Raw genomic sequence first — 110,847 nt, forward strand, 5'->3', positions numbered from 1 at the left:
TGAAAAGAAAATAACAAAGCAACGATTGACATTCTCAATAGCAAACATCATGTATCTTTTTGTCAAACCTTTCTGCAACATTTGTTGATAAAATATAAAATGTGCACAGTCAACAAACCACATTAAAGTCACCAGTAGCCACAACCCCTTCCTAACAAACGCTATCAAAACAAGATTATGCCCACAAATCCGTTCACTGCCAGAATTAATCACAGACAATCACAATGTTTTACAGGGAGTGCTCAGCCAAACCACATCCTACAACTTGACTGAAAAGCCACATAATTGTAACGGCCCTTCTGTGCGTAAAGCATCAGCCGGGCTCATGCACTAACTTGATAGACCGTCAGACTAAGAAGACGTAATGCAGTTGGCCGGCAGACGTGACTGGGATGTCTGGCTTTGTGACAGACACCTTTATGGGGCTGGTGAACAACACAGCCTCAGAGCCAGGCCAACAGGGCTGAAACCTCGGCAAGGGATCAGGAGGTGCTTCAAAGCCAGACAAGAGACTGCTCTGTTTGGAGAGGCGGCAGTAAATACTGGCAGAGTAATGCAGCCGGTCCAGAGAAGTGACAAGCACCACACCCTCAGAGAAAGTGTCAAAGCTGGGACCTGCAGGCTTCTAAACAAAATCTAATTATTTTCAGCGTGCACTTAAAATAAATAATATCACCAGCTTCTTAAAAATGTAAAATCAGGGTTTGTATTTAAGGTACTACGCCCCAAATCTGCGAATGCCTGTGTGTTTGTCCAGGTGTTTATCTGTGTGTTTGCATCTTGTTGGCCACTGTCATTTCCAAGGAAAGACATTATCCATGACAATAACCAGTGAGTACATTTCATATAATTAGTGCATGTGCAACTAAAGTCTGTAACGGACAGTTGATTTACTAATGCTTATTGTCTAACTGTGACACCTGTTCAGGCTTTATTCTCATGATAACTTGTATTGTTATTGTTGAGTGCTAGTTTGGCTTAGAGGTAAAACCATGAGTCCCATGTCAGGCCTGACTCTCTCCTCACTGATTCCTTCCATTCATATTGTCTTATCTCTTGAAAACTGCCTTTAAAAAACTCTTTACATAATAACAAAAGAGAAACTCATGACAGCCAAGTGTTATCACTGGTATCTTTGGATTTCTCAAAACAAGTTAAGTTCAGATGGGATGAAGCAATACCATTACCAACTTAACCATTTGGTGGATAAAGTTGTGATATCTTAAAAGTTATTTTTAGGTGCTTGTGTGCCTTCAATCAGATAGAAGAGAACAGTGGACAGAGCAGGAAACAGGGTGAGAGTGCGGAGTGAGAAAGATACCACATGGATAGGCTGGATTCAAACCTGGGCTACCTGCCAGAGAAGGGGGGGGGGGGGGGGGGGGGGGGCTCACAGAGCACGAGCTAGACCACTAGGCCATCTGGGCTCCCATAAAGCTGTGTTTTAAAGCTTCTTAAATAATGTCAGGTAAAAAAATGGGATCTGTAAATCAATAACTGACTGTTGACAATTGAATTTTGTTACTGAATTCACATTCTAAGGCCACGTTTACACGGAGACTCCCTCAAAGATTCTTCCTTTGCGTTTCCAAAAAGCCACCTGCGTTTACGTGAGAACGGTGTGAAAAGGATCTGCACTTATACGACTGCGAGATGGTTGGCAATCCAATCTTGAGGCGCATTACCGCCACCAACTGGACCCGAATGGCTCAACTGGAAGTTGTGGCTGTGCGCAACCTTCACCTAAAACTGCGATTGCGCATGCGGTTACGTCAGCATTTCAACCTGAAACGCTCTGTGTTCATATGAGGCTGGATGGAGGAGCGTTTTGAAAACTCTCCCCTCTAGAGAGCGTTTTCAAAGGTTTCCGTTTTCAGACAAAACGCAACACGGTCTCATCTCAACACAAGGCTAAAACGCAACGAAACGTTATCGGATTTGACCGTTTTTGGCGGCCTAAGATTTCATAACGACCCAGTGCAATGTTTTGTCCTCTAAGTATTACATTTTGCACATGTCATTATCTTTATTATTTAAACTGCAAAACTGTAAATTAAGCTCGAATTAGATTAGTTTGGTATGCCCTGCTGTGCAGATACATCTTAGATACATTGAGCTTTTTCTTGTGCTGGCTTTGTAGAAATGCTTAACAGGCACAAGGTCATCATGCTGACTGGTTTGTTGTGTGAGGTGAACTTTGGGATAACCAGAGCAATTAACGTTTATTCTGAGGGGAATATAGGAATTTTGAGTAGTAGAGCGAACAGTTATGAAGACATTCCACCAAAGTATGTGAATGCCATGTTGGTCCAACTGAATATACAAAACAAGGACAGAGTCTCAGAGGTATGGGAAAAAAAGAGACGTACAAGAGGAGGAGGAGATCCTGAAACAAAAACTGACTTCAGCTAATCTGAAAATTAGGAAAGTGGTGAAGTGGAGGCCATATACTAACCCAGGGGTGGCCAACCTGTGGCTCGAGAGCCGCATGTGGCTCTTTGCCTTTCGTTGTGTGGCTCTTTAATCCATTCATAAAAATACAAATGTATATATTGTTATGAGTAGTGGTGTGTCAATCAATCTAAAATAAAAAATTGATATGTTGATGCCAAAGATGGGATCAGTATTGATCAATATTTGGGTGATGAGGCTTTTACTTAAGTTTCGTTTTTTCTTCTCTACATGTGCTATATAGATAGAACTTTGTCTGTTCTGCAGTAAAAACAGAAATTTGTCTTTGACGCGGCTCCAAGTAAAAATTTAAACACATTTACAAACAGAACAAATTTTGCTTTGAAAACACGAAATGCATTGATTTTCATTTTATGTCATTTTGTTTATGTGCGAGGGGAAGTGTGTTTGTAAGACCACGTGTGTCATGTGGCTCTTTGTGGTACCACAGTAATAAGTAACTTTTGTGGCACTTGGTCTCTGACTGGTTGGCCACCCCTGTACTAATTACCTCTAGCAAAGTGCTATGATGCACCAACCTGTACGTCAAACCAGTAACAGCCCTAATTATGGGTAATTATGCATAACACTTAGGCTGAATAATCAAACAGATCACTCTCACTTCTCCACCCACCCCTAGCTCCAACGACTGTAACATACTGCTAATTTTAGCACTTTTATCACTGGCTCAATTGTTCACTGTCTGATGTTACTGCTTTGTTGATACAAAAGAGAAAGTTAGGGGCTAAACGAAGTCAGTGTATCCGTAAAGTTCTCATCAACCCAACAAATTATTGCAACATTGCTACTTTGACTTAAGTGCCAGTGCCATCCTAAACCCATGAGACTAGCAGGCTTAGAGAAGGCATGAATAAAAACAAAATCAAAGTTGAGCTTCAGTGTTGGTAAAACAGATCACTTTGTTTGTAGTAACAACACTGATCTTTGAGAGCAGCAAAATACAGTATCATCTTTCTTTAGCTCCTTTAAACACAGCAGTGCCAGCTGAACTGACCTCTGTTCCAGTTGTTTTTGGTCAGAAAAGCTGTCAAGTACTAAACTCTCAGTCCTCCTTTACTCCTCTTTAGCTAGCATCCAATATTTACAAGCAATCCCAAATCTGTGAGAGAATTCGATTGAACACAGATGGCAGGAAATTCCTCGGAAATGACAGTGGCCAAACTCAACCACAGAACATGAGAGTATCTTTATGTGGCAGGCGCATCGAGGGCCATCTGACAGATCATCTCTCTTCTTCTCGCCCAGCTACACCTCCAACCATCGATAAAAGTTTGACAAGAGTGCAGATTTATGTGACTTCTGTAAAACAAGTGATCAATTTGCAGCAATAACTGTATATTTTTTAATGGTTTAGAGGCAGTAGTGGGGGAGAAACAAATGAATAGTTAGAGCACGTCTGGAGGAAAATTCCCTTGATGGTCGGTGGTCCGCCTGAGAGGCTGAATTTAAGTGTTGGTAATTAGATCATATTTGAATGTAGAAACATTTGAAAATGATTATTTTCTTACCTACACACGGTGCACATAACCTTCTGTTATTCTCACAGGGGATGCTAGTTGTTTAAAACAAGGGCCAAACCAGATGTTTTTGGGAACCAAAGTAGGAATCCAATTTCACTTCCTACATCTTTGTTGCTTTGTGTTGTTTCAGCAGAGGAATAAAGGAATGTTACTTTGAGGAGAGGATTGTTCAAAGCATGCATAGTTATTGCTTTGGCTTTTTGAAGTTCCGGTTTAAGTTGAGGCCTTCTCCACGGTGTCCACCACTAAATATTAGCCGGTCAGGATGATTGGGGGTTAATTCACCTCAAAAATGTAGCTCTTAAAGGAAAATTAGTTTTTCAAAAGCCCACAATTTGCTTTGACAGAAGAGGCACAGAGGGGAAGCTTATATTTTGATTTGATTATTGGAGTTATTGGAGTTTCTTCATGTCCCTGGTTTCATAACCCTGACATTTCACCACACTAAGAAACGTTTATCCTTTCAGGAAAAAAGGGACTTTAGCCTAAATTGAACGATACACAGAAGGCAGCACAGAAGAGATATTGCACAATAAGTGAGAGCCTTCAACTGTGAAACAAATGATTATCAGATGGTACACAGCGATTTGGTTATGGGCTTTTTTTTAAAAATTTTTTTTTTTTTTTTAACTAGAACTGGTTCTTTGTCATTAATGTTGTGGTCATCGGGGCTTGATCCAAAAAGGCTCAACCAAAATCAGCTGCTTCTTTGGGTCATGCTTAAAGCCTACCAAATAAACTACAAAGATATGAGACGATGCACTTACGTCAACTTGAGATGTGGAAACAACTTATACTGCACAGTAAGTCACATATTCCGTGATAAATAAATAACTTGCAGTTAGCAATCCCATTGAAAAATTGATCATGTTTAGGAAAAAAATGTGTATTGCCCCGTTTATTAACTAATTATATTACAGGGCGGATAAAGTTTATTGCATAGGACATACCGTATATTACACGATAGATAATGTATCATGCACCAGAGAAGTATATTGCACAAGTTGAAGAGTGTGTTCTAACGACTAGAAAAATATATTGCACAATATGAAAACACTATTGTAGAAAAATCAAATACACTCCTGGGAATACGTTTGCACCCAGAAAAATGACTGCTGACTTTTGATGAGTGTTGCATGATGAGAAGATGGTGAACAGGAGAGCCAGGTGATGTACTGGATACTGGATACAACAAAATGTGTGAAAGTACTTATGGGTTTCTTTTGCTGCAGTTGTCGCCCTCTACCACCAAAGTGCTCACACTTAGTTGACAAATTGACCATCATGTCTTATAGACAGTGGCGTGCAGTCAGGGGCAGCAAGGCTAGCACTGCTTGCCCTGTCAAAATTTTTTTTTTTAGTTTCTTTTTTTTTCAATGATTAAAATGTCATTCAGAAATGTACCTGGAGTCAACTGCTTGTTCAGTGTGCAACTTTATCCAGAAAATGAATAGTTATACTGAGTAGATTTCAAATTTCCAATGTCCTGTAACGCATCGCAGCCTTTGGCTGAAGCTGGATGCTGCAATTGGGTTGTGTAACGTTGAGTGACCGCATAATCAGCCAATCAGATTTTGATGTGTTATCAACAGAACGCCTCAGGGCCAGCGGAGTTTCTAGTGCAGGCCTGGGCGTTGCCATTCAAATGAGCTTGACTGATTGGCCCGTGGCCAGGTACGTGATGACGCTGACGCACTGTTTGCTGTAGTTGTTGGATGATGATGGCGGCTGAATTGACAGAAAGACCAGGGGATATAATTGTGGATCTGCTTCGGGTGACTTTTTCAAGGCACTTGTTCGCAGAAAAAAATGATATTATAACTAAAGGTAGACCAACCCCACGAAACAAAGGCTTTGTGCGACGTTTTGCAGAGGGAAACTACCAACGGTATGAGTGGTTGACAGCTAGCTCGAAGTCTAACAAGTTGTTTTGCTGGCCGTGCCTGCTCTTCAGTACAAGCCCAGGTACATGGCACAACAGTGGGTTTAGCAGCCTTAACAGCTTCACCAAGGCAGCGATCAAACATCAAGTCTTGGAGCGTCACATCATGAATGTGGTTAATCTGAAAACGTTTGGTGAGACCACGATTGATTTGCAGCTTGACGAGCAACGGAGACAGGAGACAAGACTGCACAATGGTGATTCTGCCATCTGGTGGTGTCGTGATGCCATGTGGTTGTTGATCGGCTGTCATGTTGGCGGCGATTAAGTACTGATGTACTGTTGCATAATCGTGGCTTTGATAGTGACATGGATTCTGGATATTACATGTATTGTATGAACTATATTTCATTTTATTTTATTTATTTATTACTATTTGTGTGTGTGTGTGTGTGTGTGGCTGGGGGTGCTACTGCTGGCCCTGACTGAAACACCACCGCACGCTACCGCTTATAGAAGAAAATCCTGCTCGACTCACCTCAGTATTGGGGTATTTGTAGATGTAAAGAATAAATAAGAGTGGGCCCCAGGCTTTTCCACTGAGGGAACCTGTGTTGGGTTTCAACCCACACATACCTAAGGAAGTCAGAAATACTGATCTTTTATTGTGTGGGAAACCCTCATTCAACAAAGGCTTCGGCACATAGGACCACCCCCCTTCACTACCTACCACACACACACACACACACACACACACACACACACACAAATATTCACCAACAGCTCTCACAAGGAGACAGGAACATGGACTGTGTAGGTAACTCGAGATGGACAGTCCAGCAGACATTATGCATCACTCCACATCAAACAGAGCTCCATAATGCTGCTGTGAAGAGGAAGACGAGGAGGAGGAGGAGGTGGTGGGGGGGGGGCTGCTGCTTTGAGTCAACCTCTCGTCTCTCTACAGGTCTACAGGAAGAGCCCACTGTTTGAGCTCTGATGGCATGACTCCTGTGGTTACAGGGGCTAAGACACAGTGGGGCCTGTTAAAAACCCAAACGGGTACCAAATGACACTTATGGAAACACATTTAATCATGTGCGGTGGGGGGTCAATACAGTTATTTACACAGACAGCAGCTATGTGTGTTGGAATGGACGGGGCCACCATCAAAGCGCTTTATGAGCAAATATATTCTCACTGTGTGCATTTTGGATGTCCAGGCATTTAAGGCCTCCTGTGTTTTCCGTCTCTTGTTTAATGGCAGTAATAAGACCTCTTTTATTATGGTTTCTGCACTCACCACATCCCTGCACAACGTAAGACAGTCAATGGTAGCAGCTACAGAGACAGACGTTTTGTCTCATTGGTGACATGACTCCAGGGTCAGGAGCTTGTTGCTGTTGAAGTGTGAGAGTTGGGCCCAGAAACTTTTTCTATATATCAATCCTTTTTTATGGACTATTCTTGCCAACAGTGATGACTACATTTTGTTAAAGAATTTACAGTTTTGCAGTGCACGCATTTTACAAACTGTGAAATCATCAGCAACAGAAGATGACAATTCATCATGTCTACCTGTGGAGAAAAAAAACACATTTCATTTCATAAAGATAATCTTGACCTCATGCAGCTAGTATTGAGACTAGAAATAAAGAAATCATTCTTCATCACCGTCTCACCCTCTGCCATGTGTGTTGTTTGGCTGCAAAGTAGAGTTTGAGTGTGTCTGCGTAAATCTATGAAAAGTCTGAATAAAGAGGGAACCTTGAAGAGCTCTGGCCTGCACCATGTGTCAGGCCTTTCACATAACCTGGCATTCATTGTGAAGCTCTTTTACGAACCATAAAAAATATTCATTTCGCCCCAGACCTGTTTTCCAATATAGTCTCCAAACCCATAAAATGCTTTGCTTTTCATTTATTTTTATTTGAGGAACTTTGAAATGCAAATGTTTGTTTCCTCGCTCGTAAAAATTGAGAGAAGCCATCTTAAAAGAGAAATCTGATGTGAAATATGAATTCTGCCCATTTTACATCATCCCTAACATAAACATGCGGGTTCTCAGTGCAAGTCTTTTTGTGCTGTTAAATGAGTGTACTTTGGCAGGCTGCAGCGTACATTTACTGATGCTTTGCTTTTCTCATTGGACTCCTTCATGGCTCAGAGCTCTGGAGGCTCGTAGAAGACTGGCATCTTTACAGTGGCCTAGATTGGCCATATTTTCGTGTCGAATAACAGATCTTGGCCCGTAAAAGTGGGAGCTGTGGTAAATTGTGCATTTATATTCACAGCCAATGCTATCAAGGACATGGCTAACAAGTCCTGTTGACCTTTGTGGTATTGAATGAAATGCAGCCTTTTGTGGCCTTGAATAAAAGTAAATGCTCACTAAGCTTTATTTTTAAATTCCTTCCCTTCAGTTCAAGTTACTGTTAAACTTCTACATTTTTACAAGTTGGAGAAAAAGCAGAATTCTTTCGAAGAGTAAAAGCGGATATTTAAAATTAATCTTCCATAACAAAAATTATAATAATTTAGGAAAACACACAAACCAGCAGTTTCTGCAGGCTGCCAGAATTGTATTGCTTTTTATGTTGATCAAATTTGAGACTAGGGATGGGTACTGAATCAGGTACTTTTATTGGTACCAACCAAATTCTATCCGTAGTACCAGGTATTGATTCACGTAAAACCAAAAGGTACCATGTTTAGGTACCTGAATGCATCCTTTTGACTGTGAGACAGTGGAAGAGTAGGCAATTTCCATGCTGGACATGAACACAGCATTCCAAGTTAATATATAAAAAATAAATGTGTTAAATTGAAAAACTTTGAGATTTATTGTAAAACTAATTTAAATTTATTACCACATTAACACACAAAAGTACCGAAAGCTGGTACCATTGTGTACCGATACCAATTCCCAGGTACCAGGCATTGGTATCGTAGCGTTGATAATGTGGAGGGTACCCATCCCTAATTGAGACAAATCAAACACCACAAATGCAAAACAAGAATTTATAAATAAACTTGAATTATTCATCCCACAAAGAAACTGTCAAGGCATTCATACTAAGCTGGATTTTCATATTCTGCAGCATTGCCATTGTGAAATACTTCAGCACTCAAAACATTGTTAATAATCAGAGTTACAGTGCAGTGTTTGGGCTTTACTCAATTAGTCTGGCATCCCTCTCTCTTGTGTATTTCACAAAGTACAATGACCTAGCCAGGCACTGAGTCCGAACCACATGTCACAGTCAGAAATGAAACTGGGGAAGTGACAAAGCATGATAAAGAGAGGTTAAGTAGCATTAGATAAATATAGGACAAGGGTGGTAGGTAACTAATAAACAGACACCAGGAAAATATTAAACCAGCAAAGAGAGTTATCTTTCTTCACTACTAGAATCATGGACAAAAAAGAAAAGCTTGGTTTGTAACTGTCAGGTTAGTTGGCAGGCAGCGATGTGATGACGCAACTGCGTTAGCAGATCGGCTATCATCTCAATCCAGAAATCCTGCGATTCAAACCACACTGTCAAACTCTTGGCTGTTTGGTTCATGGTTGTCAGTATGAATTGGTGCTTGCTGATTTTGTTGATTTGCTTTCACTGAGAATGTAAATCACAGTTTGAGAGAAACAAATGCTTACAAGGGTGAAAGAAAACATGTCAATTTGCTGCACAATATTTTGTAAACTCTGTTTGTATTCCATTATGGAAAATACTGTACCACAAAATTTCACCACGCAGAAAAACCTTTATTCATACAGATCTTTTTCAACTCTGACTAAAAAAAGTGCAACTCCTCCAAGATCCTGCCACAGATTAGACAATAAAACTCTCCTTATTTCCAACAGTCTCTCGTTGCTTTTGTTCAGTGGACATGTCCTGCAACATTCAACCTCTAAATCCTAAAAAAAAAGAAACACTGTCAGTCTGTGTGCTCCACACACACACTGTCAAACTCCATGCAGCGCTGCTGAGTGCATGGATCTGTGTAATGCTGGCGAACAAGCAGCAGGTATTTGTTAGTTAATCAGTGTTTGAATTAAGCTGGGGCTGAAGCTGTGTTCAGGAGCAGAGCGGCTGTTTTGACTAAGCCATCTCAGCGAGGGCCCGGTCATGGAGACTCCCAGCATTTGTTACCGATTAGCAGCCCGGTCCTGATGCACCGAGCCCAGGTCAGGCAGAGTGCAGAGCTCGGACGCAAAGCGAGTTTCACCGTATCTCTACCATCTGCAGCTCTCACACAGCACTTCTACAAGTCCGGGTACATGAGACACACAGAATAATGTGATTACAGGAGTTTTTGGGGGAGGTTGGAGTTCACTGAGGGGAAGTTGAACAGAAGTTGTTGCTTCAGGAAGCTTTTTGACAGACAGTCAGTAAGGTCATGCCACAGAGGTACTTAAAGTAAATTCAAAGCAATAAGCCAATCAAGATTGTCCTTCTTGCTCCTTATACTACAGTTCATAATCTGTGTACCATCTGCGTATGATTGGAAACCTTCTGTGTATCACGTTTTGGTTTGCTTCTTTGCAGAGCGCTCCATCAGATGTGAGCAACTTCCAGTTAGAGTATGTATGCTGAATGAAGGAATAACAATAGCCCACATGCTCTGAGCCTATCATTAGCCAAAAGACTAAATGAAAACCAACTGTGTGGGAACAATAAAATAATTTGTCAAGGGAAAAGGCTGCAGATAAATTCTGCAAAGCATTTTCCAATTGGCTGAGGATTTCAATACACAAGGCCAAGTGCTCAGCACCTGGCTGTCACAGCTCGAACGCTGCCTAATTCATTTCAACTCCCAAACACACGCCTATTAGATCACTGTCAATACGATCTGAAAGAGCCTGATTAGGCTTTTTATCAGTATCAGTCAACATGTATTGCGAGCTGACTTTATAAGAGCAAAAGTTAGATAAACAGAAAGGAGAGGAGGGGGAAATCTTGCTCTCTGCTTCTTTCTCTGTTTCCTCTATCTGTGCACTAAATCTGTGACTCAGCTTCAGTGAGGACATACTGGGGAGGGAGCCAGGTACTCATCCTAAATATTCTTGTCAAGAAAGTGCAGATGATATATAAGAGACATTTCCTGCTCCGGGAAGGTTTATTGGTTACTGAAGCCGTGTGAACCCCTCTTGGTTCGACCAGATCCAAGAATCTGAGCCTATCAGTTAAAAGGCCAGTGAAGCTCCTCTCGATGGGTTCTGGCTTCGTTTTTAAAGTTTAACACTGAGCTGCAGGAAACGGCTGCAAATGTCAAGGCAGCCAAGACAGCTACACACTTGGATCCAATTAGGTTCAGATTGTTTTTCGCATTTATACATTACCTGCCCACCTCCACCACATATCAGCTGACAATCTAAACACCCAAAGTTTTTAAGTGTTTTAAAGCACTAAGTCAAACACAAATCAAAATCCATCTAATCCTTTAAAGGTCCCAAATTATGCTTCTTTTCTGCAGTTTAATATGGATCATTGATGTCTTCATGAAATGTTAGTAACATGTTTTGGTTCAAAAAGCCAATAAATCAAGCACAGCAGCATTGTTTCCAGGCTCTCATAGCCCCTCTGTTCAGAACGCTCTGATTTAGTGGGTGTGACCTTCATATGTAAATGAGCCACCGCTGATACCGCCCCGCTCTTCCACGTCACTGAGAGCGGCGCCACGAGCTCTGAGTGCACAATGTTTAGAAAACAGCGAAGCTCGTTTACTGTAACATTACAGGCTAAAACAACAGGCTAACTGCAGCTAAAGTTAGCATCCTGAAGCTAACACAGAGACAGGGGGGACAATGAGGAAAAGCTCTTACATCTGCTCCACAGCATTTAAAATACTCACATTTCCAGGGTCTGAGGTTTGTTGGTGGATGGTTGGTAATGCTCCTGGATTCAGGACCAGTCTATTCGCTAGCCCTCTGTTGTACTGTCCAAAGTTGGAAAAGCAGTCGGCCGTGAAGTGACTAGCACACACATGCACAGTTTTACTGAGTGTATCTGGCACATTTCCTTGATAAATGAACTCTAGCCACTGAGTCTTGTCTTCTTCCGAGATGGGAAGCTTGTGCATGGAACTATGTGGCTGTTTACAGCCAAAAACAGCCACACTCCTCTCTCCAGCAGGGAGGGGGTTCGGGGGTACATGCTGCGGTGGACCAATCAGGGCAGACTTGCTCCTGATTGGTCAAAAAAGAGAATCGCTGACATCAGCGAATCCCCAAAATCCAAACAGCTCGTTTTAGGTCAGGATTTTACATCTACAAGCACTACTAAGTACAGGTTTTGTCATTAAATATCACATTTTGTGGGCTGGGAGGAAAGCCAAAGACCCACAAATTTCACTAAAAGACTTAATAAAGTGATTTTAACACAATTTGGGACCTTTAATACATCTAGGCCTTTTGTCACAGCATCTCAAAGTATCCAAAATGAGTAAATTGGTTCACTAAAAGCTCCTGTTAGGATTTTTCTCTTCAGTGAGCTCAACAAATGAGATCATCAGCATAACGGCTGATTATTTCTATGTGGTATGTTTCTCTAATGTCAGGAGAGGTGACAGAGTAAGTGAATAACTGTGCCAGCAACACACACAGGTTTTATGTTGAGCACAGCAAAGATACTCAGTGTGTGACAGTCAAATGGAAAGCATCATGCATATTTGGTGGGGAAAAAAAACAGGGCAAGACCTAGAAAGAGATGAGAGGAACCCTTTTGTCCACAGAGGGCGCCATATACACAAGCTGAAAGTTTGTCACTGGAGTTTTAAGTTTATGGATATTGGGGTTTAAATGAGAATGGTTACATGTGACTACCAGTCATGAGGCAGCTGTTCAAATTTTACTTGTGGCATTTATATCAACCACAAATGATTGTTAATGGTTTCAGGTACAGAGTTCAGACTGATGATACTTATTGCAGAGGGAAGTATTGAAATAATGTTGCTCTAAAGGGAAAGTTGAGCGCTGTCATGTTGAAAGTTGTCAAACTAAAGTCATTTCAAGCTATGAGAATAAATTTTGCCATCGACAGCTCAATGCTCGTTGCTTGTGCTAATAACTATATTTAGAAGATTATGGATCCAAATCATTTCTTAATTGCCATGACAGATCTTTTTTGAGATAGCAGTCAGAACAGCTTTTTTCATTCAGTCTCATTAAGAATTTTGCAAACTTAATGAGACCACCAGCTTTTGTATCACATGTGCGTTTGGACCACTTCATGCGATATTCTCAGAGGCTTAAATGTCTGTTTCACAAAGCATCTTTGGTGATTGATTGTTGTTGAAAAGTATCCCTGCTTTAGCACTGTCTGTTCCAAGTTTTGACATTTTTAAGTATCATATACAAAGTTGCGTGTCTCATTTTGGAATCCTGCAACAACTGGCCGAGCGCTGTTGCGACACACAGAGTCCTTTCTGTTGCTGGATCTCTGCTCTAATTAGCTGGCTAAGTGTGTGCATATTTTATTAACTTTTCAAGGCTTTCATGCTTTGAGGTCATGAATGTGTCCATCTATCCTCAGCTTTCACCAAAGCATTTGCGCAAACACATTCACACAAAGGCACAAAAAACACACACCATCCAAATCTGCTCACTACTAAAACTGCCAACAACGATCCCCATAAGAGATCCTAAGAGTCCAACATGATGTTTGTGTTAAGCGGTGTATTATAGAAGCTGACTTCTGGGTCTTAGGGGGAATGTTAAGCATGTTAATGAAGAGTGCATACTGAGGCTATTACTCAGTGTAATATGGATCCATTTAACACACTTATTGCACCACCCAGATCAGCTTTAGTTCAAATGCAGAGAAGGGGTCCTACATTGAATACTAGCAGCAGTAAATCCAAGTAGAAACTGAACTGACAGTCAGAAAAACACTGCCAAAATAAACACAGCACAGATCTCTTTAAAATGCACTCTGATCTAATGAATGTAAAGCAGACAGACACAACAGGAGGCAGGAGATAACAGATGTTTCTGCTGTTTCTAGTGGGAACTTGTAGAGAGAGCAACCAGCTCGCTGTGCGTTGTGGTTTTCTGCTCCAGAGGGTGAAATCAAGCTGACATCTCTCGTAGGAAGGGACATGAGTGGAGCAACTTCAAGCCAGTGTCGTCTCAGATTCCCCAAACTTTCTGTTGGTCAAAGCATTGTCAAGGATTTTGACATCTGACATACAAAAAGAAAATAGACAGCCTTTGAAATAGAAGAGAACGCTGGTGATGGAGCCAGCAATGCTTGCTATCCCTTCAATATGCTGTCAAAGTGTCTTTTAGATGCTCAACATCCATCTGTCAGCTGTTGTAGCAAATTTTAGGGAGTGTATCTGTATAGAAACTGAAAAATGTTTCAACAAATTCCTCTTAGAAACTGTGAGTAAAGTACATTTTTTTCTGTTTTGGTGTTTCATGAGGAGTTCTCATACAAAACATATTCCCACACCATGAAAAAAAATGTCACTCTGCAGCGTCACATCATGGGAAATTGCATCTTCTTATCACTTCCTCTATCTCCTAGCCCTGATATTAGCTCAGTGAAAAACAGCCTGCCCTTTCAAATATAATTGTCTGTAAAAAGTCTGTAAAAATAACCCTAAGCATTACAGATCACAGCGCTGGCATAGAGCCTCTAAACTTTATTAACATCCAGAGTCGGCCTGGCCAAGCTCCCAGCTCCCTGCAACTTGGACTTTACAGGCATTAACCTGAACAGAGCAGCAGCACAAGTTTCTCCAAATCCTCCACTTCCTCTCTCTTCATGCAGTGCTGCACTGTCCAGAATCACAACTAAAAAAGAAACATTTTCACAAAACACACGTCCAACTGTGCCACAACGCTGCCTGTGTGTGGACAAAGGATGAACAGGATGATATCACTCTACGCTCCAGGGACCTGAGCGGTTTTGATCTCAAGCAATATATAAGCTATAACAAATTTTGACGCAGAGATTTGCTTGCCAGTGATTTAAAATATGTCTTTGGGAGAAGAAATCCACAGATACTGACTAAAACCTGGCTTCCTATCCAAGACAATAATGCACGCTGATCTGTATCTGCCAAAACATAACGCATATAAGAACGTCTGAGACCAAATCTGCAGACATGCAAGCTGTCACGCTCAGGGTTCGTGACTGAAGTAAACCCACATCTTTCACAGACGAGCAAGAGTGTGTTTTCCTCAAGCAACCTTTCCTCCATCATTCCTTTGTGCTCTTATTAGTCCTGGTGAGCGGTTAATGCAGCGCAGGGTCTGGATTGCTTTGCACATGACTAGAGAATAAGTAATTCTTCCAGAATGCTTGGCTTCTATTAACGAGGACTAATAAAGTATATAAACTGCACTATTAGACTTTATAATGTCTTTCATAGTCCTCTGGGGCAGCGCCAGCCAATGGTGCAGTGCGCTGACTGGGCACTGCCCCATGGCAGCTTCCTGGCAGAGACGGGGAGAGAACAAGAAAGAGGATAAAAATCAGCTTTTTTGGCTCCTTCCTCCACCACTCTAATGAAGGCATTAAAACGACTTTGGTTTGCATTATGTTTGCACATTTGTTTTTGACCAGTCGGTTGGAGCCGGTGTTTGATTGGCTGATTCATCACCAACATGCACAGCCTTGAATAAAAAAAAATTCAGACACTGTTTAAAAAAAATAGCTGAGTCTAAAACTGTGATGACTGAAACTGTTGCTGCAGCAGATTTAAATAACAATCTGATTCATCCTTAGCAACCATGACTCTTTGTGAATGTTGCTAACATTTGATAGTAGTTAAAAAGGATAAACAGCTGATTCAGTAGTAACATATTCTCTGGTGGAAAAGATGAAATCCTCATGATTGACTCAGAGGTCCAGAGCTGCCCTTTCACACTCAATCTGTGCTCTCACAGCTTTTTTAGCCCTGCTCCTAACAGCCACCTCTCCCTCCCTCTGCCTCTCTCTGTCTCTCCTCTCCAGCTGACAGCTGCAAGGACCCAGTCAGCTCTCAGCCCCGCTCTGGCAGAGGCAGCGCAGCGGCGTACGGCCGTCCTGACTGCCACAGTCAGAGTGGAGCGGATTTTTCTTTGATGAAACACAGCAGTGTCGAGCCAAGAACAGCAAGTGGCACAGCCGAGATGTAAATCAAAAACCCACCCGTGTGCTAAGTCATACACAGAGAGGTCTGCGAGAGGAGTCGCTGCTGTCTGAAAATGCATGAGTAATAAAGAGTCTATAGACGTGTGGTCAGCTGAGGCGAGTCTGTCCAGGCAGAAAGAATAAGTGGGACATATCTTTAATTCTGCTAAAAACAACATTCAGGTAAAGCTAAACTGGTTAATTTATACAACATGATAGCTTATACTTCCCGTCAGCAGAAATATAGAGCTTGAAACATTATGAGCTTCTCTTAGGACAAAGTTTGAGCTAAAAATACACTTTTACAACGACATATCTGAGCCAACTCTGCAGATTTCTTTTGATTAAGCCGAGGTTGGGAGCACAATTCCTCCAGAATTCCACTGATATTTCAACACTTACTCAAACCAGATCATATTTTTGCTGAGTGACTGTTTGGATTCCTTGGCAGAATTAGAGTCAAAATGCTTTTGGTTACAGTGAGATGCCGTACTCATACCACACTGGTCACATAAGAATGAGAGCATCTGACCTTCCTGACTGGAGAGATAGAGAGAAAAAGGCAGCGGTGTGGCCGCAGTGCTAAAACTTCTGCGCTTTGCATCCGTCGTTTTGTGGGCTCATACATGCCTGACTTAATGTTGCAACTTCAGAGGACCAATCAAAGGATACACTCGCTAGAAAAACAGCCACAACCTCCCATAAATCTCCGTCTTCCTCTTTGATTCTAACCTCAGTTGAGTTGATGCAACACTCATCCCTTCCTCTGCCACATACCCCCACCTTTCCACACACGTCATGTGTAATTCTGGCCAAGGTTGATGGAGGTGATTCAGATGTGCAGATGCCAGATCAGGGGTGTTCTCGCACTCTCCCTCTCTAGTGGCTGTGACTCAGGACGCACTCTCATTCCATTACCCAGCATTCCCTCCTGAGCTCCTCAGCCAGACAGAGGTTTACGGGAATACCAGTGCAGAATCATCACCGGGCCTTCGCTTTATGAATCAATGGAACATGCTGCAAACATTACACCCTGAAACACCCTTCCCAGGCAGCACCCTCGTATTTGCCCATAACTCACTGCTGAGCTCATGCAAGACTCAAAGACGTGGGCTGAGGCTCATGGGAGCCAAAGACTACAGACTGGTGAGAAAACCTGTGAAAAGAATGCTACTACCACTGCACCACTTTGATATGCATAAACACACCAGTCGCACATGATTTAGAGGCACAAATGCAGAAAGAGTGGATGTCAAGACGTTAAACAGTTGGTTCTTATTAACAAATAATGCCTCAAAAATGTCATGGTTAGCCTTTGACCAGTCCTTTACAACATGTGGGGGGAACTGCTGCTTAAGCCTCCTCAATTAGCCCTGACTATACTTAATGAATAGATATTCTGGTGCTCAAGTTGTTTTTTTCTCTTCTCACAGAGAGCAGAACCACAGCAATGGCAAGGATTCAGTGTCTCAAATACAGCGAGGAAAAATAATATTTGCTTATGGATAAGAAGGTTATGATTATATGGTGTATTCTTAAGACAGAAGCCGTAAGTTTTGGTTTTACTGAACGGCAAAAGTTTAAATTATTACAAAAGGACATCATTAGGGTCAGGCATATTGGCTAACTTTCCGGTTTCATTCGCAGATTTCTCCTGAAAAGATTTTAGGGGCCAAAAAGCGTCAATTTTCCCTTGTCTTATCATATTCTTGACCAATACCTTGTTACACCAGACTGTGATACTTCAGTGAATGACTGATACTGAGTCAAAGCGTGGGAGAACATCCTAATACAGCTCGCATTTCCCCCACAAAGGCTTCATCTCCACGGGGGAAATAAAAGGGTCAGTTTAACAGCATAAAAATGTGCCCCGTTTTTGAACTGTGGTCAAAATATGACACATCAGCGACAGTCATATCCCCAAGTGATAAATGCATCCATTCATTTGACTATATTCAGAATGGAGCATCATCTCTACAGTTTTTCAACAGTAAGCATCAAGTGAACAAACCACTACCTAAAAAACTCTGGAGCCCTAAATAAAGACTTCTGCCAGGATCCTGATTCTCAGTGAATAAATGGTTTTGAAGTAGGAACTGACCACTGAGCCGATCTGCAAAAAAATACAGAAACTAAAATGAATGAATAATATCATCTGTGTGTTCATTAGGGATAGACAGATTATCAACCAGGCTGATTATCGGGGCCGATATTTGGCATTTTGGGGCATATCGGCATCGGCCCTTTTCCTTATCCAAAGGCCGATAGTGCTAATGTCATAGACTGTACAAAACATGGACCTAGTCTCGTCGACGTCAACCGTCTGTTTCTGAAACGGAAAATGAAGCACATCGGCTACAGCGGCCATATTGGTAGTGGCAAGGGCTTCGCCTACAACCATAGGGCGCCTGTCGGTCACGTGACCCTCAGCTTTGCCTCTTATTGGGGGAGCTCGCGATCTTAATATCCTCTGAACGGCCGAAAAAAATTCACCCCCCTACAGTGGGTGCCGGCTGTAAAATTAGCGACTCAGACAGGAGACATTTTTTGAACCAGGCTGTAAATAGGTTAATTTCTTCTTTGAAAATGTTTTTCTTGGCTTGGTGTGTATGTGACTTCCTCTACTTCTGGAGCCAGCCTCAAGCGAACACTCCAGAAACAGCAGATTTTAGCACTTCAGCATAGTCTCATATTCCTAGACCGGAGGTTGCCGCTTGGCTAATGTCAATGGAAAATTCCACTGACAGGCTAACGCAATTAGCATCGTGACTATCTTCCTGTCTGTGAGCTCATTTTACCTTCCACAGACACAAAAATCAGTCCTCTTATCAATACCCATAGGAATACGTTTTTCTGCCCCTTAAAAAATGATAAGAAATATTTTAAACTGCAGACCTTCAGGAGCTGCTTGTTGATGCTTCTCAGCACAGAGTTTCTCCCTGTCTACACTACGGAAGCCCTAGATGGTCATTTAAAATCAGTCATGTTAAACCAAACAGAAAATTAATTCAACTGCATTACATGCCTGTAAAAGGCAGCACAAACTCAATTCTGTTCAATTTTATTGCAGTTACATAAAAATTTTTGAAAACTTTATTTACTGTAGAAAACTTTAGCTATTTATCTATTTTTAAGTTTTCATTTAACTTTATAAAACATGCTGTAAAGCCTGAGAGCTGTTAAATAAATATATGATTGAAGGCATTTGAATAAAGTTAAGTGTTGGCGTTTGTATTGTTCAAAATTTTTACGCCAATATTTTCACTTTGACTGCAGATTAATATCATCTTCAAATATCGGTTATCTGCCTTCTTGCCTACTAATAATCAGTATCGGTATCAGCCCCAAAAATCCATGTCAGCCTATCTCTAGTGTACATCAAGGCAAAACATAGGCAATAAAAATACCCAATTCCTGTGATGTTCAGGAAGCTAAAACCCCTGTGACACAGCTGACATGAACATTTTCACAGAGTTTTAGACATAAACAACATAAATATGAAGATTAATGAAGATAAAAAGTGTAGATTGATAAGTCTGTCAATTAAGTGTTGTTCATGGCTGAGCCTCAAACAGGAGCTGCAGTATTCGGTTGTTTCTCATAACAGTCAGATTATCGCCCTGCAGGCTGACGTCTACAAAAGCTGCAGAGGAAAACACAGGAAACTAAGTCACTGTGAGAAAATCCATCGATGGTGCCAATGCCACTTCACCACAAAAAGTGTGAACATAATTACTAATGTGTGTGAGTCTATTCCTGTGTTTCATGTGTGTGTTTGTGTGGTATATGATGGGATGGTGTTTGAGTTAACAATAGATGCTACTGGAGTTATCTGATTGCTAACAGGTGTTCATACTACATGTTTACCTACAGGTTTACAGGAAACATGCCTCTGTGCTGCGTACTGTCTAAACCAAACACATCTCTGACAATGACAGAGCACAAAAGTCCATCTCTCTACAGATTTGATTCTTAGAGAGAGCTCTGCATTGATCTGAGAGAGCAAGCTCACTCCTCTAACTCAAACATCCTCCTCAGAGTAAGCCCACAGACGGAGCAGCTTCGCCCCAGCCAGGAGAAACTTTAGTCAAGTATCAAATGATGCTAGAGTACACACTTCATTCAAACCTGATATTCTTACTCAAGAGGGGTCCAGTGTTTTTCTTTGCAAGCACAATATTTTCTTTGCTGGTGGGCACCAATATTTATAGCACAGAGGACCTGCAGACGCTGAAAGGATGATCAGACGCTTTTGAAAAGCAATACTATGGTTTTGAAACTTGTGCACGAGGTGTGACATAAGTCTCTGATTGAAGTCTCAAATTGAAGTTTAAAAAAAGCAACAACTGTCTTGATTTTTTAAGAGTTTCACAAAATACAAATGTACATAAACTGTGAGGTTTCACAGAATCAGGCACGTGTTTTTACTCAGTATTAAGTGGCTTTTATATTTCTGTAAGCTTTGTGTAAACGTAATGTCACATAATGTCAGTTTCTCTTTCTCCCATTTTCTAAAAGGACTCATGAACACAACAACACACTAACAAATTAATCAAAAAGGTCAGCAAAGCATGGATTTACATTTTTTTTGGAGTGAGTACAAATTCAGCAGAGTGGCACTGACACGGCTGATATTGATGCTGAAAAATTCCTACGTCTAGGATTAAATGAAGCATCAGTGGCTCACAGTATTTTATCACATGTATTACTGAGTAATAGTTATATTTTGCAATCACAGGCTTCATGGTGAAGATCAGAAATCTCCCGTATGAGGTAAGTTCTTCCCCTGCTGTCCCAAAACCATCAGGAATAGTATCACAGTCTGTGTCTGTGCAGAAATTCATTTCATTATAGACTTCAAGTAGCCATGGAGAATTCAGTTTAAACTCCGGCTCTGTCCCTAAATGGAAGTATGTAATTCGATCAGGCTAAAATGAGGCATGATACTAAAGACTGATGAGTACTGACATCACTTCACACTCACCAGAAGAGACATACAGTGCATGTTTTTATAGCACAGAGATTATCAAAGTTAAACTGTCTAAACTTTTAAGACATGATTTAATGTCGTTTGGTTTTCTTTATGTATCTGTATGTTATGATCACTATGTCTTTATGTGTTGTGCTCTAAATGGAGCCTGAAAACTAAATTCATTAAAAAACCACAAAACATTGAAACTATTAAATATCACACAACTGCCTCGCAGACTCAGAGCCAAACAAACAGATATCTATGTGTCTGCTTTAATGTCAGTCTGCACAACACGATCCACAAACACATAACACATCTTGAATTCCCACAACTTACGGGAAGTGAGTTCAAAAGCTTTGGGAAGACAATGAGACGATTCATTCTGCTTCGGGATGTTGGGGATGGAGGGCCGAGGGCAAAACTTGTGCTCTACGAGAACCCATAAATGCTGAGGCACATTCAGCAGACATATGGTTTGTGTTTAGCAAGAAGAAACAACAATCAAAACTGTTGATCCTCTTCTTGCTAGAAGGATGATTGCTAATATAAAAGTCTGTTCCGTCTAATCATAATTTAAGATGGGGCTGTAATTACCTCCGCCCTCTCACAACAATACTCCATCTAAACAGGATGGAGGAGGCTTCCACTCAGACCCAAAGCTCATTTTCCAGCCTGGATGATAGCTGTGTGACAGTTTTTACTTCATCCATGTAAGTGTTTACAGTTTTTTCATGTCCTGCTAAGCAGATCTTGAAGGATAAGTTTTACACCAAGAGATTCATAATCCATATGAATTTTAGGAAATTTTAGAAGTAGACTGTCCTGAGATTTATACAAATAAAATATAACATTTTGGGGAAACAAAATAAAATTCTTGAAAAGTTATTCTTTGAAATATTTATTTGACCTCAAGTGTCTTTGTTTTTTATTGAATGATCAAACATTACCAGTTTTAGTGAAAACTGAACACTGTCACGGCTTGTTAGAATTCATAGGAAATGCACACTTGCTTGGCAGTTATTTAGCATACTGTACATCACTTCACATACCCCTCAAGTGCAACACAGACTTAGATTCTGGTGTTATTTATGAAACTGGCAATAGATCCAAAGGGGATCTGGGTTTAATTAGCAGACCTAATCCACAATTGCAAACAGAACTCTCATACAAATACACAGTACATCTGCATCAAAGTGCTGCTCATGTGCAGTCAAGTAGAATCAGCATTATTTTAGGTGATGGCTTTTATTAACTTCAAATTATCTCCTAATGCTTATTGGACGAGCAGACACGACTGACACAGCAGCTGTTTCAATTCTTTTTCCACCTTTTTTTGGTACCTTAATTATTTTTTTTCTAATTGGAGAAATAATACTCCAAGTGTAACACTGGTCAGCCACGTCTACTCATGTCAGACTTAATCAATTTTCTACCGGCTCGTGCTCACAGTTGGACCTACGGGGCTTACCTTGCACGGGTGGAAGCGGGAGGCACGAGCGCGGAGCTTTGGCTGACAGATGCGTATTTTCCCCGGCTGCGCTGAGTCTCTTCGGGCTGGCACAGTTCATGTGCGCCGGGGTATCAGGAGGGCTCCGGCAAACTTGAGCTCCAAAAGCACTGGTCCCGGCACGGCGCGAACAAATGTCCGCCTTGCTTCCGTACACGGAGAGCGACAGGCCGGTAAAGTCTGTGAAAGTTGGGGTCTGACAGTGGCTCACCATCCCGAACAGCGCTGAGGAGTTCTGCATTGATAACTCGGCTTTTCCATGCAGTGTGTGGCAAGCGCTGCTCACATTAGCTGCGCACATAAAGAAAGAAAGAAAGTTAAATCTCCACAAGCACCAACATGTGAACAGCAGTTACAGAAACGCTCTTCATAGAATAAATATGATATTGGACCAAACAATGAAACCAACGGGATTTGGTAACACCTACCTTATCCAATGAGCCAATGAGGAGCCGAAAAGGTGCATCTGCATGTTCAGGAGAGTGGAGGTGAAAACATCTGCATACCTGATCGATAGCATCCTCTCAGTGTGGCTCTAGCATCAGCATCCCTTCCCTCTCTGTCTCTCTCTCTGTCTCTCTCTCTCTCTCCTTGATAGCCACCCACTGGCTCCGCGGCTCTGTGGGAATCAGGAGCACCAATAAAGAATGCATCCGTGTTTATGTGGGAGGCGAAAATCTGATTGGTGTCTGCTGAGATTGTGGTTCTGCGTTTGGATGTGAATTTTGTTGGCTTCTCCGTACGTGTATACGTCTTTGTGAGTCTAGTAGCCAACTTTACCAAGCCTTTTATGCCATAAGCTTTACCATACCATGAAACTCATTTCAGGATTGCCACTTAGAGTAGGCTGCTTTTGTGCCTAGTTATTTCAAGTATATAAGCTATTGGTATAATATTGTTTTTAAAAGCACTTTATACTTAAAAAAGAAAATATCGCTAGGTTTCTTTTCTTTTAAAACGGGAATGAAGTATAGCCATGTGCCGTAGGTCTTTAGGCAACTATTAGGAAAGACAGAGGAAGCCACAGATTTTTTCAATGATAATGATTTACCTGTTGTTTTAATATCGTTTGAGCTTATGCAATTCTTAAAATGATTTTTAGGTAAATGAGGAGAATGCTACTATTAGAAGTAGGTTGGCACACATGAATACAATTTGATCTGTGTTAATTTCTGAACTGCTAATTTTTCAACTTCATGATCGTCCTTAACCTTTTATTCCTTCGTGTTGTGTTGTAAACTGAACAACCTTCAAAAGTGTTGGAGATACGAATATAAAAATGTAACTGGGTTATTTAGAATAAAGAAGTACATCATGAGTTTAAACTATATAGGCTATAAAAGTAAACAAATATTCCCGTCTTTTTTGTTCTGTCCATTATGACTAATGTCTGCAGATAACTGTCCATCCACTTCAGTTTGCACTATTCTGTAGCGCCATCCAGTGGATTCTCTGTGAAAGGGTGAATCCAAACAAAGGTCAGCTGACACGTTGGCTAAAAAACACTTGAAGTTATCATAATGCAAATACAAGGCGAGTTGTTCGTACCGTCGAGTGAGACAGTACAGGTGTTTCATTCGGAGTTTGGCTGGGCACAGCTTTTCTGCACGTCCAAATCAAATTCTTTGGCTCTAGAGAAATGTGGAAATGCCCGACTGGAAAAAAAAACACTACGTCCTGATGCTGCATTAACGGGCTGTGGTAAATTTAATTTCATGTAGTCAGTTGTGCTCTCGAGCAATCTAAACGATATACAGAGGCATTTGCTTCTGTCTGGATACTGTAAAATACATTTTGATTATTTATGTAATGTGTTTCAATACAACCCAAAAGACAACATACACATCCTACTGTCTTTAAATGCAAGAAAACTTTAGAAAATTTGTGTACAAGTGCTCATGGTGGTCACTTACCTTTTTTCTCATAAAGTAAATTTCATCTAGCTCGAGTTATTCCTGTCCATTACTACTGCTAAAGATGCTCCAGCCTTCACAAAAGATGTTGACAGAGTAGAAACTGTCATTTTCATACTAATAACTGGCAGGTGACAGTTAATCAAAAAGTAAAGAAAGATACATGAATCTACAACCTTGTTTTTTTTAAAAGAAACATGTTTAACAGCACAATCAAAACCCCTTCACACACATTTCACATTTTCAGAGTGTTTTCACGTGACGTAATCAAGTCGACCGTGTTGGGGGCACTCTCTCAACAGGAGGAGGAACATTGTGGCTAGCTAATCTCCACCTGGATTTGAACTTAGTAACTTTCAGGGAGCTTTTTAAAAAATGGTTCAAAAAATGAGCTTCTCCCCCCCAAAAGGACATCTTATTTTCCATGAACCCCCCTCTCCCATGAAAAAAAACATTATGTTTCATACCTTTGGGTCGATAATGAAAAGCTCCTCGTACGGGTCTCTCCCGCTCATTGGGGGTAATTTTTCTAAAATATCTACTTTTGTTGCTGACTGGGTCTTTCAGTATAGGCACGAGTGTGCTCTGTGCCATTTTCCACATTTGTTTGTGAATAAGATAGCTTAAAATCATATTTAACAGCGCATTTATATCCCCGTCCAGTTAATGTTTAGGTTCGTGTACCGCCAATGTGGCCACACATCCGGGTAACTACCCAAATCGCGACGTCAGTCCAGGCACTCTACGGTGAACCAATCAGGGCTGAGTACACCTCAGTTGCCATTTAATTAAGGTTTTTGTTTGTTTGTTTTTGTAACTCGTTCAGACATGTAGGCCTACAGCAATAAAAGCTGTTTCCACCAGATTAGAAAAAAAATCCTTATACTATATATATGTATGGCAAAATTTCTATTTTCTTTCCATCAGGGGCTTCTGCAGATACGGCTAAGTAGTTTGTAGTCACTGTTAGTTAACACATTAGCCAGTTAGTTTCATGGTACCGCACGCCATTAGCTAATATAGCTAGCTGCCCTTAAAACCGTGGTAATTTGCATGAGACTTTCCAATATTGTGATAAATACATAGAGCCAGTATTAATATCTTTAAATTCTATTATTATTAGCTACAAATGTTTATGTCTTTAATGCAAATGTGTCTATTATACTCCATACTACTGCACATAATAAATTAAGGGATACAAAAGTGTGAGGAAGTTGATTCTAAGGGAGTTTCGAAAGTACGAGCTCAGAGAGAGACCCTGAAGGCAACTGTTATCGAACTTTAGCCGAGTGGGCGTTAACCGTCATGTTAAATACTCGGATGCCAACTTCGTTAGAAACACTACCGAAAAGGGAGATTACCACCGAGCAGCAGACATGATTCTGCAAAAACTGATGGTGTATTTGTCGACAGCTTGGATGTTGATTTTTCTTTTAGGAGTGAATTTCATAATCCTGATCATACGGTTTTTCTCACCAAACCTCTCAAAGAAGATAATCCTGAAAATGAATGAAAAGACCACGATGACTCAGAATCCAAACTTTAAGTACGAAGACTGGGGTCTCACGTTCTGCTCAATGAAATTCATTAAAACTGCCTGTGAACACATGTGGTTGTCGCTAGGACAAGAAGCTTTTAAGGGGGGAGAAGCTCCGGACTCACCTGTGGTCACCATGGAGGGGCTGAAGACCAGCGTTTGCAAGTTTTTGAAAGGTGTGTTTACACTTGCAAGATGTCCTTTGTGGTGCAGCCGCTCCTCTGTGCTTCCATATCTGAGAGGTATTTGTTTACTTTCCTGCAGGCAACAGACCACTGGTGCTGAGTTTCGGTAGTTGCACCTGACCCCCGTTTATCTACAAACTTGAGGAGTTCAAACAACTCGTCAAGGACTTCAGCGATGTAGCTGACTTTCTTGTTGTTTATATCGCTGAGGCCCACTCCACAGGTGGGTAAGACACGTCTCTATTCCAGGTGAAGAAATTTGATGTAAGGTTGGACAGAAACGTATTTTACTCTACGAAGTCAGTGGAGTGTCAAGCAACAAAGTAAACGTTTATTTTGTGGACAAAATAAACTGGTGCATTTTGAATTGGATGCTCTCATTCACTCTACCCTCCACTGAAATACCACTGTAGGTGCATCAATGCAGATCAACTGATTTTTTATTTAGGTCGTGGCACCACTGTACCCAAGTTTTCTCTGACAACAGCTCAGGGCTGGGACTGTGGGTGGGAGAGTGGGAGAGTGGGCAAGCTGCCTCTGTGTGTATTTGCAGTGTTTGTTATGTAATGGGTTATTTTTCTCTGCATACTTAATTTGTATTTGTGTCTACCTCAAAAAAAGATGCTATAGCTCAAGAGGCCAGCGTTTTTTATTTCACAAAGTTACTCTAAATGAACAAAGATTGTAGACTTTCAGGTCAAGGTTCAGATTTTTGAGGGATTACATCACCGAATACTGAAGTGAGAAGAAAATTACTCCTCGTGTCGTCTTCCAACTCATGTTATCGAATCAAGTCTAATGTTCATCCTGATAAAAGTGCTTTAACATCTGATACTGGGATGTACTTAAATTACCACAATAAATCAAGATCTACTACTCCTTAACTGATAACTTATGCCTTCAATTCCATTCCAGTAAAATCACTACTCTTTCTCTCAGATGGTTGGGCCTTTACCAACAATTACGACATCAACCAGCACCAGAGCCTGGAGGACAGGCTGTCTGCAGCACGGATCCTGGTTCAGAAGGAGCCCCTGTGTCCTGTGGTTGTGGATGAAATGGATAATAATGCTGCTACAAAGTATGGAGCGATGCCTGAGAGACTTTATGTGTTGCAGGCGGGGAAAGTTGTCTACAAGGTGAGGCTTTGTACCAGTGCCAGTATGACACATTCTGTTCTTGATTTAATGTGATGTGAATCTGACATGCAATTGCGTGACAAGAGGTTGCACAAGCATTGTGTTCGTTGCAACGCTATCGTCTTAGATGCTATCATGTAAGGCAGGACTGCCACACCAAGAGTCACAACACTTGAGTTCTTGGCCTGGAGCCAGGCACAAACCACCCATACCATAGATACAGACTAGATACATGGGAAATGGCAGACACATGTCTCTGATTTCTGAAATTTAATGAAGGTGGATTAACATTCCTTACTCTGTGATTTTTAGGGTTCTTTGGGTCCTTGGGGCTACAATCCAATGGAGGTGCGTTCATTCCTGGAGAAGATGAAGTAAAAATTCAAGAACAGTCACGTCTTTTCCATCCAAATATTTTTAGTGTGGAAAGGTCTTCGAGTTCAGAGGGGATGGTATCACTGACATAACAGAACATCATACTGCTTTTTATATTTACACAAGACTTTAATCAATACACTTTCACATCTGCGTGTAGTTTTTCAGCCGGTCTATCATTCCTTACATCAGCGTTGAGTAGAAATATTAAAACCTGCCCAAACTCTCGCTAATGCTGAGACTTTCCTGTATAATACAAACTTATCTCAGCTGACAATCTCTAAACTGGAACTCAGCACTCGGTGTTGTAAGTGATGGCTGCAGTTCAAACCGCTGGCTTCTGTAGCCTGATGATGTTAAACACAGAGACAGTCCAGTCAGAAGCTTGTCTTTGAGATTCTGGAAATGTACAGGCACTGTGACTTAAGTCTCTACTGCTGATGTAAAGCAATGAAAGCACTTGTTTTCCACTTTTATCTTGCAAATTCAGTAATAATTATCACACACAGTGAACAGTAATATCTACCATAGCTTTTGATTGTTTGTGAATGCTCTGGGATTATTTTGTAGGAGGCTACTTTTTATATGATGATGGCAGTGTAAACCTCTGGAAACTGTGATCTGATGAAAGAAATTAAAAGTAGGCCTTCTCTTTGTAATATAGGAGCATTTATGGTTTGACTAAGATAAACTAAGCATCTTTTTAACAGTCTGCATTACTTTAAATATCTTGTATTAAAGAAAAAATGGCTTTGTAGTTTAATAAAGAATAACCCAAAGACACATGCATCAAGGTCTAAATTCCTTTTCAGTAATTTACTTTCTCAAAGCTATGTAGGTTTTTTATTTCTCTGCTGCCAACAAACCAGCTGCATTTGAGCCAGCATTGTTAGTCAGACACTCTAACCTCTTCACCCCTGTTTGCTGCACATCTGTTGTTGCAACTCATCCTATCTCACCCTAGACAAAAAAGATTGTTTACAAAGCTACTGAGGCTTTTTTTTGACTCCATAGAAAAATGCTGCAGGGCGTCACTGATGACACACACCATTTCCTCCCACTGGAGGATCCTGCTGTTATTTGCTGTCTTGTCTGGAAGTGATAAATGGTAAACATACTGTAATAAGGTCATGCCAGTTCAACCAATACAAACAAGAGTGGATTGTGAGATCAAGACCCAGAAGTGAGTTAATATCTAACTGTTAGTCTTTGCACATTGACTGATTTTGGCTTAGTGTCTTTAAAGTGATAAAATTGTTGGTTTTTCCCTCTTTAGTCGTAATCTTTGCTAAGGTTACATAACCCTTAAATCTAACAGTGTTGCTTTCAAATTGGGGGTCATTCAGTCTAGGAAAAAACTTCGAAGGGCTTAATCCTGTTTTGATAATCAAAGTATAATACTCCAGCTTGACATTTTTTTTATTCCGTTTCTCTTTTTTTTTTTCCACAACACCAAATTACTTTTGTTTATTTTTCTTTTAGTGTGTCTTCTATATTTTTGATCATCCATCCAAAGATAAAGCGGCTGTTGAGGTGTTGAGTTGATGAAGATAAGGTGAACCTCATCTTGTTCAGTATAAAATGAAATGTTCAAGTGAGCCCTACACAGAGATGTTGGTAAAATCTTAATATAGAACAGCATCACCCCGGGGCATGTCAAATAATGCTTTGCAACTACACAATCATAACTCATGGTTAAAAAGCTACTACTGGGATTTGGTAAAGAACAAAGCCGTGTTTGTGTGGCTGCGGCTTTCATAACATTAGCTGTGTGGCTCTGAAGTTGGAGAGCAGGTTTGGCTGCTGCCCAGCCAGGCCACATCCTGTGGAGAGCAGCCAGCAGCAGCTCAGCCTTGTTTCCTATTGTTAGACAGGAACCAGAACACTCAGATCTTCTCCCAACTAAGGACCTTTTGTCTATGTTCACATAATCTTAAAGAAGAACTTACGCAAACTTGTACAAGATGTTTCCCAGCTTGTATGGTGTGTGAATGAGCCCAGGCAGGAGGTCCACTGATGTCCACCAGAGGGCGATGTAAAGCTATTTCCATTCTCAAACACAAGCGCTGCAGACTGAAAAACATGAGGCAGTTTTTCCATGAGGAACACATACTATAGTTACCATTAAGGCTGAATGTGTTTCATCTTTCCAATATTCACATTCTGTACAAAAACACCTGCTGCTTTAGACGTTAATGTGTTTTTGCAGTTGGAAACAGATAAAAAGTATAGCTGTGGTTACACATTTGGCGTCAGACCTACATTAGCACCCCCAAAAATATCCATTAATGATGAGATTTGGTATAGAGCCAGTTTATGAAGTTTTCCCCTCAGATTTTTTATCTATTAAATTGAAACCAACTAGTATTGCACAAAACCATTGCCCTGAACCCCACAACCTATCTGGTGACCTGCTGGAGTTTCCCACACATAGAGGTTGGGAACCATTAGTGTCACTTCTCCTGTCCAGCAGGTCAGAATGACCTGCAGATTGTTGAACTGCCAGGAGGTCTCCCTCCTGCTGGATTTCCTGTTGTTAGTGTGTGTGCATGTGGACCACAGCACCCCCTGGCTCCACTACAGTGACCAGTGATGGGATGGTGCTTGTGTATTCAAAGTGCTGTGTCAAGCTTATGAACAATGAGCTGTTGTGAGTTTCTAATGAGCATAGAGATATTCTGAAATCTGGTGTGAAACTAAAGCAAAATCAAAAAAACACACAGGATGGTCAGTTAAGTTATTGTAAAATTATATTAACAAGCAATCTTTCCTCATTTTGAAATAAAAAAATATCAGCAAATAAAGGCAACATAGGACAGATGTGTATAATGCATAATGTTCACAGGAGAAAAAAATGGAAAAAAATTCATCACATTACAAGACTGCTGCTAAGTTTATAATGATGCCTAGTGGAATCATTTTAGAAAGCTTTGACTAACTCTGAATAACTGGGGAAATATATGTTGTCAAAGATTGTATCAAAATATTTAAAAAAAATGTTTAGGGCGATTAGAGGGGGAGGGGCCAAGGGGACGACCAAGAATACAGAAGGGAAGTATGAACAATCAATGAGTGGGAGATTAAACTGGGCAGCTCGTTCATGGCCTTTCATCATTATGAACCAAACTGGAAATAACACAGAAGGCTACGGCGATGAATAGCACAGAGTGTTAAGCACGGACAGGTAAAGAGATATACACCACATCTTAAAGCAGGTGTCCACATAGAGAAGAGCAGCACTAGGTAGTATGTTGTACACAGATTCTCAGCGTTCATGCACTCACTTCTTCTGCCGAAGTCTGGTGTCCCTTAAAAGAACGCAACAGCAATCCACCTGCGCCATTAGAAAACAGCAAAGAGCGGACAGCGGACTCGCATTTCCGTCAAATATAGTAGAGGGAAAGTGATTTGACAATGTAGGAACCATGATGGTAGTCACAATAAAAGCTGTGGTCTTTCAAGTCTTTCCCCTTTATCGATCTCTTTACATTGAAGAGTGGGCATCGGGAAGAAAGGTACGTTTTCATAAAGGTGGCGATAGAGTAAAAGGCAAAAATCTGAGTCATATGTAGACTGACTTTTGTGACACGGTATGCATGGCAAGAAGTAAAATGACGAGACAAAGACTTTCCAAGCTCACAATGCATATACACACTCTCCAGTGTTTTTAAGTGACAAAAGCGAAGACATATCCTGCACATTTTGCAACACAAAGCAATAATTAAAAAGTACAAGAGGTAAACTTCAACCATTTTTTTCTCTTCGCTCTAGGGTTAAGGGGACTGTGAGGGGTCTGGGGGCTCTGCAAAGAAGATAAACGTGTCTTGTATGCATTTTCAGTAGCTGGTTTTTGTCACATGGGCAGGGGGTTGCGGTAGATGGAGTAAATTGTCCTTCATTTTGAGTAAGGAGCAGTAGTCGCCAGCCATTTCCATTTTCCTCCGATCAGCAATCTGGCGGTAGAACCGGTGGAACCAAAATGGCGCCTGTCCCTGATCCGGTGCTGATGTGTTTGGCCGTGTCCTGTAGTGAGTTCAGATCCTCGGAATGATGGCAAATAATGTTGGGTGGGGTAGAAGGGGGTCACACGCTCATCGTCATGGTTGGAGAGTACTACACAGACACAGAGAGGAGAAGTTTACAACCTTTCTCTGACTCCAGCCTCAGCTTTCTGCAGTGATGTCTTTAGTGGAAGGGAAGTGTGGGTTGCAAATCCAGTGATGTTAAAACTCACGTTTTCGCCCTGAAAGGAGTGAAGGAAGTTTCCGCTCAGCTCCCCGTCATCCCTCGGGGTCCCAGGAGGATTGCTAATGCCACTTAAATTGTTTGGAGAATTCTGGAAACAAGTGAACATTTTTTTTCTTTAAGTGCTTTTCTTTATACAATATGAGCCTCTTAGTGCAAAGACTTAAAGTATGGTTATTTTTACCTTGTTCATTCCGTCCATATCACCCGAGCCTGAGAATAAAACAAAATGAAACTATTCAAGCTCTACCACCCTGACAAACACATCTTTCACACAAGTGTAACCTCAAATAAACTGTTATTTTTAAACAATGAGAAACACGCTTTTTACCTTTATTTCTTAAGAATTCTTACTTATTATACAGCTGTTTTAGAAGGATGTGTACGGTAGCGTGTGATATTACCTAGTGATCCATTCATGTGGTGTGGCTCCATCCCAGCCATGGCTCCCAGGGGTCCATCAGAGCCGGGGCCCATTGGGAACTTAAGAAGAAACAAGAAGGCGTGATTCACTCAACACATCCTCACATAGTTTAAATTGGTAAGACAAATCCTCTTTCCAATCATTCAGCTCCTAAAGGCTGACTGAAACAGAAGCATACAGTATCAAATAGCACACACAGGGAACCAGTCAAACAAGTTCATTTGTTTTGTTTCTGTAAAAATCTCCTCTGCACATTCCTGTTCACAGTAAAACAGTTTTACTGTACGAGTAAATGTTGTGTCAGCAAACTAAACCTCACAATTTCAAATGCTTCTCTTAAAAGCAATGCAGCCATTAGTTCAAGTTAATGTTCATTAAAAGAAATAAGATGAATTCTTAATATTCAAATAACTAATGATAATTAACCATCAATAATAAAATACTTTCTTTATGTTATAGTTATTATGTTGTAGTTTTTTTTTCATTAAACAAGTGGGAATCTTTATATTATTAATAAACAATAATACCAGAATTCATGCCTGTGTTTCATCAAACCTCCTTTCTAAAAACAGCCTCTGCTTGATGAAGCTACCAGTGAAACCCCACTGTCTGAGATTTTTAGTAAAGATCTTCTTTTCAGACTAAACATGAGCCACAAACAAGTCAGGAAAATGTCTTATCTCAAGGTAAGGGTCAAAAATGAGGCTGAATTGTCAAAAACTACCTGAGCCAATCAAATACGTTGTTACATCAGTGCATGAAATAGTTCAAACTATTTCATATGACCTGTTTTCTCAGTAGGTGGGCTACAGAATCATCACAGAGGCTCTTTTTCCTCCACACTCTCTGAGTTACTCAGCAAGAGAATGGTTTTATAAAATCTCTCGTGATCCAAGAGGAAAATTTAAAAAGTCTTTTTATTTAATGTAAAAAAGACTTTTATTTTTTTTACCAACTTTATGTTTGTATGTTTGATAAGAAATGAAGCTCAATCCATCGGCTCAGCAACCTGCATGTGTTGACCAGAGAATGAAAATGGTCCAGGAGCTGGAAGCAGTCATTAAACATGCAGGTCTGTTGAATGGTAGAGAGCTCCGGTGTTTCATTAATGGTTCAAGCTTTTCATAAAAACCAGAGGAGTGACCCTGGTTAATTTTATGAGCTGACCCTGATGTAAAGGGGGCTTCTTAAAGCAGGCTGACACAGGATGTCAGAACAGTGGGTTGTGGATTTGGAGCATAAGTAAGTCATTCACTTGTCACTGCAATGTTTCTTTCAGAGGATGCTTTGCTTTCAAACTTGTAGAGTATGTCCTCTTAAAAATGACGTAAACAGTAGCATTTTGTGAATGAAGAGAAGCATAAAAAACTTACATTATTTCTGTTGCCGGGTCCAGTGTTGATCATGGTGTACAAATTGTCACCAGAGTTGTTTGAGTCTGGAAAGAGGTGAAACCAAAGGCTCGATTACTGCTGGATATTTTACGTACACTGTAACAGCTAAAAGCTAAATTCAGAAAGATGCTCACCAGCAGGGCTGGGCATGATGGGAGTACCTGGGGGTCCCCCACCTCCAGAAGCACCCTGTGAAGGATAAAGATAAATCAACATGTATAAATTCTCTTTATACTCCTGGGATTAAATGAACCAGTTATGTGTAAATGGTCAGGATGTGTTCTCACCCCGTATGCACCAGGAGATGGTGATGAGTAAGGCATCTGAAACCAAAAACACAAACATTACAGACCAGAAGCGACTGAGTGCAAACCCTCTCTATACCTCAAAATGTCATCATTCATCATTTGATCATCCTAATACTATTATGGCTGTCTGTCCAACTGTCTGTGGAAACCGTGACACATTATACTACAATTACATCCCAGACCAGAACCCTGAAAATACATTAGACCTCAGCAGCTCTGAGAGAACATCTGACTGCAATCTGACCCAGCATATTTCTTGGTGGATGTGTTTGGGTGAGTTTGTCTGAGCCGGAGTACTCACAGAGTTGGCGTTGTTGGGATTTGGCCATGGTCGACCAGTTCCTGGGCCCCTGGATTGCAAGACAAACAGAAATAGACTCAGCTCACAAATTTTTGGTGAAAATTCTTTCACAAGATTTATTGAAAAATCTCTAAAAGGGCTCACATGTTCACTCCTGGCATACCAGGACCCATGGTGTTGTGTGGAGGTCTCATCCCACCACCAAAGTTCTGAGACATCAAACAAAGATCTAAATGAGTTCAATTTAGTTTTAAGGAGAAAAAGGCTGTTCAGGGAGGCCCTCCATGTTGATATAATGATATTCGATGAGTAGAAAAAAAACCTACCTGAGGGCCAGGCCCCATGGGTCCCATGCCTCGAGGGCCGCTCATTCTCTGCATTGGCCCCAAGTTAGGGTGACCTGGAGAGCAGAATTGAAACGTACATGAAGTAAGAAACCAGGAAAAAAAGATTCACAGCTACGGTTAGTGTAGCGTGTCTAAGACTGGCACACCTTGTGGTCGTGTGGGGTCCATATTAGGCAGCATTGGATGGGGGCCTGGTCCTCCACCTGGTGGCTACGGGGAGACAAAAACACCAGATGAAATCTCAGTTTTTAAATAAGGACTTAGATCATTATTCTGACAATGTTGTGAAGTCGAGCTCTACCTGGTTGGCCATCCTGATAGGGGGACCTCTTGGACCTCCGGCGAAACGAGGTGACATGAAAGACTGCAAAGCAAACCAGAAAAGACGATGAATCAACATCAATTACGAGTTACATAACTGGCAGAGTATCTTCTAAATACACTTTTGCCTGTTTGTGTGAACACTGCAAGCAGCATAAAAGCATCTAGCAGAGAGGAATGCCAAAGCATGAAGCATCAGCGCCGAGAACCAGCATTCCCTCATGACTGCAGACAGCAAAAACAGAGAACAGAGACAAAAGAGGGAGCGGGAGTGTTACCTGACTGTGAGGTCCCATCATACTGTTAGGGGGAGGAGGCTGAGGGTGAGGAGAGCCCTGGGGGCCAGGAGGACCCTGTGGCATCACATGAAATAGAAGCAAGGAGGAAGAAGACAGGGGAGGATGAGACAAAATTAGAAGGAGAGAAAGGTGACAAAAGAGAGGCAGAGAGAGAAGCAGGGTTACTGCGGGGCAGACAGCAGTTGAACAGCAAGAAACAAAAGTATGGCGCCAAAAATGCACAAAATAAGACCCTTGAATTCAGAGAAACTGAGCAAGAAGAGCAAGCAAATGACGTAGCATGAGTGAGGGAGGGAAAAAAAGACACAAAGAGACTGAGAGGATGTGTGCTCTTTCGCCTGTCAGTCAAGACATTAAGAAGCCTGCTGCATGCAGCATGTTATCAGTGCTAATTTCCCTGAATTAACAGCATCAATTAAGCTCTATGCAATTAGCTGTATAACAACACTAAACACTGGCACTGTGTCGCTAATGTTGCTGATCTAACAGGGAGAGAGGAGTCTAATTGAGCCTCCTCCAATGGAGGCTGGTATGGAAAGTATGAGAGTGTGTGTGTGCATTCATGTATCAATGTCAAAATGTCTTTCCTGATATTAACATGATCACATAATGAGTCACGCCTTTGTGGCTTCTAGTGCATAATAAGCTGGTAGATTTAAAGGGAATAGTTTGGTCTAGTGGAGGCAGAGCAACACTGCAATTTAACGTTGCCTCTTACAGCCAGACCCACAACAGTCGCCTGCCAAGAGTTTATCCTCATGAGGTATTGATTTACAGTAGGTGCTGCACCTTTCGATTTCTCCATTAGGGAAAATGGCTTGGCCACGCCTGCTTGTTTACAGCACTGGAGAGGCCCGGGCAGACTGAACAACTATGACGTTTACTACAAGTTCCCTGTGCAGAGTGGAGGAAAACCTAAAGCAGCGCAGGTAACAGAAATGACACATGCTGTTGTTTATCAGAGAATAAACCTTAATCCATTTTACAGCAGCTCATGTTCATTAGTCCATGTATTTATCAAGCCTATTCATGGGACTGTTTCACTATTTTGTAAGTTGATTGAAGAGTTAGCGGGAGATTGATTTTGATTAAGGTGTAATGTAACAGTTGTATTATTTGCGCAACTGCTGACCTGGAAAAAGCCGGGCGGCATGGGTCCTCCTGGCATTCCTTCACCAGGGGGCATCCCTCCCATCACAGGACTGGGGGCTGCCGCTGCACTCTGAAGAGAAACAACACATCATAGCCTCTTAATGACAAGCTTAGACGAACATCACTCACAGCACAGACATGGGAACTTGTTCTTGTTATTATCAAGAAGGATTAATCCCCTCCTGTCTAAAGTATCGGTGCAGCAGGCTACAGTGGAAGCACGTGTAAGGAGTCAAATATAACATAAATAATAAATTGAATAACTAGGCTTCATGACCTTTGGCCAGATTTATTGATCTAATTCCATGTAATTGCTGTTAGATATGATTTAACATCCATTTACCAGACCTTAAACATTTGTGGGTCTCAAGCATGAGAGGGGTGTTAATAGAGGCTTCTTAACCCTGCTGATCCAGGATCCAGTGGATCAGATAAATATCAGAGGGAATCTCTGAGTCAGAGGCTCTAAAGTGCTGCTACACAGCAGGGGCTTGCTGGGCCGATTTCCTGCTCAAACCGCAGCCCTAATTCACTAATGTGCCATTTGCTTCGGTCACACACTCCTAATTGACTGGGTTTTTCTTCGCTGTAGCTGAGGCAATCTGAGATGGGCTAATGTGTTTCAGAGCAGAGGGGTTTAGCTTCCAAGGAACAGCTCCAGAACAACAGAGGCTCCTTTAGTGCTTTATGTTAAAGCGTAGCTCGCTCACATTAAAGTGTAGAAGTACGCAAAACAGGCGCTGATCGCTGCAAGGATGAGTGTCAGCTACCAACACTCCAACAAACACAAACACTCCTCTTCTCTGTGTGGAGCCTGACAGACATCACTGGTCAACGGCCAACACTCTGCCTGGTATCCACTGCACCTCCCCTAATTATATCTGCTCAGGCTGCCACTGCAGGGCCTCTGTGAAATACCTCAGCAAGGAGAGAAGTGAGGCCACAGAGAGAAGCCATGTCTCATCGGGCCTCAGCACCAACGGGACACAGACAGCCTGAAAACACTCACTCTCATTGTGACTGCGTAACCCTCGAATATGGCTGACTTTTGAAATACACAAAACACAAAATACACCTGCTCTAAATAAGAACAACACATCATCTGAATATTACAGCTATAAAGACTGAATCTACAGTCACTTGTCCTGATCAGGTACTCTTCACTACCCTCTCTCTCAGAAATAGCTGCACTTGTAAGATCTGCAGGATCCAATAATTAATCAAATATATCCAAGGGTTCAATGACTGGATTCACAGATGGTTTAATACATGCACACATTACCCACAGAGCCACGGAAATATTATGCCTACTGAAGTGCATGCAGTGGGACTGTTGGGTAACTTGCTGTATGTTGTGTGATAGCTGAGGTGTTCTGATACAAAGGCATAAAAAAGTATCTGTTGAGCACTGAGAGTATATTAGTTAATATCAGGGTTTGAACCTGAACCGTCAAAGTAAACATCAGAATTTTGTTTTGGTGCACTAAGGAGTCTCTGATGGAGTAAAAGTGCACTTTTCTAGAGATGTCCCAGTCAGATATTGATATCGGATATCGGTCCGATATCAGAAAAAAAAAGTATCGGTAACGTATCGGAATGCATCTAAAATCTCCGATATAAGCAGTTTCTGTTACCCATTGGTTAATAATAAATGGGTCAGTTTTTCCTCATACCTACTGTTGCTGACTACTGTTCTTTGTTTGAATAATATCACTTAATCAAGCCTTTTTTAACAGGACAGACATACTACAAAATAAGTAATAAAAGTATGCATGTTTAATAAGGATATCGTATTGGATTAATATCAGTATCGGCCAATACTCAATGCTGCAGTATCGGTATTGTATTGGAAGTGAAAATGTAATATCGGGACATCCCTAATTTTTACTTTTTCCTCCTGCTGAACACAAAAAAACACAGCACATTGTCATTTTTAAAAAGCTCTATTGATGCAAATAAGGTCACCCCGACTTCCAGCATTTCTGCATTAGATGTTTTTTAATGTATTAAACCTTGCTTAAAGTAACCTGCACTTTTTCTTTTTTGCATATTTTGTTAAATGCAGGTGAAAGTTTTTTCCAACCAAGTCTCATCAACTTCAAAACAAAAAATACATAAAAAACACATAAGCATTATCAAAAACCACTCTTAGTGCAAATATGCAACGCTCCCTCCACCAAAAAACAAAATAATGCATCATGTCTGTACCAGATATTCTTTAATAGATTCAAGCCAGCCTAAAGTACAGTTTGCAAATGCATCATTTTGCTGTTTTCTGTCAAACCCGATGAGCACCTGTTATACATTTGTTCACTAGATTTTCTCTTTTGGTATACAAAAAGAAGAGGCTAACAGCATGGTGCTGAGTACCACTTTCATCCACTTTAAAAAAAAATAAATGTTCAGTAGATCTGTGTGAGATTTGAATAATTTCCACCACCATTTTTACATTAAAGCTCCTGTAACAAACTTAAGGTATTTGTCAATTTGGCAGCTCCTCTGAAATAACCTGTACTTATTGGTCCTACACCAGTTAAAGTTCTTTCAAACTGAGCCTCATCCTCTTTCATTGTAAGTGGTAAATGTATCAAAGAATGAGAGATGTATGTTTAGAAAACCTGTTGTTACAATAACAGTGCTGTAACTCCACTGGTCTGACTGCATTCATCATAGCCATACAGAAATGATTAGTTTTGTTCCCGATGTCACAAAGAGACTACGGTATAGAGGTGTCACATTTTTACCACTACACCTGTTGCAAAATCTGCTCAAAACGGAGTAGATTTAAAAACTATGTATTATTTATTTAGATGCACCATATAAATCACTGCCTAGTTTAAAGAAATTAAACTTGTGTCTCTAAATCCAGGTTCATATATTTAGAAGGTTCAATCAATACGTTTGAATGCTCTGGTAGTTCACCTAAACTAAATTTGTTTTAATGAACCCATGAGAGCTATTTGGAAAAGATGTGCTCTAAATCTATTAGTGCAGTAGTTATCCTGCTATTCAAAGGTGTTACACTTTCACACAGTGCATCATGTTTAACAACCAGAGCTATATCACAGAGATCATTAAGTTAAGATGCAGTATCACCATATATGTCTGATTATTATCCAACACTCTCAAGGCTTTTGACCCCAGATCTCTGTTATTCAGCACCCTGAAAAATCAACACCATCACCACTCAGTAGTTCTCGAGACACTTTCACTATTAGAATGATTTGCTCAAGAGGATCGAAAAGAGCATGTCTGCAAAGCAATTTTAGTTCAAACCTCAGATTCCCAATTTATAATCTGCAACTTAAAGACGATCAGGCTGGGCCTTTCACTGATCAAACTGAGATGAAGCAGACTGTTTAAATCTCACTGCTTCATGTACATGTTTCGTGTTTGATGTCTTATTTTAACGACTTCAATGAAAGACATAAAGGGTGACGATTCCAGTTTGATCGTTTATCACAACCCTTGACTCTAATTGGTCAATACTCCATAGAAATGGTTTGCGATTCCTTGACAGCACATTATCACAGACTAACTCCAATCACCCCAGTAAATGTGTCATTTTTATGGTTCAAACAAAAACAGCAGAGAAAAGCCAAAAGAGGTTTAACGTGCAATTAATGGCTGTTGTGAGGAAATCAACAACACTGAAAATGCTGAAACTGGTGTGTGAGGGGAAGAAACACAGAGTGATTGGGGTTCCACTCTGCTGCTCTTCAGACATCATCTGCATTTCACAATCTATAACACAGAAAATCCCTCACTGTGTTGACTTTTGACAATACTGTAGGCCAAGAATTTCCCTCTGTTACATACTTGCACAGGAAGCCTGCACACAAATCAACTGACCTAGTGTATTTGATAATAACCTTTATGAAAAAGGTTGGATGAGTTTTATATTCATGCCAAGGCGTGTGTCAGTACATCACGTCACTGAAGCTGAAGCCACTCACTTTCATATTTTTAAAGGGGACATATCATGCTTGTTTCTCCTTTTCACTATACCAGACTAGGATGCCTGTAAAGCATTTCTGCTCTCAGTACAAGTCATTTAGTTCCTTCATTGCCCCACAATAGTGTTCTCAATATCCTCATTTTAGGCCATTCTGAAGATCTCGTTGAAACGCTCCGTTTGGAGAATGACCTCCAGTAACCTCGCAACGTCACAGCCCTTTGTGCTCTGATTGGTCAGTTCTATCAGAGGGGCGGAGGGGGTAGAGCCAGGGGGCGGTTTTTGCAGCATGGCAGCATTTACAAAATCGCCATATTGAATGGGGCAGACCGAGCGAGTTTGCTGTTTGCCAAAACTTCACCTTAAGGCATTGATAGCACTAATAAAATGGCAGAGTGTAGGATACGTCCTTTTGTATTGGACCCCGAGTCAGACCCGGACGGTTCTGCAGCTCAGGAGGAAGAAAGTCCACCTCGATACAGATCATCTCAGGACGCTTCAGTGTGGTGAGTCAAACCGGTACTGTAACATGTATAGTTTATGCGTTTATACTCGGCTCTTGGTGGGTGTATCCCTTGGTGGCGGTTGTGTGACTAACTGACTTCACAGAGGAGGAGCTGCTTTATCAGATTACACCAATAAAAAGAGAGGATCCTCGTGTCGTCGCGACATTTGAAATCTCACGGCCATCTGGCAATGACCTATTTTCAGAGGCATCAAATCTCGTTCTAGGATATCAGAAAAATACAATATCTTATTTTTTGAAAATTCAGGGGGTGAAAGGTCTTGTTTTCAAATTTATTATATTATATGTAAGTATTAAACCAGACATCAGCATTATATGTCCCCGTTAAGCGAACTAAATTTCACATCATCATACAGAGGAGTTATCTTATCCTCTATGAATGTATCTATTAAAGCCAATTGCTAAAGATGTCCATCCTAATCCTAATAGAATTAAAATGAGTATCATATAAATCAACACTTTTATTTTCAGTTAATACAACCAGATCTGGGTGATTCTTTTCTACTGTGACTCGTTAAGTTCTCAAAATGTGTTGTGTTAGACCTTCATCCAGTCTCTCTAAAGTCCACAGCTGTACTCTCAGGACTGTCCTGATGCTGCTTTCAGACTAAACAGGCTTCGTGTCCCCGGTACAGGAAAGGGGGCAGATGTCTCAGCCCTGCCCTAGGCTATAGGAGCTCTTGTCTGGGGCCTTCCTCACAACTCCCCAGGGGACCTCCTTTAAGACAGACTAGTACACACACACCCTCCCCCCTGTGCACCATGATTCAGCCTGTATGTATATGTGTGTACTCCACACAAGCAGTTGCAGCCAAACTAATTTTCCCTGGATTCTTGAATCACTTAAGAAGGTTACAGAAGGCCCAGGCAGCTCAGGATGTAGTCGTGTGAGAGGAGGAGAGGGAACGAGTGAAGGAGGGGGGACAAAAGGAAAGAGGAGGACGAGGATGACCAAGAGCTTTATTTAAAGAAACTGCTAAAATTAAAGGGTAAGCGGACATGAAGAAAGAGACACAGACAAAAAGAAGATTTTTTTTTAAAGAAGGGCAACACAGACCACCCAACTGCTGTCTTCTACTCCAGTTTGCTCTTAACAGCCTCACTTCTTCCACTGGAAACAACGTTCAAAAGAAACTAGCCCCAGTGTTTAGCTTGTAAATGTTTAACCATCAATCAACATCATAAAACTGGCTGTGGATCCTGACTGGTTGTCCCCCCACCCTCAGGTCCCTTCCCCTTCTCATCTCCCTCTGCTCTTCCTCCCCAACCCCCCTCTGCTCTCTATTCCCTCAGCTCCTCCGTGGTGGAGGATGCTGGGCATATGCCACGCTGCCACTCCCCTTTCCTTTTCCCAATCTGCTCCTCAGCCCGGTGACAGCCATCAATCAGCCGCTGACGCCATGGCGACAGGGCCCTAGGGAAGCGTTCATCAGGCTCAGTGTGACCACGTCGGGGGCTTTACGAGCGCTGGCTTGTGGAGCAGCACTCACCTCCCCCACACCTTTAGACAAAGGCTAGGGTCCAAGGACTTGTACTGTCCACACACACATACACAAGCCTGACCCCCAACATCCACAAATGATCAGAGGAAGAAACAACGTCAGAGCGAAGGGCGACCACAAGATGTAGGAAGAGACGACCACACACTGGCTCTCTGATGCTCAACAGTACAGACGCACACAATCCAGACTGAGGCGACACTGATCCCTCATTTGTTTAATGTTTTCCATGTTATGAAAATGTTCACAGCAGAGCCACTGGGATGCTCAACTTTTATCTTTTAACTTTAAATTTTATAATTCAGCTCAAATAATTCACAGTTAATGATTTTGTAGAAGAAATTAGTGCACTTGGCTTAAATTGCAGACTGTGAAGAGAAGAATAATCTGTAATTAATTTTTACAAACATAAAGGCCCCAGAAATCTCTGACACGTTTCTTGATTCTACCGCAAAGAGAGAAGTAAGAAATGTTTTTATTGCAAGAGCAGAGTCACACTGTAGCCGCTCTCCTGGCTCCCAGGTCACCTGCCAGATCAGGAGGCCTGTTACCCTGACAACCCTATCTGCCAACAGCAGGACCAACATCTCTGTTTTAACCCCTTCCTGTCTGTTACACCAACAACCAATCCAGACCAAAGTGTGGTTAGTCACCCCGATAAGACTCCTCAGACCTCCTTCGTCTTCTGTGCTGAATGGTGTCTTCAATTCATTTACATCAGTTACATAATGCCTGTTTTATCTTTGCAGAATAAAAGGCCGGGGAAACACACTGACAGGAGCAGCTGGAGCCGCTGATGAGCAGTTTACATTTTACATTTTCCGTCTTTGATCCTGAAGGGGTCTTTTTGAAGTTCTGCACAAAGTCCTCAAACCAGGAAACAAAAGACACAAGCTCTACAACGGCATAACTACCAAGATGCAAAACATTTGATCCATGCAAATGCAGAGGAGCTAATGTAAAAGCAGTGATGTGCCACAGAGAGCTCACTTCTCCAGAGTTTCACAGAGTTTAGATCCAAGACTCTCGTTTCTGACGGACAGTCTTCTTAAGTTCCAAACCCATTAGGATTATATTCTTATATTCATCAATTTGTGTCAGGAAGGGCTTAAGCTTTAACCCATCTGATCAACAAAGGGTCTTTCTTGGACATTATGTTTGTGTAACAACACACTGCAGGTTAATTTTTGGCCTTAAGAACAAAGGAAAGGAGCTTGAGAGTAGCATGGATGGGAGAGCACTCGACAGGTCTGACTCAGGACGTGCTGACATCAGCATCATTTTCTCACTTTTTTTATAAGGCTTATTGTCGGTGCATCATTCAGCACACGGAAGAGGCAAGATGAAAGACTGTAAAGTCAGGAGGGAAAGAAAGGAAGAGGTTCTGTTTAGCTTGACGTGGTCAATCATAGCTGTTCTGTAACATTGGGGATTACATACTGCTAACAAATATTATATTTTTGAAAGAACAAAAAGCTGAATTTTGAGACATCTTTTTTTCTGGGTTGAATGTGTTTACTCTTTAAGCTTTAAGGAAATCACAATGAAAGTGGAGTATGAGCTGAATCACTCTTGAATGGGTATGTGAGAGATTTTGTCCGGACTTGAGTGCTGACAAACTGAGATTATAAGGACTTTGCTCTGATAGTCCCCACAAATAAATTCTACCTCATTGCACAACCCAAGCTGGAGACGCCTTGTTTACCCCTCCTAAGCTTTGATGGCAAAGTTGTTGTCTTCTTTAGCTGAGGCAATTTGTGCAACAGTTTCCCTTGTAAGCTCTGCTACTCACATAATCATGGAAGGCTTTCGCTTCGCTGGAGTGGTCACATGTCTCTCTCCTCTCTGGTGCAGCGCAATACAAGTCCCAGAACACACTGTGGACAAGACAGGTCATGATGCAAAAAAAATAACACAACAACAACCTCTGGAAATGTTTACAAGGAGGCAAAGACAGAATTTCTTACCACCACCAGGAATGTAGGAATCCAGGGGGTTCTCCGAGTGTGATGTTTTTTTCCCATCGAATCTAGGAAAAGGAATTTAAATGATTAGTCCTGGGTGTTAATCAAATGCTATCAGTCTTACTTAAAGTAGCAATTTGTCTACATGCAAATTTTTGTTGGAATTAAAAAGCAAATTATTTAACTTTTCCCCTAAATTCCACATACCTCTGATAAGAAGGTCTGTGCAGACTTCTGTGCTCCTATGTGCAACAAATACTCATAAACGTACAGAGCCAACCTGTGTGGAGGAAACAAATACAGATTTTTAGGTTAGAAATGACTCAACATTTGAAAATAAACTTTAAACAAAAGGTCAAATATTTTTTGAACGGGCAAACTGAGTATGGTCGGGTACAGGCCCCCTGAACAATGGCTGCCAAAAAGCCTCTGCCAAAAATTAAATGGGGACACAGTTACCAAGCCAAAACCAGGTTAGGATTCACTACAATGAGAGGGTTGCAAGAAAGTGCCACAGCAGCCACATTTTTAACGTTGTGATGTGAAACGTAAAAACCAAGCAGCAGTCGACAGTGTATGAGCTAATGTACAGTATTCCGGTGGCAGTGATGGTGCTGAGGGAAATAAAAACGCAGCCAATCCAGAGCGCAACACAGAAAACAATGTACTGTGTGGCACGGCGGTGTTATTGTTTTCTCCCCTCCGTGTTCTCGACAGAATGACTCCAAAAATATCAGAAAGCCCCAACTAAAACAGAGAAATAATGCTCACGAAATCAGCCAGACGTGAGGTACAACAGCAGCAATTAGCCAAAGGTAGCAGAGGCACAGCTCAGGGGAGGAATGGCGAGCAGACAAGGCGGTTCATTCAATTCCTTTCTCGGTAGGAGGAAATCGCCTCCTGCTAGACTGTCCAGCGAACAACAGAGACCGAGAGGGAACAACTTACGCGGCAAAAACACACAATAAGAAACGTTTCGCAGCTTACTTTTCTCGTGCTTGGCTGTCCGAGGGCACCGGGGTGCCTTTGCCTTTGGGGAACATTGTTTAGTGTGGGAGGTCGCTCGCCTTCTCTCTCTTTTCTCTATTTCATCTGTCAGATCATCGCGACCCACTCACACTCCAACCGCACTCCTCCTCAGCCCAACGACTCAACCGAGCCTGGTCCGGAGGGAAGAGGCGGGGCCTGGTCTGACTGATGCCCGCGACAGCCAATGAGAGTGCGTGTTTCAAGTTAAGGTCTGCCTTCTCGTGCTTTCTGTTTGCTGTTGTTTTGATACCACTGGCCACGACATTGCGAAAAACACAATTCAAAAAGACTACATATACCTTTACTTTTTTTTTTTTTTTCAGTCAGGCTTATTTTTTTCTTCTAATAAAAATCGTTCCCTCTATCAAATTCTTTTTTTTTTTTTTCATGAAAAGAAAAATGCTGCGTTATCTCAAATTGTATTGTATACGAGACCCACATAATAAAAAAACGTTTTGGAAAATAGTACATATTTTTATCAACAGGTGTACGGCTGAAAGCACACTTTCACTCATTCTTAATTGCTTAAATATTACCTTAATTTATTTATGTATATTTTTTTTAAATCTTAAACATTAGACTATTTTTAAAACACCAGCATGAAAGGTATCTTTTTTATTTCATGACTTTTTGTGTCTCGTCATCAGCAGGGGAGCTGTGCAAGAGTTGCTTTATGGCGCCACGTTTAAAATTAATAGAGAAACTGTCAGTTGTATCGTCATTGGTTTTGTTTGCTTTTGTAGGTCATCAGTTTTCGCGTGTTTCCTAATAAATAAGTGTTTTTAAATAAATTAGTAGACGTCTTGATAAGGTGGTTCTTTAGACAAAATAATTGCTGGTTGGGCATGGTGGTCAACATTTGGGGCCCCCCTTTGATGCATTTCGAATGTCTTTTGTAATCAGCTCTAAAAACGAGGTCACTACGGTTCCACCTTAAAATGTGGACGTATCCGTAAACACTACAGGGGACGGCCCCTCTCGCTCTCTGTGTCTCTGTCTTTCTCTCTCTCTCTCCCTCCAGCGGCGAAACTTCGGAGTTGTGTTGTGTGTACATGTATGTGACTGCTAATAAGTTGTGTTGTGGGAAATGAAAAGCACCATAACCCAGCTTCAGGGTACTGTTTCCTCGCCGCTGTTTAGCCGATGTTGCCCTACACTCTTGAAGACGTGTCTGGACTTCACCATTAGCACTGATTCTTAAATTTGGTAAGTAGTTTTATCTTCTTTTACAGTTTAACAGAGGCCGATTATCTGGACACATTTACATGCAGAATACGGAGCAGGCTCTGCTGTGCACACCGCTGAAGTCCCCATGCTGTGTCCGTTTTTCATGTGCAGTGAATGTGTCGGTATGTCACATTTCTCTGAAGTCAAAGTAAAGGTCACTGCAGCTCCTGTCATCGGTAACAGGAGTGACAGGTGAAGTTACGGGCAAACACTTCAATCCCAACAAATAGTTTCCATTAATACCCTATTTAGCTGCATGCCTCTAAATAGTTCATGTGTGTCCTGAAATAGTCCTGCACTGTCCCTTCTTGGTTGAAACTGCACTTAAAGAGGGACGGGTCTGAGCCTGCATGTTGAACAACTCTGCATTTAAAATGTCATTGATAGTTATGAGCAGCATCAAGTGCTGGGTTGCATAAATAAGCTCTTCAGGTTTTTCCTGATCCTTGAGAAATGTTGAGCAATTCCTCAGACCACCAACTGACTGGCAGATTATTTAAAGCGTCTTATGTTGCAGAAATGGGACGGATTGTGCATTGATTGTGTGTTCAGATTCAGCAGGGGGCAAAATGTGTATGTACCTCAAACTCAGCACTTGGCATAATGGGCTCCTTTGAGTTGTGCTCCACAGTCTTTTATTGCAAACTGTGTGACTTATGCTAGAGACACGTTTTCAATAAGCAATTACCTTACACAAGTAACAAACCTCGTCATCAATGAAATGAAGTCATTCAGATAAAGTACTTGCTTTTCTTTACCATGACAATAACAAAGAATTATGACCATTGTTACCCTTAAAACTGTTCCCAGATTTCATGCTCAAGGTTCTTATGGCAATTTTCAGGTTTTGTTATGTAGAAACCATTTGTTAACACTTGCGACACAGGTTATGCATGTAACTATTGTATTTTACATCAATGCTTGGTATTAAACCAGACAGAGTCTTCATCTAATAATCTGTGGTTCTTGTCCACATAGATGTGAATGATGACGTCAGAGGGGAAACATCCGGACACTGTGGAGGATCCTCTGCTCATTCTGGAGAATGAGGACATGTACAGAAACCCCACTGAAGTGAAGATGAGTCAGATCGTGCTGCCGTGCCATGCAAACCACTGTGGAGAGCTGAGCGCAGGACAGCTGCTGAAGTGGATGGACTCCACAGCCTGCTTATCTGGTACGAGGGAATCAAAAAATGTCTGGCAAAAATACAGTGTAGCTGTTGCATCAAGAATTTTTCACTCCCCTTTTACAGGTCAAAAAACACCTGAAGTAATCATTGTTGATACACATTGTTTCCCAAAGAGATCTGAACGTGTCAGTTGAGCTATTCTAGCAAGAAGCAGCAGACTAACTTTTGACCATAGTCTGATCATTCAAAGTTGCTTGGCTTAAACTCAACCATGATACTATTTTTCAAATCTCTCTAGTGCTTGCCAAACAACAATTTTTCAAGTTCTTGAATGAACATGCAAGTTTAAATGTTGGTACTGGAGATAAAATCTCCTGCTGTAGAAATAAAAAGGACAAAAAAAGACAACATCAAGGGTCAAAGAGCTTTACAAAGGAGCGTCTTGTCGTTCCAGTCCAAAACATTTGTGAGTTTTCACGACACAGCCACATCCCATCCATGAAAAACTGCCCAGAGATGATTGTCAACACTGCAAAATCTGATGCATCATACCAAAGCTTCGGCTACCACAGCATGAATGGAATTAAAAAAATACTTTGTGATGGTTGTCATGTGTCAGTCTCTCTTAAAGCAAAGGAATATTCACACATTAAGAATAAATAAAAAATCTTTGACTTAAAAACGAATTAGAACTGCTTTAGATAGATAGATAGATAAGCATATTTACAACTCATGACCTCACTCATTGCCTGATTCTTCGTGACATTTTTGTGTTTGTGTACCCTCTCCTCTGCCAGCTGAGAGGCACGCTGGTTGTTCCTGTATCACTGCATCCGTGGATGACATTCAGCTTGAACACACTATAGGGTAAGGTATTAACCCTTATGCTGCTCCATCAAAGTTTCCCTCAAACAGGAGCACAGATGGACCATGACACAGAAAAAGTATCATGCTGTATGCAGTCACTGTTCACCAAAGCTGGTATTACTTCATGAAAATAACTGTGTAGGTTTACGTTTATTAAGGTTACATTTATCTCCACTTACAAGTGGAGAAATATGGACAGTAAAGAACAAGGTTGTTGTTTAAACTTGTGTTTACACTGAATAGACGACATGTTGAAGAGTTGAGAGGTTTGGATTGTGTTGATACTGCAATCACAGCTTCATATTGATAGTAAAGAGAGGCCTCTGTTTCTCTACTACAGGGTGGGGAAGGTCGTCAATATCATAGCAAAGGTCAACAGGGCCTTCACATCCAGTATGGAGGTTAGTGGACATCATGTTTTCCTGTGTCAGAGGATCAACCAGTCCCTTGTGTTTAATAAAATCAGATAAATGTGTGTGATTGCTTTAATTCCAGGTGGGCATATTAGTGACATGTGAGGACCTTTACTCTGCCAGGCAGTGGAAGGTTTGCCGTGCTTTTGCTACCTTTGTTGCAAGAAGAACTGAAGCCGGGAAGGTAAACTTAAGATTAAAGATGTACATCTAGCTGTTGTGCTAAAACTGATCGAACAAACCTTGGGTTTTTCTGTGGTATGTGTGCACAGGTTCAGCTTAAACAGGTGACTCCCCGCACACAAATGGAGCAGATGGAGTACAGCCTGGCAGCAGAGCGGAGGAGGATGAGGCTCATCCATGCTGAGATCATTACAGACCTGCTGAGCAGCAGCACAGCTCAGCTGGGTACAGGCTGCAGACACTGGGCTTCATAACAAAGCACTTGGCTGAGCTTCTGCACCACTAAAGCTCCTTGTTTTTCTGTGCTCCCACCAGGAGAATGCCAGGAGTTTCAGGACGCTGTGCCTGCCGAGCGGACACGGGTGGAGAGCGTGGAGCTGGTGCTACCGCCACATGCCAACCACCAGGTCAGCACCTTTGGGGGCCAGATCATGGCCTGGATGGAGAATGTGGCGACAATTGCTGCAAGGTAAGTGCAGAGTATTCATATGTTTGTTTTGTTTATATTCCTTTGAGAAACGTGGTAAGTTCGATGAAATGATCAGAATTGTTTGCTCCTGTCTTTCAAATATGACTCACCAGCAAACAGGCAGTTAGCTTAGCCTAGCATGATGACTGAAAACACCAGGGGAGAGAAAGCCTGTCTTTAAAGTAAACCTCCTTTGTTGAAGTTGAAGTTGGGTAGCTGTGGGCAGGTTTGTGCAGAACTTTGTTATGTAACTAAAAAACAACATCAGAGAATCCAGGAAGTCACTGCACACCACCATGAGAGCTCTATTTACAGTTCAGTGTTTGTACAGATAAAATGATCAAAACGAATAATGGTAATAGGTGAGGTGAAAGATAATGGTAGATAAAGATTGTCACCTTTGGACAGAGATGGATGTTAACTGGTGCTATTTGCTTTTTCTTGTCAAGCAAAGCTAACTGACATTACTTAAATGTGCCAGGGTTTAACATGAAAGTCATACTAATCTAATTTATACTCAAGGCAAGGAAAAAATCACCTGTTAATTTAGTATTTCTTGATAATATGTTAGTCTACCAGGAGACAATCTGTAATAAAGCTAAAGTTTCAAACTTAAAAGGCGGCTACATAATCTTTTTTTTTTTTCTCTCTTTAATATTTGGATCTAGTCGCTTGTGTAACGCTCACCCAACCCTGCGGTCCATAGACATGTTCCATTTCCGCGGCCCGTCTCACATTGGGGACAGACTGGTACTGAAAGCCATCGTTAACAATGCCTTCAAACACAGGTGAGCCCACACATCTGAGGGATGAACTCAAGGCTCATGCCAGTCATGGTTACAACATACTAACAGAAACATTTCTGTATGTTCACTCTCCTCTCTTCTGTCGGTGAACCCGCATGTTTCATACATGTTGTGCTCCAGCATGGAGGTGGGAGTGTGTGCTGAGGCCTACCAGGGCGGCGAACCTCTGCGCCATATAAATAGTGCTTTTATGACCTTTGAGGTGCTGGACAGTGACAGGAAACCAAGAACGCTGCCACGAATACGGCCAGAGCCTGTGGTGAGTTTTCTGAGATTCCTGACTCTGCTGGTAACTTACGGAAAGATATAAAGCCAAATTTACAACAGTCGTAAAACCAGGTTTCTTACTGTAAGATTTCCAAATAACATGTAACCATTTTTCACAGGATGGAAAAAGACGTTATCAAGAAGCTATTGCAAGAAAAAAGATTCGGCTTGATAGGTCAGTATATGCCCTTAAACTGTATGTTTTGTCCTGTGTACAGCTCACATGTGTGATAAAAGGCTCTTTTTACAAGACCTTACAATGTGGTCATCTACTGGCTTCAGAGGTTCAAACTCATGGAAGAGAAAGTCTTCAGTGAAATTAATAGAAATATAAATCTTGATACATTAAGTCACCATACAGACATCAAGAATTATGGTCCTACTTTACTTGTTTACTTGTTATTATTTTCTCACCATGGTGACCGAAATTCTGTCTATCATACAAGTGAAGAAGAAATATTGAAGAAATATGAAGAAATATTGTAGATTTTAAAAAAAATATTTTCATTAGGAAGAATGATGAAAATGAAATTTTAAAAGTGAGCACTAAATGAAGTACTTTGATGATTAAAACTGTAATTGATAATGTAACTTGTGACAATAGACTCGTGAATATCAGTAATAGAAATAGGACTGTCAGAAGTTCTAAGGCTCCAAATTACAGCTCCTATAAGTATCTTTTTGTTTGTTGGACTCTTGCGCCCCACTTATCTCTTTGCAGATTTGTCCTGCTTCTGCAAGAAGAGTTTTTGGACATAAGAAAATTATATTCTTGTCTCTGAACGGTTAAATGTGTTATTCATTTAGACTTTTCGCTGTAGAATGTTAAAAAGTGTTTTTCTGCACTCCCTGTTCACCACTTAGCCAGATACTTATCCTGTAGGAACTGGTTTAGCAGTTAAAAGAGGACTCCAGATTAAAGGTTTATCTTCATGATGATTATCTTGTTTGCTTTTAACACACATAAAGAGGCATAAATATTTGTTCTGTTTTGTTTTTTTGTCATGTGCTGAAACTTCTCATAGAAGCTTCATTCAGAAAATGTCAAACTAAGTTCTAATTGAAATGGAGGCAAAAGTTGAACTTCAGAGGTGTCCAGAATTCATATTTCACTAAAGTGAATTTTATTGTGTATATCAATAATGAAAACTTAAATAAAATTTAAATGCAGTGATGTGAATAGTAATAGTCTCAATAAATATGACCAGCAGTAAAAATGATCATATTTGTATAGTGTCATCAAACTCCAAAGAGTTAACAGGCTGTTGTTGATATCTACGACTGGTTTTTCCAGTCCTTGTCACACCACTGACTCCTCACCATATGCAGCTGGGTGAATTCTCACTTCTGAACCTGCCACAGATTAGTTAGTAACTACCGTATGCCACACTACCATTGATGGCAGTTGTCATAGATCCACCATATGTTGTAGAAAATAAGTCTGTTTGATGTGGTAGAAAAGTCTCTCTTTAAGTATTACAGGAACAGTTTCTTCATTGCTTTGTTTGTCTAGAACCCATTGTTTACAATCCTCATCCACATGACTTGGCAGTGCAGAGTAGCACAGCTGAGCAGACTTTGGTGCACAGTCTGTCACACATAATAAGTTCATTGTTTGGCTGTAAATTCAGGCCTGCAGTATAACGGTCATTTCACCATTACATAACAAAAAGTGTTTTAGTTAGAAAGAAAGAAAGAAGCTAATGTAGCTCAAGTTCACATGTCTTAAAATAAAAAATCGTTGTCTCTTGCATGTTTACAGAAAATACATAATGTCCTGCAAGCAAACAGAGGTGCCTCTGTCTGTGCCTTGGGATCCAAGTAACCAGGTATTGCTTTTTCTTGTTTTGAAAGGCTTATTAGATATTGGTGCTGCATTCAAGAGTTCAGACACCCCCTTTGTGTTTCAGATGTACCTGAGCTACAATAATGTATCAGCACTGAAACTAATGGATACCAGGAATAACTGGGTTTTAACTTCTGAGAAAAACAAGGTCAGTGTTGTTTGCAATATCGTTCAGGATATAACTTGTTAAATAGTCACAGATGTTGTGATTCAGCCATGCATTCTGATCTCTATTATTCTGGAAAAGCTGCATTGTAACTGTAACCGTGGATGACCGGGAAGTAAGCCCATTCTGGCTTTATTCAGATCATAAAACACTGCAAGGAAGAGCAAGAAAAACCTGGTCTTAGTGTGAAGTTTTTCACATGTTTCTGTTGTATTTCTATCAGAATAAACAATATTTTAACCTCAAATGCAGTCACTTTTCTCTTTTAAATGTAGGAGTTATGACAACAGATATACTCAGTGTGAGTGCATTTCCATTCCTGTTTCTCCACCTAGAGCTCACCTCCTCTCTGTGGATGTTTTTCCATTCTTAGGTCAGACTGTACACACTGGAGGAAAACCACATGCTATGTTTTAAGGTGGAGATGCACGTCAGCGTACCAGCAGAGCAGACTTTCCACCTACTGTCAGACCTGAGGAGGAGAAAGGAGTGGGATCGGCATTATGAGTCAGTAACATGTACACTTTTGGCATTTTGCGTCATCTGGCAAACAGTAGCTTTCAGTCCAGTGCAGCAGCAGAGAAGGATAAGGAACAGTTGTCAACAGATCACATAACTACTTCAAAACCAACCGTCTGTCTCAGTAATTGACTTCCTGGCTGTATAATGAAGCCCGAGGCCTTTCGAAATGTTATTTTTAGGTCAGGTTTCGTCTTTTTAGAAATGTTCAGTGATTCCATTTAAAGCAGGGCAATTACATTTTTGCAAATCTTTCTCTGACTGGAGTAGATGAAATGTCTACTGAGGGGCCTTTTGTAGCAGCATGTTGATGCACATTGGGTGGGTCTTGTTTCTTTTAAGGCTACTGTAGGTAATTCTCATTTTCAAACGATTTGGGCACCTCCTGTGGTGAAAAACAGTGACACTTACCTTTTTGTGGGTACTTTTTCCTGCACATGGATTGGAAGTATTTTGTCTATGAAAGTCATCCTGTTTTATTTTTCCAGTCAAATCAATGTAATGTCTAAAGTGTTTGCCATGGAAATAATCTTAAATATCATACAGTCGTTAAAAGAACTTCAAAAATAATCATTTTGTTTGTCGATACTCTCCTCTGCATTTCTAGCTAATAAAAAGGCATTTATATCAAGTTCATAAGAAGCTAGCTAAAACTTCTCTGGAGGAGCTTCAAGAAGTTTGCTGTGAAACTCAGAACAAATTTGTATTTACCTTTGGCATCAGTAAAACTCAGTCCATCAAACATATTTTCCTTATATGCTGATGATTCAAAACAAACATTTAATTACAGTTTAAGCAGAAAACCAGTGCGGAAGTGAGTCGATTAGTATGAAGCTATCTGCCATAAAAAAATAAATCTCAGAATGAGGTGCAGACCATGACACCCATTGCAATGTTGTTCATTTCTCTAGGACATCAAAGATTTATACCATAAAGAAAAATGTATGAATTAATTGCCGCTTTTGGTCCTATCATTGTTTTTGGAAACAGTTTTATCCCTCAAGTTCTTCTGTAAATTATGTTAGACACCATGTTGCTTCTGTATGATGTGTTTTTTTTTTTGCATTGGCTTCTTTGGAGTGTCACCAAGAGTCGCTGCAGCTGATAATGACAATATATTAACTTTATACAGACACCAAAGTGGTTTATGTAGTTCGTTTGATCCCTAAATAACTGCATTTCTCACATTTTTGCTTTGGCTGCTGCAGGGAGTGTGAGGTGATCAACCATGCAGATGAAGAAGACACTCTTTATCGAGTGGCTACACCGTCTGTCACTAAAGGGGGCAAAGGCAAAGACTTTATTTTGCTGGCATCTCGGAGGAAACCATGTGATTTCAGGTGTTGTGTCATATATTATAATAAACACTTGTATGTGGCCTTTACAGTTTACATTTTACTGTCTCATCACTCCAGTATTTTTTATGACTGTTCCATTATGTTTCTTCATTTCATCTTCCTTCTTTATTTAGTATTTATGCAACTGTTAATTTACCTATTGTATTACAGCCTCCAGCTTTCTTGACACTTTACTTTTTTGTCCCTCTCAGCGACCCGTTCTTGATTGCTCTGCGTTCTGTCACTTTGCCCACTCACCCTCCCACTGAGGACTACACCAGGGGAGAGGTACTCTGTGCTGGCTTCACAATCTGGGAAGAGTCCAGTACCGTCACTAAGGTTGGCCAAGTGTTCAGCATGTACACTTACCATTATCACATTTCTGTATGATAACAATCCACAACTGGAAAACTAGGTCATTGTTTCCCGCACCAGGCCTGACTTAATTGCTTTCCTTTCAGATCACCTACTACAACAAGGCCACGCCAGGCGTTCTCCCCTACATCTCCACAGATATTGTCGGCCTCTCCTCCGGTTTCTATAGCGCCTTCTCCGCCTGCAGCCGCTACCTGGAGGACAACAAGGACAGCCTTGTGGCCTTGCCGTCCTCTGCACTGTTGCAAGACTGTGCTGCAAAGCTCTCCCTATATGAAGAGCAGAAGCATCACTAGTTTCCCCTCTGTTGAAGAGGTGCTGTGCCCCTGAAGAAGGTACTGCTGAATGTAGCTTTGCAATGTATTTGTATTGTTTTTTTTTGAAGTCTTTAAACCATAGAGCTCACTTTGTTGTGGCTTATTTTTTTTCTAAAGGTGAGAGAGATTCTCTCTTAATAGGCTAAATAGAAACTCATTATATGTTTTTTAGAGTAACTTAATGTTTTCTGCAAGATTGCTACATATGGTGTTCAAGGACACAGAGTTCCTCTTGTATTACAAGCCTCTGAAGTTAAATTGGAGCTAAAATGTTTTATTACTAATTTATGAATCAGCAAATCACATTTATATACAAAGGTGTATGTGTTACACACAGTCTCAATATATTTTTAATGTTATTACCTGTTTTATCAGAAACTAACATGAAGATACAACTAGTCAGTGCCGAGACATTTCAATCAGCCTCTTTTGATAAGCGTAGTTTGTTTTCTACCTCCTGTAACAAGTTTTTATTAAATTAAATTAATTAAATTATTAGTTAACATAGATGTCTGTTGATGATGTAATGATGCTGTTTTATTTTATCTCTTGCACTGATTTTACAAAAGTTAACATTCAATGGCCAAGTATTGCACATGTGAAGCTGTGTTTTTTGATTGAACTAAAACAATAAACACAATAGACCAGCAGTTTAAGGTCATCAGAGCTGTTGTGTTGGTGTTCAGCTCTCTCACTCTGCATTCCTGTCATTCTCTACCACTTTTTTATGGGGAAAAATTTGCTCTCTTAGTGTTGTGTCAGGTGCAGCAGCCAGCAATTGGGTACGCTGGATAGCTGTGTGGCTGTCTGTGGTTTTATCAGAGGCTGTAGCTCATCTTGTTTGCAGGTATCATGTTTGTTGAATGCTCATTCTGTAATCCAAATGCTGCTTCCTGGACAGGAGAACATGGGGGAATGTATCTGCATCCAAAAATGAAATGCTGTCAGACACAAAGCAGTCAGTAATCCTGTGAAAGGAATCTATCCAAAGTGTCCCTGGATGAGAGTGTGGATCATGTGTCTTGGCTGGCACCCTCCTACCCACTGCCAGTTCACACCGCTCTGCAGGTCACTGAGCAGCATCTGATGTGAGCTATTTTCGTGAATGGACTCAGAGTTTGTGAGGCAAGCTGCCCATCATCAGTGTCCACTTCCAAACCGCCCTCCTTACCCTCTGTTGCAGAAAGGCAGCAGGTATCCTGCATTTTGCACCAGCTTAATGTTTCCACCTGGGACTGCTTTGAAATCACTATTTGTTTCATGTAACCTAGTAGCTGTCATCTAGATGGCAGCATAGTGTATTAACTTAACAGACCTGTGCAATACAAACAGAGAAGTCTTATAAATCTCTTATTTCATTATTTTGTTTAAAGATAAACTGACAATCCTTTGTCCAAAGTGTTTCCAACTTATTTTAAATAATATTAGTGTTTCAGATTTTTTCATAAAGTCATAGATTTCACAACAGATATTGTTTACAATATATTTTTTAATATGATAGAATAGAATAAATTAGAATAGAACGCTCTACTGATCCCTCATGGGGGAAATTTGTGTTACAGCAGCTTTACAGAAAAGTGCAAAGTGCAATAATAAAAATAGAAATATTAAGATGAAGAAACTGAATTTAACAATTAGTAATTAGAAAATTAGAAAATAGAACAACTGCACCGTGTACATAAAAACAAAATAAGCACAAAAATAAACAGTGAATGCTGATGTGCAAAATTATTTTATTTTTGAATATTTGATGTCATAAATGTGTGAGTTCAGGTTTGTTGTGATATGTTGTAAATGGTTATTACAGACAGGAGTGAGCTACAGTTGCGCTCCGCTTTAATGGGTGAAAGTCTCAATCAGCCTCTTAAAGAGCTGCTTATGGCTACCACAGTCTCTTATTGATCAAATGTTCAAATTATACATCTTGCTGCACAATAAAATCTACTAATAAAGGTTAAGTTCGCACATTTTTTGCATTATTGATCGAAAAATATGTGACCCATTACTTAAATGTCTGACTTTATCGAATCAGAATTTAAACAGAGGTATTGTTTGATAATAATACGAATAATGGAAATACTTAACACTTTTCAATGATAGAAGATTTTCTTTTAGAAGATTAAGATGCAGTGTTTTTCAATTCCACTTACTTTTTTTTTCACAAATACTCAATACTAAACACAAACTGTATGAAGATTTGCAGCATTATACACTGACCCTGATGACTAGCATCAAGTTTTTCAGAAAATGACACTTGCTCTATAAACTATGAAAGCCCGTTTCCGCTAGTAAAAAAAAAAAATCAGAAAACGTTTGAATGAAATTTGGTTGCTCATAACAATAAGAAATTAGGTCATTATATTTTCAATTTTACTGGCGGGAATGAGCTTCAATAAAAAAAACGTGTGGCCGAGAATGTCGGGAAATAAATAAATAAATCACATGACCAAACCCGGAAGTAGCAGCCAGGGGCAGAGGCAGAGGTGTTCTTCACTGAAAGAGAACTCGTTCATAAACTGGACCGTTGGTCAAAGCTTATCTGACAGTACCGTCAGTGTTTGTATGTGTGTATGTATGTGTGTATGTATGTGTGTGTAACAGGCAAGCGACAGCATGAGTGAGGAATGCTTGACAAGGTTACAACAAGCAACTAAAGAGAAACTCCGAAGATTTAACTCTCTGCGGGGTCAGTCTTTCATGATATGCATCTCATTCATACCATCCAGTTTGAGTATAACGCTGTGAACAGTGCATGGTCATGGTATGACCGGTCGCGCTCGTCGCGCTGTCCTTGTCTGCAGGTCGGGAGGTTCAGCCCGGGGAGTTTTGGGACGCAGTGGTTGTGACCGCCGTAGATGAGAGTCAAAGAGAAGCCTATGAGCTGCAGATCTCAGAGAAAGTTCACAGGAAAGAGCTCCCCCTTGGTATTCACTACAAGGTCTTCTCTGATCCACCTGGGTCCAAAATAGGTGAGGAGTTTCATGTGACTCTTCTCTATTCGCCGAGGAGGAGGCAAACATTGTTGTGATTACTCATATAACCTTTGCTTTAACTTCAAAGGTAATGGAGGCTCCACTCTCTACGCCCTCAAGCAGCTCAGTGATGTGTATGGGAAGGCTCTGGGCAAGTGGAGAATCATCCTGATCCATGCAGGTTTGAGATGTTGTTGCTGTCCCGGGTTGTGCTAATTTAGTCATTTCTGATATTTGTAATAGAACAGCCTGATCTAAAAAGCCACTGTTGTCACAGTCCATATATGTAATGAAAAAAACTATGTTATTACAATCTCATGCCCCAGTGTGGATATATATTACCATGGCAGAGATGTACTGCTGTTACAGAGACATAGATACGAAGAAAGGAAATCATGAAAAGGTAGACTCCTGGCCTTTCTTTTGTCAAGAATGACTCATGGTGGTTTTATATTTGTCTGTTTTTAAAGAAAAGGTGATAAAAAAGACCCTTAACATAACCTCTTGAGAGAGCATGTGTGAAAAGCACACAGTAACATAAATAAATTTAATCAGAAATACTTTAAATGTACACCTGCAGATAAATATGTTGAGCATGTTGGACAAAGGAGTAAAGAAAAAATTATTAAACACACAGAATCAGAAGTTCTATGTTTGTTTGTTTTTTTTCTCAATATAAGCCTCTTTTGTCCTTTGAAGCACTTTCTGGTATCTTGCCCACTTCTAACTATTCTATTTTTTGATTTCTATTTACTATCTATGTTTTCTGTAATTCCCTTTTTTAATTCAAGTCCCCAGAAAACATTTGAGTTGAAATCTGTTTTTAAAACAGTGAAGAAATAAACACGTGGACATTTTTTTTAAGTCAGTGTCAACCTCCATTGTGGTCTAGTAGTTATCATCTATTATATTCATTTGTTTGGTGAATAACCTGATCACTTCAGTGGTGTTAATTAATTCTATCATGACTTTCATCTCTTTGGATAAATGTCTTGAGAAAAAGGACTGGAGGCAATCAGTATATTCTATTTATAATCCATTTAGGCCCATCATTCAGACTTCTTTTTCTAATATTAAATATTCATTTGTGCGTAATGTAACTTTAACACAATGTTACGATCAGTTTTTGACATCAGACAGAGAGTTCACTTCCTGTATACGTTGCTATTCAAAAGCCCAGAGGTGTCATTTTCTATCCCCATGGGGCAGCAGGAAGTAGAAAGACACTGCAGCAGCTTATCTACATGTGCCACAAGGGACAAAAAAAGCACACCATTAAAAATTTAAGTGTTATTTTCAGACCATCATCACAGTGAATGCATTAATGTTGAGAGATCTTTAGTGACAAAGCACAAACACACTCTTTTCAAGTTTTATATTTAATTTATTATCATCCAACAAACCAAACAGGTTCAAAGTTTTTCCTTCATCAAAAGACAGAGACATGTTGACATATTGCTCCATGATATATAATGTTGAAACAAAAGATTGCTCTGGACTTATTTGCTCCGGCACAAAACCAGACAAAAAATTTCAAGTATTAACGAAAATGAAGATTTTTTGGGTCATTAAAACATTTCTCAAAGTTATCTAGATCATTTTTTTTGTCAAACTTTCTGTTTGCTCCTAAAAACAGTCATTTAGATTTAAAGTGTAACTAAAAATCTGTGAAACTCTTAAATGATGCACCTGTTGAATGTGACGTTTCTCACTTAAATCTAACTTACTGTCGCAGGTGGTTGGAGTCAGCGTTTGCCCTGTGCCAGCGCCCTTGGAAAGATTTTCACTGCCTTACCACTGGGTGACCCTCTCTACCAGATGCTGGAGCTCAAGTTGGCAATCTATGTGGACTTCCCTCCCTGCATGAACCCTGGTGTGCTTGTGACTTGTGCAGATGACATTGAGCTCTACAGTATTCCAGAGGGTGAGAATGTTACATTTAACAAACCTGGCTTCACGGCTCTAGCCCACCCCTCCTCTCTGTCTGTGGGCACTACACACGGAGTATTTGTGTTTCAGCCACAGGAAAAGTCTTCTGATTACTCTGAAATGGAGTGCGCTTCATGCCTGAACTTCCTGCACAAACCAAGCATCCAGAAGATGAAAGAGAGCAGAGCTGTTCGTAAAAGGCAGGGTGGCTGTTTCTCTCTTTCTGATACTGAGTTTGTCTACACAGACAGTACATACTACATCAGCTTCGACACAACAAAAGTTCTTCTTAATCTCTTGACTGAGCTGTGGCCTCTTGAGTGTGAGATAGACGCATACGGAGACTTTCTCCAAGCTCTGGGCCCCAAAGCCACCATAGACTACACCAAAAACACTGCAAATGTCAGCAAAAAGGAGAGCAGTCTGGTGGAAGTCCGCCAAAAGATCTTTAATCATTTAAAAGGGACTCCTTTGAATGTTATCCTCCTGAATAACTCCAAGTTTTACCACATTGGAACCACATCCGAGTACATCTTTCACCTCACAGAAGATGTGGTGCTGAGGAGAGAGCTGGGCCTGTTGACTTCTGCCTTCAGCCTTCACTTGAATGAGAACTCAGATGGCTCCTCAGGAGGCTGTGTCATGCACAGTATCCTCCATCCCAGCTGCTCTGTGGGAGCTAGCTCTGTAGTGGAGTACTCCAGACTAGGAGCAGGAGTTTCCATTGGTCAGGGCTCCATCGTCAGCAGTTGCTGTGTCAGCGCAGGCCTCTCAGTGCCTGATGGAGTCTCTGTGCACTCTGTGTGTGTGAAAGCTAAGCATCAAACCAGGTATGTGACAGTTGTCTTTGGGATGAATGACGACTTAAAGCGCACCGTGGAATCTCCTGCACACATGGAGGGGCTGAAGCTTTTTGGGTTGAGCCTGACAGAGTGTTTGTCCTGCTGGGGGCTGAAAGATGAAGCACTGAGGTTCTCAGGGGATCCAGCCAGCTGTAGTCTGTGGAGCGCCTGCTTATTTCCTGTTTGCGCAGATCAGCAAAGCTCGTGTTTGATGTCTGTGGAGATGCTGCAGGCTGTCCTGAGCAGCTCAAAGTTCACCTTTCCAAAAGACGTAAAGCTGATGTCCATGCAGGAGTCTTTAGAGTGTAAGGACCTGGAGGAGATGCTGAAGTTCAGGAGGGGACTTTATGATGACATCATACAGAAGAAACCTAATAACTGAAGTGTTTTTCACCTCAGTCATGTCAGAGGATTCATGCAGTAATCTGAAAAAAGAGACTGATTATGCGTTTAACATTTTACTTGACATGCACCGATCGTTCGGTAGGCCAGTCAATCAGTGCCGATTTCCTTTATTTTGGGGGATCAGTGATCGGCCCATCTTCACAAATGAAACTGATCTTATATACCTCCAGGAAGGTCTGACAGCCAGCCATTGATGCTTTTTGCTGTGAGACCTAAAACTCAGGACAATTTTTTGGTTGTCTAAATTAAACGTAAGGATTTATTGTGTCACAGGTATTGTTCAATGATTTTCAATAAAATATGATTGGAACATTGAAGGTATATGCTGTCAGTTATAAAAAATAAAAAATGAAAATCGGTATCAGCCCAAATCGGCATCAGCAGGTCAGGCTCTTTAAAGATCCGCACATTGTATATCAACCAAAAAAAAATCCAATATCGTGCATCCATAGTATTTTTTACAATATCATGCACCAAAACATATATTTACATGATGTACTGGTTTTACAAAGATATGAATATAAAGAGAGAAAATGATGAAATGGTAGACTCTCAGCCTGTCTTTTATCAAGAATGACTCATGGATGAGGTTTTATATTTGTCAATTTGAAGGAAAGGTGACAATAAAGGAGCCTTAACATAACATCTAGAGAGAGTGATTGAAAAAAACACAGCAACATAAATATATTTAATCAAAAATACATTGTACATATATTATAAACATCTGCAGATACATACAGTGAGAATATTGGACAAAAAGTAAAAAATAACATTATTCAGCACACAATTTCAGAAATTTTAAGTTTGTGAGCTTCTCTTGTCCTTTTAAACACGCTGTGCCTCAGATCTCACTCACATCTATTTTTTTTTTTTAATTTCCGTTTCTTGTTATTTTCTTTGTCTCTTTTTCGTAATCTTTGTATTTGGAGTGGATCATTACTTTGTATGGCTTGTTGTTGGTCATGAACACCAAACTTTTTGTGGCTTCGGTGATATTTTTACTACTTTTTCTCCTGTGTTTGTCTGGAGATCCTACATGTAGCCATGGCTGCATTGTTTACATGTGGACTCAGCTTTTGGCAGCCTGTAGCATTTCAGTGCTAACTGGTGTAAGACCTGATGTCTTCCCACAAGGTGAGGAGAAGGAGGTGAGGACGACGTGCTGATTCTCAGGTCAGAGCTAAGAAGTGACAACATTGACCTGTCCTTCCATCCATCGTTATTGGGAACGTAAGATCTATCTCCAATAAGATGGACAAGCTAGCTGTGCTAACCCAGCAACAGAGGGAATACCAGAGGGCAGAGTAGCATCATGCTATTCACAGACTTGGCTAACGTAGCTAACATCAGACACCAACGCCACATTGGAAGAGCTTCACCTGCTGTGAGCAGACAGGATCCAGGAGACAGAGACTGAACAGACTGCTGAAGAAGCTCAGTCCTGGACCCTGTGGAGGTGGAGGCTGGCTGAACTGGACAATGATGGACAAGCTGTCATCATCTATTTTCTTATGGACCTTTTTGCACTTTCTATACACTTTATTACTTTTGTTTTCTTGATTGCTGCTGTGACTTCAATTTCATTGTACTTGTTACAATGACAAAGTTCTTTTCTATTCTATTCTATTCTATTCTATTCTATTCTCTTTTTGGAAAGAAAGTGTCTGACCGTTAATTCAAAGACACATTTTTTATTAGGCAGAGGAAGCCACCTGTTGGACAAACTGTGCCAATCAAAATATCTGCCGAATGGGAGTACTTGCTGTAAAAAAAATCAGCATCATACAGTTTGTGAGAAATGCTCTGGTGCAACTTGTAACTGTTTAAAGTCATCATTTGTCATATCTTATTTGGGTCAGGGGAAAAAAATCCAATTTTTCTTTTTTAAATCGTCCACAAAGAAAAACTCGAAGTAATTGATATAATCGATACACCGCCCAGGCCTACGTCTGGGCTTTTTAATAGTACAATTTCCTTCAAAAATCTCCTGGATGTTGCATAGACAACGTGAACAGAAGTGAAGTCTGCCTGATGTCAAAAACTGGTCAGAACATTGTGTAACATTAGATTAATGCACAAATGAATATTTGATTTTAGAAAAAGAAGAAGCCTGAAAAATGGGCTTAAATTGATTATAGAAAATACTGATTGGCTCCAGCCGTATTTCTCAAGACATTTATCCAGAGATGAAAGTCATCGTAGAATTAACTCATACCACTGAAGTGATAAGGTTATTCACCAAACACATAAATATAAAAGCTGATAACTAACAGACCACGGTAATAATTGACACTGACTTGACTTGAAAAAATGTCCATGTTTATTTCTTCACCTTTTTGCGAACAGAATTCAACTCAGAATGTTTTCTGAGGACTTAAATTAATAAAAACGGGAATTACAGAAAACATTAATAGTAAATAGAAAGGAAAACAAAATAGTTACATGTCTTACAGTAAAATGATGCTGAAACATTTTGCAGATTTTTTAAAACATCTCTAACAGCCTTGTTTTTCACATGTTGTGAATCTTTTAGGTATCACAAGAAAAAACAGAGTTTTAATAAGATTCCTCTTCACATAACTTAAGTGGACGTGTTGATCTCTTCCTAGCGCCAGGAAGGACATGGAAGAAGCAATATAAGGGCAACCCAAGCGACAATTTATTTTTTAATCAAATCATATGAGACTAAAATCAATCAGATGACAAAACACTGTCCAACTCTGTTTTCATACTGTACAGACTCTGATTCGAGCCCACTTGCATATGGAGGGAGATCAGTTGTCCTGGTTGTCACACATTCCTCTCAAAGATGTTTATTTTTAGCACACAGACATGATCCCCCCTTTATCTGGACCTGTGCAATTGTGACAGACTGAGAGATTGTATTACTGGGTTACTCAAGAAATCCAAACTACACTGCAGATTTTACACCAGACGGACCTTATCAATGGGAAACTACAAATCCAGACCGTCTCAGACGTGTACAGGTAACAGCTTTATTCTGACAGAGCCTGATTGTTTGAGTCTTAGAGGGAGAACAGCGTTTGCATTGAAGGAGGAATGCCTTGTGAGGTTGTTTTGATCCATGGGCAGCCATTACTCTTGAGCCCAAACAGACAAATTCAAGTCTTTGGTGAGTGACTGACAAGAAAACACAGTCAAGTTTAAAAACTGTACAATACCTAAAATATATTTTATATAAATTCAAAAAAAGGTTGAAACGTGCACATTTCTGCATGAGGTCAGTCATAGAGAGGATGTTAAGTTGTTCTGTTTAACACCGTGTGAAGATGAGTGGAAGAAGAAGGTGGGCGAGTCGTACTCTGTGATCATTGAGAAGTTGGAGGACGACCTGCAGCTCAAAGACAGTGAGCTCGTGGATCTGAAACTTGCTTTCAGGTGACTCAAATGTTTTGTCATTTAAAACTTTGAGATCCAGTTTTCCATACACCCTCTGTGCCTTCTCCGGTCTGCTGCTCACTTCTCTGTCGTTGGTCTTTGTGTGAATCAGCTCTGATGAAGCTTTTCAGAAGGTGAACCTGTGCTACCGAACAGAGAAGGGGCTGTCGCTGCTGCACCTCTGCTGCGTGTGTGGAGGTATGCATGACTACCAGGGTCTATTTATAACTCTCTGACAAAATGTGACAGTGGAGGGGAGGATTACACTGAGCAGGCTGACATTATTGTCAGAAGATGACCTTTGCTTTTCTCTGCTGTGGCTCACATAGGAGAATCTAGATTTAAAATAAACTGTGAAAAAAACACATACGCCTGCTTCTATAGCTCAGGTTTTCCATCTTCTAATGTTTGTGAAATTAACCACTAAATGCCAGTTTGGGAGAAATGTTTAACTAACACCTTATGACATTCTTGTGAACAGGCAACAAAGACCATATCCGCAGTCTGATGCTCAAAGGCCTTCGCCCCTCCAGACTGTCTAGGAATGGATTCACTGCACTTCACCTGGCTACTTACAAGGTGGAGAAAACTGGAAAATGTTAAATACAGATTGAGAATGTCAATCCATATCTAACATGTCACTAAAGGTCTAAGAGATTTCTAAGTTTTACCACATGGTGGAGTGCAAGTGCACATAAGACCAGCATGATTCAGCTGCCTGTCTGAGCTGCTTCATTGTGAAAGTAATTCAAATAAAAGTGTCAGTTGTGTTCAGGATGATGCTGAGTTGGTGACTGCTCTCCTCCATGGAGGCTCAGACGTGCAGCAGTTGGGTTATGGAGCTCTCACTGCCCTGCACGTGGCCACACTGGCTGGACACCATGAGGTGAGAGCTGAACCTATTCAGCAGTAACTGTAAGGAAAGTTTCTCACAGATTTGGAGTTTCTTCTGCCCATTCACTTCTTGTCTGTTTTTCTCTCAGGCAGCAGACATCCTCCTGCAGCATGGAGCTCATGTGAATGTTCAAGATGCTGTGTTTTTCACACCACTGCACATAGCTTCCTACAATGGCAATGAGCAGGTACATTACTCAGGTTAAGCAACCTCTGACTTTTAAAGGTCCCATATTGTGCAAAAATCACTTCATTAAGTCTTTACGGAAATTTGTGGGTCTTTGGCTTTCCTCCCAGCCCACAAAATGTGATATTTAGTGACCAAACCTGTACTTAGTAGTGCTTGTAAATGTAAAATCCTGACCTAAAATGAGCCGTTTGGATTTTGGGGATTTGCCGACGTCAGCGATTCCCTTTCTTGACCAATCAGGAGCAAGTTTGACCTGATTGGTCCACCGGAGCAGATACCTCCGAACCCCCTCCCCGCCCACTCCCCTCCCCGCTGCTGGATAAAAATCTGTAAACAGCCACATAGTTTCATGCACAAGCTTCCCATCTCGAAAGAAGACAAGACTAAGTGGCTAGAGTTCATTTATCAAGGAAATGTGCCAGATACACTCAGTAAAACTGTGCATGTGTGTGCTAGCCACTTCACGGCCGACTGCTTTTCCAACTTTGGACAGTACAACAGAGGGCTAGTGAATAGACTGGTGCTGAATCCAGGCGCATTACAAACCATACACCAACAAACCTCAGACCCTGGAAATGTGAGTATTTTAAATGCTGTGTGCTGTGGAGCAGATATAAGAGCTTTTCCTCAGTGTCCCCCCTGTCTCTGTGTTAGCTTCAGGATGCTAACTGTTGTTGCGGTTAGCCTGTTGTTTTAGCCTGTAATGTTACGGTAAACGAGCTTCGCTGTTTTCTAAACATTGAGCACTCAGAGCTCGTGGCGCTGCTCTCAGTGACGTGGAAGAGCGGGGCGGTATCAGCTGTGGCTCATTTACATATGAAGGTCACGCCCACTAAATCAGAGCGTTCTGAACAGAGGGGCTATGAGAGCCTGGAAACAATGCTGCTGTGCTTGATTTATTGGCTTTTTGGACCAAAACATGTTACCAACATTTCATGAAGACATCAATGATCCATATTAAACTGCAGAAAAGGAGTATAATATGGGACCTTTAAATGAAAAAGACCAAATTTACTCAGTTTAATGGTCAAAAGCTTGACAAATTCTCTGATATTTCTCTTTGACTCTCAGCTGACAAAGCTGCTGCTGAAGTTTGGTGCAGATGTAAATGCGAGTGGGGAGGTTGGTGACCGACCGCTTCACCTGTCTGCAGCCCGAGGTTTCCTTGGCATCATCAAACTGCTGATGGCAGAAGGAAGTAAAGCCAACGGTGAGACTACAGGAGTAAAATATGTGCAACATTTAGTTTCACACAGAATATTATAAAAGTTCAGATATTATTGCTGTACAATCATTATTTTAAAACCAACAGTGTATCACGTTATGGATCATACAGATTTATTTCTTAAAAAATCCTGAAATATGGCTCAATTCTGTAGATTTATCCAATAACGCCCACTGTGGACTTTTATGGTTCAATGACAAGATTTACTAAGAAAGGAGGAAAAAATGTTCAAATATTTCAGCCATAGTATGAAGCGACAGCATGGTTTTACGAATTTCTGTCACAAAGGGAAGATGGATTTTATTTTTTTCAGCAGAGAAAATCAGTAGGTTTGATAAATGATCTTTATTGATCTCAATGCACTATCTAGACTTTTAACTTACATTTGATTAAAGAACTATGATTAGTCTTTGAAAGTTTGTCACTTTTTTGGTGTTGTATTCAAGTTTCATTTATCTCTGGACTATAACTCCTTTCTGGGAAAAAAAAAAAACTTTAACAATGGCAGTATTATCACCATTTAAATTCACAACGTGTTTACGTCTTCAACATTTTTTGTTGAGATGATGTTAGGTTGAGGTCATGATGATTTCACCTCTGCTTCTGTCCTCAGTCAACGCCACCGACAATGAAGATCATGTCCCTCTGCACTTCTGCGCCCGCTTTGGTCATCACGAGATCGTCCGCTTCCTTCTGCAGGGCAACTTTGACTTGCAGCCTCACTCTGTTAACATCTATGGGGACACGCCGCTCCACCTGTCAGTGCTGCACTGTCACCTTCTGTTAGCGTTTGGTGTTTGACACAGAGTGTTCACCTGAAATTCATGCTGTTTTTCCATCAGAGCGTGCTATAATGGAAAGTTTGAAGTAGTGAAGGAGATCATACAGCTGTCTGGTGCAGAGAGTCTGTCACGGGAGAACATATTCAGTGAAACAGCACTCCACAGGTAAAGCTCACACTTTTCACCTTTTTGTAGTCACATGCAGAGCCTTGACATGTTGTTAAATCTAAATCCAGCACCTTCAACCTGTGTGAGGTGATAATGGGTGTGTCTTGTGTTACAGTGCGTGTACTTATGGTAAAGATCTTGAGATGGTCAAGTTCCTGTTGAGCCAGAATGCAATGAGCATCAACTGTCAGGGCCGAGACGGACACACAGGTGACCTCCTCAGGAGAAGCATTGTTGTTGTGTATTACAGCTGTGTGTGCTCATCAGTGTCTTCCTTATTTAGCTCTTCACAGTGCTTGTTTTCACGGCCACATCCGCCTGGTGCAGTTCCTCTTGGACAGTGGAGCAGACATGAACCTGGTAGCCTGTGACCCCAGCAGGTCCAGTGGGGAGAAGGATGAGCAGACATGTCTGATGTGGGCTTATGAGAAAGGTCTGTTCGTATGAAACATGCTGATCTGTGAAGATGAAGATGTGATCAAACCTCAGTGTTGCAGATCTTGTGTTTTTCTCCCTCAGGCCACGATGCAATAGTCACCTTACTGAAACACTACAAACGTCCAGATGACTCCCCCTGCAATGAGTACTCCCAGCCAGGAGGGGGTGAGTCATCCCTCTTCAAGATGATAGTCTGGATTTAAATCACACAAGCCCCCTCATTAATCTGCTGGAACATGTTGGCTCTCTTCCAGACGGCTCCTACGTTTCTGTCCCGTCTCCTCTGGGGAAGATCAAAAGCATGACTAAAGGTAGTGAAGTGGAATGAAGCACCGAGTTTTTCCCCACACTCCACATCACTGTCAGCTGTCATCACAGTGCACAGTTTGTTACAGAGCACAGGGACTTAGCTGCTGATGAAAATACTTTCCTGCTTTCTTTACAGGTGAAACAGGAAGTGATGTGATATTACTTCTTATCTGAAAGAGGGGGCGTTATGTTTCCCCATGTTGTAAACATAGAAATAAAATAACAGTGCTGGATGCTCATACTAAATGTCTCACGAGACTTGTAACTGTGAGGTCATTGAAAAAGCATCTCTTATTTTTTATGTTATTTTGGGGTTTTTTGTGCCTTTGATTGAACAGTAGACCGATATGGGATTTTTAGGGCTGATCCCTGATCCTGATACTGATACTGGGGGCAAAAAAAGCCGATATTCGATATATTGGCCGATATATATATATATATATATATATATATATATATATACACAAATTATAATAAAATGATCATATATTATCCTAATATTATCATATGATTCAAGACAGAGACAGAACACTATTAAATTAAAACAAGGAACTTTAATTCTAAAAATTTCAACATAAGAACTGTAGTGTAAACCAGTGATTAATAAGAACAATCCGTACACACAATAATAAATAAAGAAGTCAAAATGTAAACACACAATGAGCAACTTACACGAAGTTAAAACGCCGTATTATAGTCTTACATTAGATAATGGTGGACATGTGAATTAACAGTAGCATTTATCTCTGTTTATTTTGCAAAGGTGCAACTTGCATGATGTTAAACATTGTTACACACTCTTTAAAACTTACCTGAAAAAAACCTTGAATGCTCTCCTTGGCATGTCTTAACAGTGTGTTTTTCTCATGGAGCACTTAAGTGTAGAGTTACATTTTTTTTAATTGGCTACATTTTGGCCAATGTTGATTAATCGGTGACAAGCTATAATCGGACCGATTAATCAGTCCGGCTCTATTGGATAGTATAGAGGACAGTTGACAGAGCAGGAAACAGGGTGAGAGTGGGGGGATGTCATGTAGGAAAGAGGCCACAGGCTGGATTCAAACCCAGGCCACCTGCGCGTGGGGGAATCTCATGGAGCACAACCTAAACCATTAGGCCATCTGTGCTCCAGCATCTCCTAATTTTTTAATGACACATTGGAGGGGTGAGCCTCAACACCAAGGTCAATCGGTGGCTGTTTTCCAAACCACCTACTACATACTACATGTGGATGTAGTATGTGATGGGCACTATATACGACCTACCTCGTTTGCATGTAGTATGTAGTATGACTGTTCTGTTGGGTCTGTATACTACTCTGGTTTCCAGTTCCAGAAGCAGAGCTACGGATAATGTTTTTTTTTTTGTTTTTTTCTTTGAACGTACAAAACAATCAATAGGCAGATCTCAGCATTTCAGTTGTTTTATTGATCATATCACACAGTATCATCATCCTTGATTTCTAATCTGTTTACTAAAAGGAAATCTGAAAGGATTTTTTTATGTTTTACAGATGATGGAAAAACACTTCTATGTAATCCACATCTGGGTTAAAAATTGAATTAGTGTTTTATATGGGCTTTAAAGAATTGTAAGAGTAAACACCTCTTTTTCAAGTGGAAGTGACAAGATTTACTGATGTTTCTTTCACATCACTTCACTTCTATCTCACAAACTGTCTAGCATTAGTGTTGTTGTATTGTAGTTATAATACTGACTCATTCCAGTAGATGGCGGTAATTCACCAAAACTTGCCACCAGCATAGACACAGTGTTAGGACTGTGCATTGTGGGAAACAGTATGCCAGGTAGACTGGTCCGTTGCACACTTAGAAATTTCCCTCATCTTTTAGGACATCTTTCAGTATCCTGTAGATTTTGCAAGTTTTCCCATACTACCTACTACATACTGAATTACAGCCAAAATAGTAGGCACTGCTACACTACACTGCTAGTGTAGTATGCGGTTTGGAAAACAGCCTGTATCTCTGCTCCTGAGGCTCCCAGAGGGCTGGCCAATCAGAGGGAAGGGTTTTGGGGGAACAGGAGAGTTAAAGAAACAGCGGCTAAAATGAGGCATTTCAGATAGTTGAAAATCAGTAATTCTAATATAGAGAACCAAAATGACCACCATGTCTTGTGTCTGAGCTGTGATGCAGCAACCTGCAACAATCTACAGCTGTAGCTTTAGTAATTACTACTTCCATAATGCCACAGTGATGTTCCTTTTTGTGTGGTAATGATGATTTTGGAACACCTGTCAGCTGCTTGTTAAGAGTATAACATTCTGTATTTTCAGAGAAAGCTGAAGTCCTCCTGCTCAGAGCCAGCCTCCCTTCTCACTTCCACCTTCAGCTGTCTGAGCTGGAGTTTAATGAAATTATCGGATCAGGTAACACCTTTCTGGTTTCTGTTCAATCAATACTGCAGTGATGTGATTATCATACTGAGCACTGATTCTGTTTCACCCCCAGGCTCCTTCGGAAGAGTCTACAGAGGCAAATGCAGGAACAAAATTGTTGCCATCAAACGGTGAAGGCTACTTCACAATGTAACAAAACCAAAAAAAAAAAGATCAAATGTAGCATTTACAGTGTTAAATTGAAAACTGTTTCTTTCCCTCTGTTCTCTGTGTAGCTATAGAGCAAACACCTACTGCTCAAAGTCAGACGTGGACATGTTCTGCAGAGAGGTCTCCATCCTCTGTCGCCTCAATCATCCCTGCATTATCCAGTTTGTGGGGGCTTGTTTGGACGATCCCAGCCAGTTTGCCATCGTGACCCAGTACGTCTCTGGAGGCTCACTGTTCTCTCTGCTGCATGAGCAGAAGAGGTGAGGAAGACGGCTTTAAACACTGGAGCTAATAACGTTGTTTATTATCAGTAACAGCTGAGAGTCGACGCCTGGAGAAACACACGGGGTACTGAAGGAGCACAGAGCTCTCCTTTCTGTCAGCAGAAAATATTCAAAGAAATACACGAAGATAAGAATGTGATAACATAAATACATATTAAACATTAGTTGATAAATTCAAATACTCTGAGATCATTCAAGTTCCTTTACTTAAAATACTGCCTTTGATTTGTCCCACAAAGGGAACTTTACAGAATTACAGAAGCAATATATAAATATTATAAATTACAGTAAAATATTGCACATTAAAGCATTCAGTTTTTTTTTATTTTATCATAAGAGTAAAAAAATTATCATCATAAAATATCTAATTTGAATAATCAATTAAATGAATTTGACTATTTTGATGTTTTTTTTAAACTTTTTTTTTAAATGAAATGTTTAAGTTCACCGCATGAAATCTGCAGTTCCAATTCATTAATCATATCATTTATTATAGCGTTCACATCAGTAAAAATCTTAAGTCGTACATATGTTACATTACTTTATTGTTCCTATTATTTTTTTATCCAATCCATCGTGTTTATGAGAATAAAAGTAAAGGTATGTGTTCTTACTTATTTTTCTTTATGAGCTCATATACTCCTTTTATCTTGCTGCGCAACCATTTTGACAAACATTACACCATTTTATCCATCCTTTGTATCCATCCTATCACAATACCACACACTTGACCAGTTATACATGTGTAGATCTTTTATTTTTTTTATGCCACTTTTTATACCACAATTTATTCTGTCTTTACTATCGATTGGGAATTCAAGTTTACCTCTTCTGTGAACTGCTGTCATGAGTAAATCCCCCTGTAAAGGATCAATACAGCATGTCTTATCTTATTCTGTTTCTTACACTCATTACACTCATTACAGTGATTAAATTCTGGTGTTAAGGTGTAAAAGAAGTCCCAGCTACCTTAAGAAGTTACCAAGTGATTTACAAAGACATGTTTGCACAGCACAGCCGACTGTTTCAGCTCTCATTATCCTCTTTGGTTGCTTCCTTTCACCGATCCCTTGGCCGGGATCATCATTGATCCAGATGAAGTGTTCCGCTAACTGTGTGGCCAGGTGCTGTCTTTATAGACTGCCCTATTGATCTGTGTAAAGTGCTGTGTGTGATTGGCAGGGACCATTGATCTGCCACTAAGTGGCTCCTGCTTTAATGATGTGTCAATGGACAGGCTGATCGACCTGCAGTCCAAGCTCATCATCGCCATCGATGTGGCCAAGGGCATGGAGTACCTGCACAACCTCACCCAGCCCATCATCCACAGGGACCTCAACAGGTGGGCGCCACACTGTGTGATGATGGCAGCAGTGCAGAGTATTAAACAGTAGATAAAGGACTTTACAATAACCAACTGTTTTCTTTTCCTGACTTGTGTGTTTCCTGCAGCCACAACATCCTGCTGTATGAGGATGGACATGCAGTGGTGGCTGATTTTGGTGGTAGGAGATGTTTTGTTGCCTTGACCCGCTGTAAAAAATTTAAAAGAAATTTTGTTTTATCTAATAGTCTGAGATGAAGTGACAAAGGATGTTTTTGGATATAAGATTATATTCATAAAGTGTCTATAAGCGTGTGATACTCTTCATTTTCCCCGTCTGTTAGGGGTAAATATATCATGATACAAAAAGGAAATACTCTTTTAAAACTTGAAGTATTTCATAACTTTTTTGAATTCATAATTTTTTGAATGAAAAATAAATTTTGTGTTTATCAGTTTAGTCAAATTTTGCTGTTGAGCCTAGGTGGGAGTGGTGTGATCAGAGCTAATTGTGGCTAATGTTTAATAAGTGAAGCAGACTTTGAATTGATCACCAAGTCAGTTTACCTCTTTTTTGGTGCTTCTTAATACATCCCTCCTTTTACCAATTTTAATTCCACTTATGCAGATGCTCAGGAAATAAACTAAGTGAACTGAAAATCATATTCCTTTGATTTCATTTCTGTCACTTGAGACGAAGACATAGCAGTTATCTGTGGATATCCATTGGTTGACCGTTTTATGCCTTTCTCCTCCACAGAATCTAGATTCCTTCAATCTGTGGATGAGGACAACATGACCAAGCAGCCAGGGGTCAGTGTTTCAGTGTTTTTCTTCTTTTAATCACGATAAAGATAAAAACCTTTGGAACTATTTTTCTTCTGTAGCCAGAAATGCTCGCACCATCTGCAGCATCCACTGAAATGAATCAAAGCATTTTACATCATGATTCAAGTGGATGCTCTTATTTTTGCAGGACTTAAAGCCAGAGCTTCTGCTGGCACCTGCCATCAATTACAGACAAGAAAATCTGCCTTCATGCAGAATTTGTCTCATTGTGCTGAATCGACACTTCTCAGAGTGCTTGGCCTGCAGTTTGGTGTTAAGTGTGTTACACCTCACGGGAACTGCCTGTTGTGGAGATGTTCTTGCCCTTGCTGGGACACAGAGTTTATGTCAGTAATTGGGCCTCATGCGTGTGTCTACACATGTGTGTGAAAACACACAAACAAAAACATTTCCAAGTCTATAAAATTCTGTTTAAATTGATTGCTTTACAGTGTGTTCATACATGAGTGTGTCCTATGTGTGTGTTTGTGTAGAACCTACGCTGGATGGCTCCTGAAGTCTTCACCCAGTGTACTCGCTACTCAGTGAAGGCCGACATGTTCAGCTACGCACTCTGTCTGTGGGAGCTGCTCACCGGAGAAATTCCCTTCGCTCACTTGAAACCTGGTATTTCTTAACGTCAGCTTTGGGTTTGATGGTGGATATGAAAACTTACACTGACACAGAGAACATGACTGTAGAAAAGTTTAGGTGTAAATGATTAAATACAGATGGTCTGCCTCCATTAAGCTGCTTCAGGTTACTGGCACTGTACACGGTGACCGATTTTGGCACTTAACTTACAAAACAGCACATTTTACAGGAACTATAATGTTTGATTTTCTCATCTAACGTCTTCTTTTTAAGATTAAGACTAGTTGTTGACCACTGTGTTCTAGGAAAATTGGAGTAACTCAAAACAGCTTTAAGCCCAGCTTTTGGTCATTCATGTAAATTCTTTATGATCTCTCTCTTCAGCCGCTGCAGCAGCAGACATGGCCTACCATCACGTCCGGCCTCCCATAGGCTACTCCATCCCCAAACCAATCTCTGCTCTCCTGATGAGAGGCTGGTACGCCTGCCCTGAGGTAAATCATCCAATTTGAACAATTTGAATTCAAAGCACTAACGCTGAGTCAGCTGCAAGCATGTTCATCAGTAATGAACGTGACCTGCGTGTCCCCAGGTGATGCATTACTGCACAGCTGTTTACATTTAGGAGCAAACCTGACCTACATCATGGTCCCTGAGTGCTGTGCTGGGCATGTTGTTTCTCGTTAAGACACAGTATAACACAGCAGAGCTTGCTGCTGTCCCTCCCTCTGTGGTAATTCTGCTTCAAGTTTTGGAGAAGGTCACCAACCTGATGCATCCTGACCATATCCTGACTCACAAGAGCACCATCATAATTTAATAAAAACATGCATCATTGTGTGTGTATATATTTTTATATATTTTCTATTTTTTCTATTTTTAAGGCAGGGAATAAATATAGTAGAATAAAATAGAAATGTGCTGCACTGTTTTCAGGATTTCAACTCCAAAATGTATTTATGAATATCCTGCTAATTAAAATTAGCACATTTATAATCATATGATCTTTAACCTCTGTGAAATAGCAGTGGAGCAGTTTTACATCAGACATAGAAAATAATTTCAGTCTAATAATCTGTGAACAAAAAAGCAAGAGAAAGTATTATCAAACATCAAAAGAAGATGAAAGTGAAAGTCTCTCCCTTGATTTTGATTTTATGGTTTTATTGTGTTGCATTCCTGTGTTGGTCTAACGTATTGAAGCAGTGCACAGACAGACCTTGGCCTCTCTCTGAGGATGTGATGTATAATTGAACAGCTCCAGGTTGGCGCTGGTAGTTCTTTTAAAGTGAGCCAAGAGATCTGAGGAGTGTTTTTAAAGCAGAGTTCAACCTGCTTTACGAGTAACACTAAGACTAAAATAAACAACATCATACAAGAAGAATTAAAGTGTGTGTCTTTGTTGAATGTGTCAGATGCATTCAATTATTCAGCACAGATGCAGAAATTAATGGGTATAATTTTCTCTGCCCTGATCCAGGACAGGCCTGAGTTCTCTGAGGTGGTGTCCAATCTGGAGGAATGCTTGTGCAATGTGGAGGTAAACCTAATCTGTAGTTTTCAATGTCACCTTGTTTCACACTGCAGTGCATGAGTTATGAACGGTGTGTTTGTTGCTTCTGTGGCAGCTGATGTCTCCAGCCTCCAGTAACAGCAGCGGCTCCCTGTCACCCTCCTCCTCCTCGGACTGTCTGCTTGGGCGAGGAGGACCCGGCCGGAGCCATGTGGCTGCACTGCGCTCACGATTCGAGCTCGAGTATGCTCTGAACACTCGAGCCTACGCCTTCTGGAGTCAAAGGTAAAAGAGCACAAACTGCTCCATGGACAGGTGAAGGTGGAAGGGGGTGAGAATTTTTTACAACACAGAGGGCAGATTTTACCCCATAGCACAGGCGGTTGTTCTATTCTGGATAAGGCTTTTTATTCATTTATTAGCAACCATCTACTTTATTTTTTTTTGATTGGCAAACTTAAGAACAGCCTTAAGGGTGTTACTTTCAAAATAAGTATTACATGACCGGCCGTTTACACGACAACGGTTTTAGGGTGAAACGCAAAAGTTTTGTTGCGTTTCACCCTTGCGGTCAAGCGGAAACGGCATTTCGGCCGCCCTATAACGCTAACGTTTGAAAACGGCCTCCGGAGTGGGATTTTTCTCAAACGCTACCGACAATGTTACCGTGTAAACAGTGGAAACGGTGACGTCACATTCCGCCTCGCGCGCGCAAACAACAGGACAACAGTACCGTTGTTACGATCGTCGCGAACTACCGTGTTGTGCTTGTGCTGCTCAATCTACCGTAACTGCTGACTGTCTTGATGCATAATGTGCATCTGTTGCTCCACTTTTTTAATTTAGTATACCCCATAGACTGTATTCTCGGCTCAACTTTACTTCGGTGGAGATCTCCCAAAAGCTGCTTCCGGACGAGTCAGTTATAGCACCACCTACAGGCCTGGCATGCTTACTACAACGTTTCTGTGTAAACGCAGTTTTTTTTCCACTGCGTTTTCAAATTAAACGTTGTCCTGTAAACGGGGACCACATAGTTATGACTGGTGTTATACAGCTTTTCCCTTTAAGTTACAGATGTTTTGACTTTCCACCTTAAAAGAGATGAGCATTCGTGGAAATTAAGGAGAAAGCAATTTATTTAAGAAATCACGCAAATATTGCTCATTGCATGTCTTAAGGACATTGAGACAGAATTTCATCCACACGACATTAAACTCTCATCTCGTCATGTTATCTGATTGGTATACAGAAAAAAGGAGATATTTCCTCACAAATCAGGATTGCACTGGAAAAAATTGAAATCTTATCAAGTGTTTTTGTCTTATTTTCTGTTGAAAATGTCTTTTTAGACCTAGTATGAGCCACATGTACGTGACTAGTCCAGAAAAAAAGGCGTTATTTCAAGTTATTTAAAGACAAAAATGAGGTCTGAACTGCTTCTAACAATTAAAAAAAAAATCTGTCCATGAAACAAGAGAAGTTACTTGTATTAAGAATTTTTCTACTTCCAAGCCAATTTTTTAGGAATTTTTTCTTGTTCCATTGGCAGATTTTTTTTTTTTTTTTTACTTGTTACAAGCAATTTGGACCTTATTTGTCTTTAAATAACTCAAAGCATGACATTTTTCTGGACTAAACAATTGAATGTGGCTCAAATCAAGAATAAGGAGACAATTTTTACTTAAAATAAGTCAAAAACACTTGATAAGATTTTAGTTATGATAAAGTGTAAAGAAGTTCTTGAGGGGAACATTCTGTTTGTCTTGACTTTGGCGCCCTCCTGTGGACAGAGTAATACCACTCACCCCTATCCTGTTAGAATTTTCATCCAGAGTGTTTCAACAACCATGTCTCACTCACTAAGAGCATTAGCTGTGGAAAAAGAAAAAGAAAAAGAAACATTTTTCTTCACTCTGCTGTAAATCCTCTAGTCCGATCGCAATGACCTGTTCAAACTTTGTGCATGACAGTCGGCTTTCCTTGACAAAGGACTCAGGGATACCTCAGTAAAAACTGAATAGGGTTTAGTGGATAAACTGTGTGCAGTGCTATTTGAAAATATTTGTAAGTTTAAGACAACAGTGAAGCAGCAGAAGTGGACGGCCTGTCTCCAAGGAGCTTGTTGATGGGCACATACAGTGACACAGACCCTCCTGGAATCAGTTATAGGCTTTAGAAATGACAACATAGAAATCTCAACTCTGAAACAAATGGTCTTGTTTGCTCTTTCATGTTATAAAGATGTTGATTTCCATCTGTTTCATGACCAGTTAAAACTACTTTCTACAGCTTCAGAGAGACTTATTTCTGTAAAAGGACTGTTCATTTAACATATTGAAATAAATATTTTTGTTTTGTACCAAGGGAGGCTCAGTTAAATGTTTTGGGTTCAAACTGACCTGATCTAATTTGACGATTACTGCAACAGTTAAGAGTGGGGTTGCTTGGATACCAAACAGGAAACAAAGGAAAGAAAACCCAATAAAACATGCATGGCATTCTGAACGGGGAGGAAGGTCTCCATTAGATCCCTGGCTTCAAGCCTGTGCACTGAGTGTGACTCAGTGTGTTTGAGTGTGTGTGTGTGTGAAACAGGGATCATAGCTTGGTAACAGTCTCTATGAAACCTGTTGTGGGACGTCAGGTTGTGGCAACGTCTTTCCAGGAACTCTTTGCTTTAGAAATAGCACAACAAATGTTTACGTCTGGAAAAGCTATATTTTTCTAAGTATAATAAATCTCTCTTGGACAGTATGCATCAGACCCTGTCTGACAACTTTTAAACAACTAAGATAAACTAGAAAGACATTTCTGTCCTCTCACAAAGTGGTAATGAAGTGTGCATCGAAGCGGTCATTAATTTTGTATACAGTCCCCCTGCACAGAAAGTGAGAGCAGCGGGTATTATGTGGGACATTACATATTGAATTTCCTCTGCTTCTATCTGGACTCCATCTCATCCGTCTCTCTCCATGTAAACAAAGCAGTGTGTTTCTTCTCTGGTCTTGTTCAGCAGTGGGTCAGACTTGGGCTTGATGATATGTTTTTAATTTTTCAGTGAGCGCCGACGAGCATCCGGAGGCCTTTCACTGGAAGAGCTCAGACGGAATATGCAGTTTTCCCCTATCGACAGAAATGGTTTGTTTGCAAAAGTGAACACTGGAAGAACACAGTGACAGCATTTGACTGTTTTTAGTTTTAAGACGGTTCACCAAAAATTCATACACAGTAATATTCTATATGAGGAAACTTAGGATCATCAGATTTTATTCTGTGGATAGTTTCTTTCAGATTCAGTCTGTTTTTGTTTATTGTAGTTTACACTTAATTTCATTTCAATTTAAAATTTTTAATTTATTGGCATAATAAAAAAAAGAAGTTGTGTAAGATAATCCACAAAAAATAATCTACAACAAAGAATTTATTCATGTTATACACAGTATAATTTTTTAATTATTCTTAAGAATCAGTTTTCTTTGTAATGGGGGAAATTCAGTCATTATAGTTGATTTGCCCAATATATACAGTTTATGAGTAAAGTCATGAGACAAAAATTAGACATGAGAAATAACTAAGACTTAGAACAAGTATAAAGAAAATCAGAGTATTTACAAATGATCTATAATCAAATCAGCCCAGAAAATTGAAGAAAGAGACATTATGCACAAATGCAAAGTACAGAGAGGATGAGCTGTTTCAGTTTGGCTCAGTGAAAGAAAGTTTCATCACTGCAGGCCAATCTCTGTTAAGTATCAGCCAGTCATTGTGGGCTAGAGGTAGAAGAACTTTTGATTTTTGGAGACAAAACAACTGATGTTTGAACTTTATGTTCATTTTTTCTTAGTAATGATCAAACACTAGAATAGCTGATTTCCTTTTAAACAGCTGTGCATTTTATTTTTTCCTGAAACAATATTTCCAACAGCCATCACATCTGTATTTGTTAGGGTCTATTTTCAGCAGTGGATGAACACACATTTGTTTAAAGTTTGTTGTTCTTGCAGTGGGACGATAAGCAAGTCAAAATAATCTGCATTGTCATGTTAAGCTGGATCAGTTCATTATTATTTTGTGTCTTTTCATAGAATTAATTCAGTATCTGATTAACACAGAAGTTAAACAGCATCAGTGGTATTGGTGTGTAATGATTACTATCATTTTGCACACAAAGTGGTCATAATGCAGAAGTCACTGCTTTGTGTCCCTTTCAGGTTACGTGTCTGATCCCATGAGCACGATGAGATTCTGCTCTTCGTTCAGCAGCAGTGGCAGCTTCGAGGACAGCAACTAAACCTCAGCGAGGATCCTAACCTGTTTTATTATTGTTACCTTTAGGATTTAGATAGTCAGGTGTCTTTCTGTCTAAAGTTGATTTTAGAAGTAGTATATCATAGTAACTAAGCTTAACTGAGTTGACTCTAAGTTTAGAATATTAGACTTAATGTAAGCTTGGTATAAGTGTGTTATTGTGGCTTTGACATCTTGTAAATACTGTTCATGTGACAAACAATCTTATCTTCATGTACATGGTTTAAATAAATAAGGATGCTTTGAAAATCTAAGTCAACATGTGTATTTTAATTGTGTTATTCATCCATAACAGGTTTCATTCAGACTTAAAGAAAATTGCAGAAAGTCACAGTCATATCAGATTTTATTTCTTAATTAGCCAAATCACACAAGCATTCATGTCACTGACAAATAACAGATGAAAAGATAAAGCCTCACAAACTCACATGAGCAACAAAAAGTGATGAAGATCATAGAAATGATTCCTAAATCTGGAGGTAGTGTTAGCAGCGGGTACGACACACACAAGTGCCTGAATCTGACATTCACAGAGTTTCCTCCAACTATTCAGCAGCTCAACTGTTTACCGCATCTCTGTTTGGGTGTCATCTTCACAAATGTTAACGTTTAGGCAGTTAAATACTCAAATTTACTCTAACACAGACAGATCTGGTAACAGCTAAGGCACTAAAACACCATGCGTGTGCACAGTCAGTGGAAATATAAAGTGTGCCAGCTAAGCTGCGGGAGTTGGACAGCTATGAATTATTGAATCATGTGTGAGTGTGAGTGGAGCGGTGTCTGTTTACATGTAATAGACGATAGCGGCTGCACTTGATACCTCGCAGAAACCATGTGAGGCCTCTTTGTTAGCGACAAAAAGAGTAGATGGTCTATTGTAAACATTTCATGGGGCAGTCAAAACTCATTATGATGTTTTCTTTTGGTAACTGAAGGGTGAAGACTATTCAAGAAGTCGTTGTGGTGTAAACACAGAAAGCAGGTGACACTCGGGCCTCTGTCAAAACTGAAATCATCCTACCTCAGTCTGATTGTCTGACTGCTGTACACATTCTTTGTCTTCTGTTTTATTTTGCCCTCCAGTTACATTTGTTGCCTTTGTGTAAAAAAATGATAAAAACAAGAAAAGCATCACCGTACCTTTGCTCTAATGTCCACTCTCTGTCTGTGCTGCAGCCAGTAAAGGGTAGGAGTTTGGAGCAAACAGAGTCTCATCCACAGAGAAAGTGCTCAGCCGCTCTTTGCTCAGGGTGTGTTTGATGTCCTGGATCAGCTGCAGGTCTTTCCTCTCTCCATTGATGTTTGCATCTGACACTTTTGGTTTGATGTCTTCATGACATGGCTCCTTCTGGCTGCCGTTGTCTGATCTGGACTCTGTAAATTCACTTATTTCAGTCACTTCCTGACTTCTTTCCAGTGTGTCATCTTGATCTTTGAAATCTTGACTTGCCAAGTGCTGCGGCTGCTCTTCAGTCTTTGACGAGGACAGATCACTCATTTGTTTTTCATTCGATTCTCCATCATAAGCAGTTTTTTCCTCACTTTGGTTCTCCAGGATGGGCTCAGGTCTGCCACTTGTCACTGAGGGAGTTGCACGAGCCAGGCTTTCCACGACAGTATTTGAAACGCCAGCCTGATCTGTGCTCTCCTGCTGCCTGTCTTCTTCCAGAGATCCCAGTCTCTCTTCGACATCTTCAGCCTGCTCACTCTCTGTTTTCAGAATAAAGTCTTGAACCTCAGTTTCTTCCTGTTTTTGCAGTGCATCTTTGTCTTTGTCCCTTTCACATTTCCTCTCCAGCTCCTCACTCTCCTCTTTGTTTTTGTCCTCTGCCTCATTTCTATCTTTCGGTGTGTGCTCCTGTTCTGCAGTTTCTGACTTCTCCAGGGGGCTCACTGATCTCTGCAGCTCTGTAGGTTGTGTCACTTCCTCCTTAGAGCTGCTGTCTGAAGTTCCTTCTTTCAAGTCTTCCAAAGGTTCGACAAAGGTCTCAAAAAATTTGGATGTTTGATGCATCGTCACCCAGTTTGTGACCAGATCCTCTCTTGCTAAAACCTCAGCTGTTTCTTCAATGACAGCATCTTTCTCTTCCTTCGCTTTCTCAGCCTCATGTTGTTGCTCAGGTTGTTCTGACTGAGCCTGAGGCTTGAGCAGGACGCTGGCTCCTTCCTCAGAGGTCTTGCTGGCTTCCTCTGTGTCTCCGTTGTCTCCGTCTGCAGCAGAGAGGTCAGTGGTGGCGGTGTTATCGTCAGTGTTCATGTGTTTGTCGGTGTGGTGGTCAGACAGTGCTGTGGACCTCTCTAACCTCAGAGGTGTATTGTCTGAATCTGCGGCTGTGGGAGTTGTAGACTGAGGCTGAACAACCGAGGAAACAACTATCGCCTCTTTGATATTTTCCTGGATGTTGCTGCTCTCTTTGGTGTCCATGTTTTCACAATCAGGCTCAGATAAGTTTGCGTTTTCATCTTGTTTTGTTTCCTCACTGTCTCCATTTCTGTTGGACTCAGATTCCTCTTTTAAACCAGCATCTGGTTTCTCAAGCTCTGAGCTGTCCTCACCAGGCTGATGTTGCTTTTCAACATTGTCACCCTCATCTTCAGCCTCAGCTCTGTCAGAAGCTGGAGCACTCTTGACATTTTCCTGTTTTTCGGCACACTCTCCAGACTCTGCAGTCATTTCGTCTTCTGTAGGTTCTTCTGTTTTTCTCTCACTTTCCGTTTCCTCTACTGCTCTATCAACATTTTCTTCAGCAGCTGGAGCCTCGTCTCCCTGAGGTTTGCTCTCTTCTCCATTTTCAGCATCAACTTCTCTCTTCTCCCTGTTGTCACCACCTTCTTCAGTTTTCTTCACCCCATCCTCAGCTTCCACCGTGTTTAACATCGCTGCTGTCATCACAGTCAAAAGCGATGCATTTACTGCATCCTCTGACTCAGTGTTTTCATCTGTTTTTTTCACACTATCTTCATCCATGTCTGCAGACTCCTTTTCCTTCTCAGTTGATTTCTCCACCTCCACAGTCGTATAAGTCACCACCTTTGTCTCCTCAGATCCTTCATGATGTTCATTCTTTGGGGTGTCATTTAGCTCTGCTTTGTTCCCTATCTGCTCTTTCTTTGTCTCATCAGCTGCTGCTGTCGTCTCACTCATCGTTCCAGCTGCTGCGGCTAATATTACAGCTGCAGCTGCTTCTTCCATCAGTTCTTCCTCATTGTTTTTATTCTTGACATCGTCATCATTCTCAGTCCTTTCTGATCTGCCATCCTCCTCTTTTTCAACCTGTTCCTCGTCTCTGTGGGTTTTCTCAGCCTGCTCCTCATTTGAAATGTTTTCTGTCTTTTCTTCTGTCTTACTCGTCTCCTCTTCTGTTTGATCTTTAGATTGCTCTTTGTTTTCCTCCCCATGTTCACCCTCTGTTGTCTCATCTGCATTTGTTTGCTCCTCTTCTTCTTCTGGTTTACCCTCTATCGTATCAGATTTTTCTGTCTGCTCCTCTCTCAGATCTTCTCTATCCAACACCTCCTCTTTGATATCTTGAAGACTCTCCTCTTTTGCATTATCCTCACTTATATCTGCAGTTTTGTCATCTGCGGTGTCTCTGCTCTCCTCAGTGACTCCAGTTTTTGTTCCTGCAGTTCTGTCCTCATCATCTCCCAGCTGACCTGTCTCTGTGCCAGTTACAGGTGCCTCTTCACAGCTGAGGGCCTCTTGCTCCTCTGGGGGCTCTGCTTTTATCTCCATTGTCGCTCCCGCTGTCACTGCCTCCGCCTCTGCATTATCCGTCACTGCTGTCTCATCAGTCTCTTTATTTGACTCTGGTGCTGATGACTCATCCTCCTTGCTGCTTTTTGCCCCTTGCCCTGTCTCGTCAGCCTCCCCTGCAGCCTGCTCCTCTTTTTCCTCCTTTGTCTCCGCAGCATCAGTGGGTTTATCTGCTACATCATCTACAGCCTCTGGAGTCCCGCTTTTCTCCACAGCTACTGCAGTAGATACAGCAAGCAGAGCTGCTCCTGCAGTTTCAATTTCATCTAATTCATTAGTCTCTGCTGGGGTTTTTTCCTTTTCTAATGCAACTATTTTATCTTCCTCATCTACTTCAACCTTCTCATCTTTAGCAGTTTCTCTGATCTCCGGGGCTTTTAGTTCAGTATCTCCTGCTTGTTTTGGCTCAGGCATAATTTGTTGATCCAGCACAGCTACAGCTAGAGCTAAAGCAGCAACACCTTCCTCACATGTCCTCTCCTCTTCAACGCTCTTCTGTTTTTCATCTGTTGAAGATGTTTTCACTGCGTCTGCATCTGCACATGAAATTAAGAAAATCATTTAGAGGAAAAATTCTCTTGGTGCACTGTTTTTTCTGGTTCATAGATTTGAATCTAAAATCTGATACCCTTGTGGTCCTGGTCACGGCCTCTTCCAGTGGACTCCACTGTGTCATCAGTGCTGGTGTCGCTCAGTTCAGGCTCAGAGCTGCGCTGGGACCCCTTCAGTATCGCCTCTGCCAGCTTCTCTTGTACAGATTTGGCTTTGGGAGGAAACAAACACACAGAGCACACTCTGATATAAGTCCATGCTTTAGTCAGTGCAGGGTGACCTTCAGGGTGGCCCTTCATGGCATCTCATGAGTCTTACAACAACTGAAAATCATGTATGGAGACATAAAAGACACTGAAAATGAAACATACTGACTCAAATGAAAAAAAAAAAAAGTTTATTTTTTTCTGGGTACAAGCATGAGGAGGAAACACAACATGCATTAACACAACAAACATGCATAAAAAAAGAATACACACACAACTCAAAGAACAGCCACTTGAAACTCAGAGACAAACTACTATTCAAAAACTAACATATCAAATCCACCCAGAACACAAAACGCAAGATAGAAAATCACTCAATGTTTTTTTTAACTGATAACCTCTTCAGAGTGTTTTGTGCCTTCATTCAGAGACTAGAGAGGGATTATTTGTTTATCAACAGACGGACAGCAAAATGCTCCCAGGTTTGTGAAATAGCAGTGAGTGGACTAAAGAGATCAGCAAGTGGACAGATATTAGGTGGACAGACGTTTTTAGCAGAGAAACCTAGCGTGTACCCAGAGAGGAAACATCTCACTCCATGCTCATGACTGCATTATCCGTGGACACTTATCAGACTGTGACAGACCATTGTATTCATTATATTCCAAAACCGTTTCTGTAATCATATTTTATAGGTTCACTCATTATTTACTGTCCATATTGAGTCCATGTTTGGTCCTCAGCCCCAAACCAACTTTTTCATTAAATAAACAAAGTCAAATCTGTATTTTGAGTATCAGCAGTTAATATTGCTTGTTTGCAGTCAAACCTGGTTAACTGAGGTTGGATAAAGAATACACATTTAATTACACACACGCAGACGTCGCTGGTGTATCAGTGAAAAGTGTGACCCTGTTAACTGGTGACTCTTGGCCGTTAATCATGGCTGCCGTCGGCTAAAAGTCACCAGCTAGCATGGTCGCTACTAACGCAGAAACACCGGTTGCGCTGTAACGGTCGAAACTTTACAGAAGTTGCCTCTATTGTGTAGTATTGTTTTTGACAGCTGTCCACAGAAAAACCATACATTTTGATGCCTCTAACAGTTTGAATTTAGTGTTTAAAAAACGCTAACTGGTCTGAATGAACGGAGTTAAATGCTGCTTCAGCGGTCGAGATGCGTGCCCATCTTTATGATGACATAGACTGATAATCCCTCTATACGTTGGTAGATAGAGTCGGAAAAAGTGAAGTTAAGTGAAATGTGATATTCAAACTTTTGGTGCTGAAGTATTTGTGCCAACATACAGCTGCAGCTCTGGCGACATTTGTGACTAAAGTTCTAAAATTTTGTTTGATGTTAAAAAGAGCAAAATTTAATTTAATTAGTTGATTTGCATCAGATCAAGGCTTTTCTAACTAGATTTCAACTCCTGTCTTTGTTCCATTTTATTGTCTAAACCCTACTTAAAATATTAATATTTGATTTTTTTTATTCATGTACAACACAGCTACTCTCTCTCTCTGTATTTTGTCTTTTGTGTTACAGACTCTCCAGTGAATGCTCTCTGTAGTAGCCTATTATAAACCAACTGATCAAATATTTTGTACAAAGGCTGAACTGTTGTTTTAAATGTATAGTTGGAATATCTGTTGGCATAAAAAGCATTAAGTAATTCACCTTCCTCGAAGTTCTGCAAGTGTACTGATGAAATGAATTATTTTCAATGACATTTGTCAAAGCATATTTAAATATTTCATCTCCAAACTTTATAACATAGGTTTTGTTGTACTGAGAAAGTCAGTAGACATCAGGGTTTTCTCTCTATTTTTGTCTCAGTTGGTTTAAAATCATTTTACATTTCATTTTTTTCAGTGTAGTAGACTGCTTAAATAATATTCATGGTTACTTTTTGCACAGTGTCAGATTAGGAACAGTTGTTACACCAATTGAAATATTTCGGTTTTACCAACTGACCTCTTCTTTCACCCAGAGAAAGACTTTGTAGAGTTCAGCTTGCAGAAGATCATCACACACACACACACAAAGCAAAACAGCACAAGAGGAAAAAAGGCAACTGATTTTTCCACTATTAAATTTTCTGACGTCATCATGTTAATATCATACTGACAGTGATGTGACAGAGCAGATATAGATTTACAAAAAATGGTCTTGATTGTGATAATAGTGGAAAAACCTTCGAATGAGATGGATCCATTTTCTCAGTCAGGTGAAAGCTCCACACCTGTTTCTGTGGTTTCATACTCACCCCTCTCCTGTTCCTCCTCCTGTTTGCTCTCATGTTCTATTTTAGCCACCTCTTTTTCCCCCGTGGTGTCGTCACTTTGCTTATTCTCGTTGCCTGATGGGACGCTGGTGTCAGAGACGTCAATCTCTGTGCTCTCCCCCGCACTGTTCGGCACGTCTGAGTCTTTAGGTGCAGCTGAATCTGCCTTAGTGGCAGGGGTCTCCTCTGACTGTGGTTCATCTTTTTCATCTGGTGGAGCAGCAGATTCCTCTTCATCCACCTCTTTGGGTTGCTCTGCTTTGTCATCTTCTCTGTCATCTTCAACATCACTCTCCTCCCGCTCACTGCCCGATGAGCTGGAACCTGATTGTGACTTGATGTCTTTTGTGCAAAATAAATGGGGGGTTAAAAAGTTGTAAACAGAGAAAAATCCCTCTACTAAACAAAAAAAACATACAGCATGTAGACAGTACACCAGGATTTAGTGGGTAATGCATTAAAACAAGATATTTGTGTATGTTTACCAAAGTGAGGGCCTGAATAATATCTAAGCATCAGAGATTGGCAAAAAATTGTGTTTTAAGGTGCAGAGTGATTCCCTTTATCTCTTTCTGAAGCAGTTTTGAAAAATTAAATGACAAAATAGATGAATTAAAATCATGTTTAGATGTTTAAAGAGGAGATTTTACCCACCATCCTTCTCATTGTCATCTTCAGTCTCAGAGACTTCTCTCTGTTGCGCTGTCCTCTCCATGTCGACAGATAGAGACGGGGATTTCTTTCCCTTTGTCTCTGGTTCCTCCACAGGGCCTTCATCGTCTGCTTCAAAGTCTTCCTCATAATCTGAGGAAAAAGACTTGAATTGAAAATAACACAGAATAATATGAATGTACTTTTTGAACTTGTGTGATTGTTCAGTCTTTGTACCATCTCTGACTTCAACTGCTGCCGTCCCTTTAACCTGCGTCTCAGCGTCCTGTGGTTGGCTGGTTTTGTGCTCTGAGGGGGATCCAATCCTCTCTGTCCTCATTGCAGGAGCTGCTTTCGGGGCGATGATGAACTCCTCTTTTCTTCTTTCCTCTTTGACCCTCTTCGGTGGGGGAGTGGGCTTTATGTCCAATCCCATCGCGATGATGCACCTAAAAAATGTGAAAGAAATACTCTCAGAACTCATTTGCAATGTGCCATAGCATGATGAGCTTGACAACTGATGAATCATAGAAAAAAGCAATACTGGTAATCATTTTTATGCACATCTTATAAAATTCCTTCTGAAACCTCAAAATGAGTGTTGTTTTTGTCACCTATTCTTCCAATGCTTTCAAAAGCACATCTCACTTGTAGCAGGGAGACGCGCCCTCGACGCTGCAGAAGCCAAAGTGTCCGTGCCTGCCGCCGAGTCTGGAGCCCTTCCTGTGTTTGAACTCACAGCAGGAGCTCAGCCTCTCAACCTGCAGCCCATTCAGGAAGAAAGTCAAGCTGAAGGGAAACCCTCGGTGTCGCCTTGAAATGAACTGGAAAGTCTCTGGAAAGATTGAGAGCGTAGATGTGAAAGAGGAAGATTGTGGAGATGAAAAGGACTTTTTTATGTCTGGTGGGACAACAACCTTTGACGCTTCCCTATATCCTTACAAATGGGTAGTTTTAATAAAAAGTTAGTCATCAGACCTCTTTTTAGAGTCAGCTGGGTGAACAAGAAGACCCATGTGATCTTTATAACCTCCCTGCAAAGATTTGTGTCAAAAGGGACGAAACATTTCATTCAGCTCTTCTCCTCTGAGGTACAGAGGAGCTCATTGTGTCAGCACTGCAAAAAACTGAAATCTTATCAAATGTTTTTGTCTTATTTTAAGTAAAAACTGTCTTATTACACTTGATATGAGCCATATTCACTTATTAGTTCAGAAAAATGTCTTTTTCAAGTTATTCAAAGACAAAAACGAGGTCCGAATTTAAAAAAAATCTGCCAATGGAACAAGAAAAATTTGCTTGAAACTAAGTAAAGTAACTTTTTTCTTTTTTCCAGTGGTAGATTTTTTTTACTTGTTACAAGCAAATCAGACCTGTCTTTCGATAACTTAAAATAAGACATTTTCTGGACTGGTCAGTTGAATGTGGCTCATATTGAGACTAAAAAGACATTTTCTGCTAAAATTAAGACAAAAACACTTGATAAGATTTTATACCACAGTATGAAGACTCATGATTAAATACAGTTTTGACACCTCAGTGATACTTGCTATCATACTCTTCCCCTTCCCTTGTCTGAACATTGTCTCTCTACTCCAGTTTTGCTATTTTTGAAACTAACAAAACTTACAAAACATTGACAAGAACGGCTCCTGCCTACCTGGGGTCCCTCATCCCTCAGGTCTACACTCCTTCTCACCCACTACGCTCTGCTTGTGAAAGACGCCTGGTGCTTCCAGCCAAGCGCGGCTCCAAATCACTAGCCAGACTCTTCTCCTCTGTTGTGCCCAAATGGTGGAATGAATTACCTAACTCTATACAATCCACAGAGTCCCTTTCTACTTTTAAGAGATGTCTGCAGACTCATCTGTTCAGGGAACACTTGTGCACTTAACCTGACCCTTCTCCTCTTTGTCCTCAGGGGTAGAATGAGTCAGTAGGTCTAAGACTCAGCTCTTATGATTTTTCAGCACTACTACTGATTGTTGTAGAAGATTGAATGTTGTTGTCGCACTAACTAGGTTTTCTTTCTGTCCAAATTCTTGCTTGTGTTGTACGTTGCTTTGGACAAAAGCGTCTGCTAAATGAAACTGTAAACTGTAAACTGTAAACTGTACACTGTAATACTCAAAGCTGCCCACTTGTGATTAGATCCAACAGAAAGCTTGTTAATACCAAGAGTAAATAGATCTCCACACTCACCTCCTTCTCGGAGTTTGCCCTTGTAAACGCACAGATTCTCTCCTCCACAGTGTTGCTGAAACACTTTGACTTCATCCCTCATGTCGCTCAGGTCGTGAGACAGGTGAACTGTTTTGCCACAGTAGATCATGTTCACACACACTCGGCTCTGGTGCACAGAGGTTCTCAGCATAGGAGGGTCCTAGGCGGGAAAAAAAAGAAGAATTACTTCCTAATACTCAATCATGATATTGGTTTTAAGGTTGCCAGAAAAAACAATCAGATACCTCAGTGATGTCAGCTCCACTGGAGGCTGTAGTAGGTCGTAGCCTGCGGCCCCTTAGGGTGCCACTAGGATTGACCTTTGGACCCTTCCCTCTCCTTTTAGTAGGTGGGGGCACAGGGGTGACAAAGTTGTTGATGACAGGGAGGCAGTACGGCGAGATGCCATTGGAAGTCTCCATTGTGTTCAAATGTCGACGGGACTCCCTGTTCACCTGAGAAAGATGTTGAAGAGATTCTTGTGTTTTTTTTAAACATGTGTTTGTTAATTTTTCAAAACAAAAAAAAAGAAGTAAACATACACACAAAAACAAGACAGACCATCTTAGCTTCTGGTTTCACAGTCAAACCGATGGGACTTTGTCTGTTATCCAGTTCAGAAGAATTTATTTCCTGGCACAGAATGTTAGCATCTTATAGAGCTTTTCTTTATGTTTATCAGAAATAGGCATAGTTGATATCCCTAGAAGCATATACAGTGGATTACATTCAACAGTAGTAGTTAACATCATATTGATTTCCTTTCCAATGACAAAGAAATTCTTATGTTTGATGTTGTGAGGGTTACATTTATCTCTGTGAGCGTGCTCTACGGGGGAAGTTTTCTTATTTTCAAATTAAAACAGGTTGAAGTGAACCAGTCACATTTTAAAACAACAAAACCTACAATAGAGAAGCCTCTGTGCAATTGTATAAAGTCATGGGTGAATGAATGAGTGTGTATGTGTGTGTGTCTCATGTGTCAGAATCTCACCGTGCAGTTGAATGGTTGGTTGTTCTCCGTGGAGGACTCGTGACGTCTGTAAGGGGAGCTACGTCTCAGAGAGGCTGTGGTGCTGTTACTGTGGATCGGCTTCAGACGCACCGGCCTCTGCATCTTCCCAGGAGCCGTGTTAGGGCGAGAGGAGCCCGGCTGAGAGACACACACACACACACACACACACACACACACACACACACACACACACACACACACACACACACACACACACACAAAGTTGCTAGGCACCGCCCTGTTGGCTATGGCTGCCTTTTGCAGCAGCTCTCTCTTCTTTGTCCGTTTCTTGTAATTTTTCGTCTCTTTTTCGTAATCTTTGTTTTTGGAGTGGATCATTACTTTGTTTGGCTCATTTGTTGGTCATGGACACCAAACTTTTTGTGGCTTCAGTGATATTTTTACGACTTTTTCTCCTGCGTTTGAGTGGAGATCATACATGTAACCATGGCTGCATTGTTTACATGTAAACTCAGCTGTTAGCAGCCTGTAGCATGTCAATGCTAACTGGTGCAAGGCCTGATGTCTTCCTACAAGGTAAGGAGAAGGAGGTGAGGACGGCGTGCTGGTTCTCAGGTGTGAGCTAAGAAGTGACGACATGGACCTGTCCTTCCATCCATCCTTATTGGGAACATAAGATCTATCTCCAATAAGATGGACGAGCTAGCTGTGCTAACCCAGCAACAGAGGGGATACCAGAGGGCAGAGTAGCATCATGCCATTCACAGACATGGCTAACGGAGCTAACATCAGACACCAACGCCACATTGGAAGAGCTTCACCTGCTGTGAGCAGACAGGATCCAGGAGACAGAGATGGAGCATGACTGAAGAAGCTCAGTCCTGGACCCTGTGGAGGTGGAAGCTGGCTGAACTGGAGAATGATGGACAAGCTGTCATCATCTATTTTCTTATGGACCTTTTTGCACTTTCTATACACTTTCTTACTTTTGTTTTCTTAATTGCTGCTGTGACTTCAATTTTGTTGTACTTGTTACAATGACAATAAAGTTTTATTCTATTCTATTCTATGCTATTCTATTCCATTCTATTCTATTCCATTCTATTCTATTCTAAAGTCAGCACTCTTCTTATTGCAAACTCTGTACACTGTTCAAAAAGAACACACCTTGCCTTAGTGATACTAAAGGCGTGTTAAATTTGATATAAAACTAATGATTTAACATAAATCTACCTTTCTCAGTGTTATCACTGAGTAAAATTCTTTGTGGCATTTTTTCAATAACTCATGACAAATGACATGTTGACATACACCTGAGAAATCTTTTCAAAAGATCACTGCAACATGTTTCAAACAAGCCTCCACCTGCTGAGGTGAGACTGTCTGCAGACTTCAAGACGACTGAGACTTCTCAGGGTAAACACAGAGATCAAGACCAGGATTACCGGCTTTATTTATCCTGGATTCAAGGTCTATGACTTCTTATGCTTCGAAGATGCTTGTAATACCACTACTAACCCTCGCCCAAACAGTGGCTGAGACTGCTCTTCAAACATGCCAACAATCTGCATACACAGATACTATTATAACTCCTGAGGCAAAGACACTGAAACAAACTTCACTGAAAGTTTATCCCTAAAACACAATACGTTGGCCAGTTTCTTTGTTACAATGTTGAGGAATCTACTATTAGTTGAAGAACTACATTAATTGGCATGCATACTTTCATGCATGTTTCCTCTTTACTGATGACAGAATTACAGTTTAAATTAAACCTTGTGTTTTATCTGTCGCTCTCTGATTGTCATTTGCATCTTAAACTAAGTGATACGAGCTTTGTAACTAAAGGTTGAGCTTTTTCACTCAGAACATGAACTGTGTTGTGGTATATAAAAAACCCTCTTTGCATAATGGAGAGGCTGTATTTAAAGGTCAAAGACACTTGATTAACTGATCAGCGGTGCTTCTGATTGGCCAAAGGGGTGCCTCAATCATTCACATGCATATTGAATGTGATATCACATCAAGGTTTTCATTTAATTTGAACAGATATTTTCACTCACAGACTCAGAGGACTCAGAGTGCTCTCCCTCTGGTCCAGAGTGTTGTTTTCGAATGCCTCTGGCACCCATGGGTGGGCGTGGAGACAGGATGCGAATGACATCTTCTTCGTATCTCTTGGAGCGTTCCACCTTGTGAAAAGTATTGTGGGTATTATTCAACATAAGTTCGACAAATCAACACTCAGTGATTTTATTCTTTTTTTGGACTATTTTAAGAGTCATGAATTCACCAACAGAGCAGCAAAGCAGTGTTCAAATGTAAATGAAGTACCTTGATCTTGTGCACTCTTTCCCTCCTTGCAAACTCCTCCAGTTTCCTTTTGATCTCGATTTGATGGACCCGCTGTAAGGGAGGGGCACAGGACTAATCAGCATAATTTTTCATATAGAGACACAGTTTGGCAGACAGTGTTTACTCTGTTTCCCTCACCTCCATCTCCAGCACCTTGTGGAAGATGGCCTGAGCCAAGCATTCTCGAATGTGTCTCTGGTGGGCTCTCTGGATTAGCTTGTGTCTGTACTCCTTATCTGGAACAATACGTCCACTCCGGGTGATCTGAAAAAAAAAAACCAACAAAAAAACAAAAGACAATCTTCATGGCTGTAGATTTCTGAAATAATTAAGAGAGGCTTTTTTTAAACTAAGGTCATTAACAGCTGTTCCGACACAAAGAAAGTATGACAACCAAAATGTTTTCATGATCTATTTTTCCAATGTGCTTATCTCCCCTGTGTGTACTGTGCAGACTTTATATGCTTAAAAAAGGAGTTGCATGCTTCACTGCAAGAGTCAGGATTTAGCAAATGCAAATGTAAAACTAAATCTATAACTGTGTTTCATTTCCAATCAATGACGATTTTTAACTCCCCTCCAAAGCGACAGCAAGCTTGATTATTCCTGAAAAATTACTCAATGGTAAACAGTCGTTCAGTCAAACCACACTAATCTTAAATGAACAGCTTTGTTTGACCTGTTCTCATTAAAATCAGGAAACATCAAATGAAAAATGAAGTTTATTTCAAACAGTTCCTTAGCTCCTGTGACGGGCTCAACACAGAGAGTTTCTGGATCGTGCTCACATTCCCTCTGTGCCATTTCAATGTTAACCTGTATTTGTGAATGCATTAATAAACTGTTTACAGATGTTTGGTTTGTGGAAGTGTTTTTAGCCTATGCTGTGATTTCCACCACAGAGATATGTCTGTTTTTAATGCAGTGCCACCGGAGGAGCCCAAGGTTACATTCCAAATCAAGTATCCAAGAGCCCAGTTAAAAAAAAAGAAGGAATATTGATACCGGATGCCAGGATCAGTATCGGTGCTCCCTTCTTCCTTCTAACTTATTTATTAACAGAGTGGTCTCTTCCTACCTGTACTTCTGCTTTTTGGACTCAGCCATGTTAATTACCTGTTGCAAATTGATTCAGCTATTAAATGAACATTTTTCTAGTTGTTTTTAGTATTTCACAACTTTTGTTCTTTTGTTGTCCCTGTCCTATGGTTGTAGAAATTTGTTGTTAGCATCAAATCTAAAATGAGCCCAATTTTGTTATCTGCACAGTTTTCAATTATTTCAATGATTTGAAAGCCATCATTTATTTGTCATCTACATTTTACACACAGATTTCAAGATTTGTGTTTTAAGTCAGTAATTTATCAGTTTGATAACTCTCTGCCAATGACATCTGATTAAGCTGCACGCATACTTTTCTGAGTAAGCAGATAAACTGAGTTTTTGACTAAGCTTATACAGCTGACACTGAAACCCTTATTTTTTCTGCTCACAGACCTGATAAAATTAGAATACAATATCTGACAGGCAGCCAAAGGGATGACCATCCAGAAGGACAGGGAGATTTAAATAGACAGCAGCCGAAATGAAGCATTTTAAAGGCTTTTTTTGTTTATGAAAAATTCGACTACATCACAAGGAACTTAACAGTTTCTGATCATTGCATTGCTTGGTCAATACAATCATCACACTCCACGTACCAGCCCAGCTCTTTGTAGGTGTCTCCTGATGCGAGTGTTGCTGAAGTATCCAGCTAGGTGTTTGTCTGTGAGGCTGTTATAGGCCGAGATAAGACTGCAGGAACAAGATGGACAGAAAAACCCGGAGTTAGTTCCAAACTTCTTCCCCAAACAGAAAGGGACTCAGTTTGCTGCCAAGGGGAGTAACTTGAGACTTGTTGATTACACTTGACAGAAAACCAGAATCTCAATCAAATGGTTTAGTGTGGCACTACACCATGTTTGTTTGTCATCCTCATTAATGACACATCAGGCTGATCCACAGCTCTGGCTCTCTGAAAGTGTTTATTTTCCAACACAGGTTTGATTTCCTCCAGCATTTGTCTGCGAGACAACAGATCTCACTACTATAGGGTCTGTTACAGGTGTCTGATTACAAACAGGAATTAGACAGGATGGCACACTTAACCCTGTCGGCCTCTTCTTTATGCTCCTGAAGCGTCTGTCTATTGAGCTCCTCAGCTTTGGCTGCCAATGTTGTGTTAAACCTCATTGTGGTGGGTTGACTATCCCTTGTCATAGAACACAATACATCTATGAGGCAGCTCTGCTTTCAGGAAGGAAACTCTTTTTATATTTACCATGCTCATCGATGGTTGTCTGCGTTGATGGTTACTCAGTTCTGTTACCTCAACTGCTTTATCATAATGTCTATATTTCTCATTTTTGTCACCCAATCAAAAGAACTCTGTTAGTGCATTTTTTTAAGGAAATTGAGATTTAGAAAAGTTGTGGTCTTGTTTTGCTTTTTATTGTTGTTGTTATTTTTATACAAAATCAGCCACCTCAAAGTAGTTGTAATCAAAAAGTTGAAAACCAAGCAATATACCCTTCACCTCTTTTACTAACCACACTTTCAACCTTACTTAACTAAACTTACCTTACTTACCTTACCTTGCCTTACTGAAACCCTGAAAACAGGAACCTTAAACGTGTACTTTAATTTGCCTTCTGCACTCAGGTATTCTAAAAGTATATTTCACACCAAGTGAAATAGTAAACTGATATTTATATTATCTTTTGGTTTGTAATTGTATGTTTTTGTGCACATGTTGTGGTTTTCATACATCACTGGTCAGGGTATGGCTGACCCAATAGGACAATACCGTGAAGCTAGCCTGTGTACCTTTGTAAACTTGTAATAGTAAGGCTGCCTCAGATGTGGCTTTGTTGCCAGAGGTTTTGCAACCATAATATTGAACGGTTTCATTTTACCAATTGGGGACAAGTAGGTCAGTTTCTTTGGTCTATTAAGACACATTAGTTGACTAACCTGTAGGTACTAGCTCTGGTAAACACACAAAAAGAGTCAGTAACTTGGCTAAGACCCTGAAAAGACGATAAAGTTTACTTATTTGAATGATATAAATAATATCCTATTTAATACAAACTGATTATGGTAAGATAAGGGAAAATCTGGAAGTTAGCCTGCTGACAACGTTATATAAAAATATATATTCTGTAAAAAAATAAGATTGTAAAAATGCGTCCAGTCTCTCTTCAGTTCACAAATTGAAAAATTTACAAAGACTTACCCCGTGTTGAGGTGACTCATGGTTTCACAGCTTACGCCTCTCCCCAACGTCTGTCCTGATATTTCGGCTGAACTCCCACCTTGTTTAAAATGTCTTTGCCAACGAGGAGTCACATTTATCCTGCAGAGTTGTTGTAAACTGCAGCAGTAAACAGTCAGCTATGCCGCGGTGAGGCTGCACTTCTCCCAGAGCGGAACTGATGACACTCGGTGGTTGCCATGGGAGATCACGTGATCATGCTGCCAACGAGGCGAGTGTCCACTCGAAGAGTCCCACCAACATCTAAACTGGTGTCACACACAACACACAACACACAACACAACACAACACAACACGACAACATCACAAAAAGTAATCTCACTTTTATGAGCTATATTCTGAAATATATTGTAAATTTCAAAGGTACCATTGACATCCTTTAGGAGAAATACACTTATAAATAGAAGTTAGCCAGTTATTTGTTCTTCATTTTGAGATTGCGCCTTTTCAAGTATCCTCAGATACTGGAGCAACAAATTCACATAACAAAAACTGCTTTAGATTGCTTTGAATCAAATCTGCCTCACTTTATTTTAATTAAACATTAAAAAAAATATATCAATTCTTTTTCATTCTACATATGTTCCCTCTACTGGTATGAGGAAATTCTCTATGAATTTACACTGTTAGGCTGATGACACCCAGTTGTATCCATAACTGAAGCCAGTTATAAAACAATAATAAAAATAAATTTAAAAAAAAGTGGTTGACTGAAAAAAAGTATACATTACAGATGTAGAAACCTCGAAGTTTCTTATTGCCAAACTCAGAAAAAATGGAGTCATTGTTCTTGGATCTAAAGAGAGAGAGAGAAAACATCTCTACAGTTTTTGTTTCTCTACATTAGTCCCCCATAAAATCCAATATATATATATATATATATATATATATATATATATATATATATATATATATATATATATATATATATATATATATATATATATATATATATATATATATGCAACAAATCTCAATAATGAATGGTAATGATGGTAATGAGACATCCTATCTTAAAAAACTCACAATGCCCTATTGTCATATTGATCACTGCACTCCCAGTATACAGGCCTGCTCATCGTACCTACGGCCTCTAAAAGTAGTATGGGAGGTCAGGCCTTCAGTTATCAGGCCTCTTTTCTTTGAAATCACCCACTAGTTGAGGTCTAGGAGGCACACTATTTTTTAAGTATAGGCTTAAAATTTTACTTTTTGATAAAGTGTACTTGCTTGGATCATGTTTTTGTCATGCCACTATAAGCTTGGACTACTGGGGGTAGTTGACTCATTGAGCTCCAGTATTTCCCTCTCTCCTCTGTTTGTCTGTCACTTACTTTGTCAAATTCTGTCTTAGGTTAAGTTATTCACCATGGATCTTTTTGAGAGCCTCATAGGTTTCTCTGGTTTAATGCTTATGACTGCCTGCTCGACTCCAGAAGCTGTAGCTATTGCAATATCACCATCATCCAACAACACTACCAATGCTAATTTCATAACTCTGTCCATCTCTCTTTCTGTTCTTGGTAAGCGTCTTAAGAAAATATTTATTTTCATTTGGAGTTTTATGAATAAACTCTAATTGATTGGTTAAGTCATGTAACTGCTGAATTAAGGTATGGGTGCCTGGATGGATGGCTGTCTCAGATATTGCAAACAACAGCAGTGATTAGTAAAGTGAAAGCTTGCAGATTAGTGATAATATCCCTAGAGATCTGTAATGGAAAGTAACTCCCACTGTACTGCTAATTAAGGCAATCACTGTTCGTGTGTGTGTGTGTGTGTGTGTGTGTGTGTGTGTGTGTGTGTGTGTGTGTGTGTGTGTGTGTGTGTGTGTGTGTGTGAGAGAGAGAGAGAGAGAGAGAGAGAGAGAGAGTCAGCATGCTTAATTAGCCTATGTATTTTCTCTTCTATCAGTAAAAGAGCACCTGAAGAGATGCATTTTACTGTCCCTTATGAAATCTCAGTGAAATATAAAGCTGTCCTGATTTTGTTTTCATTAAATAATGGATAAAAAACATTTCAAATTAAAAAAAAAAAATCCATGCAGAGGTGGTCTAAATACACAAACTATATTTCTAACCATTGATCCTATTATCATACCTATGGGTTGATAAGTACATGAACTAGTCTTCCCAGCACATATACATATAATACATCATGACTCAAAGTTAAAAGCCACAGCTTTCACCTCATGAATTGAGGATATCTGAAGCTCTACAGTTGCAGCCGCAGGTCCTCTGTTGCCCTCTAGTGGAAATGTGGTAAAAAGACTTTATCTGCACATTACTTGCTTATTGTTAATTAGTTTAGAATTTACTGTGAAGCCCCGTTTTGTAAAATTATTGGAGCTACATCATCTCAATAGATGAATAGAGGTTCATCTATCATGTCTGGAGACTGATTTAAATAAAGTGTTGATTAGCTTTTTTTTGTTTGTAATAAACTTACACCTAGGATGTTTTTAATAGTCCTGTTATTTTTTTTGTGCAGCAGAATATTTTTAAGATACATATTGCAGTATGTGAAAAAAGGTGCTTCTTACTTTAATAATTAGTTGCAGTGTTGTCAATACCACAGCTGACCAGTAAGAGGAGCCATTATTCTGTGACAATATGCCTTTACAATGCCTCCTTCGCTATGTAATTCATCATGAATATGACATGTTTTTGGACTTATTCTTTGAATTGACATTTGTTTGAATCTACAACATGAAACAAGTTTTCAGATCAGATCAACTGCTGATCACTCTGAAATCAACACTTAACATGATGTGAAACCCACAGGATAGTTAGAGGGAAGAAGTTGCAGAAATGCAGACAATCCTCCTCCGGATTGTTTCAGGTTTTTTTTTCATCAACAACACATTCACAAGCTTCTGTACATGAAGCTGATAACCAGGAGTCTGTACTGAACAAGGCCACAAAGAAATACCTCAGTTAGGTTAAATGTGCCAGATTGACAGGAAATAAAGTCTTAGAGCGCTGTCACACAAACACACTTAAGCTTTAAAATGAAAATAGCAGCAATGTAGTTTTTTTTAACCATATATTTCACATGGTGAATCAAAATCCACTAGTGTCCATATTTGTCCACATAAATAAATATAATACACACACATTGTTCACCTGTTATTTCACTTACATTTGCTTGATTTTTGAGTGGTGCCAAATTTATGTCTGCATACAAACATGCTCACTTGTTCCATGAGTGACTATTTGCATCCGTGCATGAAGTTAGCCTACGTTGCTGCTGAAGGCAGAAGGTTTTACGTGAAGAAACATTATAACAAATATGATGTAGTTTGTAAAGGTAATCAGGTGAAAACCTTAATACATACAATGTCAAACAGTCATAGCAATTTCCTAACATATATAATCAACAAATGTAAGAGTCAATGAATAAGCAATTTTTTGTTTATTTGTATTTTAAAAAGGAGTTTGCTGTCTTGACTTAATTTAGCTGTAACAGCATTCTGTTAACTTTTCCCTGCTTTGAGCTGATTGCTTTAATTTATCTGTTTTCTTTTTCTTTTTTTAACTTTGAGCTGTGTGCTTTGATGGATAAAAAAAACCTGCTATACAAATAAACCTGGATTACATTTGATTTGGTGCATACAGAAACAAACTAAATAAAGAAGCATCTTTGCTATAAAAGTCCCACTTCTGTTCATATAACGCACAGTGGGTTTAAACTGACAACAGGCTTGTGTTGCTGATGCTGGTGTTATGCTATCACTAACAACAACAAAAAATTAAAATAGAGAAATGCTAAAATCATATTTCTGAACTTTTTTCAGAGTTTATGGTATATACAGTGAAACATATAGACCTATGGCTATAATCATCATATGACTTTATTTATTATTGGGGCTGTACAGAGAATTCTCTGATCTGTACAGATGTACACTGAAGCAGCTCTTTTCAGTCAAGGTAGATAAATCCAGGTAAAGCAGATCCAGAAACACCTGTTTTAACCATCCTTACCTGTGAGGCTGCTGAAACTGAGAGGGATATACCTTCAAATTCTCCAATAAAACACAGTAATCAAGGCAGACATTTCACCAGCGCTCATACACAACCCAAGTTTTAAAATAACAATTAGTGCAGAAATAGAGGAGGGGTGATTATAAATTCCTTTCAGGAAGGGTCTTGGCAGTAGGCTGGGAGGTGGCAGCGAGATGTCGGGAGTCATGTGGCTCAGAGATGGGGGGGCAGCAGTTTTTGCAATCAGCGTTAAATAGAGCAGTTTTGTGCCTGTGTGATTGTCAAGTGGGCCATTACTGGTTGATAAGAGCACTTTTTCCTTATGTGGCTCTGATTGGGCTGAGCATGCTGCTCCCTCTCACATGCTGTCCCAATGCAATCAGGCCCCTCTTTTACTGCACTGCCATTTCCACTGCTGTGATTTCCACCCAATCCCCCATCGGCCCCCAGCCAACGCAACTCCCCCTCTATGCCCCCCCTGCCAAACTCCTCATCCTCTCCACCAGCACCCCACCTCCCCCTTCAGATGAGTACCCTTTTACAGCAAGGAGAAAAGGTCATGCCAAACTCGTTGTGTCAATTGTAAACCACCCCAATTCTTACTGATTTCAATGAAATAAATGAGGAGGTGCAGCCTCCAAAGAAAGCAAAGGTCCGTGTGGAAGTGGGAAATTAGGAGATGTTCTCAGAGGCCGGGGCCAAATGCTGAGAGCTTCTCCTCACCAGAAGCTTTGACATTCCTTTTTCTGACTGTATGTAGACATCCCTCATATTCTTTTGAATGTTACCTCTAAAAGTAAGAGACTACCACTTGGTGTAGAATACAAAGCAGTGTCAACTTTGCACAGAAAAGGCAAACGAACCAAAAAGCGAGAGCTAAAAACTGCTAAAAAAGTAACATCCTTTCTTTAGCTGTGGTTCTTTTAAGGCTTCCACTGAAGTCCACCACAAATCATATACATCTACACGGAAACGTTACAGTAGTGTGGGGTCTTTTAAAGCTTCTGTGACCTCTTTCTTTCTTTCCTGATTGTGGTCTTTACACGTGAAGCAGTGCTCATCCTGCTGTCCTTAAACAGTTAAAGTCAGCAAATGAGTGCTGTGCAGAAAGTCATTTCACTCAGCATGCTGTCACTAACATGACATGACACCTGCTCCATTGCAGTGTTTACAGCACAGGGACTGAAATATGATGAAGAAAGAGTCAGTTTGTTAATAGATCAAGTTGCTTTTGTAGTTTACAAAGGGACATAATTCAGCAGCAATGGATTACAGGAACCATTTAGTTCTTGGGTGAAAAGTTCCAGGCACTAAAACTTCACAACCAGTTTAAAATCCTCACAGGAGCTTTAATGAATATGTTCAGCAGTGGAGTTTGTGGAGCAAAGCTGATTAGATGAATTTATCTTTCTCACTGAAATTTTTTTAACTTCTAGTGTACTAGTAAGTTTTTTTTTTCATCTTGTTGTATTTTTGTATATCCCAAGGAGAACTTTGTAGTGAATGAAGAACGATAGACATTTTCTGAAAAGAGAAACAGTAACCAGGGAACCATCATAATCCCTGAATCTCACATCTCTCACAGCAAATGATGGAGTATTTATGGATCTCCATACACACACTCACAGACGCAGTCTGACACACAGCAGCTGAGAAGAAGAACCAGTTTAGAGGTGTGTTGATAGATGAGACACTGTTTTTGTCTGGACCACATCACGCAAAACATTAAGCAAGTCAGCCATGCAACATGGAAAATGAAAACATGCAACTGTTACACTCTCAGATTCACATCTTTCCCAACTTCTGAGCACTTATCAGGTTTTCTGGAGATGGGGCGAAGGAGTGATAAAGACTTTCGTGTCTGAAAAAGGATTTCTCTTCTTTACAGATTTTGTGTTTTGCTTGAATCACATCCCTCTCCTGACCTCTGACCTCTTCATCTGAGAATATCACAAATAAAACATCATGTCAGAATGTTTTGTCCTTTGAAGTGCTCCAGTGCTTAAAGATTTTTTGCAGAAACAAGTATTCATAGAGGAGTGGTTGTCTCAGCGGCTGCAGCGTTGAACTCTCTGCTCCACAGCATGAAATGTTTGATATGTTATCTGATAAAGAGCATTCATCTCCACCAGCTGGAACAGGACACATCTCGATGGAGGCACGCTAACTCCTTTATCTCTCTGCGATGGTGCGATACAGATGCTGGCTCATGCCACTGCAGGTCGGACTGTTATCCACAGGACAGAAATGGCTTTTCTCACTGTGTGCTCGTGAGTGTGTGTGTATGTGTGTGTATGTGTGTGTGTATGTGGCGGTAAGAACAGAAAGGTGTGTTGAAGATGATGATGGGTGGGATTGCGTGTGCGACTGGGTTGAATACATTTGTTAAAAAGGGTAAAGCAAACAAGAAAGTGACTTTGGGTGTTTTTTCACAAGGAACTTAGAGAGTTTTTTTTTTTAAATCTACAGTTCAGTCTTTCCATTTCTTTTAATGAATCCACAATGCTTCTTAAAAAGAGTGAAGTGGACCTGCCTCTACAGTTGATATAATTTGCATACAGACTTAAACACAGGTGTGCAGCCAGCTTTGCTTCAAAAGCATTTATCTTACAATGAAGCTAGAGAAGCTCAACATGTGGACTTTTAAATATCAGTATATGATGTGAGTACATTTTAATAAATACATGTGTAAGAGGGAGCATGTGGAACTAAACTTATAAAAGCACCACAAAGCCACTGTCGAAACTAAACCAAAATGAATGCAAATGAGCCCTCAAAAGCATATGAGACTATCAGGAATTAGACTGCCTCAGGTTGTTTTTGATGCCTGCTACAGCTTCAGACACATCTATCAGAGCAGTGGACTGACAGCTAGAAATCTAGAGGAGCCTTTTGCTTACATTTTCTGCAACAAAGATCTCAGCGAGTGGAACGGCTCATAGTTAAAAGACAGCAAGAGGAAGAGAATTACACTTTCACGTGAACAAGGACGATGAGCAAAGAGATAAATGGTGCCTCTTTGTGAATCCTCACAGGATTTTTTAAAAGTACAAATAAGGATTGTTTTCAGCTGGCACAAACATAATATTCGGGGTTCTTTAGGACCACATTGTTACTTGTATTAAAATCATGCTCATATATTCCTTTAGATGACTGAAACTCATAAGAAAGTACAAGTTGTCTTCATTTGCCAAAATCTTCAGCAAGCATGTTTGATGATGTCTAAATGTGAAAATGACCAGTAAGCTTTGTGATTTCCTCCCTTCTGACCTGTTTCATGCTTGATTTTGGTCAAACAAAACAAAACAAAACAAAAACTTTTGTTTGGTTGGTTTTTACAGAAAAAAGCAATGTGTGTTACCTGGCAAAATGAAGCAATGTTCACATGTCTAAACTGCCCAAATGGATCTGTGTCATTTTCTAGAGGAGACCTAACACATATTACTGTATTATTATTCATGGTTCTGAGCAGGAGTAAAATTTTAAATGCAGGAGTTACAGTTCAAGTATAACAATGACATTACGGTAATTGAAGTTTTCCTGTAATCCTTCCTCCACCACTGTTGTAGAGAGCTTTTTTGCAACTGTATGCTGCAAAGTTATCCTTGCTTTTGCTGAAAGGACAACCTTTTTTATTGACATTGGCATGAATGCAAAATGAAAATTATTTTTCATATATTGAAAAAAAAAATGAATTAAATGTTAGATTTTTTTTTTCTCTTGTGGAAAATAAAAGACTAGACTTGAGGTTTGCAAAAAGGTACAACAGCCCACAACAGACCTGCTTCCCTTTGAGGAGCAACAGCCCACCTTGATTAGAAATGTGGCCTCTATACATTGGCTAAACATGACAAGTTTAAGTTGACTTTAATATTTTTCATAAACAGTGCAACTAAATGTGCTTTCAGACAGAGCAGATATTACAATTATCAAATATTTTCATGTAAAAAATCCTGATTGAAGGTATTAAGTTATAGAGTATGCAGCATACAATTATTTAAGACCTCAGTTCAGTGGATTATGAAGAAAGAGCATGCTGCTGCATTTTCATTATGAGTTTTTTTTCTATAAGTTTACAGAGCTGTAAAATGCTGTGCTCATAAAATTAAATGAGAAAATGTTGTTTATAGTTGATTAAAAGTGGCCTAAAAGGCTGCAACAGAGACACAAGATGAAGAAGCCATTAATCCCGACCCTTAAGCAATTCGCCTGAAATTCTTATCATAAATGTATTTTTGAGAATAAATCTGAAAAAAAAAAAAAAGTTTTTTTTTCTTGTCATGTAGCGCAAAAGGCTGATTCCCCAGAGGAAGGCGCGGCCAAAGAGAGAAGAGGAAATATGAATTGTGACCCGCCCTCTGAGCAGCAGCGCGCAGACTGACACTCGCAGGAATCCAGCTGGAGGAACACAGAGGAAAAGTGAGGAAGGCTCAGACATGCGCTGGAAAAGTGAAGTTAAAGTAGAGTGTTGTATTGTTAGCGAGGACGAAACCGGATCTGTGTTGTCCAACGATGAGGTAAGGTCATAACGGACTCATGCTTTATTCTCCCAGCAGGTTGTGGTGTGAGTCAGTACGGATTTAATACTCTTAGTAATTGCTTTGCGAATTAAATCAAAGTGGGCTTCAGTCTGTCATTAAAGCCGGCCTTCAACGCAGTGACAGCGCAGTATTTTTACAATTTGAAGAAATGTCGAAGAAAATTACACCTCCCTGAATTCTGCAATTAAAACTCAAGTAGTTAATGAGACCTCTTCACCTTTTGCTTGTCCCGGTTAGTCGTTTGTGGCAAACTTAGCCTTTTTAATTGCTGTTATTAAAAAAATCAATCCCCCTTTTCCCCCGAGACCTCGCGCTGTGCTTTTTGATTGACACGCGAAATTGGCTTGTTGGGGTTTTAACCGCAGCACGCGCGCGAGCTGCTGAATCACAAATGCAGATCTGAAGAACATAATGCACATAGGATAAGTATTAGTTCAAGTGTTGTCTGTTTTTGTAAGTAATGACTATCCCACTCTTTTAAATGTCATTTTGTAAATCGTCGTCGTTGTCATGGTGAAAGGTGAAAGGCATGATATTTATTGGAAGGGGCAGGGGGCATTTAAGGCAGCTGCTGCAGTCTGACAGCGAGACCTCCTCTTCCCGCCACAGCTTCTCGTCATGTGTGAGGACTGCAAAGGAGAAGAAGAGCTGCTAGGCAAGTGCGCTGAAGACAGGAGAGACATAATGGTAGGAAATTATTTTTTTCTGTTTTAAACATTTTTTTCTCGATCTAACAGGCCGCTTTTTGTTGAGATGTAATTTTTTGACCCTGAAAAACAAAAATGGGAAAATTTTCGACCATTCTCTCCACAGTGCAGAGACGCTTAAAATGTTGATATCGGTTAGCCTACAATATGGGTACTGGTCTCACTCGAGGCATTTTAACTGTTTAAAACTGAACAAGAATTGAAAACAATTTTAAAACAATTCAACGAACTAATCGTCCACTTTTTCCCACAAAACTAAATCATTTTCTTTTTTCACTGAACCTATTTTTTTTATCCCCAAATAATTTAAGCTAGGAGAATGTTTGTAATACCTGCAATACCTGTGGAGTTTTAAATGTTGCTGACAGTAGCAGGTGAACTGAGTTCTAACTTGTTATATAACCCATGTTTGATGCTGGAGGTGGGTAGGTATGTAGGTAATGTTCTAACCGCAGGTCTGATGCCTTCAGGGTGCTCCGGTCGAAGTTCTGGATGAAGACGCGTCTTCGCTCCAGACGATGACGTCTGTACCTCTGCTGGGCAGGGCTGTGTGCGCGAGCTGCAACGAAGAGATTGTGGATAAATATTTATTAAAGGTAAACAGAAACAGATATTTATGTGCAGGCGTTTAATTTGGTATTAATACTTTGGATATTTTTGTGACAGTGACTGACTGACTTTTGCTTTTATTTTGTCCCGTCTCCGCTTCAGGTAAACGACCTGTGCTGGCACGTGCGCTGTCTGTCCTGCAGCGTTTGCCAGGCTTCACTTGGCAGCAGCACGAGCTGTTACATCAAAGAAAAAGAAGTTTTCTGTAAACTGGATTACTTCCGGTACGTGAATCGATTATTAAGCGACAACACCAACCAAAAAAAGAGTAATTTTAGGAAAATTTAAAGTATTAAGATACAACTATAGAGCTTCTTTTATTATTTAAAATTAAAATAAAACAATAACAGCCAAGATAAGACAGAAATAGAGGCAATTATAATTCTAACTTTGATTGGGCTTGAAAGTGCTCCTACATTAACTCTTAAATCGCTCTCTAAACACGAGAGAAAGAAAAAGAAATGAAGAAGGCGACAGGTGCAGCCTTGAAAAGCCCTCGTGCAGCTCGTGTGGGTGTCTAATCCGCTCCCCCTGACCTCCACCTGCAGAAGATACGGCACCTGGTGCGCGTGCTGCGGCCGCAACATCCACTCCACGGACTGGGTGCGCCGGGCCAAAGGCAATGTGTACCACCTGGCCTGCTTCGCCTGCTTCTCCTGCAAGAGGCAGCTGTCCACCGGAGAGGAGTTCGCTTTGGTGGAGGAGAAGGTTCTGTGCAGGGTGCACTACGACTGCATGCTGGACAACCTCAAGCGGGCCGTGGAAAAAGGTGAGCCCCGTTGAGTCGCAGCAGGAAAAAATAAACAGTTTGACGGGTGAATGTATTTTACAAAAGGCCATAACAGCATTTAAAATTCAGAGAGATTGCTATCGATATTTACCTGCCTATTTTTTTTCCCACATTTACCATTAAAAGACGCAAACATTTCTCTAAAAGTGTATGAATTATAAAAAAAAAAAGGGGAAAAAAAACAATAAAAATAACGCTCGTTTAATTAACAAAAAGGGACAAATGTTTCATACACTGTTTGTCTTCTTATTTTTCTTGTCATTAATCAATAAAATAGGCTTAAAATAATTACATAAATCATTTATTACTTTTTGTCAAATGTGTCAATTGCTGGAATTTAATTTGGTTGTTGCATGCTCCCTAATTTATTGAGTAAGTCTAAAATATCCTAAAAATTAAAAATCTTAAGTATTTTGAATTCCTAATATTTGACCATATTAGGAATATATGGAATATTTTATACTGTATTCCTAATAAATCTGAGCTGAGTATATCTGGATGTGATGGTGTGAGAATCTTCTCTTGCTGTAGGAAACAGTGTAAACATGGAAGGAGCTGTGCCCACCGAACAGGAGATCAACCAGCCCAAACCTTCCAAGAGGGCACGGACCAGCTTCACTGCTGACCAGTTGCAGGTTTGCATCCATTAACACAGATAAATAGATAAATTATAATCCTGCTGAAACTATCCTGGATTCATGGAGTCTATAAATAAGAGTAATAATAATAATAATAAGATTCAGTCAAAGAAAGCTCAATAATCCAGTGTATCAGAAAACATATTGCACACATATTTTTTTTGCTTAATTCTGCAGAAAAACTACCAGTTTTAAACACGGACAATAAGTGAACTGGGAAAATGTTTTGGTGGTATGGAAAAATAAACATAAATAGGAAATGTGGTGAGGATTTACAAATCTGAATGTTAACAGATTTTCTGGTCTATAACATCATTATAAAGCTCATAGCAGCAGTATCCTATAACTCATAATATTCATGTGATTTACCTCTGATTTTTCAGGTAATGCAGGCTCAGTTTGCTCAGGACAACAATCCAGATGCTCAGACGCTGCAGAAATTGGCCGAGCAGACGGGCCTCAGCCGGAGAGTCATCCAGGTCAGTGCGAGACGGCTGCATGATGGGAAGCTGGAGGAGCTAAAGTACATTGTTATCTGAAAGCTTTTAGACAGAAAAGACAAAATAGCTGATTAGTTGTACAATAAATATTTGCTGGTAATAGATAAATGTATTTATTTCATAACTTTACAACTAAATACTGAGGGAAATAATACAGTGATGAATATTCTTCAGATCTAACAAAAACAAAGGGTAGTCCAATAACATCAAGATGCTCTACGCTGCTTTCCCTGCAACCTCTGATAAACCTCTTCTGCGTCAAGCTTTGAATTAGAAAGAATAAATTGTTTTTATCTGTAAATCTTAAAGAGAAATCTTTAGACAGTAAGGTGGCGTATAATTTGTATGCATTTCCCATAACTGGTACTGTTGCAGAGATGCAGTCTCTGCAAGAACAACTGATTTGATTTGATGCCGTTATAGATGTTGATAACACAAGCCGGAAAATGTGCATCTTGTTGTCTGGCCTGGCGACTGTCTAAAAAAAAAAGAACAGAATGCCAAATTTAATTTTAGGGTTACCAAGTATAATAAATGATGAATTACTGCATTAGTATAACCATATTTTTGTAAATTAGAAAATATGTAAAGACAGTAAAGCCTGGACTGTTTCAGAGTTGGCACACTGGCCCTAAGGGTTCATTTTGTTCTGCTGAACTTCTAATGCAGTCCAGTCCATTTGTCCTGTTGACCCAGGTGTGGTTCCAGAACTGCCGAGCCCGCCACAAGAAGCATGTGAGCCCAAACCACAGCTCCAGCACCCCCATGACCTCACTGCAGCCCAGCCGCCTGTCTCAGCCCACCCCGACCCCTGAGGAGCTGCAATACACCGCTTATGGAGGCCCAGAAGGGTCAATGCTTTCTGCTCTGCACTCCTTCATAGACAGTGAGCAGCTGCTTTTGTTCCTCATCTCTTTTATGTTCAGAGTGTGCAGAAATGCAATGCTACAAGTTTGCTAAAAGATTCTGTCAGTGTTTTCAGTGGAAAAGCTATAAAACTAAAAGATTGGCCTTGGAACTTTAATTGCAGGACAAAAAAATCTAGACATGACAGAAATAAAGCAATTTATTGACAATCAGAATTTCAACATTGCTATAATCTGACAAAATCTTTTGCAAACATTTGATAAATTTCCAGCTCTGACTGATGCCATAAATTTAGTGTAAATACTTTTTCTGTTAGAATTTAATTCCTGGACTTTGTAATAACTCTGGCTTTCTATGCTCCCACAGTACACTCTCCTCAATCCATATTTCAACCACTGCTGCCGGCCCACGCCATGACCTCCCTGCCTGTGTCACACACTTGAGCTGCTTGAACACACACACATGCGCACACATGCCTTCACCAGTGATCGTCCAGCATTAGAAGATGCAGCCCACTCGGATCCCTGCGCTTCATTAAATTCATCTAAAGCAAACAATTCAACCTTTATTTTCCTTATACTGTCAGTATTTTATCCCATGTTGATATCCTTTAAAACTCTCCTCTCTTGATTATCATTTACGGTCCTACCTGTACTGTACTGGAGAAATTGAAAAGTTTCTGTGTACCTCATGGGGTTGTGACACACGTCATTATAGATTCCTGTTTGTTTGTGCAGTTGGTGACCGTGGTATTTTTAAAGTGAGAACCAACAAGACCCAAGTATGTCAGCTCGTTATGAAGGTGAACTTGAAATTATTTGTATAGCAGTGTTTGAATATTTGCGATTTAATTTATTTATTGTATGTGATGTCTGTTTTGAAAATAAATGTCTAATTTCACTAATCCTGGGGTTTAACCATGAAAAATGGATGTTTCACAACAACAATAAGATTCAGTGACAGCGAATGGGATAGACTTCAGCCTGTATGGGAGAAAGTGCATAGAAAATCAGTTTATTGATAAAAATATAAAACACATCTATATATAAATGAAAAAAACACACAAGTAATGTACTGTTAAAATCACCATTGATATATAAATAAGGTTTATCACAGGTATACAGACTGTCAGCTCTGCACAAATAAGAGACAATAAAATAGAGTCTTGGATTTATGGACAGGTTAGAGCACTAATTCTTCAGAGTCTGACTTTTAAGAGTTTGTGGGAAGAAAACTGACGCACACAGAGAAGTTTAACTTGTGTCTACTTGTTGACTGTGGTTGACCAAAAGAATCTACACATGGGAGGGTGAGGGAGGCGTATAAAACCACAGTTTTGACTCTGCTTATCAGACCTTAGGTATTCACCCTGAAGAAAACTAAACCTGAGCTTCATGCACACAAAAATAGAAAATACAACAAAGACTGTGAGGTTATTGTGTATAAAATATCAATGACAATGTGCCACATTGAGCACCGCATGCATCATTTCACTGCCCTCACACACATGCAGAATTGTTTTGCATCTATTGAATGGTAGCATGTCCGGGCATGCTGAGCTCAAACGGGGGTACGAGGTGTGTAAGTCTGGT

General features: G+C 40.3%; 8 protein-coding genes across 11 annotated transcripts in view; 5 read left to right on the forward strand and 3 right to left on the reverse strand.

The window, feature by feature from the left end:
• The window catches only part of glis1b (GLIS family zinc finger 1b), an 89,749-nt gene extending 64,669 nt beyond the window's left edge, over positions 1 to 25,080 (reverse strand). The window contains exons 1-3 of the mRNA XM_074668223.1: positions 24,858 to 25,080; positions 22,906 to 23,096; positions 22,439 to 22,768 (exon numbers count right to left, since the gene is read on the reverse strand). Of these exons, the coding sequence (XP_074524324.1) occupies positions 22,439 to 22,718 (280 nt within the window). The 5' untranslated portion in view covers positions 22,719 to 22,768; positions 22,906 to 23,096; positions 24,858 to 25,080. The remainder of the gene's footprint in view (positions 1 to 22,438; positions 22,769 to 22,905; positions 23,097 to 24,857) is intronic.
• A 613-nt stretch (positions 25,081 to 25,693) lies between these two features.
• dio1 (iodothyronine deiodinase 1) lies at positions 25,694 to 28,428 on the forward strand. The gene is made up of 4 exons (XM_074668194.1): positions 25,694 to 26,103; positions 26,192 to 26,335; positions 27,052 to 27,251; positions 27,564 to 28,428. Exons 1-4 carry the CDS (start codon positions 25,767 to 25,769, stop codon positions 27,627 to 27,629), a joined length of 747 nt encoding a protein of 248 aa, XP_074524295.1. The 5' UTR covers positions 25,694 to 25,766; the 3' UTR covers positions 27,630 to 28,428.
• Positions 28,429 to 30,358: 1,930 nt separating this feature from the next.
• On the reverse strand, positions 30,359 to 45,521 carry ssbp3b (single stranded DNA binding protein 3b). 2 transcript variants are annotated; one of them, XM_074668002.1, is made up of 18 exons: positions 45,349 to 45,521; positions 44,569 to 44,641; positions 44,365 to 44,426; positions 44,190 to 44,274; positions 36,398 to 36,487; positions 35,245 to 35,319; positions 34,947 to 35,009; positions 34,792 to 34,855; positions 34,625 to 34,698; positions 34,443 to 34,507; positions 34,299 to 34,347; positions 33,977 to 34,012; positions 33,824 to 33,878; positions 33,669 to 33,733; positions 32,276 to 32,354; positions 32,056 to 32,084; positions 31,861 to 31,962; positions 30,359 to 31,739 (listed from the first exon to the last, which is right to left on the reverse strand). In XM_074668002.1, exons 1-18 carry the CDS (start codon positions 45,402 to 45,404, stop codon positions 31,710 to 31,712), a joined length of 1,152 nt encoding a protein of 383 aa, XP_074524103.1. In that variant the 5' UTR covers positions 45,405 to 45,521; the 3' UTR covers positions 30,359 to 31,709. The 2 variants fall into 2 exon arrangements, with proteins under 2 accessions (XP_074524103.1, XP_074524104.1); XM_074668003.1 differs by lacking the exon at positions 35,245 to 35,319.
• An 862-nt stretch (positions 45,522 to 46,383) lies between these two features.
• acot11b (acyl-CoA thioesterase 11b) lies at positions 46,384 to 55,980 on the forward strand. The gene is made up of 16 exons (XM_074668204.1): positions 46,384 to 46,596; positions 47,596 to 47,794; positions 48,547 to 48,616; positions 48,957 to 49,017; positions 49,112 to 49,213; positions 49,302 to 49,437; positions 49,528 to 49,681; positions 50,350 to 50,469; positions 50,608 to 50,746; positions 50,874 to 50,929; positions 52,517 to 52,583; positions 52,665 to 52,748; positions 53,140 to 53,273; positions 54,494 to 54,625; positions 54,835 to 54,961; positions 55,084 to 55,980. The coding sequence occupies exons 2-16, from the start codon at positions 47,602 to 47,604 to the stop codon at positions 55,291 to 55,293; spliced, it is 1,785 nt and encodes a 594-aa protein (XP_074524305.1). The 5' UTR covers positions 46,384 to 46,596; positions 47,596 to 47,601; the 3' UTR covers positions 55,294 to 55,980.
• A 1,781-nt stretch (positions 55,981 to 57,761) lies between these two features.
• fpgt (fucose-1-phosphate guanylyltransferase) lies at positions 57,762 to 62,981 on the forward strand. The gene is made up of 4 exons (XM_074669028.1): positions 57,762 to 58,000; positions 58,116 to 58,283; positions 58,375 to 58,467; positions 60,022 to 62,981. Exons 1-4 carry the CDS (start codon positions 57,928 to 57,930, stop codon positions 61,437 to 61,439), a joined length of 1,752 nt encoding a protein of 583 aa, XP_074525129.1. The 5' UTR covers positions 57,762 to 57,927; the 3' UTR covers positions 61,440 to 62,981.
• A 1,428-nt stretch (positions 62,982 to 64,409) lies between these two features.
• On the forward strand, positions 64,410 to 80,302 carry tnni3k (TNNI3 interacting kinase). Its single transcript, XM_074669027.1, has 25 exons — positions 64,410 to 64,449; positions 64,753 to 64,861; positions 64,974 to 65,059; positions 65,343 to 65,440; positions 65,637 to 65,747; positions 65,845 to 65,943; positions 67,017 to 67,155; positions 67,784 to 67,928; positions 68,013 to 68,117; positions 68,236 to 68,330; positions 68,404 to 68,553; positions 68,640 to 68,723; positions 68,813 to 68,869; positions 71,170 to 71,262; positions 71,345 to 71,402; positions 71,508 to 71,702; positions 72,964 to 73,068; positions 73,179 to 73,231; positions 73,811 to 73,863; positions 74,373 to 74,505; positions 74,857 to 74,966; positions 75,953 to 76,012; positions 76,101 to 76,270; positions 79,047 to 79,126; positions 80,200 to 80,302. The coding sequence occupies exons 1-25, from the start codon at positions 64,410 to 64,412 to the stop codon at positions 80,277 to 80,279; spliced, it is 2,508 nt and encodes an 835-aa protein (XP_074525128.1). The 3' UTR covers positions 80,280 to 80,302.
• Positions 80,303 to 80,656: 354 nt separating this feature from the next.
• On the reverse strand, positions 80,657 to 96,753 carry erich3 (glutamate-rich 3). Of its 3 annotated transcripts, XM_074669121.1 has the most exons (14): positions 96,582 to 96,753; positions 95,008 to 95,101; positions 93,446 to 93,571; positions 93,287 to 93,358; positions 93,016 to 93,144; positions 90,971 to 91,129; positions 90,222 to 90,431; positions 89,956 to 90,136; positions 88,402 to 88,588; positions 87,991 to 88,202; positions 87,757 to 87,906; positions 87,085 to 87,444; positions 84,685 to 84,819; positions 80,658 to 84,592 (listed from the first exon to the last, which is right to left on the reverse strand). In XM_074669121.1, exons 1-14 carry the CDS (start codon positions 96,599 to 96,601, stop codon positions 81,447 to 81,449), a joined length of 5,181 nt encoding a protein of 1,726 aa, XP_074525222.1. In that variant the 5' UTR covers positions 96,602 to 96,753; the 3' UTR covers positions 80,658 to 81,446. The 3 variants fall into 3 exon arrangements, with proteins under 3 accessions (XP_074525223.1, XP_074525222.1, XP_074525224.1); XM_074669122.1 differs by lacking the exon at positions 87,085 to 87,444 and having other exon boundaries at positions 80,657 to 84,592; XM_074669123.1 differs by lacking the exons at positions 90,971 to 91,129; positions 93,016 to 93,144; positions 93,287 to 93,358; ... (1 more) ...; positions 95,008 to 95,101; positions 96,582 to 96,753 and having other exon boundaries at positions 88,402 to 88,514; positions 90,222 to 90,357.
• An 8,239-nt stretch (positions 96,754 to 104,992) lies between these two features.
• Positions 104,993 to 110,080, forward strand: LOC141789203 (LIM/homeobox protein Lhx8). The gene is made up of 9 exons (XM_074668546.1): positions 104,993 to 105,120; positions 105,754 to 105,831; positions 106,322 to 106,447; positions 106,563 to 106,684; positions 107,009 to 107,229; positions 107,782 to 107,885; positions 108,272 to 108,367; positions 109,085 to 109,274; positions 109,622 to 110,080. The coding sequence occupies exons 1-9, from the start codon at positions 105,040 to 105,042 to the stop codon at positions 109,696 to 109,698; spliced, it is 1,095 nt and encodes a 364-aa protein (XP_074524647.1). The 5' UTR covers positions 104,993 to 105,039; the 3' UTR covers positions 109,699 to 110,080.
• Positions 110,081 to 110,847: the final 767 nt, after the last annotated feature.

The sequence above is a fragment of the Halichoeres trimaculatus genome, unplaced genomic scaffold (genome assembly GCF_033239565.1).
Source record: "Halichoeres trimaculatus isolate MK-OKI-2021-1 unplaced genomic scaffold, fHalTri1.1 fHalTri1_scaffold_4, whole genome shotgun sequence".
In the NCBI taxonomy this organism is placed as follows: Eukaryota; Metazoa; Chordata; class Actinopteri; order Labriformes; family Labridae; genus Halichoeres; species Halichoeres trimaculatus.

What these genes read in the sequence shown, in the direction of transcription:
- ssbp3b (XM_074668002.1), bottom strand. Translation starts at nt 45,404, where the DNA reads ATGTTCCCCAAAGGCAAAGGCACCCCGGTGCCCTCGGACAGCCAAGCA. An exon ending in GACAGCCAAGCACGAGAAAA is followed by an intron (nt 44,642 to 45,348) that starts GTAAGCTGCGAA and finishes TCCTCCACACAG; the next exon opens with GTTGGCTCTGTACGTTTATG. An exon ending in GGACCCCACACGACCACAAG is followed by an intron (nt 34,699 to 34,791) that starts GTGTGCCAGTCT and finishes TCTGCTCTCCAG; the next exon opens with GTCACCCTAACTTGGGGCCA.
- acot11b (XM_074668204.1), top strand. Translation starts at nt 47,602, where the DNA reads ATGATGACGTCAGAGGGGAAACATCCGGACACTGTGGAGGATCCTCTG. An exon ending in CAGCTTGAACACACTATAGG is followed by an intron (nt 48,617 to 48,956) that starts GTAAGGTATTAA and finishes TCTCTACTACAG; the next exon opens with GGTGGGGAAGGTCGTCAATA. An exon ending in GAGTGGGATCGGCATTATGA is followed by an intron (nt 53,274 to 54,493) that starts GTCAGTAACATG and finishes TGGCTGCTGCAG; the next exon opens with GGAGTGTGAGGTGATCAACC.
- fpgt (XM_074669028.1), top strand. Translation starts at nt 57,928, where the DNA reads ATGAGTGAGGAATGCTTGACAAGGTTACAACAAGCAACTAAAGAGAAA. An exon ending in AAGATTTAACTCTCTGCGGG is followed by an intron (nt 58,001 to 58,115) that starts GTCAGTCTTTCA and finishes CCTTGTCTGCAG; the next exon opens with GTCGGGAGGTTCAGCCCGGG. An exon ending in TCCACCTGGGTCCAAAATAG is followed by an intron (nt 58,284 to 58,374) that starts GTGAGGAGTTTC and finishes TTAACTTCAAAG; the next exon opens with GTAATGGAGGCTCCACTCTC.
- tnni3k (XM_074669027.1), top strand. Translation starts at nt 64,410, where the DNA reads ATGGGAAACTACAAATCCAGACCGTCTCAGACGTGTACAG. An exon ending in AGTGAAACAGCACTCCACAG is followed by an intron (nt 68,118 to 68,235) that starts GTAAAGCTCACA and finishes CTTGTGTTACAG; the next exon opens with TGCGTGTACTTATGGTAAAG. An exon ending in TACGCCTTCTGGAGTCAAAG is followed by an intron (nt 76,271 to 79,046) that starts GTAAAAGAGCAC and finishes TTAATTTTTCAG; the next exon opens with TGAGCGCCGACGAGCATCCG.
- erich3 (XM_074669121.1), bottom strand. Translation starts at nt 96,601, where the DNA reads ATGAGTCACCTCAACACGGG. An exon ending in GGGCAAACTCCGAGAAGGAG is followed by an intron (nt 88,589 to 89,955) that starts GTGAGTGTGGAG and finishes CAATCTTTCCAG; the next exon opens with AGACTTTCCAGTTCATTTCA. An exon ending in GGAGGAGGAACAGGAGAGGG is followed by an intron (nt 84,820 to 87,084) that starts GTGAGTATGAAA and finishes TTCCTCCCAAAG; the next exon opens with CCAAATCTGTACAAGAGAAG.
- LOC141789203 (XM_074668546.1), top strand. Translation starts at nt 105,040, where the DNA reads ATGCGCTGGAAAAGTGAAGTTAAAGTAGAGTGTTGTATTGTTAGCGAG. An exon ending in AAGACAGGAGAGACATAATG is followed by an intron (nt 105,832 to 106,321) that starts GTAGGAAATTAT and finishes TGATGCCTTCAG; the next exon opens with GGTGCTCCGGTCGAAGTTCT. An exon ending in TCACTGCTGACCAGTTGCAG is followed by an intron (nt 107,886 to 108,271) that starts GTTTGCATCCAT and finishes CTGATTTTTCAG; the next exon opens with GTAATGCAGGCTCAGTTTGC.